We start from the raw sequence: 144,179 nt of genomic DNA, 5'->3' as shown, positions 1-144,179 counted from the left end.
ATACTCAAAAAATCGAATTAATTAGGGTTTCTATTTTGAGACCTTTACATTTTCGATTTTAGTTAAAATATTAAGGTTTAATTGTTCTTTTTGTGTGTGGATGAGCAATTGGAGTGGAGAAATCAAGCTTCCAAGTTCATTCTCGATCAAGGCTGCACCCCAAAAAGGTAAATTTACTTTATTTAGTCTTATGCTTTCATTTCTTATGTGGTTATGCGTGTTAGTTTCTAGCTTTAAGTTCTTAGTTTTAGTTCTTATTCAGTTCTGTTGTTTTATTGGAAATTTAGTCTTTATTATGTCATGAAATTAGCTTGGTTAGGCCTTTGTTTGGTTTAGTCTATGTTTAAATGCTGCTTTATTAGGCTTAGTTCGTGTTCTTATCTGGTCCCTAATTACACGATCATGTTTAATGTATCAATCCATTAGTTAACTGGCACATGATTAGTTGGGATCAAATGTTCAGTAAATGAATAATAGGTTATTAAAGATTAGCATAAAGACTGTTTTGTTAATTGTTTAGTAAATCTGCTATGATATCATGGATTAAAAGAAGGCCTTGTCTGAATTTAGAGTAAACCCTAAAGTTCTACTAGTGGTAACTGTATGTGGAATGTCTGAACTATGGTAAGATCATGTATGTTCGAGAACTAGTTTAAAATGGGATCTAAGCATCTCTGAACGTGGTTTAACATCATGTTAGAGGTTATTATGCATTATTTGGATTTAAATGTTTGGGATGGTTGTGTGTTAATATGATCAGCTTATTTCAAGCTTAGATGTGGAGGTTGTTAACTTGAGAATTTGATGTATATGTATGAACTAGGCTTAAATATGGTACAATGAGCTAGTTCGCTACATTTGAACATGGCATCCTATCTCTATACTTGTTAAATATGTCTATTTGTTGATATGAATATACTTGTTAAAGGCTGCTACTTTTGTATGAACCAGTGTTGAATCTAAAACAGTCCTAATGCTCTTAATAAACTTGGTCATCTGCTTCTTTGAATGTGTCACATGAGGATTATTACTTGCCTTTACTTGTTGTCTGAATATAAGTCAACCTGAGCTCTAGGTTTGTTAGTATGACTACCATGGGCTTTATCCAGAGTCTTTGAATCTGAGTTAATTGCATGACCATTAGTTATGCTCTTATGTTGCCTTCTAAATCTGAACCTGTTCTTCATCTCTGCGTATAGCTGTTATCTTTAAAATGTCACATGAACATGCTAAGTGCATATTTTTCTAGAAGTCTTGTTTAAACCTAAAACTTTGGTATTTGTTAATCTATTACTTGACATCATGTCTCTGTGCTTTTCTTAGGACCATATGAGAATAGACCACCAAACGTGTATGTCTATTATGTGCGAAAAGATTGAAAATCTTGTCTTATACTTGCCTGTCTGTTATCAATTAACTCTGTTAACACTCATGCCTATGGTTGTTTGGTTTATAGAATACTACATCTCTCTCTTTCCTTTGTAACTTGCTGATACTCGGCTGGGCTAGATGTTTGTCTCACGAGAATAATTTAGATTCTTTGTGTATATGGTCATGATAAGATCCACTTATGTGTCACTACATTCTGTCAATATGTGAATCTTGAATATTGTGTATATCACTTGGATTCTGTCTTTTAAACTGCCTCTATGTCCTTTCTAAATGTGTCATGACCTGCTGAGTAACCAAAACTGGGTCTTTTGTAAAGTCTACATGATTGTTTTACTTGAATATAAGTTGTGTCTATAGAAAGTATACCAAGGTATGCCCAACATATTCAAGCTCTGTATACCTATGGTATATATGAACTTGTATATCTGGTATATATATTGTATATCACTTTGAAGAATTCAGAATTATAAGTTTTGTGTATCATGATGTTATAATGGCCTAACCCCCCTTTGGTTGTCTAATATTTTGGGCCCTTTCTTTGCATAATACTTTCTTGAATTACACTTGAACTGTTTCCTTTCTCGTTGGGCTTGAGTCCCATTCCCCTCTGTACACTTATAACCTTGGGCCGAGCACCTACTTTTATATATGTTGATCACCTGAATGCATTGATATGTTTATTTATCTATTTAATCAGTCCATACTTAGCCTTACTCAATAGATGATTAAGTCCTAGATGCCCTCTAATCATATTTCCCCTTTTCCTTTCTTTGTTTGCATGGGACTTCGTCTCGGGCCATTTGATTCCGCGCAAACTTCAGGCCTAATTCATTTCTTTTATCAAGTCTGCAAAGAGAAATTGAAAGGGAAGCTAATATTTGCATTGAAGGCCCACCTATGGGTGAAAATAGGCAACTGGTGAGCTTAGGTGGGCTCACCAGCCTAACTCTTCTCTGTTTTCATTTCATTTTTTATATGTAATGTGTTTGTAAAGACATATGTAAATATTGAAACCCTTATGGATGCTTAGAACTTAGGTAAACGCTAGTATTATTGGGAATGTCGCCCCAAGCTATTTTCAAACTTAGCTTAATTTAACTTATGCATGAAATCAGTACCTAATCTACTTTTCTTTAGTTTAAAATTTGTTTAAATACGGTTAAGTCTAAATAACTTCTAAAATGGGAACTAAATTGTATTTTGGGCCATCCGCACACTTGCATAGTTCTGGAAATGAGTTGGGCTAGAAAGGAGATTAAGCTTTGGGCCTTAAGCTTGCAAAAGACTTCCATTAAAAATTTGAAAGAATAAAAAATGTATAATTTGGACTTCTTTAATGAAAAGGACTGGACCAGGAAGGTTTTTTTTTTTTTTTTTTTTTTTTTGAAGACAAGCAGTTTTGAAAAAGGAAACTCTTTTAGTATTAAGTTTGAAATTTTGACAATATTGAAGGCTTGGAATTTTCAAAAAAAAAAAAAAAACTTTATATGTTTGAACTTAGTCAAATTTCAGGAAAAGAAACAAAGTATTGTTGGGCCAAAAGCCCAACCCAAAGGAGATAAATATACTTGAACACTTAAACGGATTTTTGAAACCAAAAATCCCTTTTACTAAGGGGACATTTTGCCAAAATTTGAAATTTATGATAAGAATGACATTTTGTGATAAATTAAACACCCTTAAGCAAATAATTACAATAATCACACATTAAAGCTCGTAAGTCAACCGTATTCTACGGATCCTTAATAATAGGGCGCTTAAAACCTTCCCTAGGGCATCACCAGAACCCTTACATCGAACTCTGGTCTAAAAAAGATTTTTCTCTTGTTTGATAAACCCGGTTTTCCTAATTTACCTTTAATAAATTAGGTGGCGACTCTAAAAACACTAAAATTCATTTAGAGCACCAACAACCTCTTAGAAGCTTTTATGCACCGGCGTAAAAGTGAACCGTAACAATATCATAATTCTCCTTTGGGTGATACTACGACTTACTATCATCATTTAAATGTCATTTTCAACTTCAATAGGCAATTAAATATTTTCAATCAAACATATACGACATCTTTGGATATACAATACACATTTGATTAAAGAATACTAATCTACCTCATTATGTTCACTACTATGATTCACCTTTGGGTAAATCCCTAAGTTCTAGCAATAGCGAAAGTCAATTATCCATTTATTTTCAATAATAGGCATTTCATTAGTTTAATGAATAAACGACAATTTTTATGTATGCATTTTTTTTCTTAAACATACTAGTTCGGCCACTTTGGTGACTAACAAATTATATTAACATAAATGCACACATAAAATAACCTCATAAATTTTTATGCATGTGAACAACTTAAACATTCTAGTTTGGCCACTTTGATGACTAACAAACTATAAACATGCTACATGCACAAAATAAACATAAATATTATGTATGAGCTTATTTTAAACATACTAGTTTGACCACTTTGGTGACTAACAATCTATGTTAACATAATTACACACATAAGCTAAACAATTAATGGCTTTATCAATTTAATGGCCAAAACAGTTTATGATATGGCCTAAAGCAAAACAGTGACGAGTCTAGTGTTAAATCAATTAAAAGACTCATAGCAAGATTAACTTAACATCCTTTCATTATGGAGTTGAAACTTTAAGAAACAATATTTGTTCGGCATTCAGTGAGAAACTTAAGTAAATAGTATGCATTAATCTTTAAATTGAATGCCAGAACTTAATCTTTAAATGGTATTACTACAATACCTAATTATTCTAGTGGTGAGATTGTATAGTATTCACAGTATAGGCCCACAGATTTCATTCTCAGAACAAATATTATATGGAAAATTTACTTGTCATAGCTATTTCTAAGACTTATTTATGAATAATAACTACTTTTAATTTTATTTATTGTTCATAACTAAAATATTTTCTTAAATTACACATCATAACTAGTGTCCTGTATTTCACAAGTTTCTCTTTTAAATTGGTTTTCTCTCACCTCTCAAATTTATTTCTCCCTCACCCTTCTCTTTCTCTCTCTCCGTTCCCTCTCCTGCCCCCAGATCTGTCAGATCTACTTCCCTTGCCTGATTCCTTCAAATATGTCAAGTTACTTCATTAGGAAAATTGTTCAACATTGTGACAGTGGAAGTGTCAGAATGACAAGAACTAGTAACGGATCTCTTCTTGATGGCACAGAGCACATAATCTCTGCAATCCTCGTCGAATTTCTGAAGAATAACACTAGAGAGCTCGTACCCCTTCTCTTTCTCTCTCTCCGTTCCCTCTCCATATCTAGATAGAGGAATATGTAATTCATTCTCTAAAAAAATGTTACTTGAAGTGCCAAGTAGCTTCAAATTAGCATCAATTCTCGATTTAGTTACGGAGGCAACTCTTCACTGTTGATGTTGCTATAAATCAGATTCCTTTGAGACCTCTAAATTTTTCTGATTTACAAATCTCTGAAGAAAAGGAGTGACGTTTTGGTTTGTTCTTTACTTTTCCGACACTGCCACTTCTTCTCCGCGGCGGCAGCGGTGGTTCACCGGTGGTTAAACGCATACTCCACCTCCGATGAGAGTTGTGGAGCTTCATGCTCACCAAGTGTTTGATAAAACGTTTCAGTATATTTCGTTGTATTTCAATGTATTTCTAATTTATGAAACAATTTTCAGTATATTTCGTTGTATTTCAATGTATTTCTAATTTATGAAACAATTTTCTGATATATTTCATTGTATTCCATTGTATATACGCATACTACAATTTTATATTTCTTAAACAATCAACAATATTTCATTGTATTCCAGTGTATATTTTTCTGTATTTGGAAGTATTTCTAAAAGTTTGGAATGGAGTAATTTGGAGAGAGAAACGTGGGTTATTATGGAACTTCAACAGTTATGCGTGATACATGGTTGATTTAATTTGACTTATCATTTAAAATGAAAGAAGAGAATCTGTTCCATAAATACAACCTATTTTGACTCTGCCAGCTTTTGTATTTCAGTGTATTTCAAAAATGCGAACTCAGCCGAATTTTGTATTTCCCTGTATTTCAAAAACGCGAAATACAACAGAAATACAACAAAAACTAGCTACGATTTGTAAATATAGAAAAAGTAGCTATAAATTATTAGAAGTTGTATTAGCTAATCACATGATCGGTTAGCCACCATAAATATTAAACAATTACTCCCTCCATCCTAAAAGATTGTCCTTTTTTAATTTGGCACAAAGCTTAAGAAATAACGGAAGACTTTTGAAATGTGTGGTCTAAAATAAGCCTTAGATATTTGTGCCGTAAATCACCTCATAAAGTTAAATTATTTCTAAATATAGAAAGGTGACAATCTTTTTGGGACAGACTAAAAAGGAAAGGAGGATAATGTTTTTGGGATAGAAGGAGTAAGTTTTAGTGTCTGACACATATAGTTAATTGGAATATAACTACGGATTTCCAGTAAACACAAGTTCTAAAAAGAACTTCTGCGCTTATCTTTGTCATAATTAAAAACTTTTTTTTTAATGATTCAAATTCAATCATAGGGCAATAAAGCAACAGAAGCCGGAAACCTTTAACCAAATTATTACAAATTACAACGGCGACCATAAAAGAAATACAGTGATCCCGTTAACACAATAATACATACATCATCATATATGTTTTCTTACATGAAGTCGGTTCAAATATCCAGACTCTGATACCACATGTTAGTTTAATTTTAATGCACACAGGATCTTGAACACAATAATCTTATGTGGAGAGAACACTGAAAACATACCTGATGGAAAAGATGTAGAGATATTTGTTGTGGTAACCCTAATGGATGGAGGGAGGACTAATTTATAGGGGTTGTGACTTAATACTGTACGTCTATCAAGTAACCGATCTAACAGACGAGATTTATTCTTTATTAAATATTAGTTATGGGCTTTATATAAATTGGGCCACACTTATTATTAATGAAAAATCTACATGACATAACTAACACTAGTATATATTTATATTTAGTAGCTATAATTTAGATAAATTACATCCTATAGCTAAGAGTAATATATTAAATACAATTAATAGATACACCTATATATTTAAAGTAGAATACTTTATTATTATTATTTATAAATTTTGGGGGTTGACTGCTTCTTCTCTCAGGGACTGACCGCCACCGGAGCTCCGGCGAACTAGCTCCGGCCACAAACCAACAACAACACACCATCGCGGTGTCGTCTCTCTCTTTCCCAGTGACAGAGTTGTAAGCCACCGTCTCTCTCTCATGCTGTCTTTCTCAATGGCAGCGGCGGCTTTCTCTTTCCCGTCGTCGTCTCTCTCTCTTTTCCGCCTCAAACACGCAGGAAATTGTCAGATCTAGCCGGAAACGCCGCCATAAGGGTTGTTGTTGTTGTTATGAAATTTCCGGTAGATATGGCCAGAAATTGTCGGCAAATTTGGCCAGAACTAGTGGTTGGTGTTGTTATATTCACGATACGGCGATTGTATTCATTTTTTGAGCTATTTTTGTTAATTTTTTAGATTGTATTTATATTTTTAGGGTGTATTTGTTAATTTCTGGCAGATCTGGCCAGAAATCGTCGGCATATGTAACTGGAACTAGTGGTTGGTGTTGTTGTATTCATGAGTACAACGATTGTATTTACTTTTTTAAGCTTTTTTTGTTATTTTTTTAGATTTTGTTCATATTTTTGTATTTGTTAATTTTTGGTGTATCTATGTTTTTATGTATTCAATTTTACTCGTTGTATTCATGAATACAGATAGTCATTTAATGAATATAGTGAAATTTTTTTTTGTTGTATTCATGAATATAGCCAAAAAAAAAAATGAATACAACAAAAAAAAATAGCTATTCCATGTAAATATTGAAAATATAGCTATTCCAATTTTAAACCCCTAAACCTTAGTCATTTATGTAAAATGCCCTTAATAAAAGTCTAACAACTAAATGATCCATGGCCCTTGCTTTCTCTGTATCTCGAGTGTTTCAATAATTAAAGTAGTATTAATCATCTCTGTTCGCTTTTTCTCTACTCGAATCACCAAGTTTCATCTACTTTTTGTATTTTGGATTAATTGATGTAGCCTGAACACGTGTTCTGTTTTATTTAGGCTTAGGTCATTGGGCGCCCCTTAAAGTTGTTCACATATTCCACTTAAATACTTTAATTTGAGCTTATTCCGATTGAACACCTGCACTATTAAAAAAATGTACCTATTGGACACTTTTCGTACAATCAGCTAAAAGTATAAAATGTGTGTACTACACTCGTGGTGACATGGCAAAAATGACGAATAAAATAATTTCATGTGGCATATAGGTCCAAAAAAGTTGGTAAAGAGAAGGAAAAAAAAAAGGTGAGAAACCTTCAGTGTCCTATTCTCCTATTTTCCAGAAATGTAACTGTATGATAAGAATAAAATGTATGTAGAATTGGATTATTTGGGGGAACTATAGTTAGGATTTGTGAATAAAACAATGTTTAATAATGCTGTAACTTTGACAATTCTGAACTACAGTATTTACTATCTTCCGGTCGTCCTATTTTGTTTGACTAGTAGGGAGCCAAACTACCAGTCAAACAAAGGACATTCTACCCTGATTTTCAAACTTAATTTCCTTTATAGATTTTTTTTTTTTTTCATTTAAGTTATGGAGGTAGGTTCGTGAATGAGACGAGAGAAAAGGAGAAAACATTGGTAGGTAGCAGGAAGGGTAGGGAGAAGAGTGGGCTCAATTGGAAAATTGAACATTCTAGTGTGAAATCTATTACTTCAACTACCTTCGTACTTTAACATATTTAATGTGAACATGATTGATATTTATTTTTTACCAAAGAACATAATTGCTATTAGTTTGGTTCCATCTGGTGGGCGGGCGGCAAGTTGAGGAATGAGAAGGATGGAGGGTGGGGCAGAGAGAAGAGATGAGGCCAAAAAACTTTGGTGTCTTGATATGGGCCAACATAAACTAATCAATTATCATACCTTGTTTTTATAAGTATCTCTATGCATTGATAAGAGAAATCACACATCCCTGGCCATCTCCACAATGCTAAACAAGCAACTACTTCCTTTGCTTCTCGTCTGCATAGCGGTGGCCGTGACCACCACCACGACGGCTGCATCTACAGCTGCTGAGGATGCAACGGTCACGTGCAACACAGTTTATAACGACCTTGAACCATGTCTTGGCTATGTTCTAGGTGGTGGACCTAGCGTGCCATCAGAATGCTGCAGTGGGATTAAATCTCTCCTTAGAGCTGCGCATACCACAGCTGACCGCCAGAGCGCTTGCAAATGCGTGAAGAGTGTTGCTTCAAGCGCTACCGGACAGCAAATCAGCCGTGCTGCTAAAATCCCTGGAATTTGTAAGGCCAATGTTCCTTTCAAGATTAATGCAAATGTTGATTGCTCTAAGATCAAATAAGAGACTTTTTTTGTGATTAGAATAATTTGAATTTATATTTCAGATTTTCGTATGTTATCTTGCACCCAAGTTGCTCTGTGGGCAGTGAACAATGAGATTGAATATGTGTTAGTGAGAGCGGGATCACTGATGTCCAATATTGAATTTGTAGAATTAAATAAACTCGAATAATCTCACATTTTGTAAGCTTTGTTATTTTAGAAATTAGTCAAATTGGCATTTGAATAAATAATTCCTTTTTTGTTACTTCGAGATGAAAAGAGTTGTTTGTAAACATATAGTAGCAGAATGAAGTTTGAATCGTTGTTAATCTTTTTATTCTTCATTTTTAGTAATAGGTTTGTGCATATTGAGCTATCTGCTAGAATATGGAGTGGTAAATTAGCAAGCATATTTTCTTGGAAAACATATGAAAAAGCTACATAGGCCAGCTGGAGTAGATCCACCCATTCTTGCAACTTAGAAGAGGAGACTGGTTTAACTCCATTAGTTAAACAGAGTGCAATCAAATCTTCCTGATTTAGAACAGCAGTTACAAGCAAACATACAAACTAATAGCTTCATTCTACCGAGGAACCGAATTAGTTCGATCCGGTTTTTCCCCCCTTTTGTTATGTCTGTTTGAGTGTCCGAGTGCGTGCGTGTTTGTATACAACTACACATACATACAACAGATCTCTTTCAGTGCTTACTCTGCAGTTTAAGGCAGTAGGGGTACAGATATTAATATAACTGGACAGATTGGTGCTTTGATTGCCACATATTTCCATAATATGATTTGTTATAAGAACATTAAGGTATCCTGACAGTCCACTTGTAAATTATTTTTTGATACAGCCTTTGATTATGACTAGCGCCCCAAGTTATTAGGTGTCTCCCAAGGAAGACTTAATTGTGTTCTCTACTAGATTTAGTTGATGATTAGGATAGATCTTTGATATGTATCATTAACCAATTTAGAAGGAAATCAGTTCAGACAATTCTATTAGCAAGGGGAAAGATAAATTGGTTCATAAATTGGTTCATTGTAGAGGCTTCTCAATTTAATGTTTGTTGAAGCGTTGTGGACATGAATCTCCATGGTTTGATCAACTGTCAACCATTTTGTGGTAAGACAAAGATAAGAGTTACAGTATCAGAATATTATGTCCAAAAAGAATGAAGGAGGCTATAAAATCAGAATATCATGCCTCCCTTTTCCTTGTTTTTATAACCGTAGTATTCGGGCTAACTTGTGCGTATTTCAATTAATAATTTAGAAGGTATCTATTACTTCCCACTGCTGACAACTCTATCCCACCAAACTTGGGCATGAGAAGAAATCACCTAATTATTAGTACTTGAAATCGTCTTCTAATTCAAGAACCGTTAAAGTTGAAATCCTGGCTGTACTTCTGCCCTTGGTTGCCCTTTCATTCCCTTTTTTCAGGAGCCGATGCATCCTGCTGCCAGCAACATATCTCATTCTCGTTTGAGCATGAAGTTAATTATCCATCATTTGATTCATGTTTAGCTATAGCTTATGGTGGAAATTTTAAAAATAGTGAGAAAGAGCTTGACAGAGAAAGAGCTTGACAATTTCTCCCCAGTCCCCTGTACTATTGTTATTACATCAAGGGCATGCTAGCAACTCTCTAAAGTCCAGTTTTTTCTTTTCTCTGTGGTGTGTGATGTAACATATCCTACTTGTTTAAGACTGGTTCCGTGAAGTTTGTTCCTGCAAGTTTGCTAGTTTTGTAGTGCTTAAATAATATCTATACATCTGTTCTGATATTGTGAACGTAAAATCAAGTTTTTGATAGTAAAGGACTGTCAAAAACTTGATTTGCACGAGATTGGTGACATTACTCAGTTTATTGTTCTCAAAAAAGAACACAGCTGCACTGAATTCATTATATATTACAAGAGTCCATAACCAAAATGACTCAATAAAAATCCAAGTGAACCAAAATACCCGCAAAAAAAAAAAAAAAAAATTGGCACAAAATTACCTTTAGTGCAGTAAAATACTGCGCTAAAGCACTTAACCGTGACGGAGCCATTAAGTGCTTATACTGCGCTAAATCAAACTTTCTCTCACCTATAGCGCAGTAGACTCCCTATTTTCCCAAAATAGCCTCTTATTACATTTTCACAATTTTTTACGTAGTTTAGCCGTATATTATTCATGCTTTGAAACTCCGGAACTTCAATATTTTATATAGAACCCTACTTATATTTGTACGATTAATAAGGTAGACTCAATACATCAAGGATACGCAAAAGTTTGGATTGTCGTTTTAGTGGTTGAAAAGTGCTCCAAGTCCTTTTTTGTTTGAAGACTTGTAGTCATGAGCTTTACGTTATTTATGTTTTAGGGTTTCGTGTTATTTTTAAATTAATGCTTAACACTATTTCGAATGTGTCACGTTTTTTTAATTATCAATTTAGGATGTGACACGACAAACAATAATAAAGGCTAAGATAATATTTATAAATATAAATAGAGACGCTTTAAATATATAATATTTACTTAAACTGTACAAGATTATCGTATGTACTAGTGGGTCCCACATGTAGTATGCCGAAGACTATCCCTAGGCCTAAGGCTCATCCATCCCGACCGCCCTCGCCATCGTCTCCATCGCCATTTTTCCTCTTAATAACCAGGCGCTCCAAGTCATGATCATCTCCTCTTCCCCTCGCCCTTGCGCCCTTGACTAGAACGTGCTTCTTCTTGGGATCTAGTCCCGCTAGCACGCTCAGAACCTCAGGCTGAGCTGGGTATGGAAACACGACCTCTTTCTCGTCGGGAGTCGCCACACAGGCACCGAAGGATGAACCTGAAAAATATATAATAATTAGTACCATTTCTTATTTATTCAATTGAATACATTAACGTTTGTTGAATAATCAAACATGTGTATTAATAGGCACCTGAGTATGCTCCTGAGGTGGGTCTGTAGGCGTCTGAGATGGGGCTGGTGCGGAATATGATGTAGTCTCATGGACGAGATGTTGTTCGGAGTCCAAATAAAGGTTATAAAAATTAAATAAATATTTACCTTATATTGAATAAAATTGATTTTAAGTAAATATCTTACCTGTGCCTCGATAGTCTCATGAGAAGACACCACTGCCTCGGCAGGCTGATGAGAAGGCTCCTGAATGGGTCGCTCTTATGGACCCACTGGCGTCGAATCCTAAAATATTAAAACAACTAAATAATAAGTAACATACATATTTAAAATAAGTACTTTAAATAATCAAATATGTATTTTAAATATTCACCTTATATTGAATAAAACTAATTTTAATAAAAAGCTTACCTGTGGCTCGACAGTCACATGGGAAGACACCGCTGGCTCGACAGGCCTATGAGAAAACGCCTGCGTGGGTGGCTCTGGTGGACCTGCTGGCGCCTAATCCTAAAATATAAAATATTACTAAATAATGAGTAACATATATATTTAAAATAAGTAATTTAAATGAACAAATAAGTATTTTAAATACTAACCGGGATCAAAAACTCATCGAAGTCAAGAATCCTGGCTCCCTCTAAAATCCTCACAGGCCGCTCATCAGCTAATGAAGCGTATAACGCCGCCCAATCGACGTTATCACGCTCCTCCATGTATGCATTCTGGCTCGGCTGTGATGAAGACCCAAGTATCTCAGCAAGTAGGAGCGCCGACGTAAACGAAGGTGAGTGCTCAGGTGAGCTGCCACCGGCTTGGAACGGCTGTGGATGACCTAGAACGGGAACGTCGTCTGGAATGAGATCGGCCTCATCTGCCTCATCTACCAGATGATGTCCTCTAGTAGCAGCACCGCATCCTCTGGCAGCACGGCCTCTTCCTCTGGCAGCATCAGGTCCTCCTCCTGGCGCTGGCTGATACTCAGCCTCTGGAACAGGGTCCCGCATGCGCCTAATCTCTCCTGTCTTCCGGATACCATCCTCGGATATCTATACCACCTCCGCCGCAAGCCCCGCAAGCCCCGCAAGCCCGGGGTAAGGCATATGCTCTAACCCCAACATGCGTAATCTTTGTTCGGCCACCAGTTGCATTTGTGTTCAACAATAAAAAAAAGTTATTTTTTAAAACGTAACAATTAATGCAACTAAATAAATCCAAATACGATAAACTTACTAATGCCTCGTACTGCCCCGCGAGTGATGATTATCCTACATCCCTTGCGGGGCGCAAAGCTGGGTTGCCGATCAATCGACGTGTGATCTGATGATACCAGCGTATGTAATCCTCAATGGGAGTCAAATGGCCGACCACAGTAAAAGTGCCCAACCTGTTCTCCTAACGGTGGAGCTGGACAGCCATGAAAGCCAGAAATTCATCATCAACGGCAGCCCGATCGTCCCGTTGGTAGTGTCGGAGCTCATGACGAACGTCAAGGGGTATACTCTGTGCATGCCCAAACTATCGTAAGACGCGCTCGGGCATGTGGTCCTCTACGATGTCTAGGTGTATCAATGGACACCGCGACCTCCAAACCTCCTGACCTGCCCTGCAAAAAGCCGTCAAACCATCTAATATAGTAGCGTACGGCGTCCATATAAATAGTTGCATAACATATAAATAAAAATTAGTGATCACCAAGTAGAAGAGACGTTTAATTAAATTAATAATGTAAAGTTAAATAGTTTTACTGCATTGTCCGTCATGTGATCTAGTTGGTCCCGGAATGGAAGAATACTGTGGTGCGTATCCACATCCCGATCAAAACCCGTTGTCCACCTCCTCGCATAAGGCATGTCAATCTCAAGGTGATGCTAGGTATGGGCTGAAAAGGCAGCATCCTCTCCCACGCCCATAACTGTTAGCGATATTAGAAAATACGATTTTTCAGTCGTCGTTTCAAAAGGTTTGTTTACATTAAAGGAACGCAGACTTAAAATATTACCTACAGAAGAGCAAAAAATCCATACACATCGCTGAAAGCACCAATAGACGCTCGGCATAGGCATCTGTAAAGGTACGCCAAGGCAGCACCGCCCTAGCTATAGTCTCCCAAACGGTGCAGATGCTCCAAGAAGGCAAGGTATCGTAAGCTGACATAGGCACCTGATGAGTTCGGGAACAAGATGCCCCCGAATATAATAAGCAGGTACAAACGAGTATGACGATCAACAACGTCCTGCTGGATGCCGTCCACAACGGGATCCTGACCCTCCAAATAAGTGCAGAGTGCACTAATCTGAACCTGACTCTGTCCCGAGATCTGGGCCGCAGCATCAGGCATGAAGTGGGTGAGCCTAGTCAACTCCGTCACCCATGTCCTACCAGGAGGAGGCTCGTACCGAGTGTATAATGGATCTCTATCTACCCGCAATTCAAAGAGGACCTCCACATCCTGAAGTGTAATCATGGCCTCAGCGGTGCGAAGATGGAAAGTATGTGTCTCCGGCCTCCACCGCTCAACCATGGCCGTAATGAGCGTCCAATCATGCTGTACCCGACTAACTGACACGCAGCTGTAGATGTCGCCCTGAAACAATATCTCTAAAACGCGAGGGTGTGGGGGGCGCTCGCGTAAAAGAGTCCATGCTCTCTGAAGCCTACGGGGATGGAGCCTAGTCAATATCCCTATAGTACCAGCCCATAATAACTCTGACCTATGATTGTCTTGCAAAGACAATACTGATCTATCATCGGGCCCCGGGTGAACAGCGGGCCCCGGGTGATCATCAGGCCCCAGTGGAACATTCGGATCCATGAAAGAGTTTGGTCTGTACAAACTAAATTAGTCATTATTCTTGAAATGAAAGAGAAATTATATTAACTAATTAATAATTTTAACTTGGAAAAAAAATCTACTTATTATCTTGAATACAATATTTATTTTGAATGTATAAATCTTTATTTGATAGTCTTTTCCAGTAATATTTGTTTAGAACTCTATTTTGAATATGTGATATATTTTTAATTGACCAAATAGCCAACACAAATATGATAAAATTAGACTAAAAGAGTATATTCGTATACCACTTTTTTTTTTGGTCCTATACATTTTATCGTTAACGTATGTATTTATGAAATTCATAATAATTTTTATTTCCGTGAACATAAATATTAAAAGAAGAACTTTAACTATTCTTTTTTAGATAATCTTTTTTTATTTAACATATATATTCATGCTTTAAAATAATATAGATTTAACAATTCATAATCATTTACAACTTGTTTGGATGGTTGTTACCTATTGTATTATATTGTATTGTTAGTCTAACTACAATGTTTGCTTTGATTGTTACTTTAATTTTATTGTATCGTATCGTTAAATCCATCATTACGTAGCGAGGAAAGGTCCTATTTTATGTAACGACTGATTTGTTGTTATACAGTACAACACAATACGATACATTATGAAATGATACATAACAGTCATCCAAACAAAGTGTTAACAAAATAATAATTCATTAATCAACTTCTTTCAATTCATAATCAATATTTAACAACTAATTAATTCATAATCAATATTTAAAAAATAATCAATTAACAAAATAATAATTCATTAACAATTAACAATTCATAAATAATTAACAATTCACAAACAATTAACAAATTAACAACTCATAAACATATAACAACTTAACAATTCATAAACATTTAACAAACTAACAGTTCATACGCATTTATCAATTAATGAATTAGCCAAAAAAAAAAAAAGGGGGAACAGTGGCAATAGCCACAGCCCAGCGTGATGAAAGCAAAAAAAATAAAATGAAATTTGATTTTTTTTTAGGAAATTAACGACGATTAAATGTAAAATATGCGTACAATATAATGTATATAACAAATTAATAACAAAAGTTCATAGTAGAAAACCTTAATCGAAGATTTTTGTAGAGTTGTGTTAATCGAGTTGTACGCCGTTTTTTTCCACAATTCGGCTTAGAATCTTGCTCCTTGACTTGAATGTACCAAGAATCTAAACTTTCCCAACGAAAATTAATAGAAAACGACGTATTTTTATGTGGGGACCACGTTGAAATCGCCTCCAATAGCGTTTTTGCAAAAAAATTAACGTCATTGGAGGGACCAGTGGTGGAGCCGAAGGGGTTTTAATGGTGGAGTCCTATAGCGCAGTATTTTACTGCACTATAGGTGAGAGAAAGTTTGGTTTAGTGCAGTAAAATACTGCGCTAAAGGTATTTTTGTGCCAAAAAAATTTTTGAGTATATTTTAGTTCACTTGAATTTTTATCGAGTCATTTTGATTTTGGACTCTATATTACAATGGCCTCTGTATCATGTGTATAACTCAATAGCAAGCTAAGAACTGAGTATACATTGTCATTGACGTGAACGTCTGCTTAGCAGTCTAAAAAGTGGCACTACTAGCCAAAAAAAAAAAAAAAAAGAATCTTAAAATAAAATAAAAAGACACTACTAGCAAGTGCGAAAATGTAATTAGTTGTGGATTTATGTTCCATCTTTGCACCTGCCAAAATTAGCGTCTGTGTAAACAATTGCTTCTAGACTATCAACCTTTCTATATGCAAATATGTTATCTTTAGTGTTTTAATGATACCAGTTTAAGCGTACGTGCGTTGCACGTGTGCAGCACGTCAATCAGTAAAATATTTATATGTTGTTTCCATTTCAAATTATCAATCTTTTTTTATCATATTATCACTGTCTAATCTATTAATCTTGTAATCTAGATATCTTAACAGTTAGAGAGATGCCAATATGCTACGTAATATCGTACTTGACATCTCCTTATAAACGATATTTAATTAAATTTGGTCCTTTTGTTTAACCGAAAAAATAAATTTGGTCTTTTTTATCGTCTCTTTATGCTATTGACTTGATACTTGTTCAGCTTTCTCTTCAGTAAATCACTCCTCCTATTCTTTATGTTTTGAAATTCGTTTGTATGCTTTTATAAGAAATAATGTCAATCATATTTTAGGTTATTAGAAAATAATTATTTTTATCAAAAGTAATTTTTCTAATCAATTTTGTTACAAAAATAAAGAAGACATAAATAGTTTTATATTTGAATTAAGATAACTTAATTAAGTAATACAGTTCTTTGCAAGATGCATCATGTAGATTTGATGTGACGTCCTAAATTGGACTCCACAAATCTTCATTCTAACCAAAACCAAACTAATATAAACCAAAACATAAATAGCTATAAACGTAAGAAACTAACCTAAACAAATTAACAAAACAATTCCTTTTGGGGAAAAAACAAGGAAAAAATCGTTTAAGCGAAAACCTTACTCAATTCTGAATTTCTAAATATTATAGATTCTTGCTTAGTTTAAATAAGAAAAGATTTAATAATAAAAAAATTAGTTGATATCAAAGTGCTAAATATTATGGTCATAATTAAAAAGAGAGGAAAATGATAACTCACCACCTCCTTGACATGGAACAAAATTTCGCCATTAATATCAAAAGTCAAAATTATATTGATACACGAAAATTACACTTTGAAGAATAAGGCAAAGGAAAAACGAACTACATTATATACGAGCATAATAATATAACACAACTACTTGTAACAAATTAATAATAACAGAAAGGAGTCTGGTAGGATAGAAGAGGACAACCTGAAATTTGCGATGGATGAAAACTGCAACCGATAGCTTTGCCACTAAATCATTATTTTACGTAATCAATTAATCAACATCGCAATTATTGATTGAGGCAAGCCTTCATTAGTAGAGCGCGATGATTCTAGTATTCTCTGAAACAAAATTCACAAAAAATCAAGTCAAATATTCATTACCCTGAAAACTAACAAATTATACAAAATTAAATCAAAAAATAAAGCACAGACTAATCATGCTTTTCAAACAGTAATATGTTTTATGATAAATTAATATTTTCAATACAAATATTTATTTGTAAACTTTGTCTGTTTTGAGAAGCATTAGAGAGCCCTTTAACTTCCGTTATAAAAGAAAAAAGGACCTCATATTTATAGAAAACTTGTCTACTTTGGGTAACAATATTGTTTGAATTGAGAAAAATAGTACTCAGTGAATTTGACGGAGACAATGTTGGCCTTGCAAAATTTTGGGATTTTACTCCCGAAAAAAAAAAAAAAAAGGAAACTACGAGATTTTATAGATATAGTAAAGATCTTTATGTTATTAAGTTTTCTTCTAATTACCTAATAATTAAGTGACCTAATTGGTAGGTATATAGTTAATGAAATAAAGTCGAACTCCATGCTCGTTTACGTAGTTGTTTAGAGGAAGGACCTCATAAATGTATGATTCTGTATTCTAAAATACTGGTGGTTCTTTTACTTTTCTAAAAAATGAAAGAGGTGTAATATTATAAAAAATAATGAAATAATATTTTGTATAAAATAATAAATGACAATTTTATCTATTGTAGAAATTTTTAGTGTACGTGCGTTGCATGTGTACAGAGGCGTCATTAAGTAGTAGTTGTAAAGTAGTATCTTTTTTCTGGAAAATTTACGTTGGCTGTAACTTTTGGGATTTATTTTAAGGGATTTTATTTTCAAAATATAGAGAGATTTTTCCTATCTTACAGCTTTGGTCAACTTACCAAGTATATTGTTGAACTAACAAAGTGCTACCTCCTATAATTATTGTCTTCCCTGCCCATGATCGGGATGCTTCAATTGTAGAAACTAATCTCTTTTTTCCTGGTACTACATTAAAAACTATCTATAAATATTTGACTTTCCCAAATAAGTAAAGGCAGTTCTTCATATAAGGAAAATAGTTAAATGATTAAAATTTTAAATGATATCGAATTTAAAATATTATGAAAATTATGAAATGACTGTTGTCTATTGTGGAGTTATTTAATGAAGGGCAAAAAGTTCAAATCAACATTTCTAAGACATTTCGTACTTTTAATATAATATAGATGTGATGATCCTTTGGTTGCTACCTAATGATCATAACTACGATCAAGCATCTGCCACACCAATTTATGCAAATACTTGTCCTGACTAGTAAAGTTTTTTTTGGTCATGACTTGTAAAGTTAAAGGAAGTATTGCAACAATATTAATCTTTTGTTCGGTAAATTAGTTCTATTGATATTCTTCTTAGAAAACATTTAGTTTTCATGTAAGTTGCAAAAGATGTACCCGCTCTTGTACATTTTCCAAAAATCTAGGTACAAATGTACAATATGATGAATTGAACCAATTATCTTGAAAGTTACAGAGATAATTCATATACAAGGAACTACTATTCACAAATTCATCCATTACTCACCAATCTTCTTCCAATTCAATTTGCTTGTCTAAGAGAAACCCAAGAAATAGCTCCAATTTTAGTTTAATTTCCTTAAAACTAGCTAGTAGCATTGCATGTTGAGATTCAATGTTCAATGGTAGAATATGCTGAGGATTGAAGAGGGTGTGGAGAATTGGAATCGAGTATTCCAATTTTTGTAGAAAAATCTTTTGTCTAAGCGAAACTAATTAAATGAAAATACAATTCATTGAAAAGTTATTTTGGCAAATGAAAATAATAAGAGGGCATAATTGAATTAACATCAACGCTCTAGTGTAACAATTAAGCTAATTAACCAATTGAATAGATGTAAACTTGTCTGGCATCGTGTATATTAATCGATTGATCAAACATCTCAATTCCGAATTAGTTGAGCTTCCCTATATAAATCCTTTGTATTTTTGTATACACTTAGAAAATTTATCAAAACTGACACTATTCTTTTGTTAGTTTTTAACCTGCCACGTCTACCCACCCTCCCCCTCTTCTGTCTATCTGGACTTGGGACAAACTGTGGTTTAATAAGCTTGTAGCGGCGAGGTAAGCTTCATATATTGCATAAGCCTTTAAAAATCTACCCTAGATATACTTAATTTAATTATTGTTATCTTTTTCTTATTTGCAAAGTAGGACAACATTTAAATTAGGAAAAGGAAATGGATAAGGGGTGGGGGTGAGTTGGGGGCGGGGCGGGGGCAGAGAGGTTAATTAATTGAGATTTTTATATAATAGCCGGTCGGATTTACCGTTCACTTTTTCTCTAGCTGGTATAAATAAATTATACATAATTATACATGAATTATGCATGTATTATATATTTATCAATTATTTTTGCTTTAAACGTTCTGATAGACCGTTATTTCGGTTAATTCTTCTAATTTTAGTTAGTACTCTTCTTCTAATTTTAGTTAGTACTCTGTGTATGTGAAAAAGAACTTTTCAAATTGTAAGGTAGAAAGCCAATATAATATTTGTTCCTAATCTTGTCCGTACCTTCACCCTTGGCAATCATTTTGGTATTCAATTTTGAAATTGTTATTAAAACATGGGCAAAATAAGAAATCGTTATTATCTTTCGGTGGTTAATAACGTAAAACTTTCATATTCAATTACTTGTCATTAGTTCTTCTTTAAGACCATGTCAAACTAGTAAATTGACCTGTCTCCAATTGTTATCAATGCAGCGAGTTACTTTATTGTTCAGGTGTGTGACTATTTCATTTAGAAGTTTATTTATTAAATTATTTCTTTAAAACGCCTCCTCACGTGCGATCTTCGCATGCTCTGATATCATGTTGAATTGTGTGATAATTTCATCTAAAAATTTAAGTTATTAGAGAAAGCATACTTATGTATTTATTTATTTCTTCAACAATTGTGACCATTGAAGATTGATTTTCTACGAATACTTACAGTTTATGTAGAAAAGATTCACCTTGCAGAAATCTTTATATTTATTTATTATCTATATAAAAAATGTTTGTGAGCCGTAAAATTGATTTACCCGACCTAATATAACGTGTATCACTTGGTACTTGGCAAAGGATGCATTCACTCAGTTTTTTAATGCATGAGCTAAAGTTGATCAGAATTTAGATTATTCTATATACTAGGACATCTATCCGCGCTTTGCGCGGTTGTAAAAAATACAGTTAAATATTAATATCATGATTTTAATAAAAGAAAATTAATAATTACGAATCTATCGTTTTATAAACTTTTAACATCCTTTACAAACTTAGTTGAAATAAATGTTTGTGAAAAACAATTCAAATTAAATATAAAACAACTCATTTAAAATTATATGTAAACTTGAATGAGGAGAAAAAAAAATAAAAGATAAAAAATCCGGAAGATGCACATTTAATACGGTCTTTCTCTTAGTATTTTGTCTTAGAGCCCGTTTGGATTGGCTTATAAGTTGCTGAAAACAGCTTATAAGCTGTTTTCAACTTTTTTGAGTGTTTGACGGCCAACTTATAAGCCATTTTGTACTTAAAATAAACCCAAAAAAATAATTGAGCCCGTATGGCTAAGCTTATCTAAAGCAGCTTATAAGTTGTTTGCAGCTTATAACAAATTATAAGCTGCTTTTTTTAAGCCCATCCAAACAGGCTCGTAGTAAGAATTGTCTTTTCTTAATAATAAAATAAGGTAGACTTTGTTTCCAATTTCTCTTCAATAAATACTTGAAATAAATAGAGAAAAAAAATGAAATAGCAAAAGAAATGACTGAGATAAAACGCAAAAAATAAGGGGTCCAGGAAAAAAGAAAGAAGAAGAAAAATGTGATTCTCGCTTGATTTTTTCCATTTTCTGTTTCTTTCTTTCTTTCCTCCCATCAATTTCATCCATTCGTCCTTTCAATTTTATGTAAAATTCTTGAAATTATCTTCTCTCACTTGTTAATTCTTCTTACCACTATATAAATTTAAAAAGGCTTCAACCTTTGCCCCTCATGTAAAATAACTATTGCAAAAGTTATGTTCTACTATGGAAGCAAGAAAACAGATGTTTAACACTAAAATAAGATAAAAGCAAAAAAGATTAAGAATAACCGTGTAAGATATTTTCTCTTACAAACATAGAAATGTAACTTTCCCGATAAAAATGAATTTTCTTGTTGTTGATAAGAAAAACAACTTTAACTTAAATTATTTGTTTTTACCAAAAAAACTAATAAAATCTATCTAGACAAAAAAAAAAAATATAAGTACACCAAGATGTTAAACTTTACTAAAAGTTCCACGAATTTAATGAAAAACGGTTTCACTAAATATGCACAAATACAAACATTTTGTAAGCACAACTTTGAGAGAGAAAAGCGAGAGATTTAATATATAATTACCAGCGAATTTTGGTTCTTTGTTGGTGCTACACCCTCTCCATCCCTTCTACATAAACTTAATTTGCTCCAAAGCAGTCCCTACAATATTATCTTTAGATCAGATATACAAATAAGCTAATTTTTCACAAAAAAGGAAAAAATCAATATCGATTTTGACACAATAACAAATCTATGCTCTCAAAAACATAATAACAAATCTAAAACACAATCTATCAATAATTAAGAAAGTGGAAAAGAAAAGATAAATCGCATATTAAGAATGCTGAAAAAATTGAAAGAAATTACGAAAGACATAGAAGAAGGGAGATTATAGGAAAAGAATTACTTGTTGCAAGATGAATATATGCTATACTGCTCATTATCATTTACTTCGTGTCATTATTACCTTCACTAATTATCCATTTCGTACCTGCTGCCCATATTATGCCTCTTCACCACACCCCCCACCCCCCAATTTATTTACTATAATTCTTTATTATTTATTGTCTTTACATGGACTTTAAATATAGGCAATGAGGAAAATAATAGAAAAAATGTCAAAAAAAGGAGAAAAACATAAATACTAATAGACGCCATAGAAAGCATGGTTTCAACATTTATGCTTAAAGTCAATGTAATTGAAATTAAGGGCAATTCTGACATTTACCGATTAGCTATCTACGTGTATTAGTCTTTGAAACAATTTTGCAGATCAGTTTTGCTTAGTTATTTGGACCTTATGAGTGTCTCTAAAAGAAGTCCAACATTTCCTATTAAATTACAGATCATGCCCTACATTGAAATGTCATTGGATATGGGTGGGCTCATATAACATTCAAATTGACACGTGCGAACGTAAGACCTGTGATAATGTCATATTTATTTAGTTTCTTTGAATCTGGTGAAGGGTAAATAATTTCCTCCGTATATGAAAAAAATTGGTGAAGGGTAAATACTATGAAAAAAAAGGGTAAATTCTTAACATCTATATCCATGTTTATATCAAATTGTGTAAATTTAATATAGTTAATTAACTTAATGAGGTTATAATTCATATTACTTAATCATGATTAAATACTAAAAGTAACTAAATGTCATATATTCCTTTTCTTTCTTCTTAATTGTCCCTTATACTAAAAATAAGTTTTTATTTTTACTTGTTCATTTTAGCAAATCAAGAGAGATTAGGTTCTTCTAATCTTAAGGGTAATCATTAAGTATAGTAAAGTAACTTAATGAGGTTATAATTCATATTAGTTAATTATGACTAATTACTAAAAGTAACTAAATTTCATATATTCCTTTTCTTTCTTCTTAATACTAAAAATAAGTTTTTCTTTTTTCTTGTTCAATCGCAAATTAAGAGAGATTTATTAGTTTCTTCTAATCTTAAGAGTAATTATTAAGTATGTATGTTGAAACCATCATTTCTAATATATAGAAAAAGGTAATCATTAAGTAACTATATAAAGTACTAATAAAAGACAAAATATTCAATCAACATTTCTAAAACCAATCGTGTTTTCAATATTAAATATAGATTATGTTGTGCATATTGTTATCTTGATATTTTATTTTGACAAAGATATATTAATAGTTTCAATTTTCATAATATTGGCACGGGCCATTGCCCCCTAGTTTTCTAAAGTAAACTGGAGGTGTAAAAATAGGGAAGCCACTGATTACAAAAGATGCAAGTTGCTTCAACATGTCGAGAATTGCTTCCTAGCACAAACATCATGCAAGCCCTGATAATCCTGAATTATTAAATAGGTATATTTAGGGTGTACAAAGAAAATCGATAAACTAAACCAAATAAACAATTCAAGTCTAATAAAAATAATCGATTAATGGTTTGGTGTGCTAGTGAAGAAAAAAAACTCGGTGATAGTTAGTTTGATTTGGTGTTAATTAAAAAAGTCCAATTGAAATCGAATCAATCCAATATTACATGTATAAACTTTTTAAGAAAATGTTATACATAAAAATATATGTTAATTATAATGCAATTTATAAATATTTCTTAAACTTTTTCATGGTTCCTATCTTTTAACGTAGTATTTTAGGTTTTGCTTAGAATTTTGAATGGTCCAATAAGTTGTATAGCATATAAATATCTAGTATACGATAACTCAAATAAAGTTCAACCTAAAACAAATAAAAAGCAATGCTAACTAAAGAAACTGCAGCTCATCACTCACGCAATTGGCAAGCTCATAAGAACTGATGTGTTCAAAATGCTAAGGGGAAGTCATAGAGGGCCCCGATCTTTAAGAGGCAAGAACTTGACTTATTATTGATATCGCGAGATGTGTCCATCTGTGGCACGATTGATTTGATAAGTTATCAATATTCATTGATATTATGCATTGTACTCATTCTCATCTTTCATGATACTCTGATATGAGCTGAGCTTGTTATTGTTGTTTGATTATAGCTTGTTGCCTTATTGTGATCAACTGGCTTGTCGCACCGTACGTGGTACAAGACTTGAGGTTGAGTTGTCTTATCGTGATTGTGAAACCGTGATTCTCATTTATTGGGTATTGTCTTGTACAGAGGAAGAAAGTGATCTATTCGTGATATTGTGATACGTGTCCAGGTCAAAGGTGGCGACCCAGCTGGTCGACACTCCATGTACGATCTCCACCACCGTTTGGCATCCCCAACTAACTGGAAAGAAACATAATCGAACCCGTGAGACTTCACTACACCCAACTTATGAAGCATCTCATGGCAGCTAACAATAAACTCATACGCATCCTCCCCGAGAGTATCATAGAACCAAAGAGGGAACATTTAGGTGAACCCCTCGAACAATTTTCGCTCCTCACTGGTCAACACTGGCCCATCCATAGGCCTTAGAGCAAAATCAGGTGCTAGAGTAGCATCAATACGGGGAGCACTGCTGCTGCCGGTAATACCCTTGATGTGCGAAATCCTGGAGCAACCCTAGCATCGGTAGTTTAACCTCCCACTCTAGTCTGCGATCCATCTGGAGTAATTGGAATCATGCCCGCATGAGCTAAACTATCAAAGTACCCCAACACTCGAAACACAACCTCCTGAAAATCAGCAGTAGCAGCGACCCCAGGCTGTGCCTCAGCAGCCCCAATCTCCTCCTCCGGAATGTCATCAAGCTCTGGAGTCAACTCTCTGTTAGGGTCCTGAGTAGGTGTTGATGCTTGGTCCCTACCTGGAATAGCTGCACGGCTTCTGCCCCTTCCACGTCCCCTGCCTCGCCCACCGACAGCTGCTCGGGCAACGAGTATGGATACCGGTGTAGGTGCAGGGTGCAGGCTCCTGGCCTCCAATAGCGGTCGATCGCGTCCTCAACATCAGTGAGAGAACATAGAAACGAGGTTAAGATACCAATCTGAACAATCTCGCACGAAAAGAATGAACCAGATACCAATCGGATTGAACTAGCACGAAAAGAGAGAAAGAAGTGGAGTGTTTCCTAAATGTCCTATAACTTCTCGAGGATGGGTACGGACGTCTACGTACCAATCCGCAAGATTCTACTAGACATTGCTCTTATACTCATTAGACCAATTAACCTAGAAGCTCTGATACCAATTTGTCACAACCCAATTCGCGAGTCGTGGTGGCACCTACAGTATCCCTCCGAGTAGGCGAACCACATTACTAATAACAAGTTAAATAAGCGGAAAATTAAATAAGAAGAAGTTATCAAGTCTTAAATACTTATCATCAAGTCTTAAATACTTATCATAACTAGAAATGTCACGACAACCCCAAAATCTGGTCAAAGGGTACAAGAGCGTTAAGCATAGTCTAGGATAAAAGTCTGAAAATACCCGAAGGCTACATACTGTCTGTAAAAAAAAAATTAAATAAGAGGGTCTTTCAGGGGCCACGGATGACCAAGTAGCTCACCCTGAATGACCGAATGATATCACCCTTGCGTATCAGCCACGGGGCATAGAATTGGAGCCTGGATCGTACTCTGCACTCAACAAAAACTGCAGCAAGAGTAGTATCAGTACAACACTAGTACCGGTAAGCATCATAGGCCGACAATGATTAGATAACGCATGAAGAAGTGGAAACTAACAAGCAGCACATAGAGCAAACAGGTATGGTCACGTATCGTATACGAGTAAAGTGTAAAGGAATCATGAAATCAACCAAGATAAATATAGTTCACCAAATGATCAGTCAAATGTATGAGTGGATGAGAGCAATGCAATGCAACAGTCACCTTTCTCACTCCACTCTCGTACACACATGCTAAGGGCAGTGCCTCAAAGCCATGACCTATGGGGAACCCGCGAAGTCCATGTACCACTCGTGCTCTCCGGCAGAAACCTCAGAGGCTATCAATCACTATCAATCTCCGGCGAAGACTTCAGAGTCTCTCTGTCAATCTCAATCTCCAGCAAAGACCTCAGAGTCTCTCAATCACTCACATCACCAATCATCACAACAATAATATGGAAAACATGTCATGTATGATATCAGTCTCCACAGTACCACCAATATAAAATCAATAAGTACAAGTCATATTACTGTCCACTGTTCAATTATCAATATTACCATTCCTTTTCATGTGTTGAGTGAGCTAGTATGTGACGGAGATACAACAGATGATAATCACAGAAAATAACACATTTGGCGACAAGCCCACATAACAGCCGACAGAACCAACCTAATTAGAATTCACCTCCCCTTCATGCCCGAAGGCCTATCATGCTATCCCCGTCACTTTCTACAACTACATATGATTCTCTAATCAGAGTCTAACTAAAGTAGACCATAACCTACCTCAATGCCGAACAGGTGCCACAAACGATCAAGCCAACGCCTTCCCTTTGCGGAGAGCCTCTGGACGATCGAAGTCTATCAAATATGCGATCTATATTAATTTACGAGTCTAAATACACCCATATTGCTATGCTTTAACTTCAGAGTCAGAAGTGAACCGCAAAGTCAAATCCGAGCCCCGGGGGCAAAACTGGAATTTTACCTTAGGGTTATATATCCAAAGCAATTCGTCAATTTCAATCTTTATATGTTGCATTAGTTAGGAACAACGCAAACTTATCTAATATATTGTAAATAAATTAAACCTGGGGATATTCGGATACAAAAAAAAAAAAAAAATTAACGTATCTTGGCAGTAGAGTAAGGAGTGAAAGATGAGATAACCATTGTTCTGTTACAATAATGACAAATCACATAATATGACTTGCATCATTTAGTATTAATGCTCAATGATTAGATCATCATATGCCCATTATTACCCCTTAAGTTTATTAATCACACTTTGCACATTAAATGCAGTTCCTGAGCAAACAATACCCTAGCCAAACACAATTTTCAAATGTATTTTATTTATCTTAAAATGAAAAGGGACCTAATTGATCTTTTTGGCTAAACGGAAAATTTGTTTTCGTAATAAAGGAGACCCCCTTCCATTTGTCAATTCACTCCCGCAAAGTCAAATTAACAGTGGCCATATCTCTGTCTCACAACTCAAGTAGTGGCACTCATCATTTGTGAATAGTCATTAATTTATTTAAGTGAAAGGACCAATTGTAAAAGGGATTACCTGCCACTGCAGGGTTTGATTCACGGGGAAAATGACCCTTCAGTTATTGCCGTCACTTAGATGATTAGGGATTGTGTTTGGTTTGAGTGCATGAAAGAATAATGCCTTTCTAGTCTATTTACGTGCTATGTTCTCTTCCTTGAAAATAGGCATTGCTTGGGGCCCATTAAACATTCACCTAGTCTAAAATAAAAGTCCACACGTAATTATTAGGAAAAGCGGAGTACAACCCAATGTAAAGTTACTGCTAGTGCACCTTCACATAAGATATGTTTAATTTAAGGATATGTTTAATTTATACTTCTACATAAATTATCTACTTGCATTCAGGTACTACACCTATAAATATTATCAAGGCACACGTAATTATATGAACCCATAAAATAGTTAAACTCTAAAATTCAAAAATTACTCAAAGATCCACTATAAAAAAAAAAAAAACTATCGGTCTTATTACATAAACTTAATCACTTATTCACTTTACCACTTTGGGTACTTATAAAAAATTTTTTATCACTCCGTCAAATACTTTATTTACCAACTTATTCCTTGTATGGGTGCAAATAATATTCCTATGAATAAACTATTCATACTCATTAAATAAATATATTTCAAAAGTACCGCCAATTCTCGCAAGTCAAGAATACTTTTTAAAACTACGGAAAGAGTATTTTAGCGAAAAGAGTCCAAAAGTGCTAAACGACCAAACAGGTCGTTACAATATACTTTTCCCAACGACTATTATTGCAACAACGCTCAACAACTTTCTTTATGTTGCCAAAAGTACTTTTTGCAACAATAATCAATACTATGACAACAAAATTAAATTCTTTGGCAATAAAAAGGTTCATTTGCCAACAATAAAACTAAGTTGCTGCCAAATATTATATTTTTTTGTTGCCATTTCTATACTTTCTTGTAGGACGTTTCCGCAGTGAATTTTCTTGGTTGATTATTGACTTGAGTAGTTGTGTGCCTAATTAATACATACTTGGGGGTTGATGGATTCGAGGATTAGAGACTTTCTCCTAGGCTATGACTCGAGGTTACGGAGATCTATTGTTGGTTGTACTGGTGTTTGTGGTTATTATGAGTAATCGTGGAAAACTTGGCAGACTTGTGTTTAGGTGCTTCACCATAGTTGTTTAGGTGCTTCACCATAGTCTATGATTGGGCTATTTGATCCTTCTGTACTTGAGTTCTTATTCTTGGACTGTGTTGTGATACTTGATTGCGAGCATGTCTATTCTTCAGTCTCTTCCTTTATATATGTGAGCTAACTGTTGTCGGCCTATGATGCCTACTCAATACGTGTTGTTTGTACTAATGCTACCTTGTTACACTCCTTTTCGGGGTGTAGAGTGTGTGACAGGTTGTATTTCTGATTCTCGAGAGTGTTTCCCTGAGACGATGTTGTTGGAGACTTAGGGTGAGCTATTGCTAGATCTGCAGCCCGAGTTTCCATTTTTCGTATACTTGTCATCTACTTTCAGACAGTATTCCTTTGATGTTATGAGTCTTGTATGGCAACATTCAGATAGTTCTTATTATATATTCAGACCTATGTGTTTATTAGTAGCTCTTGTACTGACTTAGACCAGATGCCTTGGGTAGAATATGTATTCCGCACTTACTTTCTTTTAATTGATATTGAGATTTATTATTAATTACATTGGTCTTCCTTTTATAGTTTGTATGTTGGGTAAGGGAAGGATTCCCCTACCAAGGTGGAAAATGGTAGGTGTCAGCACGACTAAACGATCTTGGGTTGTGATAGCATCTAACTAAGAATAAGTACACATGAGGATTCTAAAGTTTGAAGAAAAAATCAAGTCATCAAAGATGAGACAGAGAATTAAACCCTCACAAATTTTATTCTCTTAATTTGTAACTTTATCGGATAATTCGTACACTACTATATTAGTATGAAATCAAATTGACTTGACATATTTCTTATTGATTTCTAACAAAAAGGAACCGTTTGAATAGAAAGTAGTGAGCAAAGACATCAAGTCAAGTGGTAAGCAAAAAACAAAAACAAAAACCAAAAAAAAAAAAAAAAAAAAAAAAAAAAAGACACATGACAATGTTTGGTCAAGTTTATGCAACGTAATAAGACTAAATAATTCATTCACTATTCACTTTTTCTTTTATAGTGGTTGGTGTTATTGTATTCACGAATACGACGATTGTATTTACTTTTTTTGAGCTTTTTTTTGTTAATTTTTAGATTTTATTCATATTTCTGTATTTGTTAATTTTTGGTGTATCTATGTTTTTATGTATTCAGTTTTACTCGTTGTATTCATGAATACAGATAGTCATTTCATGAATATGGTGGAAATTTTTTTTGTTGTATTCATGAATACAGCAAAAAAAAAAAATGAATACAACCAAAAAAAAATAAAAATAACTATGCCATGTAAATATTGAAAATGTAGCTATTCTCAATTTTAAACCCCTAAACCTTAGTCATTTACGTAAAATGCCCTTAATAAAAGTCTACCATCTAACTGATCCATGGCCCTTGCTTTCTCTATATCTCGAGTGTTTCAATAATTAAAGTAGTATTAGAGCCTGTTTGGATGGGCTTAAAAAAAGCAGATTATAAGTTGGAAACAACTTATAAGCTGCTTTAGATAAGCTAAGCCAAATGGGCCCAATTAATTTTTTGGGCTTATTTTAAGCATAAAATGACTTTAAGCTAGCCAGCCAAACACTCAAAAAAGCTAAAAACAGCTTATAAGCAACTTATAAGTCAATCCAAACGGACTCTTAATCATCTCTGTTCACTTTTTCTCTACTCGAGTCACCAAGTTTCATCTACTTTTTGTATTTTGGATTAATTGATGTAGCCTGAACACATGGTCTGTTTTATTTAGGCTTAGGTCATTGGGCGCCCCTTAAAGTTGTCCACATATTCCACTTAAATACTTTAACTTGGGCTTATTCCGATTGAACACCTAAAAAATGTACCTATTGGACACTTTTCGTACAATCAGCTAAAAGTATAAAATGTGTGTACTACACTTGTGATGACGTGGCAAAAATGACGAAATAAAATAATTTCATGTGGCATATGGGTCCAAAAAAGTTAGTAAAGAGAACGAAAAAAAAAATGTGAGAAACCTTCAGTGTCCTATTCTCCTATTTTCCAGAAACGTAACTGTCTGATAAGAATGAAATGTATGTAGAATTGGATTATTTGGGGGAACTATAGTTAGGATTTGTGAATGAAACAATGTTTAATAATGCTGTAACTTTGACAATTCTGAACTACAGTATTTACTATCTTCCGGTCGTCCTGTTTTGTTTGACTAGGAGGGAGCCAAACTACCAGTCAAACAAAGGACATTCTACCCTGATTTTCAAACTTAATTTCCTTTATAGATTTTTTTTTTCATTTAAGTTATGGAGGTAGATTCGTGAATAAGACGAGAGAAAAGGAGAAAACATTGGTAGGTAGCAGGAAGGGTAGGGAGAAGAATGGGCTCAATTGGAAAATTGAACATTCTAGTGTGAAATCTATTACCTCAACTACCTTCGTACTTTAACATATTTAATGTGAACATGATTGATATTTATTTTTTACCAAAGAACATAATTGCTATTAGTTTGGTTCCATCTGGTGGGGGGGGGGGGGGGGGGGGGCGGCGGCAAGGTGAGGAATGTGAAGGATGGAGGGTGGGGCAGAGAGAAGAGATGAGGCCAAAATACTTTGGTGTCTTGATATGGACCAACATAAACTAATCAATTATCATACCTTGTTTTTATAAATATCTCTATACATTGATAAGAGAAATCACACATCCCTGGCCATCTCCACAATGCTAAACAAGCAACTACTTCCTTTGCTTCTCGTCTGCATAGCGGTGGCCGTGACCACCACCACCACGGCTGCATCTACGGCTGCTGAGGATGCAACGGTCACGTGCAACACAGTTTATAACGACCTTGAACCATGTCTTGGCTATGTGTTAGGTGGTGGACCTAGCGTGCCATCAGAATGCTGCAATGGGATTAAATCTCTCCTTAGAGCTGCGCGTACCACAGCTGACCGCCAGAGCGCTTGCAAATGCGTGAAGAGTGTTGCTTCAAGTGCTACTGGACAGCAAATCAGCCGTGCTGCTAAAATCCCTGGAATTTGTAAGGCCAATGTTCCTTTCAAGATTAATGCAAATGTTGATTGCTCTAAGATCAAATAAGAGACTTTTTTTGTGATTAGAATAATTTGAATTTATATTTCAGATTTTCGTATGTTATCTTGCACCCAAGTTGCTCTGTGGGCAGTGAACAATGAGATTGAATATGTGTTAGTGAGAGCGGGATCACTGATGTCCAATATAGAATTTGTAGAATTAAATAAACTCGAATAATCTCACATTTTGTAAGCTTTGTTATTTTAGAAATTAGTCAAATTGGCATTTGAATAAATAATTCCTTTTTTGTTACTTCGAGATGAAAAGAGTTGTTTGTAAACATATAGCAGCAGAATGAAGTTTGAATCGTTGTTAATCTTTTTATTCTTCATTTTTAGTAATAGGTTTGTGTATATTGGGCTATCTGTTAGAATATGGAGTGGTAAATTAGCAAGCATATTTTTTTGGAAAACATATGAAAAAGCTACATAGGCCAGCTGGAGTAGATCCACCCAATCTTGCAACTTAGAAGAGGAGACTGGTTTAACTCCATCAGTTAAACAGAGTGCAATCAACTCTTCCTGATTTAGAACAGCAGTTACAAGCAAACATACAAACTAATAGCTTCATTCTACCGAAAAACCGAATTAGTTCGATCGGGTTTTTTTTCATTTTTTGGTTTTTATGCACCCCCCTATTATAATGTATGTTTGAGTGTCCGAGTGTGTGCGTGTTTGTATACAACTACACATACATACAACAGATCTCTTTCAGTGCTTACTCTGCAGTTTAAGGTGGTAGGGGGTACAGATATTAATATAACTGGACAGATTGGTGCTTTGATTGCCACATATTTCCATAATATGATTTGTTATAAGAACATTAAGGTATCCTGACAGTCCACTTGTAAATTATTTTTTGATACAGCCTTTGATTATGACTAGTGCACCAAGTTATTAGGTGTCTTCCAAGCAAGACTTAATTGTGTTCTCTACTAGATTTAGCTGATGATTAGGATAGATCTTTGATATGTATCATTAACCAATTTAGCAGGAAATCAGTTAAGACAATTCTATTAGCAAGGGGAAAGATAAATTGGTTCATTGCAGAGGCTTCTCAATTTAATGTTTGTTGAAGCGTTGTGGACATGAATCTCCATGGTTTTATCAACTGTCAACCATTTTGTGGTAAGACAAAAATAAGAGCTACAGTATCAGAATATTATGTCCAAAAAGAATGAAGGAGGTTATAAAATCAGAATATCATGCCTCCCTTTTCCTTGTTTTTATAACCGTAGTATTCGGGCTAGCTTGTGCGTATTTCAATTAATAATTTAGAACGTATCTATTACTTCCCACAGCCGACAACTCTATCCCACCAAACTTGGGCATGAGAAGAAATCACCTAATAGTTTTTTGCCTCTGCTCGGATTTAAACCGGAGAATTTATGGTTATCAATCCTCTTTATTGACTACTAGGCCACAACTTGTGGGCAGGGGCGGAGGTAGAAGCCTATGTACATGTTTGGCCGAACTCAGTAGCTTTTGCTCAAATAATGTATTTTTTGCTAAGAAATTCATTAAATATGTACACATTTTAAATTTAGGACCCAATTATTAGTACCTGAAATCGTCTTCTAATTCAAGAACCTTTAAAGTTGAAATCCTGGCTATACTTCGGCCCTTGGTTGCCCTTCCATTCCCTTTTTTCAGGAGCCGATGCATCCTGCTATCCACCTGCTGCCAGCAACATATCTCATTCTGGTTTGAGAATGAAGTTAATTATCCATCATTTGATTCATGTTTAGCTGTAGTTTAGGGTGGAAATTTTAAAATTAGTGAGAAAGAGCTTGACAATTTCTCCCTTGTAGTATTGTTATTACATGAAGAGCATGCTAGCAACTCACTAAAGTCCAGTTTTTTCTTTCCTCTGTGGTGTGTGATGTATCATATGCTACTTGTTTAAGACTGGTTCCCTGAAGTTTGTTCCTGCAAGTTTGCTACTTTTGTAGTGCTTAAATAATATCTATACATCTGTTCTTATATTGTGAACGTAAAATCAAGTTTTTGACAGTAAAGGATATGTTGTTTCCTTGTTTCAACAGATTGTTGACTGTCAAAAACTTGATTTGCACGAGATTGGTGACATTACTCAGTTTATTGTTTTAAAAAAAGAACACAGCTGCACTGACATCATTACAATTTACATATTAGAATAGGCCTCTATATCAAGTGAATAACTCAGTTACAAGCTAAGACTGAGTATACATTGTCTATGACGTGAACGTCTGCTTAGCAAAAAAAAAATCTTAAAATAAAATAAAAAGACACTACTAGCAAGTGCGAAAATGTAATTAGTTGTGGATTTATGTTCCATCTTTGCACCTGCCAAAATTAGCATCTGAGTAAACAATTGCTTCTAGACTATCAACCTTTCTATATGCAAATATGTTATCTTTAGTGTTTTTAATGATATGTAATGATCCTTCGGTTGCTACCTAATGATCATAACTACGATCAAGCATCTGCCACACCAATTTATGCAAATACTTGTCCTGACTAGTAAAGGTTTTTTTGGTCATGACTTGTAAAGTTAAAGGAAGTATTGCATCAATATAATCTTTTGTTCGGTAAATCAGTTCTATCGATATTCTCCTTAGAAAACATTTAGTTTTCATGTAAGTTATAAGTCTTGCAAAAGATGTACCCGGTCTTGTACAATTTCCAAAAACCTAGGTACAAATGTACAATATGATGAATTGAATCAATTATATAGCAAGTTACAGAGATAATTCATATATAAGGAACTACTATTCACAAATTCATCCATTACTCACCAATCTTCTTCCAATTCAATTTGCTTGTCTAAGAGAAACCCAAGAAATAGCTCCAATTTTAGTTTAATTTCCTTAAAACTAGCTAGTAGCATTGCATGTTGAGATTCAATATTCAACGGTAGAATATGCGGAGGATTGAAGAGGGTGTAGAGAATTGGAATCGAGTATTCCAATTTTTGTAGAAAAGTCTTTTATCTAAGCGAAACTAATTAAATGAAAATACAATTCATTGAAAAGTAATTTTGGCAAATGAAAATAATAAGAGGATAGAATTGAATTAACATCAACGCTTTTGTGTAACAATTAAGTGAATTAACGAATTGAATAGATATAAACTTGTCTGGCATCGTGTTTATTGATCGATTGATCAAACATCTCATTTCCGAGTTAGCTGAGCTTCCCTATATGAATCCTTTGTATCATTGTATACACTTAGAAAATTTATCAAAACTGACACTATTTTTCTGTTAGTTTTTAACCTGCCACGACTACCCACCCTCCTCCTCCTCTGTCTGTCTGGACTTGGGACAAACTGTGGTTTAATAAGCTTGTAGCGGCGAGGTAAGCTTCATATATTGCATAAGCCTTTAAAAATCTACTATAGATATACTTAATTTAATTATTGTTCTCTTTTTCTTATTTGCAAAGGAGGACAACATTTAAATTAGGAAAAGGAAATGGATAAGGGGTGGGGGTGAGTAGGGGGCGGGGTGGGGGCAGAGAGATTAATTAATTGAGATTTTTATATAATAGCCGGTCGGATTTACCGGTCACTTTTTCTCTACCTGGTATAAATAAATTATAAATAATTATACATGAATTATTCATATATTATATATTTATCAATTATTTTTGCTTTAAACGTTCTAATAGACAGTTATTTTGGTTAATTTTTCTAATTTTAGTTAGTACTCTGTGTATGTGAAAAAGAACTTTTCAAATTGTAAGGTAGAAAGCCAATATAATATTTGTTCCTAATCTTATCCGTACCTTCACCCTTGGCAATCATTTTGGTATTCAATTTTGAATTTTATACTGATTTTATAATTAGCAACTAACAAGAGTGAAGAGTCCAACTAATAGAAATTTGTATCGACATGAATGAATAATTATAATCCAAAGTACGTTAACTAGAATACAAAACCAAAGCATCTAAAGAGTACAAATTTCTGCTTTTGGAGTGGGAGGAAGTATTATAAACGTTATTGTCGGCTTCCATTTTAATTTGCTTTTATTGAAACCATCAATGTTTACAAGGCACAATTTTTTGATAACATGGCTAAACATTTTCCATATTTCTAAGTATTTTGGTGCTAGCCCAGAACAATTACGAACCATGTTTGGAGTAAAAGAGTTTTTGACATATTTGATCAAATTATACTCACTCTGATACACTCAGATATGTTTTTCACACTTGGAATGCCAATTTTTTTTCTCATACTAAATTGACCTACACAGACATATTCGATATGAATAATTTGTCTGGAAGCTTAACTTTGAAATCGTTATTAAAACATGGGCAAAATAAGAAATCGCCATTATCTTTCGGTGGTTAATAACGTAAAAATTTCATGTTCAATTACTTGTCATTAGTTCTTCTTTTAAGACCATGTCAAACTAGTAAATTGACCGGTCTCCAATTGTTATCGATGCAACGAGTTACTTTATTGTTCAGGTGAGTGACTATCTCATTTAGAAGTTTATTTATTAAATTATGTCTTTAAAACGCCTCCTCATGTGCGATCTCCGCATGTTCTGATATCATGTTGAATTGTGTGATAATTTCATCTAAAAATTTAAGTTATTAGAGATATGTATTTATTTATTTCTTCAACAATTGTGACCATCGAAGATTGATTTTCTACAAATACTTAAAATTTAAGTAGAAAAAATTCACCCTGCAGAAATCTTTATATTTATTTATTGATCTTATGTGAGAAGGATTATCTATATAAAAAATGTTTGTGAGCCGTAAAATTGATTTTCACGACCTAATATAACGTGTATCACTTGGTACTTGGCAAAGGATGCATTCACTTAGTTTTTTAATGCATGAGCTAAAGTTGATCAGAATTTAGATTATTCTATATATGAGAAAGCATGGTTTCAACATTTATGCTTAAAGTCAATGTAATTGAAATTAAGGGCAATTCCGATATTTACCTATTAGCTATCTACGTGTATTAGTCTTCGAAACAATTTTGCAGATCAGTTTTGCTTAGTTATTTGGACCTTATGAATATCTCTTAAAAAAAGTCCAACATTTCCTATTAAATTACAGATCATGCCCTACATTGAAATGTCATTGAATATGCGTGGGCTCATATAACTTTCAAATTGACACGTACGAACGAACGTAAGACCTGTGATAATGTCATATTTATTTAGTTTCTTTGAATCTAATGAAGGGTAAATAATTTCCTCCGTATATGAAAAAATTTGGTGAAGGGTAAATACTATGAAAAAAAAAGAGTAAATGCTTACCATCTATATCCAAGTTTATATCAAATTGTGTAAATTTAATATAGTTAATTAACTTAATGAGGTTATAATTCATATTACTTAATCATGATTAAATACTAAAAGCAACTAAATATTATATATTCCTTTTCTTTCTTCTTAATTGTCCCTTATACTAAAAATAAGTTTTTCTTTTTACTTGTTCATTTTAGCAAATCAAGAGAGGTTAGGTTCTTCTAATCTTAAGGGTAATCATTAAGTATAGTTAAGTAACTTAATGAGGTTATAATTCATATTAGTTAATTATAATTAATTACTAAAAGTAACTAAATTTCATATATTCCTTTTCTTTCTTCTTAATTGTCCCTTGTACTAAAAATAAGTTTTTCTTTTTTCTTGTTCAATCGCAAATTAAGAGAGATTTATTAGTTTCTTCTAATCTTAAGGGTAATTATTAAGTATGCATGTTGAAACCATCCTTTCTAATATATAAAAAAAGGTAATCATTAAGTAACTATATAAAGTACTAATAAAAGGCAAAATATTCAATCAACAAAATATTTAATCAACATTTCTAAAACCAATCGTGCTTTCAATATTAAATATAGATTAGGCTGTGCATATTGTTATCTTGATATTTATTTTGACAAAGATATATTAATAGTTTCAATTTTTATAATATGGCACGGGCCATTTCCCCTAGTTTTCTAAAGTAAACTGGAGGTGTAAAAAATAGGGAAGCCACTGATTACAAAAGATACAAGTTGCTTCAACATGTCGAGAATTGATTCCTCGCACAAACATCATGCAAGCCCTGATAATCCTGAATTATTATATAGGTATATTTAGGGTGTACAAAGAAAATCGATAAACTAAACCAAATAAACAATTCAAGTCCAATAAAAATAATCGATTAATGGTTTGGTGTGCTAGTGAAGAAAAAAACTCGGTGATAGTTAGTTTGGTTTGATGTTAATTAAAAAAGTCCAATTGAAATCAAATCAACCCAATATTACATGTATAAACTTTTTAAGAAAATGTTATACATAAAAATATTTGTTAATTATAATACAATTTATAAATATTTCTTAAACTTTTTCATGGTTCCTATCTTTTAACATAGTATTTTAGGTTTTACTTAGAAGTTTGAATGATCCAATAAGTTGTATAGCATAAAAATATCTAGTATACGATAACTCAAGTAAAGTTCAAACTAAAACAAATAAAAAGCAATGCTAACTAAAGAAACTGTAGCTCATCCCGCACTCAATTGGCAAGCTCATAAGAACTGATGTGTTCAAAATGCTAAGGGGAAGTTACTGTAACACCCGGTACCTTTAACCTAAGCTTTGACCATGATCCTAGACTTAGAAAACCAGATAAAGAATGTGGAAATTTGGAATTTCCCTGTTCAGTTGTAAGATGGGGGTTTACGCCCATGAGCAGTGACCGTATTTCAGTATACGGGTTGTATTTCACGTTGTAAACTTGTACCAAAGATTTCTGAGCATTCTGGAATTTGACATTTGGAGGCTACATTGTTAAATACGGACCGTATTTCAAAATACGGCTCGTATTTCAAAACATATTTGGAATTTCGGAAAACTTCCTAGATAAAAGTTGTAGATCTTTGAAATACCTTTCCAACGGTATATTATGGGGATCAAACGGACATCTGTGCAAAGAGTAATGACCATTTTACTGAAGAGACGCATTGCAGTCCACACGGAATACGGACCGTATTTCAAAATATGGCCCGTCTTTCAAAATACGGCCAGTATTTTGCTAGGCGTAAAATTTAATTTTCCAGAACAATATATATTCGTCCATATCAGTTCAAATCATTATTTTTCATTCCTTCAAACCCTAGAACGACCTCCTACCCTCTTCCATCATCAAGAACACCAAGGTAAGCCTACTCTAATTATTCCAAGTCAATTTTAATATATATCCTTGTAATCTAAACAAGAAATCATCATTCCAAAACTAGGGTTTTCAAGAAAACCCATCTCAAGGTTCAAGATTCAAGATTTTGGAAATCTTCTTCAAAGCTTAAGTCTTTAATTCAAGTTTTGGAGCGACTAAGGTATGTAGAGTTACTATCTAAGTGTAGGAACATCATTGTTCTTTCCTACGCCTCATAATCCATAAATTATTATTCTTTACGAAAACTAGGTTTTCTATACCATGCTCATGATAACCCTAGGTCCATGTCCATGATTATATTATGTATGAATTGTTATAATTCCATCATTGAGTTCTTAATATTTCTTTATGATTGTTAAGAATCTGTCCGTAATCTGTGAAAAACCCATATATCCCATTCCATGGGTTCATGCATTCTAGTTTATGATATATTATGCTATTTTCAAGAAAATACTATACATGTTTTATAAGTTCATGCAAGCAAGCTATAATTCATGATATCCATGTACAAGCAAGTTATATTCATGAAAACCATGGGCAGCAAGTGCCACTTATTTTACATGTTTATGTTTTTGGGAGTTGTTTTAATTACTGAGGAGGGCTTCAGATAGCCTGAAACTACGTAGCCACCGTAGGATGAGGATCGCTCCACCCATGTCCCGGACGATCTCTCATAATGACTGGATCCTTTCATATTTTATTAAATCTCATGTTCCCTGGCAAGGACTGAGTGTTCTGCTGGTGAGACGCAAGCACCAGACCATGGATCGGTTATAAGTTATTGCTCTCCCTACCTATGATATTTTTACCATGTTATATATAAATATATGTACTCATGTTCATGACCAGGTTTCAGTTCCTATCATTATTGTTTTATGTCCCATGTTATTTCATTCAGTTGCTTTACATAGCAGTACATTCAAAGTGCTGACGTCCCCTTTCTATTGCCTGGGGGGCCTGCATTTCACGATGCAGGTACTGATATACAGGACGACACATCTGCTCAGTAGGACAGCATTCGTATCAGCTTATTGGTGAGCCCCATCTCATTCGGGGTTTAGTCTAACTTGTGTTTTATGATTAGTTATGCATCTAAGGTATGCTGGGGGCCTTGTCCCAGCGAGTATGTTTTCCATGTTCAGACTTATGTTAGAGGTTTCATAGACTAGACAAGTCAGTTATGTTCTGTCAGACATTCGGAGTCGTATAGGCATTTTGGCTAATTCATGTTATTTTCGCACTCATGTTTAAACAAGTATTTTTATTAAGTATTATGACTTACTACATTTTATAAAGGCTCATCATGCATTCACGATATATTCCGCTCATGTTATGCCTCATGATGATTCAGCAAGCCATGTGATTCGCTCGGTCACATGCACTAAGGCACCGAGTGCCGTGTTTCGCCCAAGCTATGGTTCAGGGCGCGACAAAGCTTGGTATCAGAGCCTAGGTTCAAGTGTCTTAGGGAGTCTATGAAACCGTGTCTAGTGGAGTCACTTTTATATGTTTGTGCGCGCCACACATATAAACAGCTGACCACCAAGACATTTAAGTTTGTCTCACTTCTTTCAACTCTAGATTGTGCAATAGAGCTATGTTCTCAGAAATCACTCAGACTCGTGTGTTGTTTCCCATTCTACCGAATACGCCATGTGTCAATGGATGAGAAAGATATAAATCTAATCATTATCGATGTGTTTCTTTCAGATGGAGTTATCAGGAATTATTCTAATTCGTGCCATGAAGCTTAGAGCAGTAAGTAACATTCTTTTTCCATCAAATTCTGAACGTATCAAATGTGTAAGCGGCAAGAAGGAAATTCAAGACCCAAGACTTGCCAAATAGTGCATGGTGTGTTTATCAGGTTTTAGTACCATTGGAAAGACAAATTTCGGTATGATAGCACACGTAGGTTATATACCCTATAGGGTAAGTTTATATGGACTCTTTGACCATGAAGCTATAGTATAAGGGTGATGGTTCATATTTAAGACCCCACGAGATAGCATGTTACGAAGTTAACCATAACAGGCATAAATTTCCCACGGTAGTTTTGAGCAGGGGAATAGCCTAAGAGACAATCACTTGTAATACTAGAAAGTCTCGACTTTTTCAAGGATATATATATTTTTGCCATATGATCTATGCACATTACTAGGAAGGGACTGATGCGATAAGAAAACTATGAGCAGACGATATTGATTTTTTTGTAGTATTAGTTTCAAATTATTTCAGCTTATTCAGATTAGACCTAGAGAGTATGACATTAGTAAGTTACTACAAGAAGCAGATATTACTATGAGATAAAAGATATGAAAATTCCCTCTTAGGTTATGTTATTAAGTATTTATCCCTGATGTGTATAGTATGATATAATTTGAAAGTGTATAGGGAGTTTGGGGTTAGTTGTTCCAATTCCTTGTTTGAGACAGATGAAGTTTTCTAAGTGTGATTCATGTCTATAGTTCAGAAAGATAGTATACAACCCCAGAATAGAGTCAGATAACGAGGAAAAGTTAGAAATAACCTTATGCTTCACTTTAGTACTCAGAGAAGAATTAGAGAATATGATGCTAGCAAGTGGTTAACAGAAGCATAGTGAGTAAGTTTGAATAGATACAATGAATTAGAAATTTTTAGCAGAGTTAGTAGAAGTACGATTTGAGTTACTTAGTCAAGTTAGCATTACTAAGGTAACTGTCTGAATAAACCGAAGACGTGTTAGAATCCAAAGGGTTTAAGTTAAATTTGAGGTATAGAAATTAGTGAAAGAAGAAAATTATCTAAGCAGTAAGAGAGCAAGCTACAGAAGAAAGTCTTTAAGAGTTATCAGAAAAGAGTTTTCCCCAAGACTAACAAAGCTAGTATGTCAATTATGTACATTAGAAACCCGTTCATTTAAGTAATCCAGTTTTCCCAGTAAGTAAGACTTGCTTGAAGTAAGTCAAAGAAATGAGTCGTCAGTATGTTAGAGGAAATTAGCGAAATCACTAGATGACCACTTATCGCTAACTCAAGGGATCCACAGGCTTTAAAGATCAGCTTTTGAACTAAGAGGGAGATCGTGCGATAAGGTATCGATATAGACTATGTGTTTCGTAAGTTGATAGGTGTTAAGGAGATTATGTCAGAGGATCACAGTATCATGTAGCCAAGATAAGGTGCGTAGAATGCGATTTTTGTCATGCTGTTAAGATCAAGTACTAGGTAATTATGTTATGAGATAAAGTTCTTGTTACACCTCGGAAAATTTTCCGTTGGTACGCAAGCGAATGAACTAGTAAGGAGTACGAGTATACGATAGGTTCATGAGTAAGAAATGATGTTTGATGACCCTAAGTGAAGTTTCAAAGGCATCCGATGTTAGGCGAGAAAGTTGGCTAAGATAAGGCAAAGTATTTGATAAGTATCGGGAAGGAATTACGAGTAACGAGTTAGCAAGGACCTAATGACGTCTTGGAGGAGAGGGATAACGTCCCTTAGATTGGTATTGAAGTGTTGGACAAGTGTTACGAAGGTTCCATGAGGATTGGAGACCAAACGAAACAACGGATCGAAGTTCGGAATCACTGGGGATTATACGGCCAAACATACTGGCCGTATAATTTATACGGTCCGTATGTCTGGACCGTATAACCAACCCAGCTTGGCCAAACTCTCTGGACCAAACATACGACCAGGACATACGGTCCGTAGATTTTATACGGACCGTATGTTGGTCCATATATTTGGTCGGGGCAGCTTTTGCTCAATAAATGTAAGGGACTAAGTTGATTTCATTTCATTTCCTTTGACACCCCTTCTCTCTAAAAACATCTCTCTACATTTATTTTACAAGTTTTCAAAGATTATAAGCCATCAACAACATTAAGCATGTGAATCAAGGGTAAGAACCCATCAAAAATCATCTAAAGTCAAGAAAACCAAATGGAGGAAAACTAGTTTTTTTGCTCAAGTGGAGTATTATCAACTAAGGCTTGTTCCTACAACTTCTAAGGTAAGATTCATGATATTTACATGTTGTTTGAGGTATTTTAAAGTTGAAATGCTTGGTCATTAGAAGAGAATATCAAAATGGGTTATGAATGATGAATAGTGACGTGTTTGAGAAATAGTTTGAATTGAATTACGATTGTTGTTGTGTTGTGATATGAATGCGTTATAAATGACGTTAAGACTATGAAATAGACTTTGTAAATGAACGGACGAAGTTGGGTGTTGTGACCATGAATATGGATGAATGGAAGTGAATTGAGAATGTGGATAATGTAGGTTATTAATGGTTATTGTTATGATATCGTGAATGTATTGTTGACGTTTGGGAATTGAATTATGATATGGAGGAATGTCGTATAAATAAAGGAGCTGCTGTCCGATTTTCTCTAGCGTTATCCATATATGCTAGTTATCTATTCTAATGATAGTATGACCTTAATGAAGGTAGAAACGTGAGAATCGAAGGAGTACGTGCAAGTGTAGAATAGTTCGACGGAAAAGGTATGTAAGGCTAACCCTTCTTTCATAAGGCATGGTTCTTTGGCCAAAAGTCTAAATCCTCTATAAGTCTACGATTCCTTCAAATGATTGACCTTCTGAGCTAGTAAGCCTATGACATAGATGTAACGATAATGATGACGATAGAAATGATGCTAGAGATGCTTATGAGCTATCATATGTTCGTGTGCCTATGAAGGGCTATAATATAACCCCGAGCTTATGATGCCGGGTAAGAATATATGTATATGAATATGTATAAAGTATGTATATGATTACGTAACGCGCGCACACCTCTACAGATGGTACGGATAACCCTGATGCCTTAGTAGGGCCAGGTATGTATGACCTTGAGCCTTGGTTGGCCAAGTATGTATGAAACACCGAACCTTCATGGTCGGGCATGTTATGTATATGTAGGTATATATGTGAATATGTTATGTATATGAGATGTAAATGATTATGAGAGTAATTAAGTACGGATGTGGATGTATGTATACAGATACACAATAGAAACGGAATGCCCTTATGGAAAGCAAGTAAGTGCCATGATGATGATATTGTTGTCTCCCCTCCTATGTTACTGCATATGTTGTCTATTATGCTTCTATATTGATGTTGATCATGCTTTACATACTCAGTACATTCTTCGTACTGACGTCCTTTTGTTTGTGGACGCTGCGTCATGCCCGCAGGTGCACAGGGAGACAGACTGGACTCATAGTTGCTTATTCAGAGATTGCATAGCAGAGCTCCATCTCATTCGGAGCCAAAGCTTTTGGGTACTTATTCTTTTGTGTATATGATTATGGGCATAGCGGGGTCCTGTCCCGCTCATGTGATATGTTATACTCTTAGAGGCTCGTAGTCACGTGTATGTGGTTAGTCATGTCTGGCCTTGTCGGCCTATATTTTTGTATATCATTTTGTTGGCCTCGTCGGCCCATGTACATTGCTGTGGCATGATGCCTATGATAATTAAAGATGTTGTCGTCCAATGGGACTAGTATGATTAATGTTTGGAAATGTATGATTAATGATGTGGCTCACCTAGATGCAAGCCTAAGTGTAAGCTAAGGGGTGTCCGGGTGGGCTAGCACCGGGTGCTCGTCGCGGCCCCCTAGTCGGGTCGTGACAGTTCTAGATTGAATAGCGGGTTTTAAGGGTATAACAGTTCCAATTCCAGAGTAATTCATGTACTATGTGGTACTAATGCCCAGACGTACTCTACTCATGCCTTTCATACCCATATCATGCCCATGTTAGAGCTTTACACTTCACGTTTAAGATACAAGAATTAAGACTTCATATGACAGTAAGCTATGCAAAGGAATGTCCTTTCATGTTTCACACATCAAGTGTGCTCATGTCTAAAGTTAAAAACCGCATTCAGGTCTCACGTATCTATCATGCTTTTATACTCATGTCCATGTTCTAGCATCTAAGTTCTTTTCAAATCTGATGATGATCTTGACCCCTATGATTATTTTATCCATGTTACCACATACTTGTGCCCCAATCCATTTTGCTATGCATCCCACTTATTCATGCCTATAATCTATTTTTTTCATGAGCCTTATTTATAACAAGGGCAATTACTCACGGTGATAAGAGTAAGTTATATTGAATCATGTCCCGTCATTTCAGTATATCTAAGTTCTAAAGGTAATACTTTATCCATGCCTTACGTCTATGAGTACCCAAGAGTGAGCCTACAATTGCGCAAATCACGCTTATGTCTTATTAATAGCTCAATACTCATGAAATTAGGTCGAGACACCACGATATGCATCTATGATGTACTCATGTAAATGTCAGGTTGCTCATGGTCCCATTCCCCATGTCATGCTATTTACGTTTCATGCCATATGAATCACGTTCCCATATACGCATGTTCCACGTTACATCCTCCATGTACAATGCACCATGTCATGTCTGTTCTCTAAAGCAAAGTATCTCATGTGAATAGTACCAATAATTCCTTTTCTCTCAGTCCTCTATAATTTGCTCACGAGAATGAGCAAGATGAGCTAAGGTATTCATAATCATGATTAACAGCTAACAAGATAATCAGAAGTAAGGTGAATTCCAATATTCAAATAGATATCTTTTCATGTACCCTATGGTACTTATCTCGGGAGTATTCTACTCAGATTTGACATATTCATGTCATGCCTATGCTAGAGATTTATGAACACCTATGTTAGGATCATATTCTTGTTATATGACTCAAGTCTATCGCATTCACATCGAGTTGCGCTTACATTCAAAGCCTAAGTCATACTCCTATCTCATATTACCATGGTGACATATGGACGTCTATGATTAAGTCTCTAAGTATCCAAATCCTACCCGCGCTTAGTATTCAACCCTCATGTTGTAACAATCATGTTTTCGATATTCAGATCCCATGTTACGATATCCATGTTTACACGTATTCGTATTTCATGACAATTTAGCACTCATGTATTCATGTCATCGAATCTTCGTGTATTTATGTCCCACGTCATGCGTCTCATGCCCAGGTAATCATGTCATGTTCGTGCCTATTTCCAGTATTCCTGTCATTCATGCCTACGGATTTTCTTCCAAACCCCATGCATAGTAATCATGTAATCATTCAGCCAATATTCGTGTGTTCAAGCCAGCTCAGTATATAAGTTAGCTACATTCAAGATTCAGTAATCACGTTATGTCACATCATGTGTATTAAGATACCGTGTGAGTTGTGTGTTGGTACTTTAGTTAGCTAGCAGGCGTTTGAGAAATGTCGTGAGGGTCCGAATTATAAAGGAAGTCCTGCCATAAATTTTGTAGATTCCAGAGTTAGTAGCGATTCTTAACCATAGTCATAAATCGAGGATAAATGTTTCATGATTCTCATTCATGTAGGTGCTACTCAGTTTTATGTTCCCCATGTGCATGTTTCCATGTAATCACGTATTCAGTTCTCATGATCCATGACCATGTTCCCATGTAACCATGTCAAGCTCTTATGTTTTATGTCATGTTTCTTTCATGTTCATGTATTCAAGCCATGTCGAGCCATATTCTTAACCATGACCCATCATTAGAGGACGAATGATCCTAAGGGGGAGATATTGTAACTCTCCGTACCTTTAACCGAAGCTTTGACCATGATCCTAGACTTAGAAAACCAGATAAAGAATGTGAGAATTTGAAATTTCCCTGTTCAGTTATAAGATGGGGGTTTACACCTATGAACAGTAACTGTATTTCAGTATACGGGCCGTATTTCAAGTCGTAAACTAGTACTAAAGATTTCTGAGCATTCTGGAATTTGACATTTGAAGGCTACATTATTAAATACGGACCGTATTTCAAAATACGGCCCGTATTTCAAAACATATTTGGAATTTGAGAAAACTTCCTTGATGAAATTTTAGAGCTTTGAAATACCTTTCCAACGGTATATTATGGAGATCAAACGGACATCTGTGCAGAGAGTTATGACCATTTTATTGAAGAGACGCAGTGCAGTCCACACGGAATACGAATCGTATTTCAAAAAATGGCCCGTCTTTCAAAATATGGCCAGTATTTGCTGGGTTTAAAATTTAATTTTCCAGAGCAGTATATATTCATCCATATCAGTTCAAATCATTATTTTTCATTCCTTCAAACCCTAGAACGACCTCCTACCTTCTTCCATCATCAAGAACACCAAGGGAAGCCTACTCTAATTATTCCAAGTCAATCCTTGTAATCTAAACAAGAAATCATCATTTCAAAACTAGGGTTTTCAAGAAAACCCATCTCAAGGTTCAAGATTCAAGATTTTGGAAATCTTCTTCAAAGCTCAAGTCTTTAATTCAAGTTTTGGAGCGACTAAGGTATGTAGAGTTACTATCTAAGGTATGTAGAGTTACTATCTAAGTGTGGGAACATCATTGTTCTTCCCCACGCCTCATAATCCATAAATTATTTTTCTTTACGAAAACTAGGTTTTCTATATCATGCTTATGATAACCCTAGGTCCATGTCCATGATTATATTATGTATGAATTGTTATAATTCCATCATTGAGTTCTTAATATTTCTTTATGATTGTTAAGAATCTGTCTGTAATCTATGAAAAACCCATATATCCCATTCCATGGGTTCATGCATGCTAGTTTATGATATATTATGCTATTTTCAAGAAAATACTATACATGTTTTACAAGTTCATGCAAGCAAGCTATAATTCATGATATCCATGTACAAGCAAGTTATATTCATGAAAACCATGGGCAGGAAGTGCCACTTATTTTACATGTTTATGTTTTTCGGAGTTGCTTTAATTACCGAGGAGGGCTTTAGATAGCCTGAAACTACGTAGCCACCGTAGGATGAGGAGTACTCCACCCATGTCCCGGATGATCTCTCATAATGACTGGATCCTTTCATATTTTATTAAATCTCATGTTCCATGGCAAGGACTGAGTGTTCTGCTGGCGAGACGCAAATACCAGACCATGGATCGGTTATAAGTTATTGCTCTCCCTACCTATGATATTTTTACCATGTTATACATAAATATATGTATTCATGTTCATGACCAGGTTTCAATTCCTATCATTATTGTTTCATGTCCCATGTTATTTCATTCAGTTGCTTTACATACCAGTACATTTAAAGTGTTGACGTCCCCTTTCTATTGCCCGGGGGGCCTGCATTTCACGATGCAGGTACTGATATACAGGACGACACATCTGCTCAGTAGGACAACATTCGTATCAGCTTATTGGTGAGCTCCATCTCATTCGGGGTTTAGTCTAACTTGTGTTGTATGATTAATTATGCATCTAAGGTATGTTGGGGGCCTTGTCACAGCGAGTATGTTTTCCATGTTCAGACTTATGTTAGAGGTTTCATAGACTAGACAAGTCAGTTATGTTCTGTCAGACATTCGGAGTCGTATAGCCATTTTGGCTCATTCATGTTATTTCCGCACTCATGTTTAAACAAGTATTTTTATTAAGTATTATGACTTACTACGTTTTATAAAGGCTCATCATGCATTGACGATATATTCCGCTCATGTTATGCCTCATGATGATTCAGCAAGCCATGTGATTCGCTCGGTCACATGCACTAAGGCACCGAGTGCCGTGTTTCTCCTAAGCCATGGTTCGGGGCGTGACAGTCACAGAGGGCCCCAATCTTTAAGAGGCAAAAACTTGACTTATTATTGATATCACGAGATGTGCCCATCTGTGGCACGGTTGATTTGATAAGTTATCAATATTCATTGATATTATGCATTGTACTCATTCTCATCTTTCATGATACTCTGATATGAGCTGAGCTTATTATTGTTGTTTGATTATAGCTTGTTGCCTTATTGTGATCAACTAGCTTGTCGCACTGTACGTGGTACAAGACTTGAGGTTGAGTTGCCTTGTCGTGATTGTGAAACCGTGTTTCTCATTTATTGGGTATTGTCTTGTATAGAGGAAGAAAGTGATCTTTTTCGTGATATTGTGATACGTGTCCATGTGTGGAACAATTGATATTGATAGATTCTCGTGCTATGTGTCCATGTGGCACCATTGATATTGATAGATTCTCATTGGCTTTGATATCATTCATGCATTCATACTCATACATGATCGGGTTGCGCGCCGCAACATATTTTATGCATGGGTTACGCGCCGCAACATATATTAAACCTATTTTGGACCAGGTTGCATGTTCCGCAACAGACATATATATATATATATATATATATATATATATATATATATATATATATATATATATTGTTGCCATTTCTATACTTTCTTGTAGTGCGTTTCCGCAGTGATTTTTCTTGGTTGATTATTGACTTGAGTTGTCGTGTGCCTGATTAATACATACCTGGGGATTGATGGATTCAAGGATTAGAGACTTTCTCCTAGGCTATGACTCGAGGTTACGAAGATCTATTGTTAGTTGTACTGGTGTTTGTGGTTATTCTGAGTAATCGTGGAAAACTTGGCAGACTTGTGTTTAGGTGCTTCACCATAGGCTATGATTGGGCTATTTGATCCTTCTGTACTTGAGTTCTTATTCTTGGACTGTGTTGTGATACTTGATTGTGAGCAAGTCTATTCTTCAATCTCTTCCTTTATATATATGAACTAACTGTTATCAGCCTATGATGCCTACTCAATACGTGTTGTTTGTACTAATGCTACCTTGCTACACTCCTTTTCGGGGTGTAGAGTGTGTGACAAGTTCTATTTCTAATTCTCGAGAGTGTTTCCCTGAGACGATGTTGTTGGAGACTTAGGGTGAGCTATTGCTAGATCTGCAGCCCGAGTTTCCATTTTTCGTATACTTGTCATCTACTTCCAGACAGTATTCCTTTGATGTTATGAGTCTTGTATGGCAACATTCAGATAGTTCTTATTATATATTCAGACCTATGTGTTTATTAGTAGCTCTTGTACTGACTTAGACCAGATGCCTTAGGTAGAATATGTATTCCGCACTTACTTCTTTTAATTGATATTGAGATTTATTATTAATTACATTGGTCTTCCGTATTTATAGTTTGTATGTTCGGTAAGGGAAGGATTCCTCTACCAAGGTGAAAAATGATAGGTACCCGCACGACTAAACGATTTTGGGTCGTGATAGCATCTAACTAAGAATAAGTACACATGAGGATTCTAAAGTTTGAAGAAAAAAAAATCAAGTCATCAAAGATGAGACAGAGAATTAAACCCTCACAAATTTTATTCTCTTAATTTGTAACTTTATCGGATAATTCGTACACTACTATATTAGTATGAAATCAAATTGACTTGACATATTTCTTATTTCTTATTGATTTCTATCAAAAAGGAACGGTTTGAATGGAAAGTAGTAAGCAAAGACATCAAGTCAAGTGGTAAGCAAAAAACAAAAACACAAAAAAAAAAAAAAAAATGACAATGTTTGGTCAATATAGGTATGCAACGTAATAAGACTAAATAATTCATTCACTATTCACTTTTTCTTTTATAGAAAAGTAAAGGAAGAACATAAAGGGGTCATTTGGTGTATAGTATAAGCTGAGTTGTCGCAGTGCTAATTTTTTATATCATGTTTGATAGAATGTATAAATTTATCTAAATAAAAAACAAAAACACAAAAAAAAAACATGACAATGTTTGGTCAATATAGGTATGCAACGTAATAAGACTAAATAATTCATTCACTATTCACTTTTTCTTTTATAGAAAAGTAAAGGAAGAACATAAAGGGGTCGTTTGGTGTATGGTATAAGCTGAGTTATTCCAGCACTAATTTTTTGTACCTTGTTTGGTAAAAGGTATAAATTTATCCTGGGATAAATTTATACCTTGTATCAAATAAAGTATAAAATGCATCCTATGGTATAAGGTGAGATATACCTTCTTATACCACTTATCCTAGGAGATGGTATAAAATAGTCCCAAAATATAGGATAAATTAGTTCCGGCCGGGATAATTTTGGCCATGCACCAAACGACCACAAAGAGTTTTCAAAAAGTTGAGTTTAAAATATAGATAGATAATATTCTAGGTAAAGCTAATATTGTGGATGGTCATAGCTAATAGTTCGTGTACTGACAATAATAATAATAATAATAATAATAATAATAATAATAATAATAATAATAATAATAATAATTTAATAAGCTCAAATAAATAAGATAATTATTTTTATATGATTATTTTTTTATATCTACCGCGCATCGCGGGTGCTAATACTAATAGGGAGAATGAGAAGTGATTAGCTATGGAAGATAAGTCTCTCTTTCGAGACCAGTAAGTTGCTTGGATGCTTCCTAAACGTTATCTTGAAATTTACATTTTCGTTATGCCCTTTTTTTCTAGCTCCGTCGAGTTTTTGTCTTGTTCATCTTTTGTTAAAAATTAAAGTATTTAAAGATGTTTGCCTCTTTTCTAATTTGCGTTTTAGAAGCTTTCGACATACGTATAACATACCTAAGCTTTTGACTGATGGTGCAATCTTTTTAGCATTATGAATATCAGTTATTATTTATATCAAGTCATTTATTTAGTAATAAACATCATATAGATTAACCTATAATTACCTCATAAGTGAACATAATTGTGTAAACGGAAAAGGTCCAAAAATACCCCTGAACTATTGAAAAAGGCTCATAAATACCCCCTTCCACCTTTTGGTCTAAAAATACCCTTAAGGTTTGTTTTTGGCTCAAATATACCCCTCAAACTAACAAAGTTAAAGTTAACTCTTTTAAAAAGCCAAATGACATTTTGTGATTGGACACATATATTATTTAATTTAAAAATTAAAAAATATGAACAAAACTGATTTTTTTTTTGCATTTTGTGAATTAATCAACGAAATATGTTTTGTTTTTTGCATTTCGTGAATAAAAAAACGAAATAGGAAATTATAAATTTTTTTTTGCATTTCGTGTATTAAAAAATGAAATAGGATAAAAAAATTAATTTTGTTCATATAAAAACAAAATTGGAAAATATATTTTGTCCAATTTTCCAATTTCGTTTTTATATGAACGAAAATATTTTTTTTTTATCCTATTTCGTTTTTTAATACACGAAATGCAAAAAAAAAATTATAATTTCCTATTTCGTTTTTTTATTCACGAAATGCAAAAAAAAAAAACATATTTCGTTGATTAATTCACGAAATGCAAAAAAAAAAAAAAACAGTTTCATTCATATTTTTAAATTTTTTAGTTTTTAATTTTTAAGTTTCCACACAATTTTTTTTAAAAAAATATGTAAATTACGGAATTTTATTATTGGCAATTTTTTTTTTAAATCTGGAATTTTAAATTACTGGAAATTTATTATTGGCAATTTTTTTTTTTTAAATTTGGATTTTTTTTTTAAATTACGGAATTTTATTATTGACCAATTACAAATTGCCATTTGGCTTTTTAAAAGAGTTAATTTTAACTTGTTAGTTTGAGGGGTATATTTGAGCCAAAAACAAACCTTAAGGGTATTTTTAGACCTAAAAGGTGGATGGAAGGGTATTTTTAGACCAAAAGATGGAAGGAGGGTATTTATGAGCCTTTTTCAATAGTTCAGGGGTATTTTTGGACCTTTTCCGTTGGGTAAATATTTTTTCCCATTATCGTGCATAAAAATTAGGTTCATATATTAAAGATAAAACATTACTCACATCCAATGTATACAACAAACCAATGGATATAAGATATGCCTTTTTCATATGGTAACGCAATATATTTTTTCATTTTAATTTTTTTAACTGTAAAAAATTAAATTGCTTAAGGTAAATATCCGACCAAGTAAGCGTTTTCCCTTTCCCTATATCTAATGTACTTTGTCCAAAAAGCAGTCAAAATATTTTGAGACTTGCATTTTCTCTGTCCTTTCTTGTTTTTTAGTAAATGACAACAGGAAAATTAGAAATGTATGATGAGTTAGATTTTCTCAAAAAATGAAAACAGAGAAATATACTTCATCCATATATATAATAAAATCATAGTTACCTTCAATGTGGGATTTTCCGACTCAAATTCAAATTTAGTGACTTAGTCGCTCCAATATGAATACTGGCATCGGTTGAGGAAAAAAAAAAAAAGGTCACGGTTGAAACCGTAATGTTTATTAGATTTTTTTTCTTAAGATTCGATAAGCTACGGAAAAAAAAAAAAAGAGTAAATGTCTTTATCACTGTCACAGTGATTCAATCCACCTGGTCAAAGTCCAATTCTTTCTCTGTTTATATAGACTATTTATAAGCTGTATAATTCCAAGAAAGTTCCTCTTTGCTTTCTCCAATTCCAAGAAAGTTCCAATCACGCAATCTATATCTCTTTGGCATTATAAATAATAAGGTTGTCACATTCCAATTAGTTCATTTCCACAAATAGCACAAACGCATACACTAGCACACGAGCACTGAAACAAATTAAATAATGGGTGCTAAACTCACTGTAATAGAAAATAGGTCAAAGAATGATATCGAAATTAGAGTATGGGTTCCTCCGGCTCGACCGGACAAATTTCAAAGAATCATCAGAATTGAAGCTGATGGATGGAGGGAATTAAATTGCAAAAATTTCAGTTATGGAAACTTGAGTCCTGATGACTATGAGGGATTTATGTCTACTTGGTTAATGATTTATGTTGATGGAGTTTATACAGGAAAGTACTTTCTTCCCACCCACTTGATGAAGTATGCGAAAGTCATCTGCGACAGAAATGAAGAAGGACACTTTGTTATACAAGGAATCAAAGCAACCTTCGACTTCTGCAGATTCAAGTAATTAACTAGTTAATATTCCTCTAGCTACATTTTTTTGTTCTTTCAATTTCATCTTATTGCCGAAATGTTGTTTTAGTTTCGTGTGTTTTCTGATTTGGTATGATGGAAAATATTTTCCAGAAATGGAGTTAACTATTACTATTTTCTGAAAATATTTTCTTAGAAATAGAAAATATTCCCTAAATGGTCACCCATATTTTTGAATTGGCTTCTAAAATCATTTTTATTTCTTTTAGAACTATAATATCACTCAATTATTACTATTTTCCTCAATATATATTAAACATCACAAAAATCTCCTTCTTTTCTAATTGAAATGCCATGTCACATTTTTTTTTTAATAATAAAATTATTTAACTCATCAAACTCATTTAACCCAACTCAATTCATGTCTTATACCCGACTTAAATTAAAATACCCCACTTGTAATAAGGACAACTCGTAGCATATAAAAAACGTAGATATTAAACATCTTAATATTGAATTAAATAAGAATAAAAAAAAAAACTGCCCACCATACTTAACTCTCCAAAATATGATGGCATAATATTTTATTAATGGGATAAAATAAAAAATAAAAAACTTGGGAATTTGTTGGGATCAAATCCCATGAAGTGCGTTTGCCTGAACTCAACAGAAGAAGTTCTCAAGTATATTTTAGGCTTCAATGATGATCCTACGGTTCATGGAATTCTTGTTCATCCACTATTACCTTCTGTGTGCTACCAAACTTCTTAGTGGTCGTTTGGTGCATGGCCAAAATTATCCCAGGATTATAATTTCGGGACTAGTTTATCTCATATCTTAGGACTATTTTATACCATCTAGGAGAAGATATAAAATAGTCTCAGGATAAATGGTATAAGAAGGTATATCCAGCTTATATCATGGGATGTATTTTATACTTTATTTGATACAAGGTATAAATTTATCTCAGGATAAATTTATACCTTCTACCAAACATAGTACAAAAATTAATGCTGGGATATCCCAGCTTATACCTTCTACCAAACGACCAGTTAGAGTTAAAGAATGTTTGACTTGCGACTTGATTTAAATTAGTTTTATCCAAAATAAAAGTTGGGCATTTTCATCTAAGTTGGATATAAGACACGAGTAAGGTTGGGTTAAATGAATTTGATGATTTAAATAAATTTATCATTAAAAATAAAATTTTAATGTGACATGGCATGCCAATTAGGAAATAAGGTGGCTTTTGTGATGTTTTGTATATTTTAAGGAAAATAGTGATAATTGGGTGATATTGTAGTCCTAAAAGATTCAAAAATGATTTTAGGAGTTAATTTTCAAAACATGGGTGATCATTTGGGGAATTAACTCCTAGAAATGTGGAGAAAATATTTACTGCAAAGCTAGACATCTGATCGTTCGGCAAAAAATATTTACATTCACTAGTCAATATACGTAATGTATACATATATTATATATCTGGTGGCTATTTTTTTTTTTTTTGGATGAATGATTATTTATGTTAATTTTTCAATATTTTTACCAAAAATCGGGAAATGACTCATCTCACTTTTGTAGGGAAGTTACTTTCCTATATAATATTTATAACTCTAAATTTTGTATCATTATTGTAGTCAAGTATAGCCATTATTATCAATCTTTTATCCTCAACAATTCATCAAAACACTATTCGGTTTGTTAATAATGTTGTTATCAATTTTTAACAAATACTTTTACTTTCCAACAAAATATCGGAAACCTTCTTTAGATTTTTTTATTTTCTTATAAAAAAAGTAATTCATTTTCCAGAAGATGACTTTCATTGTACCAAACGCACCCGGCATATTGGTTAGAGATCCAATTGATTTTTTTTTTTAACTGAACTTTTTTACAGGGGTTGTGCCTTCTTTCCCTATCTCAGAGGAAACAACCAGGAGATGGTTTGATCCTCTATTTAAGAATAATATTCAAGTTAGTATTCTGAATTGTTTAATGCCTTCTTCTTCGTATGTATTTATATAGATCATGTCTTATTAAACAATGAGATCATAGTGGTGAAGTCAAAAATTTTATTAAGGATATTTAAAATATAAAGAAGTAAGTTAGGGGAATTCAACATATTATATATATATATATATATTGCCAAAATATAGAGAGACGTGAAAATTTGTAAAGAGATAAGAATGTTGGGAGAATTTTCTTTGCCCTTTGTATTCACATAATCCTTATATACAAGTAAGTCAACTCCTTAAACTCTATTCTAATAAGGTAACCCTATTCTAATAGAACTACAAATCACATATTACCATAATTACAATTGCACTATAATTAAAATATTACACTTAGAATAGGGCCTTTCTCACCGACGTGACCGGACACACTGGTCTGGTCACACGTCTAATTTCTTGGTCACAATACCCCGCCTCAAATTGGAGCATGAGGGTTTTGAATGCCCAACTTTCCGAGTAAATATTCATACTGCGACTTTCATGACGCTTTCGTAAATACATCAACCAATTGCTCACCGGTTGGCATGTAGCTGGAGGATATAGTACTAGACTAGAACTCATCCCCGACATAGTAACAGTCCACTTCAATATGTTTTTTTCGTTCATGAAACACCGGATTTCAAGCAATATTTATTGTCGCTTGACTATCATAGTATATATTAATTGGATACTTGTGTTCGACTCCCAAACTCTTCAAAATTCTTTTCAACCATTTCAATTCATAGACCGTCATTGCCATTGATTGGTATTCTTCCCTCGCTAAAGAGTGGGAGACAATATGTTGCTTTTTGATCTTCCAAGACGTTGGTGAATTCCCGAGCGAGATAAACCATCCGCTAAGTGACTTCCGGGTCAGCGGGCATCCTACCCAATCTGAATCATACCATCCGTACAAATAGAGGTCACAGTCCTTCCTCATCACTATTTGTTGTCCCGGGTTCTTCTTCAAATAATGCATCACCCAGAAAGTCATGTCGTAGTGTGCTTTCTTTGGTTATTGCATGAACTGAGAAAGAACATGCACGCAACATGATAACTACGGTAAGGTGAAACAGAGATATATGAGTCTCCTGACCAATTGACGGTATGGTTCCGGAACTACCAAATTGGCTCCACCCACCAGTGCCAAATTGTGATTTTGTTCCATGGGCATGTTGTTGGGTTTAGCTTCCAACAATCCGATTTAAGAGATTATATCCAAGGCATACTTTCGTTGAACATGAATATCCTGGTGGGAATCCTGGCAACCTTAACTCCAACAAAATACTTCAGAGAGTCTAGATCCTTCATGGGGAAACACTTGCGGAGATAGTCTTTGAACCGTTCAATAAGACTATGCTTGTTTTCGAAAATGATCAAGTCATCTACAGAAACTAAAACGTTGAGTTGTACACCATATTGGTTCATAGTGAAGAGAGAGCAATTCGAGTATGATTTTTTGAATCCATACTTTGGCAAAGCGCTTGACAGCTTAGCAAACTAACACCGCGGAGCTTGCTTCAATCCGTATAGAGATTTTCGGAGACGACATACCTTTCCCGGATTGGAAATGCGAAGTCTCGACGGTAATTTTATATAGACTTCATTCTTGAGGTCTCTATGCAAGAAGGCATTGTGAACATCTATATGATGCATTTTCCAATTTCGAGCAGCCGTAACTACCAAAAATGTCCGAACAGTCACCACCCTAGCAACTAGAGCAAAGGTCTCATTGCAGTCGATTCCTTCCTCCTGCTTACTTTCGAAAATAATTAAATGAGCCTTACAACGCTCAATGGTATCGTTAGAGTGGTACTTGATCTTGTAGACCCATCTGCATCTGAGTGCTTTCTTAACTGATGGCAATGTCTCCAGCATCCATGTTCCATTATCCTCCAATGCTTGCATTGCTTTCCATTATTATTCCTTTTTCACACTTCTGAGAAGTATCTCGGCTCATTTCTGGTAGTAACAGTTGCAAGAAAATTTCAGTGTCGCAAAGAAAAATTGTCGCAATTTATTTAATGAACTAGATAATAAGGTGCACCTGAAGGTTATTGAGGGGCAGGTGGACGATCTAATGAACTTTTCCTTCGGAATGTTTCAGTAACATAGTCATGCAGCCGAACTGATTCATGTTTCTGATGTTTTTCCCGATCTATCTGCTTCTCCGAACAGGTTGTCCGAACCTCTTATGTTCAGAAATTCTCTGTATGTTCACCATCCAACCCTGTCTCTATGCGGTCTGAGTCAGTATGGACTTATGATCCGGCATCTATGTCTATCTGAGTTTCTTCCCTAGTGTCATCAATCAATTGTATCCGTCTAGTTTAATTCTCTGGATTTTTGTATTCTCTCTTATTCGATTTCCTCCCACTTGATATTCAAGCCCCCTTTGCCACATAAACTCTATCTTGAAATCTCTATTTTTTTATCAAACCACGCGATCCTGAAGCAAACAGGAACTTGATCTCATAGAATTCCACATCTCTGGAGACCAAATATTCCTTATTTTCTAAGTCAAACAACTTTCATCCTTTCTTTCCATATGGGTACCCTACAAACACACACCTGTGACTTTGACTTTTAAATTTATCTCTTATTCTTTCCATTGTGTATGCGTAGCACAATGACCGTAGTATTCTTACATTTTCATACCGTGGGGCCTTCCCATACAAAATCTCATAAGGGGTTTTCCCTTCAATACTGAAGAGGGTTTCCCATTAATTAGATTTCCAGCAGTGAAAACACACTCTCCTCAAAATTTTATTAGAAGATGACCACTGAAATCTCAATGCTCATGCCACATTGAGAATGTGACAGTGTTTTCTTTCGACTATTCCATTTTATTAGAGCGTCCCTGTGCAAGATGTTTGGAAAAAATTCCGTGTTCAAAGAAGTAATTCTTCATACATGTGAACTCAGTTATGTTGTCATTTCTAACTGCCTTCACCTTTCTACCAAACTGCCAGTCTACCAAAGCGATGAAATTTTTTAAGATTTGGGACAGTTGTTTATTATCAACTAATAGAAAGATCCACACTGCTCGAGAACCATTATCCATAATCGTAAAAAAATACGAGGCACCACAAGAAGAGTGAATCCTATAGGGCCTCATAAATCACAATGAATCAACTTAAAAATCTCAGTAGCTATTATCACTTAATGAAAATACAATTCTTGTTTGTTTTGCCCTCTGACAGACATCACGCTCTTTATCTAATCTAACACTACTATTCTTTAGACATAATGCATAAATTAAGTTAGTCACTTGCACCGAAGGATGCCCTAATCTCTTGTGCCAAAGCTCGAACAGTCTAGTGCTTCCACCTTCATAGCTCGTATATGTGGTACATTCCGAAAGTAGTAAAGTCCACCTCGTCGTTTGCCCATTCTAATCAGCGTACTCGTGGCAGAGTCCTGTATAACACACAAAACTTCGTTAAATTTTACATCACAATCTAAAAGATCAATTAGTTGTGACACAGAAATTAATTTGCATATCATTTAGCCTGATTGTTCCCTCTTTAGTAGCTGCTGAGTTACTTCCATCCAGACACTCAGGAATTTCCCGTTGATTACACAGCTTCTCCAAATTATTGTCACATGGTTGATAGCCCCGGAGTCAATAATTCAATATGAGTTTTCATTCTTACCATCCATCTTTAATCTTCATCTTTTGTGACTTCAACATGTGAATCACAATCCTTCAATTCTCGTTGCTCAATTCGGGGGTCCTGTCCGGCCTATGTTCACAAGTCCTGAGTCTGCGTAATTTCTGTCCTTGGTCACCACATTGTTAACCCAGTTGTTTTCTCTTTTCCAATTAGATTCCAAACCACCTCTATGTTGTTTTGGTTGCCCTCATTCCTGACCACCTGTCTTCCCATCGCCTTTTTAATTACTCGGCCACCAATCCAGATGACCAGTGAGTTAGAAGCATTTGTTAACATCGTGATTGGACATATTGCAATGCGTGCAAAACAAATCAATATTTTCCCCTTCACCTTGAGCCCGATTAAGATATTTTTCTTGCACCGCAAAAGCTATAGTTTCACTATGGTCCTTAGTTTTACGTGCGACCTTTTTCCACACATTTTTCGTACACCAGTTTCGAATAGAATCTGTTCAATGATGGCAATGGATCCTGTATTTGTAAATTAAACCTCACTGTTTCATACATTATCTCATCATCCCATGAGGTAAAGATGTGCTTTTTCTTCTTCTCTTTTGGCCTCTAGGGCAGTTACTAGATTGCATGTGCACTTATCGCACGTACATGTCAGGATCTATTCATCAATTCATCCCACAACTTTGTTAATTTTTCATAGTAATCCATTATGGTTTTACCCTTCTGCTTGCACTTCGCAAGTTCACCTTCAATTGTTGTATCCGAGGACCGTTAATAACCACGAAACGATCCCGGATACTTTTCCACAGTTCTTCCGCTTCCTCTCTATGAGAAATAGTTGAGCGAAGCGTCGGTTCAATGGTGTTGAGAATTCATGACACCAATAGTGAGTTTATAGTCCATCAATCTTCTAGATCCGACAACTTTTCATCTAGTTTCTTGAATGTTCCATCCACGAAGTCGAACTTTTTCGTTGCGCTTAAGGCTGTTCGCATGGATCTAGCTCATTGTTCATAGTATATATCCTTCAATTAGACTTGTGTCACCACAATTCCGGGTTCTTATTTGACGTAATATTATACGGAGAGATTGTTTTCCTCTGTCTTGTCTTCTTCACCAGTGATTCGTTTGCCTTTACCACTGGCATTATTTATGTGTATATAGGGTTTTTCGTGTTCTTTCTAACTTGTCTCTGATATCATGCTAAACTATAGAGAGAGATGTGAAAAGCTGTGAAGAGACAAGAATGTTGGGAGAATTTTCTCTGCCCTTTGTGTTCACATAATGACCTCCTTATATACAAATAGGCCACCTCCTTAAACCCTATTCTAATAAGGTAAATCTATTCTAATAAGACTACAAATCATATATTACCATTATTACAATTGCACTATTATTAGAATATTATACTTAGAATAGGGCTTCCTTGCCGACGTGAACAGACACACTGGTCCGATCACGCATCTAATTTCTGGTCACAATACATACATACATACATACACATATATATATATATATATATATATATATATATATATATATATATATATATATATATATATATATATAACCATTTGTATGCAATATAATTTATCTATATACCATTTGTATGCAATATAATTTTCTGACGAAACCAATTAGGATGACGAAACCAATTAGGATGAATCACCTCTCGCCGCTAGCTCCGCTCTGCATGTGGCAACAAAAGAAACACAAATATAGGACGAGCTTTTCGGAAATTAAAGCTATTTAATTATAAGCTAGCTTTCGGCTTTCTGGCGTAACACTTGAAAATTTAATGTTTGACATCGAAAAATTAAATTGCTCTGTTATTGTGATAACCCAATTTTCATAGCTAACTTTATGTCAATTCATACAACTTCTAATTCCTGCATAATACTAGAAGTAAGTTTATATACATGGTGACAATTATTTGATGTTTAGAGGATGCAATAATACACTTATATCAAATTGTTGGTTTCCTTACTTTCAGGTTCTGATTTTCTTCTAGACTCATCATCCAAGTAGAAGAAGCTCAAATTTTGAAGATGTATGATATATTGTCCCTCTTGTTTATGACATGAGGTTGTGCTATATATATTACCACTTTAATATTTCTATAGTGCTTCAAGTTATCCGGTCTGTCTTATATTTTGTGAGATTATATTTATGTTGTAATGTTATCGAGAAAAGGGTTTTAGTCCTTAACTATGCACTTAACGATTTTAGTCCTTTAAGTTTGTTACAAGTTAACAAAAACGGTCCCTTAACTATGAGAGTAGGTTCAAAATAGTCCCTTAACTATGCACTTAACGGTTTTGGTCCTTTAAGTTTGTCATAAGTTGACAGTTTTAGTCTCGACAAAATATTCATCGAACTCTATTTGTTAGATTTGACGAGAACTATGAAAAAAAGGGAAAAATTAGTGAGAACTCTAGATCGGTCAAATAACTCGGGACAAAACCGACGGACGTTAGTCGGTTATAGGAAAAAACTGAGGAAAAACCTACAGACTTGATAATGTCAAAAAATAGTGTCTCGGAGCACAAAGACCGACGGATTCTGTCGATTAAAATCGAGGGAGTCCATTCGCTAAGTAAAATGCATTAGATTCGTTTTTACTGAAAACTAGAGAAAACTAAATACTTCCAGTGTAGTGATTTTTTTTTTTTTAAAATAGTTTCCGCTCATTTTTCCTCAAAAATAACCGATGGACTTCCGTTAGTTTTCGTAAAAAAAAATTAAAATTAAAAAAAAATAGTGTCCCTCGATTTTATCCATCGGTTTCCGCCCATCGTTTTTTCGCTTGTTTTTGGTAGTGACAACTTTTTTAGTTTCTGCTATTTCTAATTTATTTCTAAAGTCTAGTGTATTTTATTTATTCGATGGATTCCCTCAGTTTTAATCGATAGAGTCCGTCGGTCTTTGTGTTTCGAGACACCATTTTCTGACATTATCAAGTCTGTAGGTTTTTTTCTATAACCGACTAACGTCCGTCAATTTTGTCCCGAGGTATTTGACCATTTCTTTAATAATGTGTACCTCTAGATGTGAGTTCTTGCTAATTTTTTCCTTTTTTTTTTTTACAGTTCTAGTCAAATCTAACAAACAGAGTTCGATGAATAGTTTGTCGGAGACTAAAACTGTTAACTTTTGGTGAACTTAAGGAACAAAACCGTTAAGTGCATACTTAAGGGACTATTTTTAACCAACCCTCATAGTTAAGAGACCATTTTGTCAACTTATGGCAAACTTAAAGGACCAAAACCGTTAAGTGCATAGTTAAGGGACTATTTTGAACCTACTCTCATAGTTAAGGGACCATTTTTGTTAACTTGTAACAAACTTAAAGTACTAAAACCGTTAAGTGCATAGTTAAGGGACTATTTTGAACCTACTATCATAGTTAAGGGACCATTTTTGTCTTTTTCTCTAATGTTATCTTTATTCCAACTTCATCTAAATGTATGGAGAATGAAACTTCATTTCTCGTTTTGCACTCTCTTTGTTAAAATTCTCATAACTTAGTTATTAATATTTTACACCCTTATCCATGTCCTTTTTAATTTGTACCATGTCTTCTTACTTTATTTTTTTTGTTTGTTTTGCCTAATCCCTTGTCTCTTTATTTTCTACTGTGATTAGTACTCTTTAACTTTTACTTGCACTTCCATGTGACAGATACCAGTAATAATTAATTAATTGATTGTCTCTTACATTTTAATTTTTCCTTTTTATTCTTCCTCTAGTAAATATGAAAGAGATTAATGTCGTAAAAGAAAAAAATAATATTAAATTGAGATCGAAGAATAAATAAGGTTAATTTAGTCAAATTATTATTCTAACAACATGACAAGTAAAATGAGATGAATGTAGTACTTGAAATTAGAGTTAACTGTAACGACCCGTTTTGTCGTTATTGTGAATTTCGAAGAAAGGTCGCAACTCTGACTCCTTAATAGTATCTTCATCTAGTTTGTTCTGGAAATCGCTAATTCAATCGAAATCGCTGTGCGTACCGCGTGAGGGATGGAAGTGTGGGCCACCAGGCCCAGCTGAGCCGCCGTAGCACCAGTATTGGCGCTAAAGCGGTGGTGTTGTAGTGGTCGAATCACTGCCATAGCGGTAAGAGCTTATGGCCAGTGAGCCGCCATAGCGGCCACTCAGCAGCCCTAGCGGCACTGCTAAAGTGGTGAATGTAATTACCACTGGGCAGTCTCGTAGAGTGAAAACACTATCTAAGACTTCATTTCGGGAATTGGTCTCATTTTTCTCTCAACCCTAAATTCCAAGCGCACAGGTCCTTTAGGAAATGAAAATAATCAGATTGTTGGTCCTGATAATCCTTCTAATACCTTCAAATTCTCCTTCCACCTAGTAAATTTCTCCAAATAAGTCTTCACCTAGAGAACCATCTAATGGGTATTACAAGTATCTATGGTGGGAGAATGATGGGTTAGCAATAATTTTCACAAGAATCCCATTAAGCAATCTTCCATATTCTTCCCCTAAATGTGTTAATAACCTAGATTCCTACCTTTCTTTTTCTTAATAATGAGTTCTTCCATGGATCTTGGAAATGGTGTTCCTCAATATAAGCTTAAAAATTGGCGAATCACCTAGTGTTGTTGTAGATGGGATCTAGGAGTGGGTTAAGATCCCAAAACCTTCCTTTTAATCTGAAATCTCTTATGAGGGTTCTAATGGTAATTTCTATTCTTGGGCCTCATGATTGTCTTCAAGCTCTCCATGGGGATTATGGTGTGGTGATCGAGTTGAAGAATCAATGGATGTTCGTGGCACCTGCTCGGCTATGAGGTAGGTTATGGCTTCCCTTTCGGTAGACTTCGGTTAGTTTCTCATATTCATGTACTAGAAGGAACAGAAAATGCATGTGTAGAAATCTGGAGATTTGAGATGGAATCCTAGGATTGTATCGTTGTGTGATTTGTATGTTTGGGCTTGTGGCCTGTAGATTCTTTAAGATGTTTGATGTGGTTTCTTGAATATCGGTGGATTTATGTGACTTGGGAGTAGTGGGTGATATCTAATTCTTCTATGTCTCACGACAGAAACTTCCGTAATATGTGATTAGTTGTGTTATGCCATTAATAGCGAACCTAGTTAATAAATGGAAGAATAAAATGTACTAACAATTGTGATTGAGGTCTAGACTGAGTTGGGACGACTAAATGTGAGTAGAAGGTGAAATTGCTTGTTCTAAGCTAATAGGCCGATTAATGGAAGTGGTAATAAAGTATATCGACTTGATTAACCTATTGTATGTTTGGGACTAGCCATTCTATTGTGTTGTGATTGATTGTTCTATTGTGCTGGCTTGATGCCATGAGTTGTTGATAGATATTGGATTCTGTTTTATCATCTCGATTACGATATTTTTGGCATACCCACTGCTGGTATTTGTGATTCAGATATATTATTGGCGCACCCACTGTTGGTACTTGTGATACTGAGCATGAATATTGATGTTAATACATGCATTGCACGCACTCTCATTTTCATGATACACTGTTGAGATACTGATGATACTTGATGAAACACTTTGATGAGCCGGGCTCGGTTTTACTTACGTGAGATAGCCAATATCCGATGTTAGTTCCGAAATCGTTAATTGACTGAGTGTATGGACTCCGTGGGTCCCCCAGAGTGGTGCCGGTAAGAACCCCCATGGGCAAAGATCCAGGATGGGTAGCACTTAGACTTTGCGAGTTATACTGGATTGTTCTACCAAGATGTCGATATTTCCGTCCGGAGCACATGTGTACAAAACCTTTGCATAGCATTACATTGCATCCATACATTATCGCATTGCATTTCACCATGGGTTATGATTGAGATGTTTGGTGTTGTACTTGTGATGTTGGATTCGGACTTAATATATTCAGACTTGGCACATTTGGGATTAGATGCTCTACTTAGGCGATGGTGTGCGCTTGGCGTGATAGTTGTTGTTTGTACTTGTCGAATTATTCCTTAGATCGTCCGTAAGATCAACTACATATTGGTCTCTAAGTGATGTAGTGTAAAGTGTGTTATGATAAGGAGTTGACTCTTCGACTAAAAACGAACGATCTAATGATATATGAATTGCGAGTTTGTTGTGAAATTGTCTTATGATTATTAGAGGAAAGTTAATGATTTAAAAGGTATTGATGTTATAATGCGTGGTAGATAGACGTATGACTTGGTTTGGTTACTATCACATTATCTATGAATTGTTTTACTGATATGTGTTTCTTACCATTGTCGGCTTATGATACTTACTCAGTACGCGTGGATTGTACTGATATTGCACTCGCTACATCCTTTTTGGGGTGTAGATTGTTTCAGGTGGTTGGTTGTGGTATGAAGCAGAAATGCGCGGTTTCTATCTGGAAGGCCTCCTCTCACTTCATTCCGGGACGGAGGTTAAGTCTTAGAATGTAGTGGTAATCTGGAATCATTTAGTCCCTCTTGTACTAGTCTAGACCCGGTCATGGGAAGTCAGATCGAATATGTAATCATTAAATTGTTGTAATCATATTAAATCTTGAGTTTATTGAATGTATTATGATGCTCCGTTGTTACTTCTAAATATCTATTGGTTTAAATTAATCGTCTTTATTTAATTGATGTATTATTCAACGAGAGGGTTTCCCTACCGAGATGAGAAAGACAGGTGCCCACACAGTCCTAAAATGGGTCGTGACAGTTGGTATCAGAGCCTAGGTTACCGGTCTCACAAGTACACGAGCAATGCCTAGTAGAGTCTCGTGGAATTATACATAGACGTCCGTACCCATCCACGGGAATCTATAGGGCATTTAGGAAATTTCCTTCTTTCTTTCAAATTGTGCTACTTCAGTCAAATTGGTATCTCAGTGGATTCAATCGGTACCTGGACGGTCCCAATTGGTATCGACACAGGAGAAGGTGTTACGTCGTATTTCGATCTGAATTGTTCCGTGTGTGCAAACTGTCGAATGTTGAACACTACTATTCAGTGGTACCGCGACAGCGGTCCTTCAGCCGCTGTGATGGCACCGCCATGACAGCTTATTCACCGTTGTAACGGTTACATAGTGCTCCTCATGACAGTCGTTGTGGTCCCTGCTCCGCCGAAGCGGGACCGCTAGAGCGGTCTGAGAGACAGCCGATGCGGCGCGCCTAAGATCAGAGACCTGATTTTACCCCTATTTGCATTACTTTCCCCTGTTTTGATTTCAGCCAAAAACAGAAACACAACAAAAAGTCTACCAACAACAGTCATATAAAATAAACCCAACAAGGGTGAGAAATCATCCAAAGCAGCTACTACAACCCAAATTACTTAAAAACCAAAAAGGAATGGTCCAAAATATAAGACCAAATCACCAAAATCTGAACGAAAACGAAAACCAATAGAAATTGTTTCAAACATCTAAGCCAACAAGGCAAACCAAATGAAAAGATTGTCTGGAAATAAAAGGCCCTATACGGGCAACCAAGCATAATAAAGAGAAGGGAAGCGGGAATCTCTAGGCCTTCCGCACGCTGGTAGCACCACCATCATCCGAGCTACCACCAATGTCAACTAATCCACCCTGTCCGCCATCATTCTCGGGCCCACTCTCGAAGGAGTACTGCTCGAAGTCATCATCATCCTCCACTAGAATCGGCACAATGGGGTATATGTTACCCCATATTCCCTTAGTGACCCTCCAAGATCTGATGTTAAGCCTGTCGCGTGCCTTGTTCTTTATCCTCTCCTTATCATAATCGTTGCGAAGCTTATTGTGGTTTTTAGCCACGGTGGCGTATGCATTCCAGAGGCTGGTGAGTGACTCACTCATCTGCGTCTGGGTATCAAAATACCCCTTCATCTCCTCCTGTGTAGGGTAGTTAGCAGCAGCACATGATGAACTGGAATAAACAGAAGGCATGGACACTATCCGAAATATGGTTACCATCTCATCAAAGCGCGAATCTATGCGCTCAAAGGGGCCCTGGATATTAGGAACCCCAGTCTCAGCACCACCTCCAACCCCAACCTCAGTATAATCCCCAGCTCCAGTGTCAGCCCCAGCTCCACTTGTAACACCCCGTACCTTTAACGAATGTTTTGACCACGATCCTAGACTTAGAACATCAGATAAAGAATGTGGGAATTGAAATTTTTTCATTCAGTTGTGATATGGTGGTTTACGCCCATGAACAGTGGTCGTATTCCACTTTACGACCATGAACAATGCCCGTAAACAGAAACCAAGAATTTCTGAACATTCTGGAATTTGACATTTTGAGGTCATATGGTTAAATACGGACCGTATTTTACTTTACGGCCCGTATTTCAAAATGTGTTTGGAATTTGGGAAAACTTCCCTGATGAAAGTTGTAGAGCATTGAAATACCTTTCCAACGGTATCTTAAGGGGGTCAAACGGACATCCGTGCAAAGAGTTATGGCCATTTTACTGAAGAGATGCAGTGCAGTCCATATGCCAGAATACGGACCGTATTGCAGTTTACGGCCCGTAAACTTAAAATACGGCCAGCACGGTGCTGGACGTAAACTGCATTTTCCAGAACATTATATGTTCGTTTATATCAGTTCAAGTCATTATTTTTCACTCCCTCAAACCCTAGAACGACCTCCTACTCTCCTCCAACATCAAGAACACCAAGGTAAGTCCAACTCAATTCTAACATATATCCTTGTAATCTAAACAAGAAATCATCATTCCTAATCTAGGGTTTTCAAGAAAACCCATCTCAAGATTTAGGAAATCTTCTACAAAATCCAAGTCTTTAATTCAAGTTTTGGAGCAACTAAGGTATGTAGAACTTCCATCCACATGTGGGAATCTCTATGTTCTTCCCCATGCTTAGTTTCCTTGAAAATCATGAAGTCCAAATCTTAGGGCATTAAACCTAACATATTGGTAGCCCGTATTTACGTATTAATGTACATGAATTCTGTATCTATACTCGTTGTTGTATTCCTAATCTTCCATTACGGTTATTAGGAACCCTAGCCGAATCCATGAATCATGAATTCTTCCTCATGTGTTCTCATTATGTTCATATGAAACTTAATGATGTTATTTTGCAAGTTACAAGCATGTTTTCAAGTCAATTACATATATATGATTATGAACTATTGTTATTACTCATGAATCAAGAATATGTTTACAAGTTATTTCGTGAAATCATGATTACAAGACAAGTACAAGTTAATTCACGAAAGTCATGGGCTTCTTAGCCAACTATATTATGTTCATGTTTTTGGGAGTTGCACGAATTACCGAGAAGGCTCAGATAGCCTGAAACTACGTAGCCACCGTAGGACAAGGATCGCTCCGCCCGGATAAGACGATACCTTAATTTTATACTGAATGGATCCATCAGGTACGTTACCACCTTATACCCTGGCAAGGTATAGGGGCTCTGCTGGTCCGGCGAGGTACCAGACTCCACGTACCCACGTGGCGATATCACATGTCAGTTTACGAAATGCTCTCCCTACTTATCATGTTTTTACTTATGTTATATATATACATATGTACTCATGCTCACGTTCATGTCCAGGTTTTCAGTTTCAGTTCTTATCTTGTTATTCTATGTCCCATGTTGTTTTCTTCCGGTTGCTTTACATACCAGTACATTCAATGTGCTGACGTCCTCTTTTATTGCCCGGGGGCCTGCATTTCACGATGCAGGTATAGATTTACAGGACGACGCTTCTGCTCATTAGGATTTGCACGTACCAGCTTATTGGTGAGCCCCATCTCATTCGGGGTTTAGACATTGTATTTCCTTATTTAATTTTACGTCTAAAGGTATGCTGGGGGCCTTGTCCCAGTAAGTATGTTTTCCAGTCAGACTCATGATAGAGGTTTCCTAGACTAGACAAGTCAGTTATGTTATGTCAGACATTCGGAGTCGTATAGCCATTTTTGGCTCATTCATGTTATTTCCGCACTCATGTTTAAACAAGTACTCTATTAAGTATTATGACTTACCACGTTTTATAAAGGATCATCATGCATTCACGTTATATTTCCGCTCATGTATGCCTCATGATAGTTCAGCAAGCCATGTGGTTAGCTCGGTCACATGAAGTCAGGCACCGAGTGCCGTGTTACGTCCAGGCCATGGTTCGGGGCGTGACAAAGCTTGGTATCAGAGCCTAGGTTCAAGTGTCTTTAGGGAGTTTATGAAACCGTGTCCAGTGGGGTCTCTTTTATATGTGTGAGGGCCCCACACATATAAACAGTTGACCACCAAGACATTCAGGATTGTCTCATTTCTTTCATATTCTAGATCGTGCAGTTAGAGCAGTATTTTTAGGATGGCTTACTAATTCGTGCGTGTACGTGTTTTCAGAAAATGCCTTACAAAAAAAATTACAAGAAGAGAAACACAGCCACCAGTCAAAGGGCTGCCGCGGAAGTAGCTCGCGAAGATACCGTTCCGACTCAGGCAACAGCTCCAGCCGCCCCTACTGTTACACCTCCTAGTGCTTCAGACGGGGATGTTAGGAGTGCTATCAACATGCTCACCCAGCTGGTAGCAGCTCAGGCCCAACGTCAGGAATCTGGGTCAAGTTCAGGAGGTAATGGAGAGTCTTCTAAGACGAAGGATTTTCTCAGAATGAAACCCCCAGTCTTTACGGGGACAAAGAAAGATGAAGACCCTCAGGACTACATTGATGCTCTCCAAAAGATCTTCAGGATTATGACAGTTACAAAAACTGAAGCAGCTACTTTTGGAGCTCATCAGCTGTAGAGCATTGCTAACACGTGGTATGAATCTTGGGAATTATCCCGAGGTGAGGATGCACCTGATGCTACATGGGATGAATTTGCTAGTGCAATCCTAGAACACTTTATGCCAGTAGAGGTTAGAGAGGCTAAGGCTGAACAATTCCTGAAACTCAAACAAAATGGAAGGTCAGTTCAAGATTACTATTTGGAGTTTGTTAGTCTGGCTAAGCATGCTCCACACATGTTACCCGATATGAGGGCAAGAGTGAGAAGATTCGTTGGAGGTCTTGATTCCCATTTGTATGATGGAGCCAATATTGTTGCACAGAATGGGGCAATGACTATTTCCAAGATGGTTGCTTTTGTACAGGGCAATGAGACAAGGCTAAAGGAGGAAGAAACCTTACAAAAAGAGAAAGACAAGGAGTTCAACAAGAGGGTCAAGTCTACCGGACAGTTCAGCGGGAATCGAAACAGGAAATTCTTTAAGAACAGGTCAGCAGTACCTGCTCCGTCCACAGCAAGTGCCCCACTTCAAGTTCGTACTCTCAGACTAGTGGGGGTCAGTCGACTTATACTTATCCAATGTGCGGCAAGTGTAATAAGAGACACTCAGGTGAGTGTCGTGTGGGTACTGATGCCTGTTTTAGGTGTGGTCAGAAGGGCCATTTTCAGAATGACTGTCCATCAGCCAGACAGGGCACTGGAGGTAATGTGACGCAGTCCATAAATTCAGCAGCTCCTCGTCACAATCAGGCCCAGCAGGGGCGTGGGACGGCAAGGTCAGGCAATACAAGCGGTGGTCAGAACCGTTTGTATGCATTGACAGGTCGTCAGGATACAGAGGCTAGAGCAGATGTTGTCACAGGTACCCTCACAGTTTTCACTTTTGAAGTATATGCTCTTATTGACCCAGGATCCACCTTATCTTATGTAACCCCTTTTGTTGCTAAGAAATTTGGTATTGAACCTGAAAAATTATATGAACCCTTTGAGGTGTCCACCTCAGTTGGGGAATCAGTCATAGCTAGACGTATTTATAGGGGTTGCCCAGTTTTAGTCTATCACCGCAGAACCATAGCTAATTTAGCGGAATTAGAAATTGTAGACTTTGATGTGATCATGGGTATGGATTGGTTAGCTTCATGTTATGCCACAGTATGTTGTAGAACTAAAGTTGTAAGATTCGAGTTTCCTAACGAGCCAGTCATAGAATGAAAGGGTAATTCAGTGGTACCCAGGGGCAGATTTATTTCTTACCTAAAAGCCAGAAAAATGATTTCCAAAGGTTATATCTACCATCTAGTTCGAGTCAAGGATTCAGATGCCCAGACTCCAACTCTTCAATCTTTCCTAGTTGCAAATGAATTCCCATTAGTCTTCCCAGAAGATCTTCCAGGAGTCCCTCCTGACAGGGAGATTGAATTTGGAATTGATCTACTTCCCGATACTCAGCCAATATCTATTCCGCCATACAGAATGGCTCCAGCTGAGTTAAAAGAGTTAAAAGCCCAGTTGAAAGATTTTCTTGACAAGGGGTTTATTAGGCCCAGTGTTTCGCCCTGGGGTGCACCAGTCTTATTTGTTCGAAAAAAAGATGGTTCCTTACGTATGTGTATAGACTATCGTCAGCTGAACAAGGTCACCATTAAGAACAGGTACCCTCTTCCTAGAATAGATGACTTATTTGACCAACTGCAGGGCGCCCAATGTTATTCTAAGATTGATCTCAGAACAGGTTATCATCAGTTAAGGGTTAAGGAAGTTGATATTCCGAAGACCGCTTTCAGAACCCGTTATGGCCATTTTGAATTTCTTGTTATGTCATTTGGGTTGACAAATGCGCCAGCCGCTTTCATGGATCTTATGAACAGGGTTTTCAAGCCTTATCTCGACTTATTCGTTATTGTCTTCATTGATGATATTTTGGTGTATTCCCGTAATGAGGCTGATCATGCAGAACATCTTAGAATAGTGTTGCAGACTCTTAAAGATCGTGAACTTTTTGCAAAATTCTCAAAGTGTGAGTTTTGGCTTAAGTCAATGGCATTCTTAGGCCATGTGATCGCAGGTGAAGGTGTTAAAGTTGATTCTCAGAAGATTGATGCCGTAAGGAGCTGACCCAGACCCACTTCAGTTTCTGATATAAGAAGTTTCTTGGGTCTGGCAGGCTATTATCGACGCTTCGTAGAAGGATTTTCTTCTATCTCTGCTCCGTTGACTAAGTTGACTCGGAAGAAAGTTAAGTTCCAATGGTCAGATGCTTGTGAGAGAAGCTTTGAGGAGTTGAAGAAGAGATTGACTTCTGCTCCAGTTTTGACACTGCCAGAGGGAACTGAAGGGTTCGTGGTTTATTGTGATGCTTCAGGAGTTGGTCTCGGATGTGTCTTAATGCAGCATGGCAAGGTTGTAGCTTATGCATCTCGTCAGCTCAAGGTGCATGAAAAGAATTATCCGACTCATGACCTAGAGTTGGCAGCTGTAGTTTTTGTACTTAAAATATGGCATCATTATTTGTATGGAGTGCATGTTGATATTTTCACAGACCATAAAAGCCTGCAGTATATCTTCAAGCAAAGAGAGCTGAATCTTAGGCAAAGGAGATGGCTCGAATTGCTTAAGGATTATGATGTGGATATTCTTTATCATCCGGGGAAAGCGAATGTTGTAGCTGATGCTCTTAGTCGGCATTCCATGTGAAGTTTAGCCCACGTGGACGTGGATAAGAGAGTTTTGACAAAGGAAGTTCACTGTTTGGCCAATCTTGGAGTTCGACTTTTGGACTCCGAGGATGGTGGTGTGGTTGTTCAGAATAGTGCTCTTTCCTCTTTAGTCGTTGAAGTCAAGGAGAAACAATTTAGTGATCCCTATGTAGATGGACTCAGAGAGCTATGCAGCTGAAGGAGGGGATTCACAAGCATAAGACAACGGCTTTTGAACAAGGGGGAGATGATGGTACCTTGAGGTACCAGGGCATATTATGTGTCCCAGATGTAGATGGACTCAGAGAGCGAATCATGTCAGAAGCTCACAATTCCAGGTATTCCATTCACCCAGGTTCCACTAAGATGTATCATGATCTCAAGGAGATTTACTGGTGGAACGATATGAAGAAGAATGTGGTAGATTTTGTAGCTAAGTGCCTGAACTGTCAGCAGGTGAAAGCCGAACACCAGAGGCCTGGTGGCTTGGCTCAGAATATTAATATTCCTGTCTGGAAATGGGAAATGATCAATATGGACTTTGTATCAGGTCTACCTCGTTCAGCTAGGAGACATGACTCTATTTGGGTGATCGTTGACCGGCTTACTAAGTCGGTGCACTTTTTACCAGTCAAGACCACAGATTCAGCAGAAGATTATGCCAAACTGTATGTTAATGAAATTGTCAGATTGCATGGGACCCCACTGTCCATTATTTCAGACCGTGGTGCTCAATTCACGGCAAACTTCTGGAAATCCTTTCAGAAAGGATTGGGTACCAAGGTGAACCTCAGCACAGCTTTTCATCCACAAACAGATGGCCAGGCAGAGCGTACTATTCAGACTCTGGAGGATATGTTGAGAGCATGCGTCTTGGATTTCAAAGGTAATTGGGATGATCACTTACCTCTCATTGAGTTTTCTTATAATAACAGTTATCATGCTAGTATTGGGATGGCACCATTTGAAGCTCTGTATGGGCGAAGGTGCAGATCACCTATTGGTTGGTTCGAAGTAGGTGAAGCAGAGTTGTTAGGACCAGATTTGGTTTATCAGGCTATGGAGAAAGTCAAGTTAATACAGGAGCGTTTGAAAACAGCTCAGAGTCGCCAGAAGTCTTATACAGATGTGAGACGAAGGGATTTAGAATTTTCAGTTAATGATTGGGTGTTCCTTAAAGTCTCACCCATGAAAGGTGTTATGAGATTTGGCAAGAAAGGGAAGCTAAGTCCCAGATATATTGGACCTTACAGAATTCTACGGAAGGTCGGTCTAGTGGCTTATGAACTTGAGTTGCCACAAGACTTAGCTGCTGTACATCCCGTATTTCATGTGTCCATGTTGAGGAAGTGTGTAGGAGACCCATCGTTAGTTGTTTCTACTGATACTATAACAGTTTAGAATGGGTTAACTTATGAGGAGATCCCCGTAGCCATTCTTGATCGTCAAGTTCGCAAGTTGAGAACTAAGGAAGTAGCCTCAGTAAAAGTCCTGTGGAGGAGTCAGAAAGTTGAGGAAGCTACATGGGAAGCCGAGGAGGATATGAAATCCAAGTACCCGCACTTGTTTCAGCCCGCAGAAGAGATTTATGATGAAGCACCCATATTTTGAGGTATGTAAGCTTTCTTTTCATGCTTTTGGTCTTGTATGGCCAATTTATAGTGCTATTGTGATGTAGCCCTGTGAGGCAATGATATTATGGGCTGTTGTGATAGGTTGGTAGTGCCATATTACAGGGGAAACTCTGGCAAAATTTTTGTAGAATCCCGAATGTTTAACATTCGAGGACGAATGCTCCAAAAAGGGGGAGAATGTTACACCTTGGAAATTTCCCTGTTAGCGTACCGCGAATAGAACCACAAATGGTATGAAGTATACGATATGTTGACGAGTAAGAAGTAATATTTAATGATTCTAAATGAGATTTAAAAGACATTTGAGGTAAGAGACGAAAGTTGTTAAGGAAAGCAAGGTATATGTTGTGTGTCGGGCAAGAATTACAAGTATCGAATTAATGATGGCTTAATGACATTTTGGAGAAGAGTTATAATGTCCCTTATGTATTCATGCCTCACGTTTCACGTCCAAGTTCATGTATTCTCTATTCATGTCTCACGTTTTAGCACTCATGTTTTCATGGAACTATGTCATGTCAGTTTTTCATGTTCCATGTCATGTTTCTTCAAGTCCATGTATTCAAGCCATGTCCATCCATATCCTTAACCATGACCCATCATTTGAGGACGAATGATCCCAAGGGGGAGATATTGTAACACCCCGTACCTTTAACGAAAGTTTTGACCACGATCCTAGACTTAGAACATCAGATAAAGAATGTGGGAATTGAAATTTTTCCGTTCAGTTGTGATATGGTGGTTTACGCCCATGAACAGTGGTCGTATTCCACTTTACGACCATGAACAGTTCCCGTAAACAGAAACCAAGAATTTCTGAACATTCTGGAATTTGACATTTTGAGGTCATATGGTTAAATACGGACCGTATTTTACTTTACGGCCCGTATTTCCAAATGTGTTTGGAATTTGGGAAAACTTCCCTGATGAAAGTTGTAGAGCATTGAAATACCTTTCCAACGGTATCTTAAGGGGGTCAAACGGACATCCGTGCAAATAGTTATGGCCATTTTACTGAAGAGATGCAGTGCAGTCCATATGCCAGAATACGGACCGTATTGCAGTTTACGGCCCGTAAACTTAAAATACGGCCAGCACAGTGTTGGACGTAAACTGCATTTTCCAGAACATTATATGTTCGTTTATATCAGTTCAAGTCATTATTTTTCACTCCCTCAAACCCTAGAACGACCTCCTACTCTCCTCCAACATCAAGAACACCAAGGTAAATCCAACTCAATTCTAACATATATCCTTGTAATCTAAACAAGAAATCATCATTCCTAATCTAGGGTTTTCAAGAAAACCCATCTCAAGATTCAAGAATCAAGATTTAGGAAATCTTCTACAAAATCCAAGTCTTTAATTCAAGTTTTGGAGCAACTAAGGTATGTAGAACTTCCATCCACATGTGGGAATCTCTATGTTCTTCCCCATGCTTAGTTTCCTTGAAAATCATGAAGTCCAAATCTTAGGGCATTAAACCCAACATATTGGTAGCCCGTATTTACGTATTTATGTACATGAATTCTGTATCTATACTCGTTGTTGTATTCCTAATCTTCCATTACGGTTATTAGGAACCCTAGCCGAATCCATGAATCATGAATTCTTCCTCATGTGTTCTCATTATGTTCATATGAAACTTAATGATGTTATTTTGCAAGTTACAAGCATGTTTTCAAGTCAATTACATATATATGATTATGAACTATTGTTATTACTCATGAATCAAGAATATGTTTACAAGTTATTTCGTGAAATCATGATTACAAGACAAGTACAAGTTAATTCACGAAAGTCATGGGCTTCTTAGCCAACTATATTATGTTCATGTTTTTGGGAGTTGCACGAATTACCGAGAAGGCTCAGATAGCCTGAAACTACGTAGCCACCGTAGGACAAGGATCGCTCCGCCCGGATAAGACGATACCTTAATTTTATACTGAATGGATCCATCAGGTACGTTACCACCTTATACCCTGGCAAGGTATAGGGGCTCTGCTGGTCCGGCGAGGTACCAGACTCCACGTACCCACGTAGCGATATCACATGTCGGTTTACGAAATGCTCTCCCTACTTATCATGTTTTTACTTATGTTATATATATACATATGTACTCATGCTCACGTTCATGTCCAGGTTTTCAGTTTCAGTTCTTATCTTGTTATTCTATGTCCCATGTTGTTTTCTTCCGGTTGCTTTACATACCAGTACATTCAATGTGCTGACGTCCCCTTTTATTGCCCGGGGGCCTGCATTTCACGATGCAGGTACAGATTTACAGGACGACGCTTCTGCTCATTAGGATTTGCACGTACCAGCTTATTGGTGAGCCCCATCTCATTCGGGGTTTAGACATTGTATTTTCTTATTTAATTTTACGTCTAAAGGTATGTTGGGGGCCTTGTCCCAGTAAGTATGTTTTCCAGTCAGACTCATGATAGAGGTTTCATAGACTAGACAAGTCAGTTATGTTATGTCAGACATTCAGAGTCGTATAGCCATTTTTGGCTCATTCATGTTATTTCCGCACTCATGTTTAAACAAGTACTCTATTAAGTATTATGACTTACCACGTTTTATAAAGGCTCATCATGCATTCACGTTATATTTCCGCTCATGTATGCCTCATGATAGTTCAGCAAGCCATGTGGTTCGCTCGGTCACATGCAGTCAGGCACCGAGTGCCGTGTTACGTCCAAGCCATGGTTCGGGGCGTGACACCACTTCCCCCTTCGACTGCATCGTTCACCTTCCTCCTTTTCCAACTGACAATCGCGGTCCCAAAACTCTTCGCTCACAGTGGATGGAAAGGGGGATCAAGTTGGACCCAATCATCATCATCCTCTTTTGGAACCTTAGCCCTTTGGCATAGAAAGGTGATTAGGGAAGGGAACATCAAGCTTCTCCCACCTCTATCTGCAAACTCCTTCCACTCTGCAATGACTTGCGCCCCCACATTTACCTGTATATCGGCCAGAACGCAAGTAATAATAAGGGCGCGGGCATAGATCACATCATGGGTGTTCGATGAAAGGCGGACCCGATGACTAACAATGCGCAACCATTTCTTGGCTTCAGCGGTAAAACGATCACTATATATTGCTCCCCTACTATGAGCCTAGGGAATCTTCGCTATATCATTCGCCTGTACCAATTGGGTGGCCAACCACATAAGAACCTTCTTCTATGCCTTATCCTTATAGGGATCCTCTAGATGATCATCCAACCAGTAAACCCGATTGATAGCCCTTGACCGCACTTTCACTGGAGTGCTCTCGAACGAGCAATCGAAAAGATTTTGGAGCATCTTTAGGATTAGGTATTGTTCCCTCAATGATCGTAGTACCAAGTACTTCCTGGGGAGCTCCCTTTGGCAGCATCCACTAATTCAGAACTTAATTTAAAAGCCATATTTCGACCAATCCAGAGATCATTTGGATTCCATTAGTAGTGAGGATTCATAACATCACATGTTGATTAATCAAAGAGAGATTCAACAACGAAAATAAAGATCAATTCTTTGGGATCCTTCCTTTCTTCAAACGGAATGAAAAGAGATAGAATCAGGCCGATTTCTGACATGCCTTTATGGATATTCCTCAATGTCCCGGCTATTCACGAAACATGAGAAGCGGATGATTAATCATCTATTTTGGGAAGAAATCGAAGAATTTCTTGGGATAGCCCTTGATCGCACTTTCACTGGAGTGCACCTCAATATGATCACTAGGTGGGGCATCCCAGTCAACAGAAGGCAGCATGGCATAGAACTCCCTTATCCAAGACTTATTGCAATCACCTAGGTTTCGGACCAATCGAGTCCACTTGGTCGCCACCAACCTGTTCTAGAAATTCGGAGCCCGCCTTTCCACATTCGTCATGTCAAATCCTCGCTCCAATAGTAGAGGAATGGACTTCTGGCTCAAGTGTAGCCATTTTCTTTGGCGAGTGGAGAGTTTTTCATAAACGGGCACCTCCACATTTTGAGGCACCGCTCCTTGGACTTGAGGTACTTGTTCTTGATTTTCAGCTATTGTGCCTCTAGAAGAATTAGAAGTGTGTTAATTCTCGTGTTTTATGAGTTGCATGTCATTCTAGTAAGAACCAACATGAAAAACTCAATAAAAAATGCCTTGGCAGGGAACTGCAGAGCTCCAGAATCTACACGTGCCGCTGTAGCGGTCTGCAAACTTCCATGGCGGAAAACAAACAGCCACAACGGTCCCACTAAATTCCTGATGACCACCACAGCGGTCAACTAAGTGCCACAGCGGCAACGTTGCAGTGGTCAATCAACCTCTGTAGCGGTATCGTCTTCCCCAACAGAAAACCCAAATTTTCAGATTTCAAACCCCACTTTTTGGGTCAAAAACTTGTTTTGAAGCACAGATCGGGAAGGAGATAAGTGTGCATGAAGTTTATACCCCATTGGGGTGCTATTCTAATAACAAGCTATCCCGAATTTCAAGAAAACTCCGAAATCTATTACAAGAATTTTTCTTTACTATGTGCAAGTTTTGCGGCTCAAATCTGTGTGATGATCATGCTTCGTTCGAAAGGGAGGCTATCCTAACGATTAAATAGTTCAGATTACTCCAAAAATTCGTCTTAGTAGAGTGTCAACCCAAAATTCCAAAAACCCTAACTTTGTAAAAAATTCCAAAAAATCTGAACCATCTAGACTTGGTAAACCTATGTGCAGTGTTGTTATTAACTATGGAGCAAAGGGGAATCGAATTTAACCTTGAATTTTTTAAGCTTCGGATGAGTAGATGGAGGTGGATCCTTTCTTGCTTTGGTTGCCCTTCTTTTTGTGGGAGAGAGAAAAGTGAGTGGATGGGGGGCCTTATTAGTGCTAAATAGGAAAAGTGAGGAATTGAGAGAGTTTTATTTGTGTAGAAGTGAAGTGGGGGTAGAAGTTAAGAGGAATGTGGAGAGGTTTTTCGAATGGGTTAGGACTAGGAAGTGAAGGAAAAGGGACCGCTGCCCCTAAATATTTTGCAAGCAATACCGCTATGGCGGCATTGTAGCCGCTATAGCGGCAGCAGCATAGCGATCAGGAGACCGTTATGGTGATATCCTATAGATTTTTGGGTGATCGTCGCAGCGGCCAGTGTTGGCGCTATGGCGGCACCGTCCCAATGATCATATAGCCGCTATAGCGGTTTCCTAATTCTTTCCATGCAATACTTTATACGTTGGGTTATATTCGAGCCTCACACCTTGTAGTGGACCTCTTACAATCACTCATTGCCCATGAGTCCTTCTTGTCTTGATACCTTGCAAAACATTTATACACTAATAGACTCCGAACTTGCTTGGATTGTAGTACGAGTTATGAAAATCGGTAACGATCACCAGTATAGTGTGGGTAGGTGAAGCTGAAATGTTGTTTGTAACTAGGTGATTTTATTGAGTACATCTAAGAGCGCTAAGTCTCGAAAGGTTCCCCAACTACGTCATTCATCCTGTTCACTTATGATGAATTCGAGCTACGAAGGTAAGATGGTACAACATTTGTTCATTCCCTTGCCGTTCGGGGACAAACGGTTATTCAATTGGTATCTGATGTAACAACCCGTTTCGTCGTTACTGTGAATTTCGAAGAAAGACCGTAACTTTGACACCTTAATAATATCTTCATCCAGTTTGTTCTGGAAATTGCTAATTCAATCAAAATTGTTATACGCATCGTGTGAGAGATAGAAGTGTGTGCGACCAGGCCCTATCTGAGCCGCCATGGCCCCAGTATTGGCGCTACAACAGTGGTGCTGTAGCGGTCAAATCACCGCCATAGCGGTAAGAGCTTATGGCTAGTGAGCCGCCATAGCGACCACTCAACCGCCCTAGCAGCATCGCTAAAGAGGTGAACTTACCGTTGGGGCGGTCTCGTACAGTGAAATCACTATTTAAGACCTTATTTCGGGAATCAGACTTATTTTTCTCCCAACCCTAAATTCCAGCCGCCCAATTCTTTTAGGAAGTAAACATAATCGGATTGTTGGTCTTGATAATCCTTCTAATACCTTCAAATTCTCCTTCCACCTTGTAAATTCCTCCAAATAAATCTTCACCTAAAGAAGCATCTAATGGGTATTACAAGTATCTATGTTGGGAGAATGATGGGTTAGCAATAATTTTCACAAGAATCCCATTAAGCAATCTTCCATGTTCTTCCTCTAAATGAGTTAATAACCTAGATTCCTACTTTTCTTTTTCTTAAAAATGTGTTCTTCCATGGATCTTGGAAATGGGTCTTCCTCAATATAAGCTTAAAAATTTGTGAGTCGCCTAGTGTTGTTGTAGATGGGATATAGGAGTGGGTTAAGATCCCAAAACCTTCCTTTTAATATGAAATCTCTTATGAGGGTTCTAATGGTAATTTCTATTCTTGGGCCTCATGATTATCTTCAAGATCTTCATGCGGATTATGGTGTGATGATCGAGTTGAAGAATCAATGGATGTTCGTGCTACCCGCTCGGCCATGAGGTAGGTTATGGCTTCCCTTTCGCCAGACTCCAGTTAGTTTCTTATATTCATATACTAGAAGGAACGGAAAATGCATGTGTAGAACTTTAGAGATTTGGGATAGAATCCTAGGATGGCAGTGTTGTGTGATTTGTATGTTCGGGCTTACGGCCTGTAGATTCTTTAGGATGTTTGATGTGGTTTCTTGAATATCGGTGGATTTATGTGACTTGGGAGTAGTGGGTGATATCTAATTCTTCTATGTCTCCCGACGGGAACTTTCGTAATGTGTAATTAATTATGTTATGTCATTAATAGCGAACCTAGTTAATAAATGGAAGGATAAAATGTACCAACGATTGTGATTGAGTTATAGACTGAGCTGGGACGAATGATTGTGAGTAGAAGGTGAAATTGCTTTTTCTAAGCTAATAGGCCGATTTAGGGAAGTGGTCATAAGGTATATCGACTTGATTAACCTATTGTGTGTTTGGGACTAGCCATTCCATTGTGTTGTGATTGATTGTTTTATTGTGCTGGCTTGATGCCATAAATTGTTAATAGATATTGGATTCTGTTTTATCATCTCGATATGATATTGTTGGCATACCCACTGTTGGTATTTGTGATTCGGATATATTATTGCCGTACCCATTGTTGGTACTTATGATATTGAGCATGATTATTGATGTTGATACATGTATTGCACGCATTCTCATTTTGGTGATACACTGTTGAGATACTGATGATACTTGATGAAACATTTTGATGAGTTGGGCTTGATTTTACTTGAGTGATGTGAGATGGCCGATATCCGAAGTTAATTCCGGAATCATTAATTGAGTGAGTGCATAGACTCAGCGGGTCCCCCAAAGTGGTGCCTGTGAGAACCCCCCGTGGGTAAAGATTCGGGTCCCATCTATCTGTTGGGCAAAGATCCGGGACGGGTAGCACTTAGACTTCGTGAGTCACACTAGATTGTGCTACCGTGATGTTGATATTTCTGTTCGGAGCATTTGTGTACACATCATTTGCATAGCATTGCATTGCATCCATATATTATTGCATTGCATTGCACCATGGGTTATGATTGAGATATTTGGTGTGTTACTTGTGATGTCAGATTCGGACTTGATATATTCAGACTTGGCACATTTGGGATCAGATGCACATTTGGCACACTTGATATATTCAGACGTGCACTTGGCGTGATAGTTGTTGTTTGTACTTGTCGAATTATTACTTAGATCGTCCGTAAGATAAATTTCATGTTGGTCTCTAAGTGTTGTAGGGTAAAGGGTGTTATGATAAGGACTTGACTTTTAGACTAAAAACAAACGATATAATGACATATGAATTACGAGTTTGTTGTGAAATTATCTTGTGGTTATTAGAGGGAAGTTAATGATTTAAAGGGTATTGATGTTATAATGCGTGTTAGATAGACCTATGACTTGGTTTGGTTACTATCATGTTATCTGTGAATTGTTTTACTGATATGTGTTTCTAACCATTGTCGGCTTATGATACTTATTCAGTACGCGTGGATTGTACTGGTATTATACTTGCTACACCCTTTTTGGGGTGTAGATTGTTTCAGGTGGTTGGTTATGGTATGAAGCAGAAATGCACGGTGTCTATCTGGAAGGCCTCCTCCCACTTCATTCCGGGATGGAGGTTGAGTCTTAGAATATAGTGGTAATCTAGAATCATTTAGTCCCTCTTGTACTAGTCTAGACCAGGTCATGGGAAGTCAAATCGAGTCTGTAATCATTAAATTGTTGTAATCATATTAAATGTTGAGTTTATTGAATACATTATGATGCTTCGTTATTACTTCTAAATATCTATTGGTTTAAATGAATCGTCTTTATTTAATTGATATGTTATTCAATGAGAAGATTCGCCTACGGGAAAGGTAGGTGCCCGCACAGTCCTAAATGGGTCGTGACAGTAACTAAGAGCATTACCAAAAATTTAAAATAGGAGTTTTTTGTTTAAACAGAAAATCAAATTTCTACTATATAGAAGAGCCATACTTGGGACGACCAAGGACAGTTTCGTGAATTTATCAAAAAGCTAACTCGGAGCAGTTATACATTGTGCAAGTAAAGGCAATGACTTTTCAAAAAAAAAAATCAGGCAATATCCATTTAATTCCGAAAGCATCCCCATTAAGTCAATAATTGTAGATTCACTGTCATGTGTGTATCAACCCATTGGCGTGAGCAAAAGAAATCATTGTAGAACAAAAAATGTGGGGCCCATTTGATTGCTTTTCTTCAAAAGTTTTTGTAGGTAGCAAAACCATACAATTTCTTTTCTTTTCTTCTATTAGCCTAAGATCTAGTCTAAATATGTAACTAGATAGGGATGCCCGTGCCCGTGCTGAGCATGGGCCCAACACTGTAACTTACATGTTTGAAGTATGATAATTTAGATAGAAAAGAACGTGACTTTGTGATAACTTTGAAAGTATAATGGCAATAGATATGAAGTAGAAGGAAATACAGTAATGGCCAATTCAATTAGTTCATCTATAAGCATGAAAAGCATCTTTGACCACATTGTTTGCTCAACTCCCACAGTATAGAATCCAAATTCTCACGTTTTTCTTTTTGGGTCACTTTCTTCTAAACAACCTTATTGTTGTTTTGACCAAAGATATATTAGCGTATACATTTCTTGCACTTCAAGAAGCATTTCTTTTCCATTTTTAGAATCCAACCTTCAAAGAAAAAATTGATAATGTAACATGTCAGCTCATGAAAACATTTTGATTCAAATAATATAGGTGTAACATTCTTTAAGAACTCTCACCATTTGAAGAGAGGATGAGGGTTTTTATATTCGTGCACATCGTAGTAGGTGTGTATTTTTTGACATACTTGACTTTCATGGACTACAGAGTTCAGTAATTCAGCCTTCAGGGTTTAGCATAGGTTTTGAATGGGCTGACCTTTCACTAATCATGAGTCTGTTTAGGTAAAGAAATCAAGATTACTCTTCATGTTATGACATAGTCACAAACAAATTAAGCAACTATCTTGATAGAAATGGTAATTTGAAAAGTTGTTGAATTTTACTCTCTATAGCAATAGAGAACTTCTTTAGACTACGTACAGAGAGAAATCATACTTTCATGCAATTTAATTCAGAAAAAGAAAAAGAAAGTGAACGAACCACTTGATAAATAGCACAGGTCTATTACCAATTGTGCAGAAAGTCAGTGACTTTACTACATAATACAGGCCTACGATCATGGAAAAATTCCTTAAAAGACATAACAATTAACTAAAGACAACACCACAAAGAAGTTTAATGTAGTTCAAATAATTTTCACCTGAACTGCAAACTACTTGGAGTAAATTGTTGAAATTTTCAGTAACCACTACACTCTATTCATGCCTATTTCATTCCAATGCTAAATAATTCATCTTTCAAGACCAATAGGGGATGAAACTCTTGAAGAATAAACCGACCTACTGAAATATTTCACAAAAGCAATTAATAGAGATTCGCTTTACATGAATTGATGGTGAGAAAGGCAAATAGATAATGGTCCATAGTCAAATTCTGCAAACATGTGATTGTGCATAAAGACTAAAAGTTACTTGCTATCAATGAGAATGAAAATTAATAAAGAAAAGAGCTTGATGCTAGAATCTATCGATTTTTGTAGACATAACTTCATATCTCCATTTTCAGGTATCATCGGCATATCAAAAAATGATCACCAACAGATCAAAAGTTGTGCAATAAACTGGCGATGCTTCAAATACTATAAAACCATCAAAATATACATAAACTCAGTTACTTGTGCAAAAGCAAGGCAATAATATCAATTTTTTCATTTACTTAGACAGTATTAGTACTAAAATTACAACAAAAACAGGTCCAAAAATATCAGATGTATCTTTTAAGTTCAGCCTTACCTACAGAAAAACCTAGGCTGGAAAGAGCGGACATCTTCGCCTAGTATGAACACTAAGCTGAAAGAAATCAAGGGGAGAACAGAGCATGTCTGTCAGTCCATTATTGAATAAAAGATATCTCAGATGGATAATTGACAAGTGATAGCACATATTATTTGTTCCCCAAAATCAACAGAGCTATTCTTGGCAGGAATGCCCTTGAAAAATATGGTTACCATTACCTCATCTAGTTTATGATAGAATTCATCCCCACAGTTATTTATACTAGACGCTCCATCTATTCTTAGGGACTCAACCAGAATTGTGCACAATTTCACATCTTCTAATATTAAATAGCAATTTCTTTGCTTTTTCATGCATGAAGCTAGAACAAATATAAAGATTTCTAAAATCTTCATAATTCTTCTAAAATTATTTCCTTGACATCCCTAAACTTTTCCACCCTTTTCCTATTCTGCCTATGCAAATCAACACTGGAATTCACATATAAGAACAAAAAAAAAAAAAATGAAAAAGCACATAATTAAATGCCACCATCTTCTTAATCGCAAAAGACTAAAAACGGGAATTGAAATACTAACATTTCATACTGTAGGAGAAATTTCAACAACCAATCCAAGATGAAACACCACAGCTAAGTACATATAAAAATATATACCAAGATAATATATCTCGCGTGGTTAAAGCAAACTTGTTTGCAGTAATTTAAAAAAAAAAAGTGACACACTGCTTTACATGTAAATCTAGAATGTTGAGGCCTCAAAATACTTTCGTAACCAGCAAAATCATCCTCCCTAGTTTTTAATGATCGATCATCACCACCACAGATTTCATTTGTAGCCTGCAACAAGTCATTCTTAAAAATAATCCACACGAATGAATGCTTTGATGACCAAGAGCAACCTAAACAGATAGCAGATTTTCACTAAATTAATAGTGGACAGATAATTTTGAACTAATACCTGTTTGAAGGTATCCATAGAAATAGAACTTGACCAACATACTAAGCTAGAGCTACCAACATGATAATATTCCTACTTTCTCAACATATACAACCTTACATATTACACTAGAGAAAGTGGAACTTCATATCTACAATCTGAGCCAAAGCTTTTGTTGAGTATCTGCAAATGGATAATACGTCATTCAGAAAGTTTCCACTAAAAAATCGACTTGTATGATTCTTTAAATTTTCAACATGGCAAGATTAGTAAATTACAAAGACATAAATTTTACAATCTCAACTCAACCAACATTTTGGAAAAGAATAGTATCATTATTCATTCATTTGGGATTGGGAAGCTTTTGAAAAAGCTTAAAGGCTTAGACCATGCTAATTCAGTTCTAAAAGAGAATACTACATGATCTTACTCTATCTCGAGTCTAGGATATCAAATATAGCTCTTCTTGACCATACAAGACTGAATGTAGTGTTGGTTACACACCTGTATAGCTTTATCATATGGTCCAAGTTCATTAAATCAAGTTCCATAATCAAAATGCTTTAGGCAGAGAGAAAATTTTACATTCACATTGTGAAAGTTTTGGCTTTAATCACTCTGGACACACAATAGGAAAGCCATTGATATTGCCTATAATTTGTGGCTACTAGACTTGCTGTTAGGGGTGTACAAAATAAACCGACACACCGCACCAAATCGATAAACCGAGTCAAACCGAGAAAACAACCCGACTAGTGGTTTGGTTTGACTTGGTTTGGTGTTGAGAAAAAAAAACCCGATCATAATTGGTTTGGTTTGGTTTTAACTAAAAAAAGTCAAACATAACCAAACCAACCCGATATTACATGTATTCAATTTTTAAAATATTTTATACATAAAGATATTTATTTGTAATGGAATTTATAAATATTTCTTTTATTTTTTTGTAGTTTTTTTGTAGTTTTTTTTTTATCTATTATCATATTATTCAAGCTTGAACTTAGAATTTTGATGTCAATAAATTTTATATCCTATGGATATTTGTAACTCAAATAAAGTTCAAACCAAAACCAGCTCAACACTAACGCTAACAAAAGAAATTCAATTTATCACTAGGAATGACAATAATGTTGGATATTTATTCTTTAGTTTTGCATAATTAGTTTAGAGAGTGAAAATACATAACTTAAGTTTTTTTTCTTTGTCATGTAATTAATGCTTATTAGCCGTGCTTATTTTAGCATGACTTAGTATTTTTAGATTATGATCATTTTCATTATGGCTTGTTAATTAGCAATATTTATTTTAACCGATTTTATTAGTTTTTGTTGAATATTTTAATACAATGTCATCACTCTTCTCACATTTTGTGTTATTTTCTTAAGAAACACCTTAATTATATAGTTGTATCTTACTAGGACAGAAATATTTGAAGTAAAAGTTATATGTATTGTATCAAGACTATTCCGGAAAAAAAACCCGAAAAACCCGAGAAAACCCGAGGTTGAAAAACCCGAATTTTATTGGTTTGGTTTGGTGTATAAATTTAAAAACCCGACGCGATTGGTTTGGTTTGGTGTTTAAAAAATCCGAACCAACCCGATGCACGTACACCCCTACTTGCTGTAATTTCCATATAGGTAGGGTAACTTTTGATACCGTAGCATGTATGTTTACACTTTCAGATTTAAGTACTTCATAAAATTCTACTATTCTTAGCTATTAAGCTTTATATGTGAATTAAAGCACAATTCTATAGCACATTGTACTATTACCATGATATATTTTGTTATGTGAATTTATCTACTAAGATTGAGGATAACCAAAACAAGGATGGCTTTGCATGATTATTATGGAGTGTGTTTGGTAAGTATGACATGGTATAACTTTGTTTTTTCCTTTACTTATGTGTCTATAATTGAATATGATGTATTACAAATTGATGCACTTATAAGAAAAGATGCAAATTTATGTAAAAGCAAAGACAAGAACAAACCAAAAGTTTGAGAAAGGAAAACATGTTACCTAGGCTGAGTGCATTTCAAACATGTGTTGCTCTTGCAGACAGATTAACGAAAAATCATCATTAATGTTGCTAGGCTGATCAAGCATTAGAAGTTCATTGATAACTTCTGATTAAAAGGTTCCAAACTAAGCACCATATTGAGCTAACTATATCTTATGTCTAATTATATCTTCTCCAGTATTTTGTGTCACGACCCAACCCCGTAGGCCGCGACTAGTGTCCGTGCTGGACACCCACACGTACCCAATAACCCAAACCAGCATATAAGCAGAATATATAGATATAAAAGACGAATGGCATCGCTAACTGTCACAGATGAACAGATATAGCACGTGGAAGCCGATAAGGCTATCACAGATCATATCAACCCAAAGCATACACAGAACCCACATGTATGTCTACAGACCTCTACAGAACACATCAGAATCATAAGACGGGACAGGGCCCTGTCGTACCCCTGAATAGCATACATATGTACAATAGCAAAAGACTGTACCAAAACGTAGGCTCCGAACAATAGAGCACTCCCAAATAGCAGAATATAGTCCTAAGCAGGCGAATCAGCAAATCTGTCGTCTGTACCTGCGCGGCATGAAAACGCAGCCCCCGAAGAAAGGGGGCCAGTACGGAATATGTACTGAATATGTAAAGCCTGAAGTACAGAAACAAAATCATAGTCGAAACAGAACTTGCAGAAAATGAGTGTAGTATCCAGACTATCAAATGCATATTTCCAAACCATAAAGAACGTTTGCAGAAACATATGCCATATCATATCCGGCCCCCGTCAAGGGACACGGTGAACGAAACGTGGTCGCCACCCCGACACTGGCGCTACAACACATCATGCTCCAGAATAGGGAGTAACCCCGTAACATCACATATCATATCAGATGGTCATATCAAATCATATCATGTCATATCAGAAAGTGTGTACATGGCACAGCATACTCCACAACCCATGTACAAGTAAACCTGCCCCCTCACATCGAGGCACGGCGAACAATGCAGTGGAATACGCTTGACAACATATCCTGGCTCGGGTTCAGTGAAGGAAACATTGAGGCATCCACGAGTGGAGTAGTGAGAAACTAAATGCAATATAAAATACCATATATTTCCAGAGACTCAATAAGACATGACGAATGACAAATCGAAATAATGAAATCGGACAGAATCATAGTAAGTGTATTTCGGATGTCATAATAAGTACGGAGAAATAATCTTTCTGAGGTCGCTTCCATATTCCAAAATAGTTTACAAGACTCACGGGAACTATTAAAACAATTGTCCTTTAGTAGCTAGAAGGATAGATAAAACGTTTCATTTTACATGGCTTGAAAATAAGACATTAGTACAATAAGAGACAAGTCGGGAATAGTGGGCCCACCTCGGGTCAAAGGAAGCGATGGGCGCAAATTACGTATATTAGGTCCATAGAGTCATCCATGGAGGTCCTAGGGACATCCCCTAACTTTCTAGGCAATTTGTAAAAGTTTACACAATTCTTTCAACAAAACATACAATTAGGATTCAATTTTATTGAATGGAAAGAGGACATTTTCAATCTCGAGTTTCTATGAATAGAATACTTTCTGAGGCTCAATTCCAACCCTAGTACACCTAGGACATGCCAAGAGAAGGAAAGGGACGGCTTTACATACCTTTTTAACGTCTTACGCCTCTCCAAACTCAATCTCAATTTTCTCCAAAATCTGTATTTGGTCACAATTACCAACTATCAATTTCAAGCCTTTAGGACTTGAATCTTAAATTACACTTTTCTACAGAAATTTGGGCAGCATCTCCCCTATAAATACCACATCCCCGAGATTTAACTCGGCTCCAAACATCAACAATCAAACCAACAACAATACCAACAACATCAATAATCGACTAGAAACGCATTCTAACTTAAATAGTCTTCTTTTCCAATAATGCAACAATATCCAATCTAACTTGCATTTTCAAATCAATATCAACATTTCCATATACATTAACAATCAAGATCACTCCAATTCCATTCGGGAGCATTTCCTTTCTTTTAACATAATGTTTACAATTACCCCAAAATTTCCATAAAACCATAATTCTTTCGAAACTTCAAACTTTCAACATAAACATTCCTAACATATCTTTGTCACCTCGTTTCATTAACAATAGTCATGATTTATACCTTAACACTTCATTTTCATAATATCATAAAATCATTCTAAAATGACATAATCTTCTACATTCCATTTCAATACCAACTTAAACCATTTGACCTTCATTTACATGATAAGGATCATAACTAACATCTTGGTCACTACCCAATGTAATCCCACAATAGTGGGGTCTGGGGAGGGTAAGATGTACGCAGCCTTACCCCTACCTAACATAATTAAACAAAATTAATTCAATTCCATTCTCACTTCCATACCACACGGCCAACCCAACATTTCCAACCCCAACCAAATTCATTCAACTTTCATTTTTAATATCAAGTCCACAATAACCACAACTAGAATACTACAAAAATTTCAACTCATCTTGCCTATATAACCACATATACACACGGTCTCATACACCCATATACACCCACTTTGCAATCTTCCATATTTTCATAATTTCTACTTATTTCTACATGCTATATATATATTTTCCAAAGTACAAGGAGCAATATCTTACCTTTTTCTTCCAAGCTTCTTCACTAAACCCACTTGTTAATTTGAAGAAACAAGCTCCCTATCTTCCAAATTAGCTACACCAAGTTGTAAAGGGTCCTTGAATTAGTGGAAATATCACAAGACAATAATTTTTGGATCAAGATTTTGAGGGGCTAAAATTTGGCACCATGGCCGAATGGCTTCATCTTTTTTTGCTCTTGGTATTTTGTTTTTCTTCTTATTAGATTTCTTGAAGCTTCTTTGGATAATGACCTCTTTATATTTATTTGGCACATGGGAAAATTTATTAATTGGTGGATTTGGGCCTATTCTTGGCCGGCCACCCCTTCTCAATTGGGCCTAAATTTTCATTCATTTTTTTAGCCCAATTAATTATGAAGCTTGTTTTGTAATTCCCGAAACTAATTTCCAAAATTCCAATTTTTCCGAATACGCGAAAATACGGGATATAACATTTTGGGAGAATTCTAAGTTGTTTGAGGTATGTATTGGGTCTTTAGCACTACCAATTCACTGATAATATCTAGATATTAAGAATGTGCTATGTTGCAATAATGTCCTGAAAAGTTTCTACTCAAATTAAATTAAATATTTGGTTAGAGTTATTGTTAGATCCCGTATTTTTATACTTTGGGACAACCCGGATTAACTATGATAAGTTAGGGCCAAGACTATTCCGGGATTTGAAGTCGGGACTTTTGACCTTTGATTTTATTTTGAGACATAAGTTATATATGAAATTGTTGGCATTTAACACTTAGGAAAAATTGGGACCACAATACATAAATTGGGAATTTAAAATCTTGCACAAAAGGCCATGGTGGCCGTGTATATTGGAGTGGTCCCACCATTGTGTGGCCAATTTTAATTGGTCCAACACATGTGTGGGCCAAGGACACTTGGAGATATTTTGTGGGATTAAAAGATGACTTTCAAGTCATCTTTCTATCATTATACACTTAGAGAAAAATCAAGGATTGGAGAGCTCCAACTCCTCCATGCTCTCGGCTAGAAACCAAGAAAAACAAAGTCCCATTTCAAGCCCTCCAAAATTATTTCCTTAGTACAAACCCACTAATTAGAGGTCCCTAAGTAACGTGGAAGCATTGTTGGAGCGATCAAGTCATTTGTTTAAGAGATCGCAAACCCTAACCCATTGAGGAATTGAAGAAGAAAGGTAAGTTTGATCTTGTTTTATGTGTTGTGAGCATTTTATTCATGTTGTAGTATGTTAATATGGATAAAAATCATGAAATATTGTATGTTGGAAGTGGGTGGTGTGCATTGGGTGTGAGCCGTGTAAATGGGGGTGTTATTGGGTTAATGGATTAATTTTGTGGTAGCATGTTTGATTGTTGTAGAGTGGAGGAGAGAATAAAATCATCAATATATGTATATGTGTGTAGTGGGGCCGTATATAGCCCCAATGTATGTCGAAGATCACATTAATATCGCTTAGCATTTTAGTTGTTGTCGTTATGAATTCTAGTTGGAAATAAGTGTTTAATGACTCAAGAAAGATGTTGAGAATATGTGGGCTGATTTGAGGCTCATGGTGCGTTTGATGTAATTCGTATAATTGTTAAAATGACATTGTTATATTGTGGACTGTTGATACAAAACATGAATTGAAATTGAGGAATGTGAAAAGAGGACTGTTCTCGGCCTAGGGACTGTTTTCGGCCAACTTGGAGAAAAATTATGTGAATTGTTTAGAATGGCCTTGAATATTGTTGGTAAGGATTCGGGTTGATAATTGAATGTATGAGCTATATTGTGGCTTGAATGTAAGCCGTCGAAACGAATATTTGGAAAATTGTTGAATGGTGTAAAAGAGAGTTACTATTGTTATTTTGCCTTTCGAATTGATTATCGATGTTGCTAGATTGGTTATTGTGGTTGTTGTTGTTGATTTTGAGCGAGTTAAATTCTCGGGTTGGCCTATTTACAAGGGAAATGCTGCCGAATTTTCTGTAGAATTTAGAGTTAGTTTGGAATAAATAATTGCTTAAATGCCCATGGTTAATATTGGATATTCGTTGGCATATTTGTAGACCTTGGGGAGCCCGAGGCGTAGATTGGGATTAACTTTAGATTGGCTAGCTTGGAGTGCGTACGAAGTATGTAAAGTCCAACCCTTCTTTCTTTTGGCATGCCTTAGTTTTCAATAGGCTAGATTATAAGCCTTGAGGAAAATTCTAAGATTCGAAAATCCGAGCATGTTAGGATCCTTATATATTCCTTGGCACTCTTATGTATGATTTGATGAAATATGAACCATTATGTTTTTGAAATAATCGCTTTCCGAACCTTGCTTAGAAAGGTTTCACTTTAAAGAAATTTCGAAATTTTTAAATGCCATATCTTTTGCATCAAGGCTCGGATTGCTCCAATATTTTTATAGGAGTTTGCATGATGTATAATGAGTATGTTTTCCATAGGCGGGCCCGACTCGGGTCAATACCCTTCCACGGGTCCCGTGACTTTCCTTTATGTAATTCGGAGAATTTTTGAAAGAATTTGGTATGACTATTATTTCGATTTCCAAGTATGATCATTTTATCTATGTTTGAGTTAATGATAATGATTTTATGCATATGACTACTCACGACTCTACTCGTGCATTCTATTACATCTTTCGCCGAGTCTCGGGCCGGTTCTGTTGTTGTGCGCACTTTGATACACTCCGGAGTTATGATGTGTTTATGATTCATCGAGCCACTCGTTAGAGGGCTATGTTCCATTTACATTTGGTGTTATGCTGTGTATGGCGTTATGCTGTGTTATGATATGTGACGGGGAATATGGAGATTTGAAACTTTCTGGTGTTATGCTGTGTTATGGCGCCATTGACGGGCGGGCGACCATATTCTTCTGTACCCTATGCATGACTTATATTTTTGAAAATTAAACATTTTGATATAGTGGATTTGTACTTATTTTCTGTACCACTATTTTGTTTATGTCTCAGATTTGTTTCTGTATCTTCTACTTTGCATACTCAGTACATATTTCGTACTGACCCCCTTTCTTCGGGGGCTGCGTTTCATGCCCGCAGGTACAGACGCACAGTTTGGTGATCCACCAGTCTAGGACACCCTCTTCTGCTGTTTGGAGTGCTCTTCTCATTTCAGAGCATATATTTTGGTATATATTCGTTCGCTGTGTATGTATATATTTGTTCAGGGGTACGGCGGGGCCTTGTCCCGTCATATGTTTCGGTTGGTCTGTTTAGAGGTCTGTAGACGTATTTGTGGGTGTGTGTGCCTACTTCTGTTCAGATGTGTTTGTATGATCCGATTCGCTATGGCAGCCTTGTCGGCGTGCATTCGTATTTGTTTTGGGGCCGTTGTGCCATTTGATAGCCTTGTCGGCTTTTGATATATATATATATATATATATGCATATGGTTGTGTTGAAATGCGTTTGGGACAGGTTGATACAGTTTGAGACGGCATATAGTATTTATGGCCGTATATGCTATTTGTATGTGATTCGATATGGATAAGTGTGTTAGGGTGCCCAACTCGGGTACTAGTCACGGCCTACGGGGTTGGGTCGTGACAGTTATGTGATAAATACAATTAATAAATAATTTTATTAGCAATTACCCTAACAAAAAAAACGTTATCACAGTTTTGCAACAAAGAAGAAACTCTCTAATTGTGAAAAAAGCAAAGTGGGTCTCTTTTTCAAATTTCAATTTGTGATAAGCAATCAGAAAATTTTATTATTTGACAAAGTCCCACACTAGCCTCTCTACTCCATAGAGGTAGGCGTAAGGTCTGCGTACACCTTACCTAACCCAGACTCCACTTGTGGGATTACACTGGATATTTTGTTGTTGTTGTTGTTTTCCCACACTAAGATAATGTTGTGATGATATAAAAGAAATGTCAATATTAGCTCATATTTATTCTTTTAGTGATGTCATGAATTTCATCAATGTATCTACTTCATTACCATGTATTTTCTTTATAACTAATGCACTTTCTATGTCATTTGGTGGTCATATGATTGAACTTATTTCTTTCTTCTACTTGACGGCAAGTAAAATCTTGCATTCAATTTTCGGCATATTCATATAGTTGTCACTTGTCCGCATTGTCTTATCAAAGAAAAAAGTAGGCTTAGCATTTCTTTGATTTTTTATAATTATTAACTGGTTTATTCTTAAAGATAGGAGATCCTATATTGTTTTGAGAAAGAATTGTATTTCTGATGCATCTTTAGATTGTAGTAACGGCGTTTGGCCTTTTACTGACTTTGTGTGCCCTCCTCTCTAAAGGGGTATAACTCGACTCTTGAATAAATTAGTTTTCTTCTTTTTATGCGCAGATCCTTGATTTGTGTTTATGCTCTCTCTCTCACACATATGTATACCTCTTTATATCATTACGCCTCTTTATACCATAGTGTTTTTTAAATATTTCTATGGGACTTTTAGCAATTTAATGTTTTCTATTTCAAAATGTTTAATTTCTCAATCTCTTTTTGGAATAGAGCAAGAAGTTGTTTGAAGAATACATACAAAGGAGCGGATGTTTCCGGCAATGCCCCATTTCGCGAGGATAAAATAAAAATTATTTACCATGATCATGGAAAACTCAAAAGTGTCGTCATCTGTCACCTCAAAAAGGCTATGAACTATTTTTCTTGGTACTGTTTCTTTGATTCCTCAACATGTTAGAGCTCCACATATATGTTTGTCTTTATGTTGGTAAGGCCTAAATCTCTGTACACAGTTTATTGAAACAACCAGTGTTGGTAATGCCTGCTTTTGTGCTTAAATTTGTTTATTTCGTCGCTTCCAAATTGTAGTTACAAGTTATATGGACCACATATGGTGTAGAGGAGTAGAATTAACTTAGTTTGGCATAACAAGAACTTCCCTTGTTTCAAGAAGAGGTAGTATTTTGATTCATGCAATGAAGTGATGATGACATTTTACATTCATATTGTGGCAGTTTTAGCTTTAATATCCCCTGAAACATTAGCATAACTAGCCACATGGGGTTTATCCTTAGGAAAGCCTGCGGTTGGATTTGCTTCAAGCAAAATTAGTAATTACTCATGTGATTTATCTCTACGAGGATTTAATTTAACTTTACAGATCAATCTAGGTAGCAACAGTTTCAGGCGATGTCGCTCTGCACTAGAATTATGTCAGAAAGATGTGATACTTACAATATCATGCTAAGAAAATGTTGTTACTTCCAGTTCTACCGCATCAAGTAAGAGCTAAGCCTCAAATTTCTTAGACACTACTAGCATGAAAATAATATATTTGGATTTCCTCTAGAGTGGATACATATTTATGTGGCAATGACATCTGTAATAGATAAAATGTTGAATATATCTTTGTGTTTATTATCTCCTTATACTGTATTTATTGAACTTGGGATACAAATTTCAGCAGTAGCTAACCTCTTTTTCCAATATTCGATCAATAATAGAGTTCGAATGAGGATATTGCGGCTAATTATCCTTCAAGATGTAAACAATTAGGCAATAAAGCGATACGGCAATACCTTATGAGAAATACATGTTATCGACTGTTGTACACGGACATTCCACCATCCTTGGACCTGAACATGCTTCATGTGTGCTTGAAGGAATAATTTCTTTGGTTTTGCAAACTATTTGGGTGGTCCATGTTGGAAAGCCAAGGACGCAAACAGGTGAATCTGGAAGATTGCTATATATGTGTAACTTTCTGGTTGTCAATGATTATTCAGCTCTTTTGTATTGTCCTAACTATTTAAATTCCATTCTATTCCTTTTTTTGGCCACTTAATGTGGTTATCATAACAGAACTTATAATAATGTATCGCATTCTCTTCATATATGTAGGTGAAGGAGAACTTTGGGTTATGCGAGTTTTAAAGGACCTAATCGATCCCATGTCCAACGGCAGGACGAGGAATGCAGTATATTGATGGCAAGATCATGAAATAGCATGTGCTATGATTTAATAGAGGTGACAGAACTTTGTCACAACTGAACCAATTTTTTCTGAAGTGGCAGAAACTCATCCAAGATATGTTTTATTCTTTGTGCTGACATGCAGATTGCGACTAAAGAGATTATGCAGTCTTAAGCATCTCGTGAGTACAAGTTTTGAGGAATCATAAGATATTATCAGCACATTGCTTGCTCCAAGATGACGAAAGAAGTACAAAAATATTTTCCATAACGATGGAAAATTTTCAGTTACAAGCTGTTATACTCTCTTCCAAGCTGGGCAGTAGTAATAGGCCAAGTACTTAATCATCTTTCTCAAACCTCTTCTTCTCCTTTGTGCTCAAACTGGGTATAGGCAAAACTTTGCTTGTTTTTAATCTTTTTCATTCTTAATTTAGGTATTTTTTGTACTTATTTCTTGTACATTCTAATTCGTGTCTGCTTAAGTTTCAGGCTCTTATTTTGATAAGCAGATACTTCCAATTAGGGGTTGTGGAGAATGAGAGCACCACAAAGGTAGCTTGTTTTGGTTGGACTATAGTAGTTGGAGCCTGTTTAACTCAAGATATGCTACGAAGAAAGGCTTCTATCTATGTAGCAAATGTTTCTTCTTCTGCAAAAACTCACAAGAAATCTACAAGTCATCTGTTTTTGCATTGCAGACTTGGGATGTATTTCTAAGCATTCCTGTTTTTATCATTTGGACTATTTGGTTGGAGACGTATAAGAAATGCTTTGAGGATAAAAAGAATTGCATTTAGAGAACATATGCATACAAAATCTTTTGGTGTAGTATGATCAAAAATATGACTCAGTATTCTTATTGTGTAATTACACTCAATTACACCCAATTCCAATTAGGTGGGTGGCTTTCCAAACAGGCCCTTATTGTCTCAACTTTTTGGGAGTGTAATTCTAATAAGGAAAGGCCCTTGTTGTAATTCTAATAAGGAATGATGTAAACGTTTCTTTTTTAGTACTCGACACTCTATTAGTGAAATTTATCTTACTTATTTTAAAAAAGAAAAAACGCACTTGCCGTATATCAGTCGTGTCAAAACTGTTCTTATGTTTGTCTAAAATAGCTAAATTCATATAGCATTTGTTAGGGATAAATGTGGGCCTGGCTTATCTATATAAATAATAAACAATAACAAAACGGCAGAAATGCTTGGGACCTCCCTAAACTTGCATGTTTTTATTCAGTGCACACTTAAACTATGGGTAGGATTAATTACCCCCCCTAAACTTGCATTTTAACGTGCCTTGTACACCTTAAGTGTCTAAAGCCCACTATCGTGTTTACACGCATATTACACGGTGTAAATAATGCTTATGTGGATGTCCACATAGATGTCCCCATAGATAAATATAACCCGACATTTTAACCCGATTAACCTTCACATATAAACCCAAAATCAGTCCTAATTTTTTTTTTAAAACTCAAATCAAAACTGAACCGATCGTCTTCTTCAATCAAATGCGCTCTGTTAAAAATCACTCCTAAACATTTATACAATCATCGTTCTCAGTGAAACTTGTTTGCTCTAAGTGATTCCGGTTTGTTCTAAGTGATTCCGGTCTGTTCCAAGTGATTCCGGTCAGTTGCAGCTTTTGGGTGTAGTTGATTCGATTTTGAACCTTTTATCTGAAATTCTTACGAGGTAAATGATTATCCACTATTAAAATGTGTTTGTTGTTTGTTTTCATCGTATTTAAGATTGTATTTTTGTATAGTGTTTTCGTTTATTATTCCGTCGAGGGTTCCATCAATGGTTCCGATTAGGGTTTTGTTTTGTGTACCATTATGAAGATAATCACTTTGTGTTCATATCTACTGAGTGTATTGTGTTGAAATTTTCCTTTTCTTGCATGCATGGCTGCTAGGGTTTCTCGTAATTACTTGAAAAAATTAGGGCTTTTCTGTAAAACCCTTTTTTTGTTTTCTTAATTACTATATTATGTTCTCTATTGGTAACTGTTGGGGTTTTTCTTTAAGTTCTCTTGTATAATTGTCTTGTTGTGTCCAAAAATTAGGGCTTTTCTGTAAAACCCTTTATTTCCTTTCTTACTTATCATAACATGTTTTTTATTGTTAAATGCTGGGGTTTTACTTTAAATGCTCTTGTATAATTTTCCTGTTGTGTCTAAATGTTGGGGCTTTTATGTAAAACTCTTTATTTCCTTTCTTACTTATAATATATTCTATATTGTTAAATGCTGGGGTTTTACATAAAATGTCTTTTGCTTAAGGTGAATCTTAGTTTTGTGATTATTGTTATTGTTATAGGTTGACATATGGCTTCTAAGTACCTTAACTTAAGGATCAAACTTGGGGGTATGTTAGTGAGTGAGGTAGGGCCAATCTATGTTAGGGGTAAAACTGAACGTGTGTTTAATGTTGATGAAGATCACATGTCTCTTCCTGAAATATCAGATTATTGTAAGTCTTTTGGGATTGTTAAGTTAGGGAAGACTTATGCAGTTCCATCTAAAGGGGGTGATCTGGTTGAATTAAAAACAGATAGGGACATTTATGACATTGCAGTATTCTTGCTGGATGGGGACACAATAGACATATATGTGTGTGATGACTCAGTTTTTGAGAATTTGGGTCCCTCTGGTGGGCAAAGTAGTCAAGTTACAAGTGTGGGTAACACTTTAAGTCAAGTTGGTGAGACTTTTAATACACCTTTAGCTGCCAGAAGTGAATCTGATTACCTTTTTGTTCCCCGTGGGGGGTTCTTTAAGTTCCCAAAAAAACAATTTAGATCTAAGGTTAGGTCATTCTACTTCTTCTACTATTCCCACTAGTGATAGGGTTGAGACTGAAGGGGTTGAAGATGGATATAGTTCAATAGATTGGACAGATACTGATGAAGAAGAAGTTGATGCTACACCAACTGTCTAAGATGATGCTACATCAACTGTCCAAGATGATGATGCACCAACTGTCCAAGAAGATGTTGCACTAACTGTCCAAGAAAATGCAGAAGAAGAGGTAAAAAATGATGATGATGATGATTCTGATGATTCTGTTGATTATGGCAGTGATGTGCATGAGGAGTTGAGAATTATGAAAAAAGATTTGAGAAAGTATAACAGGGATAATAGGAGGAAAAAGAAGAAGGAGGTGAAGTTGGAGTAGATGAAGGGTATGATGATATTAATAAAGGCAAGAAAAACTTTAATTGTAAACTGACAGGAGATGAGCCATATTATGATAGTTCTGACTGTGATAGTTTCCACTCTGATGATGAATTGTTCCCTGTTTCTGACGATGAACTTGAAGGAGGGCAGTTAAGGGGTAGAAAAAAGAGTAATAGAGTAATATATGACCCAACTTGTGAGGTTGTTATATGGCAGTGTGGCTTGGTATCTGAGAGTGTTAAAGAGCTTAGAGAGGCAATAACAAAATATGCTATAAAAAAGGGTTGAGTTAGATAATTATGTGAATGAATCTCATAGAGTAAGGGTGAGGTGTAAAAGTGGATGTCCATGGTTGTTGTATGCTAGCAGAGAAAGGAGAAGTAAGAACTTCACTATCGAGACCTACAACCCAAGGCACAATTGCATAGGGATGAATACTAATTTCCTCTGTAACTCAAAATTTTTATCTAAGTATTTAAAGATAAGATTATCTCACAGCCTAGGATTAAAGGTTGGGAAATTCAAGATTGGGTAAGGAAAGAATTGGGTGTTTATGTAGGCAAGGCAGTGTGTTTAAAGACAAGAAAAATGGTGTTAAAAGAGGTTATGAGGGACCATGTTGCTGAATTTAATAGAATTCTAGACTATAAGGATGTGTTGCTGCAAACAAATCCTGGTAGCACTTGTCTTGTTAGGCTGACTGATGGAGAAAATGGGATGAAACAGTTCCTATCTTTCTACATATGCCTTGCTGCTATGAAAAGGGGTTTCCAGCAAGGGTGCAGGAAGTGTATAGGGCTGGATGGGACATTTTTGAAGGGAATTTGTAAAGGTCAACTGTTGGTAGCTATTGGTAAAGATGGAAACAATCAAATGTTTCCTTTTTTAATGGGCAATAGTTGGTACTGAAAGCAAGGATACATGGAGATGGTTCATGATGATTTTGAGAGAGGATCTGAACTTAGGAGCTGGTTCTCAATTAACTATCATCAGTGATATGTAAAAGGTAAACTCAAAACTTCAGCCTTATATTTTTGTCTTATATTTATTTTCGACTAACACTAAATCTTGTTTTGAAACTGCAGGGACTAATAGCTGCTTCTAAAGAAAATTTTCCTGAATGTGAGCACAGGATGTGTGCTAGGCACATTTTAGCAAATTGGTCACAAAGCTGGAGAGGCATAGAAAGAAGGAAAAGATTCTGGGGTTGTGCTAGAGCAACATTTGAGGCAGATTTTAAGCACAAGCTTGATGGTCTAGCCAGGTTGGGTAGAAGTATTGTAGAGGACCTCATCAAGTACAACAAAGAGAAATGGTGCAAAGCATATTTCCAAACTTTCTCCAAATATGACAGTGTGGATAATAACATGGCAAAAAGTTTCAATGCATGGATCTTGGGACCAAGACACAAGACTATTATTTCAATGTTGGAAGAAATCATAATTAAGGTGATGAACAGAATTTCTAAGTCAAGAACATTTGCTGAAACATGGACAGATGATTTATCTCTAATGGCAATGATGGTGTTCAATTTGAATGTAGAGAGATCAATGCAATGCAACATTGATTGGAATGGTGATGAAGGATTTGAAGTGTTAGAAGGGTCATACAAGCATACTGTGAATTTGGGACAAAAGAAGTGTAGCTGCAGATCATGGGAACTGAAGGGCATCCCATGTGCCCATGCTATTACATCAATGAACCATATGAATATGGATGCATCACAAGAAATTTCAAGCTGGTACAGAAAAGATACATATTTGAAAGCTTATTCTAGCTTTATTCAACCAGTTCCGAACATGAAAATGTGGCCAGAGAGTACAAATCCAATTGTGGAGCCATCTGATGTGAGAAAGATGTCGGGTAGACCTCCTAAAAACAGGAAAAAAAAAAGAGGTTGGAGAAGTGAAAAAAGCTGGTAAGTTGCCTAAGTGTGGGATACAATAACATGTTCAATCTGCAGAGGAGCCAATCATAACAAAAGGAGTTGTCCAAAAAATCCTATGTTTAAGACCAAATCAAGACCCACACCAGAGGTATACTTGCTTACATTGGTTAAATTTCTTACACAACTATTACATTTGAATTGCTTACACTGCTTAAACTGCTTACACAACTATTATATTTGTTCTAGTGTGCTGAACCCTCACAACAGTCCTCTAATGGAACTAAAAGGGGTAGAGGTCAATATGAAAGAGCAACTACTAGCAGTAGAGATGGAGGAACAAGTACTAGAGGCGGAGGAACAAGTACTAGCAGTAGAGGAGCAGGTGCAAGAAGTGGTTACAAGAGACCAAGGGTTGTGGGGCAAGGTGTATTTGTTACTGAAACTGGATATACTTCAATTAATGTAAGTGTCCTCTTAAATTTTTAATCTTGTATATTCAAAAGTTAGTCCACAAAATAATCAAATTTCTTTATGTTTCAGCAAGGATTGGCTAGCAGTAGGAGGGTGAATACCGGTGTGAGGAGTTCTGCACATGTTAATGGTGATATTGGTTATCAACCCACTAAAGGATTAAAGTGGAAAGGCAAACAAGTTGTAACTCAAAGGGAACTTCAAGTCCAAAGTGTTGTGCATCGCATCCAAACCAGGTCAAAAGCTATTTGGATTCAAACGAGGGCACAAGCCAAGGCAAAGTCACCCGCAAAAGCTGCCAAGGGAAAAACTGCCTCAAAGACAAAAGCTGCTAAGGCAAAGTCTCCATCAAAGAAAACTTAGTGCATGTGTTGATGGTGAATGTTAGACTAACTGTTAGTATTCAGGTGTTTGTGGTGATTGTTCAACCAAACTTAAACTAATGTGTGTTATTGCCTTTGTTGTTTTAAGTGGATCTGTTGGCTGTTTTTGGTTGAAACAATTGAGCACTTTGGTGCAGTAATGTTTGTGAAACGATGAAGCATTTGGGTGGTGTTATCAAATGCATCTCTTATGTGGTATCATTTGTGTGAACTGTTTATGTTTCATGTTTACCTCTTGTGTAATGTGTATGTTCAATTACATCTATGGCAGCCTACATATAATGGTTGTAATCAGCAAAAAGATACACTTAAATCACCAAGAACCAACTGATTCAAGGCATATTAGAAACAACACATATATTGCTTTAATCAGCAAAAAGATACACTTAAACAGCTAAAAACATACACATATCCGCCAAACTGTACACCTTCCATCGTCTAACAACAACAAAATTAACACAAACATAGCCTTAAATCAGCGACAGATTAGGATCAAATACATTATCACATTAAACATCAAACTAAAGCACAAAACTAATTTTAATGTCCTTCTCCACTTCAACTGCTGTTGTTGCTTGTTCATCTTCTTCAACAGACCCGAGATGACAATATTTGCTTGAGTTGGAAATTCCGGGTCATACCAATCGAAGAACCTACATGGAATTTGAAATAGGGACTGCATTGCATAAAAGAAAGGCAACATAATCAAACTTAAGAAAATTACCTAATACCAAAAATTACCAAAAAAAAGAAATTTATGGATATTACATATCCCATAGTATCTACATCCAAGGAATCTACGACCTGGGTTGTCATCCGACCATGAAATTCACACTATTGGAGGACACCCATATGCACAAACAAGCCTCCTGTTATAATTCATGGATTCAAAAATAAATGAGAAGGAAAGAAATTGATGGAAATGAAAGAAATTTATGCTAAAGGACTGAAATTAATGGCAAAGAGATGAATTTAAATGAAGGAATTTCAAATTAATGGAGAAAGGTTAATGGTGAATAAATAGGGAAGAAAGAGAGACAGGGTATGTAAAAAATTGAAAGGAAAATATGATTTTAACGTTATTTTACCGTTGGGGTGGCTGATATGGCATTGAAAATACACCCTCACGCGTCTAACAGGGACTGAAGTCACTTTTTGTGGTCCTTAGATGCTTAAGGTGTACAAGGCATGTTAAAATGCAAGTTCAGGGGGTAATTAATCCTACCCATAGTTTAAGTATGCACTGAATAAAAACATGCAAGTTCGGGGGGAGGGGGGGGGGTCCCAAGCATTTCTGCCATAACAAAACTACTGCAAACTCTTAAATAGTAACAAAAGTAACATAAACGCTATCTATAGTCGCGTTTTATCTATTATTTTATTCAAAAAGTTTTAAAACAAAGCTGAGAAAACACTATCTTTTACTTACGCCTAACATAGTCTGAAGTAGGGATGTTCATGGGTCGAGTTGGATCGATTTTGATTCAAACTAAATTCATGTAGTAATTGTTAGGGATAAATACGGGCCTGCTTATCTAGTATAAATAATAAACGATAACAAAACTACTGCAAACTCTTAAATAGTAACCAAAGTAACATAAATGCTATCTACTGTCGCGTTTTATCTATTATTTTATTCAAAAAGTTTAAAAACAAAGCTGACAAAACGTCATCTTTTACTTACGCCCAACATAGTCTAAAGTAGGGATGTTCATGGGTCGGGTTGGATCGATTTTGGTTCAAACTAATTTAGTTGGTTTTTAAAATTATTAAAATCAAATCAAACCAAATATAATGCATATCCATCGGTTTGGTTGTAGTCGGTTTTCCTGAGATTAAAACCAAACCAAATATAGTACATATCCATTTGTTTGTTATAGTCGGTTTTGGTCGGTTTTTAAGAAAATTAATAGTATTTCTCTCTTTCGTGTTTTTTTCCTACAATTAGGAGAGAATTTTCTATCGTTTTCTAACTCATAATCAGTTATTTCCCTTTTATTGTGGTAGCTACAGTTTCTTGCATTACGAAGAAAATGTCTTAGGATTTATGATTTTAATTATCTGAATAAGTTTATAAGAAATATTAAAAAAAAAATCTAGGTATTGTATATATATAATTATAAAAATTACGTATAAAATTTGTTGGTTCGATTTGGTTTTTTCTTCAGTTTGTTTTTAGTAAAATCAAAATCAAAGCAAATATTATCGATTTTTAAAAATTCAAAACCAAACCTAGCCTAACTCAACTCAATATCAATTTATTTAATCGATTTGACGTTGGTTTTAATCGATTCATGGACGCCCAATTTCTTCGCAATTTTTTATTTACGATATCTAAAATCATTCCATTTGCCTTTACTTTATCACAGCAATAGTGACAGTGCAATTAATTCAAATCACTCAAGTGCTGAAATTCAATGGATCAAAAGAAAAAGGTAACTAATATTTTTACTATTTAAGTTGCTTCAATGATTATTTTTCATTTTAAATGAATTGATTTGACTCCATTGTAAAGACTCTGCTGAATACTATAATTAGCATTCTCTTTCTTATTTTTTACGCCTCACATCTTTGAGATTCTTAGGGCCTGCTTGGCCATGAAATTTTTTATTTTTTCTGGAAAATGTTTTCACTTTATTTAAAATCAACATTTGGCCATTAAAATTTCAAATACAACTTCGAATTTGAAAAACATCAAAAAAATTATCTTCACTTTCAATGCACTCAAACAACCAAATATTATTTGCAAAACTATAATCAAACACAACTCCATCTTTAACTCCAACTCCAAAATATCAAATTAAGTGAAAAATATTTGGTTTTCATGGCCAGATCATACTTATTCTCCTTCATCTTTACCTTCTCTCTCTTTCTTGTTCTTTGCTTTTCTTTTCTTTCATTTCGTTCAATACATGTAAGCTTAGTAAATTTCTACTTGAACAAAATTACAAAACTTAAAGATGTAGTAAGTGAAAATACTTACTTCACTTGAAAGACTCAAAATTGCGTCAATGAACACTTTGTATACAATGTTATACATAAATTTACATTGATATACTTTTATACGCTAAGTATACATTGTTATACTTATATAGTGAATATATACTACATAAAGGCAAAAGATACTCTTACATTATATATACTGTACAACTATGTATACATGTGTATAATCTTGTATAATTGTTAGTATGGACACATAGATACGTGGATATACAATGTATATACATGTTTATGCGTAATTATGCATATATATACAAAATATATATGTATCATCTATGATATACTACTTTGCTCCCTTCAATATTCATTTTTACAGTGAAAAATCAAATTCAAATTCAAAATCCATCAACAACGGTAATATTGAATCATCTTTCCTATAAAAAAAAAGGTGGCGTATGCGAAGTTGGTAGACAGCAAAGATGATAAGGAGAAGCGAACGAATAGGGAGTTGTATAAGATGGCGAGGAAGGAGGCAAAGTTAGCGGTTACGACGGCAAAGACAACGGCTTTGAACGCCTGTATGCAGAACTAGAGGACAAAGGCGGGGATAAGAAGTTATAACAACTAGCCAAGGTGAGGGAGAGGAGGGCGCGTGACTTCGATCAGGTGAAGTGCATCAAGGACGAGGATGGCAGAGTACTAGTGGAGGACGCTCTCATTAGACGGAGATGGCAGTCATACTTCCACAAACTCTTGAACGACGAAGGGGACAGAGATATGATTGAGTTGTTCTATGTTAACTATAGCTAAATATTTTATTGCGATCAATTTTGGAGATTTGTCTCTGGGTGTTAGTGCTAAATATATCTTATGAGTTGTTCTACTTCTATATTAACTATAGCTAAATATTTTATTGCGATCAATTTTTGAGATTTGTCTCCGGGTGTTAGTGCTAAATATATCTTATAAAACTTCATTGAAATTGTAATCTGCAGTATGAGTGTTGATCAACCCAGAAAGCATGCTGCTAATTCTTCTATATTAGATGCTTAGTTTTGATCCCTGTACTTGATGTTGCATGTTTCTTGAGTAATTATGCTAAAAAAGACCACTGTCTGAAACGTCTACATGTGTGAACATTGTAGGGGCTTAGCTTCTCGAATCAAAAGGTAATAAAACCTGATGGTTAAGTTTGTATTTCATCAGTTTTGTTAGCAATCTGAGAGGAAGTTTTGCTAACAGGAAACTAAGTTTTTAGTTGTAGAACAATGGAGGATAAGCTTAATGTTGATTTGCAAGTAGAAATTTGAATTGAAAAAGATTTATCACAGTCGTGGCCAAAAATATATACAGTAGTAGTCAATCTGCTCTCATTTGATGCTTGGTATATATTACTGTGAGGTTCTCTTACGGGTAACTTAGTGAGACAATGTATGAGAAAAATAATAATTAATGCGCGTGAAATATCACAGCTTCAATATCAAAATGATAGTAAGATCTTTCTTTTCCACATGAAGTTGATATTTTGACATTATAATAAGAGAGGCTCAGAAGCTGCAAACATGGATTTCGGGTCAACAGACCATCTGGTTTGCTTTGTTAGACATTCACTTTCTCGCTGCACTCGGTAAATAGATGGATCTGTTTATGTTGATGGATCATTTGTTTGATCCAACTTTAATTTGTGGATACATATCTAAAATGCTCAAATTCTTCAAGCTTTAGTTGGAACATACTTTTACCTAACCTATTTAAGGTTGTTGCTCTGGCAGGTTTCTTCAATACCATTTCAAATATCCCATGCATTATCTTGACTCTTATAGATCCTGTGAACACCATTAGACAACAGCTATGTTGCTCAGACTCTCCAAAACTGTCGATGGGTGCGTGTCAGATTCTCCAAAAACAACAGGTAAAGAAAAGGTTCAGTGTCCTTCATATACCAAACATAATTCCCTTAGGGAGCATGACATATCATGCCACTTTGCGGCAGATGTAAGCACTCTCTCCATTCTTTTCTGTTAGATTCTCTGTAAAGCTCGCTAGGTGTATAATAGACATGGGAGGGCAAGACAATATGAATGTTCTATCATACTATGAAGGGGTTATACGACATACCCGGTGTGGAAGTAGGCCATATGTACTTGTCTTTTAGCAAATTCAAAAGGATGTACCATAGCCTCATTTTTTGAACTAAAGTGAAGATATTATAGGGGCATGCTAATGTGATTGCAATTATTCACGGAAATGAGCACTTGTAGCATGGCCTAACAGCCATTAAAATGTTCTTGGATTGAGGCTACCCCCCAAAACACACACACGCCCCTCCTTGTAGGATTTATTTAATGGTCACGCTTTCATCAGACTGAACCCGTTAAGAGAATACACAAGTCAAAGATTTTGATTTTGATTATTTCCCTGTATGGTGGTATCTAAAATATTAGTTTGTGAAGTTTGAGTGAGTTGTAGTCACAATGTCATGTTATCTCTTTGCCACGAGCTTTCTTTTGAAAAATTAACTGGCATTTTTCTTGTAAATGAAACACAAATTGCATATTTTGTTACTTCATTGGCAGGATGATCTTATCTATTGTACAATCAAACAACTCAACAACTATACGAAGATTTGAGATATGTGGGAGCTATTTGGTGTTACCTAATCATTTTTAGTTGTCTCGATTAGAATGGAACAAGCTTCCTCACGGTTAGTTCCTTGAATTGAAACTAAATCTCAGAACCCTTCCTGTTAAATCAATATATTACTATTACATTGGAATTTTCAATTTTAAGCAGGAGAGATGTCGGATTTGATTGTCGTTTGTCATATTTTCCTGTGTTCCTTTATTCTCAGGACAAAACATACGTCCAGTTAATTTCTAAATATTTTAATTGTTCATTGGGATTGAATTTACATTGATTTTAGAATCCTAAACACTTCTAGATTTTCTGTTTTAGGTTTCTTATATCACTGTTTAAGAATTTTCGACTTCATACCTGGATCGATGTAATATATTCTATCTAATAAATTAAAAAAAAAAAAAGTATTTCAGATCGCAATTTGCTAATCCTCAGCTAACTTCCTCTTTCCTTTTGCTCTTTATATTTCGCAGGTAGTCTTACCAGTGTGCTCTGGAGTTAAATGTTAAAGAGTGATCAATGAAATGTGAGGTTCTTATGATTCTTTAATGATCTCTAGCAGTCTCATAAAGAAATTTGCCTCATAATATGATTAGGAAGCCCATCAGTGAATATCAGTTACTAAAACAAGATTTGCTCTCATTGTAGCATATGAAGCTGCAGTTCAACAACACAACAACAAGCCCAGTATAATTCCACCATGTGGGATCTGGGGAGGGTAGAGTGTACGCAGACCTAACCCCCACCTTGAAAGGTAGGGCGGCTGTTTTCGAAAGAACCTCGGCTCAAGAGAGGAGAACAAGAGAGGAAAACAAGACAAAAGGTCAGATAGGACCAAGCATATCGAAAACAATATGAAAACAAGGAATAACAAAAGCGAGAAAGTCATGGTAGAACAGTCCGGAGAGAAAGGAGCATTAATTACTATAGATAAATAAGATAGCCAAAGTACAACGGCCCAACAAATATAAGCAGCAATCAAATGCAGAAATCAAATGGCAATAAATAAATGAGCAAAACTACAACTACTATGGTGAAAGGATAAGCCACCTAGCCTTCTATCCTAATCTGAGTCCTCCACAACCTTCTATCTAAGGTCATGTCCTCGGTGAGCTGAAACTGTGTCATATCCTGTTTAATCACCTCTCCCCAATACTTCTTCGGCCTCCCTTTGCCTCTCCTGAAACCGTCCATAGCCAACCTCTCACACTTCCGCACTGGGGCATCTGTGTCTCTCCTCTTCACATGTCCAAACCATCTCAGCCTCGCTTCCCGCATCTTGTCCTCCACCGATGCCACTCCCACCTTGTCTCAGATATCTTCATTCCTAATTCTATCCCTCCTAGTGTGCCCACACATTCACCGCAGCATTCGCATTTCCGCGACTTTCGTCTTTTGAACGTGTAATTTCTTGACTGGCCAACACTCTGAGCCGTACGATAAAGTCGGTCTAACCACCACTTTGTAGAACTTGCCTTTAAGTTTTGGTGGCACTTTCTTATCACACAGCACTCCGGAGGCGAGCCTCCATTTCGTCCACCCTGTCGTAGGCCTTTTCTAGGTCAATGAATACCATGTGCAAGTCCCTCTTCTGCTCCCTATACTGCTCCACTAATCTCCTTACAATATGAATGGCTTCTGTAGTCGAGCGTCTCGGCATGAATCTAACCTGGTACTCTGAAATAGACACACCTCTCATCACCCTCATTTCCACCACCTTTTCCCACATTTTCATAGTGTGACTTAGCAGCTTGATACATCTATAGTTGTTGCAGCTTTGAATGTCTCCCTTGTTCTTGTACACGGGAATCATTGTACTCCACCTCCATTCTTCCGGCATCTTCGCTGTCTTGAAAATGACATTAAACAACCCAGTCAGCCACTTCAGGCCTACCCTGCCTGCATTCTTCCAAAATTCCCCAGGAATCTCGTCAGGTCCGGTCGCTCTTCCTCTACGCATCCTACGAACAACTCCCTTAACCTCCTCAACCTTTATACTACTACAATATCCAAAGTTGCGACGCCTATCCGAGTGCTCCAAGTCTCCCAACACAAAGTCTCTGTCCCGTCCTTCGTTCAAGAGTTCATGAAAGTATGACTGTCATCTCTGTCTAATGCGAGATTCCTGTACCAACACTTGGTCATCCTCGTCCTTGATGCACTTCACTTGATCCAAGTCGCGTGCCTTCCTCTCTCTCGCCTTGGCGAGCTTAAATAGCTTCTTATCCCCACCTCTGTCCTCTAGTTCTGCATAAAGGCGTTCAAAGGCTGCCGTTTTAGCCGCCGAAACTGCCAACTTCGCCTCCTTTCTTGCCATCTTATACTTTTCCCTGTTCGTCCGTTTCTCTTCATCATCCTTGCTATCTACCAACTTCACATATGCCTGCTTCTTTGCTTCTACCTTCCCTTGGACTTCTCCATTCCACCACCAATCCCCTCGGTGCCCACCACGACGGCCTCGTGAGACCCCCAATACCTCTCTAGTTGCTTCCCTAATGCAACTGGCCGTCCTATCCCACATATTGTTCGCATCCCCCTACTATCCCACGCTCCCATAGCCATCAACTTCTCCCCATCTCTAGGGCAGTAGACGAAGCTGCAGTTCAAGTTGCAATTATGATGTGATGACAGTCTTGATTCCAAGAAACATTACTATTCCAACCAAGAAAGAGAAAATCTTTTCCACCTGCTCAAATAATCAACCAGGTGTGCTCATTCAGGTGTATGAAGAGAAAGGACAATGGGCAAGGACAACAACCTTCTTGGTAAATTTGAGCTTAAGGTATTCAACCAGCACGAAGAGGAGTGCCAGAGATCTCTGTCTATTTTGAAATTGATGTCAATGGTTTTCTAAATGTGCCAGCAATGGGGAACATTGTTGGTATCAAAGGGCTAGCAATGCATTATAGATATCCCATGCAGTACCTTCTTTTTTTGGGAAATTGATGTGTTATGAGTTGTTGATACTTTTACTTTTATTTATTTTTGCTCTGTTGAACGAACATACTAATGCATCTCTTTGGTGGCACTGATGCATTCAGTGGCGGAGTTAGGATTTTCATCAAGGGGTTCAAAAATTCTAAAAAGTAAATACACGAAGTAATTAGGAGATTTAACATCTACTATATATACATAATAAAATAATTTTAATTATGGATGCATTATAAAGTTAATATGTCCTTTGGTTCTCATTATAATCATAAATATCGTATCGTAACTGTTGGGCCCCGTGCATCGCACGGGCATCACCGTTTAGTAATATAGAAGTGACAGTTGAAGAGGACGAACACGGCTGCAATTTGTTGTACAAATAGTATTCAAAATTGTACTGTAAAAAGTGGGACCATTTTGGTTTGCTTGGCATCTGTATGGACCTATGTAAATTGGCTATTGAACAAGTGTAAGATTCATTTTCCTAAAAATTACGTCTATGCCGCTTAAAAAGGGGCACTCAATGATTCCCTTTGGTTCAGTAGAAGAACACGTGTCAAAAATTACTATCATTCTTTTAGTCACAAAATTAACCCTCTCCAACGAATACAAAGCCTAAATCTTCCATTTCCCATTTGCTTCCTTGTGATTCTTAATTTAGCAATTTTTTCTTCTCTCTCTCCAGTTGGGTCCTATTTGCAGGTGTTTATTTCTTGAATTTCCTTGGAGAAATTTGGCATAACTTTCAAGATATGATGCTATGCAAATTGGTACAAAAAAACTATATAAATTGTACACTTTCACTAACTATTTTTTTTATCCCATTTGGACATATGTTATGGTACTAAATATTTATTCTCTTCTTATTTATACACGTATACACTTCAATTTAATTATCTTCTTTTGAGTGACGTATATTTATTTTCTCCATGCACTTTTACTTATTCACTTTTGATTTGCACGTTCTTTAAGAATTAATAAATGAAATGTATATTTTATCATAAATCTGCATCTTGAACAACTATTTTCCTCTTCCTCTTACGCTTCTTATGTTTGTTTTTCTTTTGGCCTTGAATTCTGAATTCATTTTAAAGTTTTTACATTTTAGTTTCAGTCTTATGGGGAAATTTGAATTTCTTTTTTGTTTAGTTATTGAACTGTACTTAGTGCAATTATAACTACATTGATGTTCCATCAAACATCTCTGTTAGTATAATGCAACGATAGTAAGCACATGAAATTGTATTCTAAGCAGAGACTAACATGTGTACATTTCAGAAGTTTAACATTAATTCTACCTCTTGTGTGTTTATTTTTTAAGTCTCACGTGTCTGCAGTGACTCAATTGTCCTTTCATTTACGTCACTTGGCATATACTCCCTCTGTCTCAATTTAAGTGCCTAAGTTTGACTAGACACGGAGTTTAAGAAAAAAAGATAGACTTTTGAATCTTGTGGTTTTAAATTAAAAATGTGTATAATATAGTAAAATATCATTTGAATCTTGTGATAATAAACTTGACATGTAGAATATTTGAATTGTCAACTTACTAAATATAAAAAGAGGCAAACATAATCAAAATAAGACAAATTTTAACAACAATTGAGAAATTAAGAGAAAAATATAAGAGGAAAAGAAATAAAATATGGAGGAAAATTAAGAGAATCGCAGTATCCTTTACAAAATATACAAATCATAAAGACTAATTAAAGTGAATAATTAAATTAATCATATTAGGCTTTGTCTATCGCACGGGCATAGTTTGCTAGTTTCCATATAATCCAGAGTCATATTCAGTTGAAAAGCGTTTGGATACTCCCGATGGACGTCTAGATTAGCCTGTTTGGATGGGCTTAAAAAAAGTGACTTTTATGTATGAAGTGCTTTTAGAACTTTTAAGTGCTGAAAGTTATTTTTATAAATAAGCAGTTGAGTGTTTGGATAAAAGTACTTATGTTGAAAATAAGTTGTTGATGTGTTTGGTAAATAAGTGTTGTTAAGCACTTATTTTATGTCAAAATGACTGAAATGCCCTTAAAGCTGTTAACACCATAATAAGTTGATTTAAAAGATGTTCATTTATAAATTCTTGTGAAGGCAATTCTGTAGAACTAATTATAAAAAATGTTCATTTATAAAAATGTCCTTCTCGTGTATAGTCTTTAAAAAATTTATAGCAGTGTGATTTAAAAAAAAAAACTATTAGTGAATTTAACACGTTATAAATGTTACCAAAGTGTTCATTACAATCCAGAAATTGCTGACCAATTCCTATATATTTATCCAATAAACGGTAATTTCCACGATGAAATTGAATAATTTCAGACATGTGCTTTTTTCTTATTCTTCCAGCAGCCCTGTGCAAAAACAATAAGCTCGTGAGTATGAATTCTCTTTTGCCATTTTCTGACTACATTTTCTCCACTGGCAACCATCATTAATCTGCAAAATTTTCAACAAATGACTAAGGTTGTCATACTATTTAACCATATTACTCTACTATTGACTAAAGCCTATACACAACATAACTAGCATCTAATAAAGCACGGGTGTCAAAGATGGAGAATTTGACACAAAATAAAAGTGCTAATACAACCGAAAACACTCCACTATAAATACAAGAAGTGGAAAATATTCATATAATACAAGCATCAAGCATTACAAATGTCACTAGCAATCATATCACGAAACCCCATCTAATAGACATCATTTTGTTCTCCTACATCTTCGACATCTACATTGTTAGCTCTTGAAGTTGTGCCAATATCATTAGAATCAACCAATGGAATATAGCTCTCATTCTCGGCTGTTTGGAATGCATCATCCACATTGCATTTCTTTCTAATATAATTGTGAATGGCCATAGTAGCAAGCACGATGTCCCTTTGTGTGGCAATGTGATAGTATGGCGTGTGTCTCAAAATAGACCATCTTGCTTTCCAAACGCCAAATGTGCGCTCTACTACATTTCTACAAGAAGAATGTAAATAGTTAAATTTCTCAATGCGCCCTCTTGGCTCTCGCAATTGTCGAGTTGCACCGCGGCGAAATGAGTGTGTGGTCTACGTCCTTGTCTAATCTCATTTTCACACAAATCTATAAATTTAATGTTGGCATAATCATCCCACTTAGCATTACTTCGTGCTTTACTAGTTTCCGGCATGATTGAATGTAAACAATCTGAAGAAAGGAGAAATAAACGTTCATGAACTCTGCAACATCAAAAGAAGAAGTGGAAGCCGCAGCAGCAGCAGCAGCCGCAGCAGCAGCCGCAGCAGCAGCCAGAAGCTTCAGAAGAGGCTGGAACCAGCAAGTTTTGACATGAGGAATCATTTAAATAAGAGACAAGGGAAACACAGTGATCAGCACAAGTGCATTTGTAATATCGAAATTCTGACATGTTTTATAATTTTAAGTCCACCTCAGAAAGAAGATAACAATAAGTTTCAGCAGTCAAGTTCCAAACTCAGAAATAAAAATAAAACACATCACCATAATTGAAAGACCTTAAGCTAATAGCAACTACAACATCTAAAGTGCTCAGCATGGTGGGTTGACACAAGACTGAAAAACGGATGGTGACATCTTAAAATCTACCAGCTATTAGTTTTTTGGTCCATTCATTTCTGGAACCACCCCAGTTGAACCTGCATACGATGGAAGAAATGCAGCAATACCTTCATCACTAACATGCAAAGTGTATATTAGATTGGAACTTGCACAACAAGGAAACCACAAAATGATGGTGCCAACAGAATTTAGTTTATCATTATTAAATGCCTCAATCAGAAAAAATTACATAAAAGCTCTCCTATGTCGGAAACAAAACACAGTTGCTGTCTACTGGTGCATTATGAAAATATAGGCAGCAACTCTTCAAGTAATCCATTGCAATAACAGATTGGATATAACATGATCATAATGACATTTTACTTGGAATAGTCATCATCATGCTGATTATTTAAGGCATAAAGAGTCATCTGTCAAGGAGTCAATTCACCAGCTATAACCATAATAGCGGAATGAAAATTACTAGTTCACTCATGGTATATGTTACTGAAAAAAGGGAGCAAATAAACCGCAAAGTGGCATATAGAATCAAAATGGGAACAAATAACATTCAATATCACTTACAATATTAAGTGGTAATTATTCTACTTTAGTTGGAGGATATGACATTCAGTCTGATATGGAGGCATAATATGGTCAATTTAACAATTAAGTCTAGGGACCACTCACTTGCACCTCTATCCACTGAAAAATGATAAGTGTCTCTCTCTTTAAATCATCATTGATCACAAGAAAGTCTAAAAGCAATTGCTTAAAACATAGGATAATGATGAGTGCTAATTTCATTTCGCAGGGGATGTCAGAACAAAAAACTAACTAGGTTGATGCCCGACTCCTGAATCTTCTGACGTCTTTCCTAAACCTTGATAATTGGTCACTATTTAGATGATGTCTAGTAGCCAAGATTATAAGTTTTATTAACAAGTCTATCTCCTCAAAATGCACAAGCAGATTCAACTCCACCAATCATAATAATCCAAAAAGGAGTAATCTTGATTTCAAAAAAAAAAAAAAAAATCAGAAGCAGATTCAGCTCCACCAATCATAATAATCCAAAAAAGGAACAATCTTTATCCAAAAAAAAAAAAATCATCCGGCTATCTCTCTCCCTAAAACTGCTCAAAAACTCAGCAACATTAGGAAAAGTTAATTAGAGTATCAAATAATAGAAGTTCCATACAGATTTGACGAGACCCATCAATCAAGAACAAACAAAAACAAAAAAGGGTGCTAAAAAAACTTACTCAAATAGTCACCAAGATTGAAAATCTGTTTAGCAATCCAAGCAGAGTAATCAGATGAAACTTTTTTAGGAACAGAGATCGTGGATGATGATGATGCGTTGTTGTAGATGATGATGAACAGAGATGTGGAGGCTGCGTTGTTGGTGAAAAAATGAGGGTGAATTTTAGGGCTTTAGCTGTGAGGACACTTTGGGAATTAAAATAAAATATAAGGGATATAAAAGTAATTTCCATGGTCAACGAAACTGGCTTTAAGCCATCCAAAAAAAAAAGTTAGGATTTCCAACTTTTCATTTTTGGGTGACTTTAAGAACTTTCTGACTTAAATTTGGCATTTTAAGTTGATACCCAAACACCACAATAAGTTAAAAAAGACTTATAAGTTGGTTTGACCAACTTATAAGCCCATCCAAACGGGCTCTAAACCACATCTTTAAATAAAATTTTGAACGCTTAAATTATATTTTTCACGCTCTGTTATTATGCTTTCTTTTAGAGGTAACTTTCAAATAGCATATGCCTTTTCACTACAAAGTAGTGAAGATACTGGACAAACATACATTGCCAAGTGACAATGGAAAAACTAAATATTCAAATAAAAATAAAAAAAGGATCATAATGTCCATTTTGAAATCTGATAAAATTATTGCTCCAATCGTTGTTAATAACTCCCACTGACATATCCCTTGAGCTTCGGTGATAAACGAAGAAGTATATACTGTGTATGGGAAAAGGGTCAAAAATACCATTCTACTTGGGATAAAAGGCTAAAAATATCATTCGAACTTATTTTGAGTCAAAAATATTCCTTTCATACTTAAAGTTTTTAAATATATCTCTGTCTTGAAGGAAATTATCTCCTAAAATAATCCGAAATCATTTTTTAAACCAGCTTCATCATTTAAATCCACTCAACTAAATAATAACTCATAAGATTCTCTTATTTCTCCAATTCCCTCAAACTTCAAACCTACGTATTGGGGGAATAAGGGGATTTTATGGGTTATTATTTACTTGGATCGGGTCTAAATGACAAAGCGGGTTTAAAAAATGATTTTGGATTATTTTGGGGGATAATTTTGATCAATACAGAGATATATTTGAAAACTTTGAGAATGAAAAGAGTATTTTTAACCTAAAATAAATTTGAAGAATATTTTTATCCTTTTTTCAAACAAGAGGGGTATTTTTGACCCTTTACCCTATATATATATATACAGAGAGAGAGAGAAAAGGAGAAGATCTATGTGTTTTTCACGGAGTCATGGTGGGGACAATTGGCTGGATAAGACATGAGAGGAGAGGAGAGAAGAAAGAGAAGTGAGAATGTCGGTATGTGGAAAATAGGGCTTAATTAACTTAAGAGTTGGGCCAAAATTAGTAAACTAGATGGTTTAGGCTTAGGCGTATTTGGGCCGTAATGTTCTTTAAAATGAAACTCAAAAAAATACGACTGCTTATCGAACGGATAATACATTTAACGGTTTAACTTATCGGTCATCGGTTTTGAAATATACTAATCCGCTAGCCAATCGATATCTTATTGATTGATTCGGTATCGGATTATAATTATGGAGCGATGTATCGGCTAAGATCTAAAGACAATAAAAATCAATGCAGTGACAACAAAAATGTCCTAGTTAGGAACTGATTTCACACACCATATAAAAATCATACACTTATCTGCAAGATCTCAGTAGAGCTTCACATTTAGTATTATTGTTTATGCAAATTGAGTATCCACGAACCGAGTGATAACATTTCATGTTTATCAATGCACAGTTGCTTGTGCCACTGCCAAGTTCTTTTACACAACTCCAAAATAGGATACAACATGTCGGAGCAATTGATTAACAAAAAAAAAAAAAATGCATTTTCACTATGAATTTTGAACCAAAGAAAGCTTCATAGTGAACTGGTTAATGAAGGTAGAAACTGGGAACTGAAAATGACAACAGATCGGTGGAGATTCATTGCAGTTGATTTCTTTTCTCAGCCTATGTATTACACTTAAAAGGTTTTATTCTTTTTAAAAATTTCAGCTATTTATGAATACAGAATTTTCAAGCTATACAAAATTCCCAGCTATTTATATACATGGGGATAAAAATAAAAATATGATAATCCTTAACGGGTTAACGGTTTACTCGATAAGAAAATTGAGTAATCCGCCTCCGATAAGCACTAGCTATTTATATATAGTCAAACCTCTCTATAACAACATCGTTTGGTCCGAAAATTTTCGGCTGTTATAGAGAATTATTGCTATATACCTATAACAACATTTGTCATTTAACTAATAGCTGGTTGTTATAGACAAAAACGATGCATAAAATCTAATTATTTTAATTGTCAATGTTATAAAAAAAATTAACAAAATTATTTAGATTTTAAATCTCAAAGATATGCATACTTCACTACTTAGACATTAAAGAAAGATAATACAATTTCAATTAATTCACAATTGAATGTATAAAGTTTTAAGTTCTAAGTGACACAGTTTAAATCTACTTGAAAATTAAATTCTTTCAAGAATGATGAAAGAATTTATAATTGTAGCTGATTTCATAGTTTCCGCTTTAAAAGGATTAGGAATCACAGATTTAGTCTCTTTGTTTGCTCTAAAGAATAGGATTCATACTCCGTATTCACATCGTTTTCCTTTTTGAAAATTATTTATAAATAAAAATAGAAAATAATGAACTTCTTATATTACAAAGATGTATTCATATGTAATATTCTGTCATAAATACGATATATTAAAGTATCAAATTTAATATTTGGTCAAAGTCTATAGACTTATTATTATTGGTAATCATAAATATTTTATTTTTATAAAAATGGTTAATTATTAGCTGTTATATGGGGGTAATTTTATACAGAGAGTACTGTTATAAAGTTGAACGCTGTTATTATAGATAAAATGCTATTATAAAAAAGTAAAAAAATATAACATAAAAAATTGGTTTGGGAAAAACTTAGCTATAGAAATGCTAAGGCATGTATACCAAGGGATAAAAATGTAAATAAATGCATATTAGTATTATGTTCAGATCCAGTTCTATTTAAATCTGTAGCCCCATCAACTAACCCTAGAAAATCTCTTAATCGCTTCGACGCCTTTGATGTTCAGATCTTCCGGTGGTCGTGTCGCAGGTGACTTTCGCCCTTGTATGCGACGAGCCTTTCTCAAACGGAAAAATTTCAGCAGGGCGAAAGTCGTCTGTGACCCGATAATGGAAGATCTAGTTATCAAAGGCTTCTAGGGGCGTTTTCATGTCGACTTCATTCCTATCTCTAAGCAGAGAATTCTCCCAGGTGAACCTTTCTTTATTAGTAATTGTTAATGGATTCAGTATTAGTTACTTCCTCGTTGGGCATATCCTGTAGAATTTAATGTTATATTCACATACACACACACACACACACATCCTGTAGAATTTAATGTAGAACTTTTTTTTGTTGTTGGAATAAGTGCCTAAGCTTTTTATTTGTAAATTAATTTTAGGAAGATGTGGTATGTGGGAGATGTCTTGGACACCAATCTAAGGGAGAATAAGTAACAGCTTTTGCAGTTAGATGATTGTTCGCCTAGATTTGTTGAATGTCCAAGCAATTTTGGGCCTTATTATGTATGTTTGAGTCTCCGCGTTTACATATACACATACACACACAGACACAGAGCTCTTCGAGTTCTTACTCTGCAGTTTAAGGTGGATGGGGGTACAGATATAAGTTATAAATATACCTGGATGTATTGGTGCTTTAATTGCCTTATTTTTATAATATGATTTGTTATAAGAACATAAATGTATCCAGATAGTCTGTCTTGTAAGTTATCTTTTGATACAGCCGTTGATTATGACTAATGCACCGAGTTATTAGGTGTCTCCCAAGCAAGACTTAATTGTGTTTTCTATTGGATTTAGTTGATGATCAGGATAGATCTTTGACATTTGTCAATAATCAATTTATAAACTGAAGGGATGAATGGAGAAGGAAATCAGTTCAGACAACTCTATTAGCAAGGGAAAGATAAAATGATTGATTCTGTTTAAAAAAAAAAAATATGATGGATGCAGATCACAAAAATTACAAGTAATGTTATTGGGTGTCCGGCCAGTAGATACCAAAATGAAATTGGGAAACTCGTAGAAAGAGATATGTCCGACAGCTTGGAGAAAGATGTGTTCATGGTAATGGGACCAGAAAGAAAGAAAGAAGAGGAAGAAAGAAGAGAGGAAAAACTTGTGTTGTCTTCAGTGTTTTCAAAGATGTCTGATGATCCTCTTGGTTGTTACTTAATGATCATAACTACGATCAAGCAAGTATCTGCTACCAGTTTATGCAAATACTTGTCCTAACTTGTAAAGTTTTTTTTCGTTTTGGTCATGATTTGTAAAATTAAAGGAAGTATTCCATTAAAATAATCATTTGTTCAGTAAATCAATTCTATTGAATTTCTTCTTAGGAAACATTTAGTTTTCATGTACAAATTATAAGTTTCACAAAATTTACCTGCTCTTGTACAATTACCAAAAACCTAGGTGAAAGCTACAATATGATGAACTGAATAAGTTATAGGGATAATGCATAAATAAGGAACGACTATTCACGGATTCATCCAATACTAACCAATCTTCTTCCAGTCCAATTGCTTGTCGAAGAGAAACTCATTAAATCAAAATACATTCATTGAAAAAAATGCTTTCGTAAATGAAAGTAATTAGAGGAAAGAATTGAATTAGCATCAACTCTCTTGTGTAACAATTAAGCTAATCAGCCCATTGAATAGATATAATTGTCTGGCATATGGGCGCAAGGGAGGGGGGGTGCGGAGTTGAGGAGGCATATGGGTGCAAGGGAATTCAGTTGAACCCCGTCTGATAGAAAATTATACTAATATGATTAAAAAAGAAGTTTTATTTATTTATATGTATGTAGGTTATTGAATCTTTTGATGTATTTCTTTATTGAATCTCCTTATTTGAATTTCCCGCCGGACAAACTGTGATTTTTAATAAGCTTTGTGTCGGTGAGATAAGCATCATGTATTGGATAAGCCTTTAAATGATATACTATAAACATACATATTTAATTTAACTTAATTATTTATCTCTTTTTCTTATTTGCAAAGGAGGACAACAGAGGAAAAGGACATGGGCCAACAGGGCAAGCAGTGCGGGTTGGGGCGGTGTAGGGACAGAGAGGTTAATCAATTGAGATCTTTACAGGATAGTCGATTGGATTTACTTTTCACCTTTTTAGTGATACATAGATTATACATAACTATACATATATTAAACATGAATTGTGCATATAATATATGTCTAAGTATCTATGCATATAAATTAAATTATAGGTTGTTATTTTGGTTAATTCTCCTAATTTTAGTTAGGACTAGTATGTGAAAGAGAACTTCAAATTGTCAGGTAGAAAGCCAATATAATACTTGTCCCCAGTCTTGTCCGAACCTTCACTCTTGGCAATCATTTTGTTATTCAATTTTGAATTTTATACTGATTTTATACTTAACTCTAACAAGAGTCCAACTAATAGAAATTTGTATCGATATGAATGAATAATTATAATCTACAGTACGTTAGCCAAAATACAAAACCAAAGCATCTAAAGAGTACAACTTTCTGCTTTTGGAGTGGGACGAAGTATTATAAATGTTAGTGTCAGCTTCCATTTTAATTTGCTTTTATTGAAACCCTTGATGTTCTACAAACAATTTTTTGATAACATGGCTAAACATTTTCAGAATTTGTAAGTATTTTGGTGCTAACCCGGAACAATTACGAACCATGCTTGGAGTAAAAAGTTATTTTTTATTAGTATTTTTAGAGATGGGGGCATTGGGTGAGATGTTTTACCTAATACGGGACGAGGCGTAAGCCTTAAGGCACGGGGCGAAAGCCCTAAGGATTCTTAATTTTATAATTAATTAAATATGTTTAAAATGTGAAAATTGCATTAAAATTTTGTTTAATATTCAAATAAATCCCAAAAAAAGGTATTGGAAACATCATTATACGAGTGAACTAACAACTAACAACACAAAAAATATGACTTTATAAACTAATCAAATACATCTTAACAGTAACGTTCTTTGTGATATCATAATCTAGACAAGATAAGCTAAAAAATAGTCATTTGTAAGACCAATTCTGCAATACCTTTGGAATACTTAAAAACATGAGAGAATAAAACTTCATCCACTATTAAATATTAAAACATAATTGGTGCATACTAAAAATTTAGTTAGAGATACAGATGTATCAGAGCTCAAATGAGAGTCATCTTCCACAAAAACTAAAAATAGACAAAAATCATATCATTTCTCAAGTGTCTTTTTGAACTCTCATGAACAATACTTCACAACTAGGTTTGATTGGAGCCAAAGAAGCTATTGCAATTTGATATCCCTTGTCTGCACGATTCATATGTCATGTTAAAAAGACTTAGTGGAATAAAGAGAGTGTTTAGGGTAAGTGGGTAACCGGCTTAGGGCATTAAAATAAAAAAGATCAATTGTCAATTTTGACCTTAGTTAGTTTAGTTCTACTAGGCGTAAGCCTGTGTTGGGGCGAGTTTTACGCCCGGGCGTACACCCATGGGATTTTTGCTTTTCGAAAATGCTCAGATGCGTTTTTACTACGCCCCAGAGCTTGCCCAAAAAACGCCTCTGAAAACACTATTTTTTACATATTTGATCAAGTTATACTCACTTCGATACGGTCAGATGTGCTTGTCACACTTGGAATGCCACCTTTTTTCCTTATGATAAATGATATACATAGACGTATACGATATGAAATATTTGTTTGGAAGCTTAATTTTGAAATCGTTATTAAAACATGGACAAAATAAGAAACCGTTATTATCTTTCGGTTTAATAACGTAAAAATTTCATGTTCAATTACTTGCCATTAGTTCTTCTTTGAAGACCATGTCAAACTAGTAAATTGACCAGTCTCCAATTGTTATCGATGCAGCGAGTTACTTTATTGTTTAGGTGAGTGACTATCTCATTTAGAAGTTTATTTATTAAATTATGTCTTTAGAACGCCTCCTCATGTGCGATCTCCGCATGTTCTGATATCATGTTGAATTGTGTGATAATTTCATCTAAAAATTTAAGTTATTAGAGAAAACATACTTATGTATTTATTTATTTCTTCAACAATCGTGACCATCGAAAATTGATTTTCTACGAATACTTACAATTTAAGTAGAAAAAATTCACCTTGCAGAAATCTTTATATTTATTTATTGATCTTATGCGAGAAGGATTATCTACATAAAAAATGTTTGTGAGCCGTGAAATTGATTTACCCGACCTAAAATAACGTGTATCACTTGGTACTTGGCAAAGGACGCATTCACTCAGTTTTTTAATGCATGAGCTAAAGTTGATCAGAATTTAGATTATTCTATATATTAGAAAGCATGGTTTCAACATTTATGCTTAAAGTCAACGTAATTGAAATTAAGGGCAATTCTGACATTTACCGATTAGCTATCTATGTGTATTAGTCTTTGAAACAATTTTGCAGATCAGTTTTGCTTAGTTATTTGGACCTTATGAATATCTCTAAAAAAAAGTCCAACATTTCCTATTAAATTACAGATCATGCCCTATGTTGAAATATCATTGAATATGGGTTGGCTTATATAACTTTCAAATTGACACGTACGAACGTAAGACCTGTGATAATGTCATATTTATTTAGTTTCTTTGAATCTGGTGAAGGGTAAATAATTTCCTCCGTATATGAAAAATTTTGGTGAAGGATAAGTACTATGAAAAAAAAAAGGGGGTAAATACTTATCATCTATATCCAAGTTTATATCAAATTGTGTAAATTTAATATAGTTAATTAACTTAATGAGGTTACAATTCATATTACTTAATCATGATTAAATACTAAAAGCAACTAAATGTCATATATTCCTTTTCTTTCTTCTTAATTGTTCCTTATACTAAAAATAAGTTTTTCTTTTTACTTGTTCATTTTAGCAAATCAAGAGAGATTAGGTTCTTCTAATCTTAAGGGTAATCATTAAGTATAGTTAAGTAACTTAATGAGGTTACAATTCATATTAGTTAATTATGATTAATTACTAAAAGTAACTAAATTTCATATATTCCTTTTCTTTCTTCTTAATTGTCCCTTGTACTAAAAATAAGTTTTTCTTTTTTCTTGTTCAATCACAAATTAAGAGAGATTTATTAGTTTCTTCTAATCTTAAGGGTAATTATTAAGTATGCATGTTGAAACCACCCTTTCTAATATATAGAAAAAGGTAATCATTAAGTAACTATATAAAGTACTAATAAAAGGGAAAATATTCAACAAACATTTCTAAAACCAATCGTGCTTTTAATATTAAATATAGATTAGGTTGTGCATATTGTTATCTTGATATTTTATTTTGACAAAGATATATTAATAGTTTCAATTTTCATAATATTGGCATGGGCCATTGCCCCCTAGTTTTTTAAAGTAAACTGGACGTGTAAAAAATAGGGAAGCCACTGATTACAAAAGATGCAAGTTGCTTCAACATGTCAAGAATTGCTTCCTAGAACAAACATCATGCAAGCCCTGATAATCCTGAATTATTATATAGGTATATTTAGGGTGTACAAAAAAAATCGATAAACTAAACCAAATAAACAATTCAAGTCTAATAAAAATAATCGATTAATGGTTTGCTGGGCTAGTGAAGAAACAAAACTCTGGGATAGTTAGTTTGGTTTGGTGTTAATTAAAAAAGTCCAATTGAAACAAATCAACCCAATATTACATGTATAAAACTTTTTAAGAAAATGTTATACATAAAAATATTTGTTAATTATAATACAATTTATAAATATTTCTTAAACTTTTTCATGGTTCCTATCTTTTGACGTAGTATTTTAGGTTTTGCTTAGAATTTTGAATGATCCAATGAGTTGTATAGCATATAAATATCTAGTATACGATAACTCAAATAAAGTTCAAACTAAAACAAATATAAAGCAATGCTAACTAAAGAAACTGCGGCTCATCACTCACTCAATTGGCAAGCTCATAAGAATTGATGTGTTCAAAATGCTAAGGGGAAGTCACAGAGGGCCCAGATCTTTAAGAGGCAAGAACTTGACTTATTATTGATATCGCGAGATGTGTCCATCTGTGGCACGATTGATTTGATAAGTTATCAATATTCATTGATATTATGCGTTGTACTCATTCTCATCTTTCATGATACTCTGATATGAGCTGAGCTTGTTATTGTTGTTTGATTATAGCTTATTGCCTTATTGTGATCAACTGGCTTGTCGCACCGTACGTGGTACGAGACTTGAGGTCGAGTTGCCTTATCGTGATTGTGAAGTCGTGTTTCTCATTTATTGGGTATTGTCTTGTACAGAGGAATAAAGTGATCTATTCGTGATATTGTGATACATGTCCATGTGTGAAACAATTGATATTGGTAGATTCTCGTGATATGTGTCCATGTGGCACCATTGATATTGATAGATTCTCATTGGCATTGATATCATTCATGCATTCATACTCATACATGATCGGGTTGCGCGCCGCAACATATTTTATGCATGGGTTGCACGCCGCAACCTATATTAAACCTTTTTGGACCAGGTTGCATGTTCCGCAATATATATATATATATATATATATATATATATATATATATATATATATATATATATATATATTTGATCGAGCGTGCGCCGCAGGAAGTACATGGACTTCGCGGGTCCCCCACTGGTCATGACTATCGAGGCGTGGAGGTATTCCGCCCACCATGTGTATATCATTGCATTGCATCACATGTGCATTCATATTACATCCATCCACATCCTTGATTTGGTTGTTGCACTTATTGTATTGAATGGTGCGTCACTACAAGAAAAAATATATTTGGCAACAAAATTTGTTGTTGTTGCCATAGCTCTATTATTGTTGCAAAAAGTACTTTTGGCTTTTTATTTTTTTTGTTGTATATACTTTTCGCAATGGCTGCTATTGCAACAACGCTCAGCAACTTTTTTTGTGTTGCCAAAAGTACTTTTGCAACAATAATCAATACTATGGCAACAAAATTAAATTCTTTGGCAATAAAAAAGTTCATTTGCCAACAATAAAACTAAGTTGTTGCCAAATATTAAATTTTATGTTGTCATTTCTATACTTTCTTGTAGTGCATTTCCGCAGTGATTTTTCTTGGTTGATTATTGACTTGAGTTGTCGTGTGCCTGATTAATACATACTCGGGGATCGATGGATTCGAGGATTAGAGACTTTCTCCTAGGCTATGACTCGGGGTTACAGAGATCTATTGTTGGTTGTACTGGTGTTTGTGGTTATTCTGAGTAATCATAGAAAACTTGGCAGACTTGTGTTTAGGTGCTTCACCATAGGCTATGATTGGCTATTTGATCCTTCTGTACTTGAGTTCTTATTCTTGGACTGTGTTGTGATATTGATTGTGAGCATGTCTATTCTTCAGTCTCTTCCTTTATATATGTGAACTAACTGTTGTTAGCCTATGATGCCTACTCAATACGTGTTGTTTGTACTATTGCTACCTTGCTACACTCCTTTTTGGGTGTAGAGTGTGTGACAGGTTCTATTTCTGATTCTCGAAAGTGTTTCCCTGAGATGATGTTGTTGGAGACTCAGGGTGAGCTACTGCTAAATCTGCAGCCCGAGTTTCTATTTTTCGTATACTTGTCATCTACTTCCAGACAGTATTCCTTTGATGTAATGAGTCTTGTATGGCAACATTCAGATAGTTCTTATTATATATTCAGACCTATGCGTTTATTAGTAGCTCTTGTACTGGCTTAGACCATATGCCTTAGGTAGAATATGTATTCCGCACTTACTTTCTTTAATTGATATTGAGATTTATTATTAGTTACATCGGTCTTCCGTATTTATAGTTTATATGTTGAGTAAGGGAAGGATTCTCCTACTAAGGTGGAAAATGGTAGGTGCCCCCACAACTAAATGATTTTGGATCGTGATAGCATCTAACTAAGAAAAAGTACACATGAGGATTTTAAAATTTGAAGAAAAAAATCAAGTCATCAAAGATGAGACAGAGAATTAAACCCTCACAAATTTTATTCTCTTAACTAGACGGCCTATGCCCGTGCTGCGCACGGGCCCAACACTTTAGATTATAGTGCATTTATGTGTATGTAGTTGTTTTTGAATAATATATATATATACATATACATATACACATATATATAAGTATATATTATGTTCAAAACACGATTAATATAACATTGTAGTTTGTGCTCTGTATCTAAAATTTTATTATATTAATGTTCGCTATGAACACAAAATCGACAAATTTATTAATATTTTTTAAAAGAGAAGACTTGTTTAAAAGGAAACTATTTTCTTCTCTTTGAGATAAAACAATAGCAATATTTAAGCATCAGTTGATACTTTCAATTTTAATTGGATTAATTTAAAGGTGTAAAATACTTATTATTTTTTATCAAATTTTGATTTGGACAATTCTAATTCTAATTATTAAATTAATTTTACATGTTTAAAACAAAACAAAGTAGAAATTGATTTTTTAATTAAACGAAGAAATACTATTTGTTAATTTTTAGTAAATATTCTCAGTTTAGCTCATTTTACTTGTCATGTTGTCTTTTGCATGATTTTTAAGAAAACGTCGATTAGAATTATAATTTGACTAATTTACCTTATTCATTATTTGATCTGCATTTGATATATTTCTTTTTTACGACATTAATTTATTTTCACATTTATTAGAGTAAGAATAAAAATAAAAAAGTAATTAAATTCTATCTTATTTTAAAATATAAATATTTTAAGTATATTTATTTTAGTAAACATAACAAAGGCGGAATAGCAAATACAACAGTTTAATATCTAGATTAGATCTCAGGCTAATATAAAAAACAGAAAGAAAATTGTATGGTTTGACTACTTAACCTTTTGAAGAAAAGCAATTTCATGGATTGACACGCACGTGGTAATGAATTCATCATTATTGACTTAATGAGATACATTGGAAATTACATGAATATTGTTTGATTTTTTAATAGGGGTTGCACTTTTTTTTTTTTGACATTATTAATTTGCACTATTTTTATGCACACACACACACACACACACACACATATATATATATATATATATATATATACTATGTTCAAAACACGATTAATATAACATTGTAGTTTGTACTGCGTATCTAAAACTTTATTATATTAGTGTTTACTACGAATACAAAGTCTGCACTTTTTTTTTGACATTATTTTTTTTTAATATGGGGTTCATTTTTTTTTTATATTACTTGATTTTGTTAATATGGGGTCCACTTTTTTTTACCGTGAGTTTGGAGATGGTGGGATCCACTTTTTTTTATTTTTTATGTTGCTTGATGTTGTTTAGTATGGGGTCCACCCTTTATGGGGTGCACTTTTTTTTTGGACATTATTAGTTTGTACTATTTTTATGCATATAATATATATACATATACTATGTTCAAAACACGATTACTATAACATTGTAGTTTGTGCTCCGTATCTAAAACTTTATTATATTAGTGTTTGCTACGAATATAAAGTCTGCACTTTTTTTTTTAACATTATATGTTTTTTAATATGGGGTTCACTTTTTTTTTTTTTTTTTTGATATTGCTTGATTTTGATAATATGGGGTCCACTTTTTTTTTTCCCATGAGTTTGGAGATGGTGAGTTCCATTTTTTTTTCTTCCCCTTTTTTTTATTGCTCGGTGTTATTTAGTATGGGGCCCACCCCCCCCCCCCCTCCCTCCCTTTTTTTTTAAGGGACAACGGGCGACGAAGCATGGGTCTAAACCCATGTTTTATATAATATTTTTTATTTTTTTATATTGCTTGGTGTTGTTTAGTATGGGGCCCACCCTTTTGGACATTATTAATTTGCACTATTTTTATGCATATAATATATATATATATATACATACTATGTTCAAAACACGATTAATATAACATTATAGTTCGTGCTCCGTATCTAAAACTTTATTATATTAGTGTTTGCTATGAATACAAAGACTGCACCTTTTTTTTTACATTGTTTGTTTTTTTAATATGAGATTCACATTTTTTTTATATTGCTTGATTTTGTCAATATGGGATACTATGTTCAAAACACGATTAATATAATATTGTAGTTTGTGCTCCGTATCTAAAACTTTATTATATTAGTGTTTGCTATGAATACAAAGTTTGTACTCTTTTTTTTGACATTGTTTGTTTTTTAATATGGGATTCATTTTTTTTTTATATTTCTTGATTTTGTTAATATGGAGTCCACATTTTTTTTTCCCGTGAGTTTGGAGATGGTGGGTTCCACTTTATTTACTTATTTTTTTTAAAAAAATATTGGTTGGTTTTTTTTTTTTTTTTAATATTGGTTGGTGTTTAATATGGGGACCACACTTTTTTTTGTAAATGCTTAATTGGTTGGTGCTTTTTTGAATTTTTTTAATATTGGTTGGTGTTTAATATGGGGGCCACACTTTTTTTTTAAAGTATTTTAAGTATGTTGCTGTACGATAATTTCATTTGCTCCCACTAATGGGTTGGTACGCATGTGGCAATAAATCCATCATTATTGATTTAATTGTTTGATTTTCTAAGCACTTTTGTATTTTAAGTATGTTGCTGTACAATAATTCCATTTGCTCCCTCTAATGGGTTGATACGCATTGGGCAATGAATCCATCAGGCTATATGGGCCCACAATATTTTTTTTCAAAAATTGGAAAACGGATATATATATATATATATATATATATATATATAAGTATTTTAAGTATGTTGCTGTACAATAATGTCATTTGCTCCCACTAATGGGTTGATATGCATGTGGCAATAAATCCATCACTATTGATTTAATTGTTTGATTTTCTAAGCATTTCTGTATTTTAAGTATGTTGCTGTACAATAATTTCATTTGCTCTCTCTCAAAAATTGCAAAACGGATATATATATATATATATATATATATATATATATATATATATATATATATAAGTATTTTAAGTATGTTGCTGTACAATAATTTCATTTGCTCCCACTAATGGGTTGATACGCATGTGACAATAAATCCATCATTATTGATTTAATTGTTTGATTTTCTAAGTATTTTTGTATTTTAAGTATGTTGTTGTGCAATAATTTCATTTGCTCCCTCTAATGGGTTGATACGCATGTGGTAATGAATCCATCATTATTGATTTAATTGTTTGATTTTCTAAGCACTTTTTTTTTAACATTGTTTGTTTTTTAATATGGGATTCACTTTTTTTTTAATATTGCTTGATTTTGTTAATATGAGATCCACTTTTGTTTTCCGTGAGTTTGGATGTGGTGGGTTCCACTTTTTTTTTCTTCTCTTTTTTTTAATTACTGGTTGGTGTTTAATATAGGGCCCACATTTTAAAAAAAATATTAATAGTTGTTTAAAATATGTGGGCCACAATATTTTTTTAAATATTAGTAGTTGTTTTTAAATATTAGTAGTTGTTTAAAATATGTGGGCCCATAATTTTTTTTTGGGCCCACAAACGGACGACGAAACCTGACGATGAAGAAGTGAGGAAACTCACTCTTCTAAATAGTTAGAAGGGCCTTTTATTTATAGGTGACAAATGAGTTTTAAAATTGAGTTGGGGTAACTCTAGTTTTTTTAATTGAGTAAAGGTGATAAACTTTGGATTAGTGATTAGAGAGTTTTGACTCACCCCAAAGTTATATTTTTAACACTTTGACCCCAAGCTTTATTTTTTACACTTTGCCCCCAAGTTTTATTTTTAACACTTTGACCCAACCCATATAAATCCTACAGAGCCAAAAAAACGCGCCAAATTTTCTGTTTGTCTGCGCCGTTTCCACCATTTTTGGCTCTCTTTTTTGCTTCGTTTCTTCTTCTTCTTGCTGCTTCTTCTTCTTATTCTGCTGCTCGTTTCTTCTTCTTCTTCTTCTTGATTGGATTTTGCTCAAGAAATAAAAAAACAAGACCACCTGATTTTGCAATTTTTTGACTGGATTTCATTCATGTAGCACTGAGAATTACTTCATAACTGATTCCATTGTTTTGCTTTCTTCTTCTTCTTCTTCTTCTTCTTCTTCTTCTTCTTCTTCTTCTTCTTCTTCTTCTTCTTCTTCTTCTTCTTCTTCTTCTTCTTCTTCTTCTTCTTCTTCGTCCGCCATTGTTGCTCAAGAAAGAAAAAACTGTGACCACCCGATTTTGCAATTTTTTGATTGGATTTTGTTGGTGTAGCACTGGCAATTACTTCATAAGTGTTTTCCGCTCATTTGGTAAGTACAACAATGCTGTTTTATTTCAATTTTTCACCTGGGTATAAATCTACTGATTTCCAACAACTTACAGTAGCTGTTGTAGTTGTTGCAACATATAATGTGGTTGTTGCAACTTCTACAATAGATTATGAAGTTGTTGTAATTGTTAAATAAATAACCTCCAACAACTGAGTGAGTTGTTGCAACAGGTATTCCACTTGTTGCAACAACTCAACGATCTGTTGGAGTCAGCTTCAATTTTTGTTTGAAACAGAACCCAAAAAACTGAAGCCGCTTCCAACAGATTATTGACTTGCTGCAACAAGTTGTATAGTTGTTGCAACAGGTGTTCCACTTGTTGCAACAACTCAACTATCTGTTGGAGTCAGCTTCAATTTTTGTCTGAAACGTAACCTAAAAAACTGAAGCTACTTCCAACAGATTATTGACTTGCTGCAACAAGTTGTATAGTTGTTGCAACAGGTGTTCCACTTGTTGCAACAACTCAACTATCTGTTGGAGTCAGCTTCAGTTTTTGTCTGAAACAGAACCCAAAAAATTGAAGCCGCTTCCAACAGATTATTGACTTGCTGCAACAAGTTGTATAGTTGTTGCAACAGGTGTTCCACTTGTTGCAACAACTCAACTATCTGTTGGAGTCAACTTTAGTTTTTATCTGAAACGTAACCTAAAAAACTGAAGCTGCTTCCAATAGATTGTTGACTTGCTGCAACAAGTTGTATAGTTGTTGCAACAGGTGTTCCACTTGTTGCAACAACTCAACTATCTGTTGGAGTCAGCTTCAGTTTTTGTCTGAAACAGAACCCAAAAAACTGAAGCTGACTCCGACATATTAGTGACTTGTTGCAACAAGTAGTCCACTTGTTCCAACAAGTCAATAATCTGTTGGAACAACTGCTGCAGCTTTTTCATTTTGTTATAGATTGGTATGTACTCTCATGACCAATTTTTTGTTAAACAAAATATCTTTAGGTACCTCGAACACCACTAATGGGGGACTCAATAAAAATAGGGGTTGATTGCCATGGTGAATGGATCGAGAAGAACAGTCGATATATTTGGCGATGGAAGGGTAGTGACACATTAGAGACGATAGCGATGACTGTCCAAAGAGATGTTATGTTCGATGATTTTGTGAACCTAATCATCACCTATTGCGAATTAACTTGTGAACCAAAAGATCTTGCCATCACTTACATGCACAGCTTTTTGAAAATCAGAGGGTCTTTCCATTTAAGATAACTGATCAGGTTCGTTTGCGTGCTTATTTGAATGATGTAGCTAGGCCCATTTTAAGGGTATACGTTGTTGGAAGCCCGGTAGAGAACCACAATTTATCTCAAGACCAACAAGATGTGTTAAATGATGAATTAGATGGGGTGGATGTGGATATCCCAGATAATGGAAGTGGGGCTGACCCGATTCCTATACCCGAAGTTGCGAGCAATACATTGGGCACTACACAATCAATACAATCTAGCCATGTTCAAGATGATGAAACAAGTTTTTATAAAGGAATGCCATTCAAGAACAAGGAAGAACTAGCCACTTGGGTGAAACTTGCTTGCTTGAAGAAAGATTTTAGAATCAAGAAGGTGATTAATTCGCGTACTGTGTATTTCTTCAGATGTGTACATCCGGAGTGCAAGTGGTGGCTTAGGGCTGTGAAGCTTTTAAGTTCTGACATAAAGCATCACACATGTGGTTCTGAGCACATTACGAGCCATAATCCACACGCTACTATGAAAGTCATTGGTGAATACTTCAAAGATAAGTTTCCTTACGGTAAAGGCCCCTCTACAAAAGATATGAGTCAATCAATCCGTACAGATTTGGGTTGTAAGGTAATTTATTGGAAGGTCTGGAAGGGCATGGAGATTGCAAAGGCTTTGACAAGGGGGACACATGAGCACGGGTATGCGGTGCTTGATGCGTACCGTTATATGCTTCGTTCTGCAAATCCAGGAAGTAAGACAGCATTGAAGGTTGATGAAAATGGGAAGTTCAAGTACTTTTTTGTAGCCTATAAAGCTTGGATGCTTGGTTTTGCGCAAATGAAAAAAGTCATAGCTGTCGATGGGACATTCTTGAGGAGCAAGTACGAAAGCGTGTCGTTGTCAGCAGTTGCACAAGATGCGGAGAATCATATTTTTCCAGTGGCATTTTGTGTAGTGGACAAGGAGTGTGATGCTTCGTACAAATATTTTTTTGAACAAATGAGAAGCTATATAGAGGATACCCCTGAGTTGTGCATAATTTCTGATAGACATCCAAGTATCAAAAAGGCGGTTTCAATTGTCTTCCCTACATGTCATTATGGTTTTTTCATGAGGCACCTAGGGGAAAATCTGAGAACCACCTTTCACAATGGGGCGGTCGTATCTCAATTTTATAAAGCAGCAAAAGCGTACAATATTGATGTCTTCAATGACCATTTCAATCAAATTAGAGATTTGGTTCCTGGGGCCGCCGAACATCTTGAACGTGCTGGATTCCACAGATGGAGCAGCGCATTCTACCCCGGAAATAGGTATTTTCACATTTCTGTTTCCAACAAGTAACGTATCTGCTGCAACTAATAGGTAACTTGTTGCGGCAGATATTGTACTTGTTGTGATTTTTGAAACAACTGAGCCTCAGCCACATGTTCCAACACTAATATGTTTGTTTTGTCAGGTATGATTTTATGACGACAAACACTGCTGAGTCGGTGAACTCAATGTTCAATGTTGAAAGAGAATTTCCCATTACTGCTCTATTTGATTCCATAAACAGGAGGTTTACTGAGAAATTTCATGAGAGGCGTATGGAGTTCATCGACTCACCAACCATCTTTGTTCCCTTAATGGAAAAAAATATATCAAAATTTGTCAACTTGGGTAATAAGTTATTGGCCCATCAAATTGCCAACTACAAGTTCAGCGTCATCGGCCACGGTTCAGTTGCAACAGTCGATTTGCAAAGAAGATCTTGTACTTGTAGGGTTTTTGACCTGGACAAAATACCTTGCCCACATGCTATGGCAGCGCTTCGAGTCCAATACGGTAAAGACTTTGGAAGACGGATTTATGACTACTCATCTCCATATTACAGGGTGGAGAATTACATAATTGCATACTGTGAGGAAATGAATCCTGAATCTTGGGAAGTTCCTATGGAGATTTTAGAGAGAGAAATACCTCCTCCACATGTTGATCTGAGCAAACCGAGAAGAAGACGGTCAAAGAGGAGGCGTGGAATCGGGGAATCACTTGCAACGAGGAAAAACAAATTCTCCATATGCAAAACAGTTGGCCATAAAAAAACTACATGCCCAAACCGAATTGTTCCCTAGTTGTTAAATTTGCAATGTCTTGTAATAATAATTACTATTGTTTGTGTTTGTGAAATTGGACTTTATGACATTTTTATGTTGTTTCTGTTAGTAAAATTGGTTTAAATGATATGTTGATCTTGCTCAAATCACCAATGTATGTTCTGTCGTTTTGCAATTTCTAAATAGTTTTCACCAAGTAAAAATTCTGTTGCAACAGCTGTATAACTTGTTGGGATTTTGCCAACCAGATTATGTTCTTGTTGCAGCAACTAACTTAACTTGGTTTTCCAACAAGTGACATGACTTGTTACAGTAAGTTCCTATAGTGCTTTGAGTTTTTAGAACAAATGGAATGAGTTGTTGCAGAAAGTCCTTAACTTGTTTCATCCAACAAATGGAATGAGTTGTTTCATCCAACAAGTGATATGACTTGTTCAACAGCTATGTTACCTGCTGCAACAGATCATGTACTTGTTGCAACAGGTTAAACAACTGCTGCAACAGATTATGCAATTGTTGCAACAGGTTATGCAACTGCTGCAACAGATTATGCAATTGTTGCAACAGATTATGTAATTGCTGCAACAGATTATGCAATTGCTGCAGCAGATTATGTAATTGCTGCAACAGATCATGAAATTGCTGCAACAACTAAGATATAAGTCACATATGTTTAGTTATTAACAGAGGGAACCAATGATATTTAGTGATCAATATATTTATCTACCAACATCCTTAATGGATTAGACGGTAATTTCATTGATTTGATGGGAAATTCTAAGCGTATACTTCCCAAATCGAGCGATCGTTGGTGTAATTTGATGAGAACTACTTGATTCACCTATATTTAGGTGTAAACAACGAAAACCAATGATATTTATTGTTTACTAAATGTTCCTAACCAATTTGATGGTATTCTGAGTCAGGACATATGATCAACTAAGCGTATACTTCCCAAATCGAGCGATCGTTGGTGTAATTTGATGAGAACTACTTGATTCACCCATATTTAGGTGTAAACAATGAAAACAAATGATATTTATTGTTTACTAAATGTTCCTAACCAATTTGATGGTATTCTGAGTCAGGACATATGATCAACTAAGCGTATACTTCCCAAATCGAGCGGTCGTTGGTGTAATTTGATGAGAACTACTTGATTCACCCATATTTAGGTGTAAACAATGAAAACTAATGATATTTATTGTTTACTAAATGTTCCTAACCAATTTGATGGTATTCTGAGTCAGGACATATGATCAACTAAGCGTATGCTTCCCAAATCGAGCGATCGTTGGTGTAATTTGATGAGAACTACTTGATTTACCCATATTTAGGTGTAAACAACGAAAATCCAATGATATTTATTGTTTATTAAATGTTCCTAACCAATTTTATGGTATTCTGAGTCAGGACATATGATCAACTAAGCGTATACTTCCCAAATCGAACGATCGTTGGTGTAATTTGATGAGAACTACTTGATTCACCCATATTTAGGTGTAAACAACGAAAACCAATGATACTTATTGTTTACTAAATGTGAAGCTTTTAAACAGGTTACTCATCCGTTACAACAGATAATGCACTTGTTGCAACATATTGGTAACTTGTTGCAACAACTAACCCATCTGTTGCAACAGATGGGTTAGTTGTTGCAATTTCTTCAACAATTGAAAGATTTGTTGCAACAACTGACTCATCTGTTGCAACAGATCATAAACTTGTTGCAACAGATTATCAACTTGTTGCAACTTCTAAAACAGCAGTTGCATTTATCGCAACAACTAACCCATATGTTGCAACAACTGAACCATCTGTTGCAATAAATTTACATCTTGTTGCAACAACTGATGCATCTGTTGCAACAGATCACAAACTTTTTGCAACAGATTATCAACTTGTTGCAACTTCTTCAACATCAGTTAGATTTGTCGCAATAACTGACCCATATGTTGCAACAACTGAACCATCTGTTGCAACAAATTTACATCTTGTTGCAACAATTGACGCATCTGTTGCAACAGATCACAAACTTGTTGCAACAGATTAGTAACTTGTTGCAACCTCTTCAACATCAGTTAGATTTGTCGCAATAACTGACCCATATGTTGCAACAACTGAACCATCTGTTGCAACAAATTACAAACTTGTTGCAACAACTTACTCATCCGTTGGAACAGATTACAAACTTGTTGCAACAGATGGGTTAGTCGTTGCAACTTCTTCAACATCAGTTAGATTTGTCGCAACAACTGACCCATATGTTGCAACAACTGAACCATCTATTGCAACAAATTTCAAACTTGTTGCAACAACTTACTCATCCGTTGCAACATATTAAAAACTTGTTGCAACAGATGGGTCAGTTGTTGCAACTTCTTCAACAGCTGTTAGATTTTTGTGACTTGTTTAAAACTACTAAAACCACTGAACATAATGTATTGAACACAGCTTAAATAATGAACACCTAATATATACTTAACAAAATGTCTTAGAAAGGTACTGAACACCTAATATATACTTAAATTACATAATGTCATAAAAAACTCCTAACATATACTTAAATTGTTCAACATGCCACATTTTGGCTCTAAAGAATGCAAAATCAATGAACTGTTTATCAACCCATCTTAGGGCTCCAACACCTTTTCAATGACACCTAATGCCCATCTCCATTGCATCCTCCCTACAGAGTTGTCGCTGATTAGACTTTCGGGTTTTGTCACAGTTGTGCCGGTAAGCAAAGCCTCCATAAAAGCAATTGACCACGAACCACATGCCGTACCAGTGACATTGCGGGGGAGATTCTGTAGCCTATTGAATTCCCATCATTCATTGAGTAACTTTGCAGGCAAGTGTGCGAACATTCCACTCTGTTGCAATAACTTGGGCCACAATTCCATTACCGGCTCCATGAAACAAAAGAAATCAGATTCTTCATAGACAGGAATGTTGCAGTCATACACATTTACCACTCCATCTTCAATCATGAACTCGAGAGTGAAAAAATGTGTGGCATTAATATCCATCACTGTTAAAACCCTCTTTGCACCAGCCCACGAGCAGCCTCCCGGGTAGGGTCTGACACCCCTACAATAATCGATCATATCATCATCCCACTTGAATTCAGCAAGTCTAACCTTTAGAGACACTACATTTGGAGCTGTACTCTCTTTTGTCAATTCTGCGTACCTCTTGGACATATTGTTGTAAAAGTTGAGGTCCAGGATTATGTCAGTGGAATCATAGTACTCGGGGAAATTGATTTGGCTCATACGCATTAGAAGCAGGACTTCATCTACATACTAAAGTAAAAGTAGTAAAACAGTTAGTTACTTGGTGCAACAGATTCAACAGATTATCTACTTGTTGCAACAGCTAGTTAACTTCGTGCAACAAATTCAACAAAATAAAGGAACTGTTGCAACAGCTAGTTAACTTGTTGCAACAGATTATCTACTTGTTGCAACAACATACTGAATTAGATAGATATATACAAGTGTTGAAACTTACCCAATCCTCCCACCAAATTTCCATGCTTGTCAGAGCCTTGAAGTCTGCTGCTCTAAATTCATGCATTGAGTACATGGTTCTCCCACTCTTTTTGGACTTGATTGCAGTCTCAACCTTTTTCTTTCTTTGGGCATGTACAGGCTTGAAAATGTCCACCTTCTTTAGCACTTTTGGCCCAACATCAAGAAGAGGAGTCCCAATTGACTTACTAGGAGTAACAACAGATCTTCTTGATCTAACTGATGCAAGTGCCTTGGCAATTGCTTTGCCCCTCCTCCGAGCATGAACATGAGTATAAGGTGAGGAAAGATTCTTTGATAGTTTGATACCCCTCTTGGATATCAACTTCTGCATAAAAGTGTTTGTGGCTTCTTGGGCCTGCACCAATTCCTTCACCTTTCTAATCAAATTATCCATTTTGTCCTTGCAAGTGGTGCACTCACAAGCACATGAGGGCACCTTAGATGTACCGGCACCAACATCAACAAATCTTCTACCACTCAATCCACCACTACTAAAATTGCCACCAAATCCGAAAAAATCACTCAATCCAAGAACTGGAGTAAATCCACCAATATTAGCATCATCATCTCTTAATTTTTCCCCAGCAATACTTGCTGGGACATCATCACCACCACCGCCACTAATAACATCAACAGGCTGAACAACACCACCAACAGCATCAGCACCACCACCAGCATCACCAGCAACATCACCACCAGCACCAACAACAACATGACCACCAGCAACATGACCACCACCACCAGCTACAACATCATCAACCCTAGTGATGGCTGTCACTCCAGCCAATTCTCCTTTGAACCCATCAATCAATCTGTCAGGCACAGATTCTATGGGCACAAATGTGATAAGGCATGGCATCTCCAACTCTCTTATTGTTGGGACAAGCCATGGGTTCACAACCTACAACAAAAAAGTAGATATATCATAATGGTGCTAAATCATAAAAAGCAAAACCTATTTAAAACAAGTTAACATGTTGTCGCAAAAGGTTACACATCTGTTGGGCAATGTCCAACAGATAGGTAACTTGTTGCAGCAGGTATCTCATCTGTTGGAAAATTTCCAACAGATGGGTAACTTGTTGCAGCAGGTTGCTCATCTGTTGGATATTGTACAACAGATTAGTAATTTGTTGCAACAGATTATTGTACTTGTTGTAAAAACTTACTGTAACAGATTCAGAAGTTATCAAATTAGTAAATAAAGTGATATGTTGCAACAACTGTGGTACTTGTTGGAAATTGTCCAACAGATTGTCAACTTGTTACAGCAGGTTTATCATCTGTTGGACATTTTCCAACAGATGGGTAACTTGTTTCAGCAGGTTACTCATCTGTTGTAAAAAACTAGTTGCATGTTATAACAGATTCATCTGTTGGGTAAATTGTTGCAACAGGTTAATTATCTGTTAGACATTGTCCAACAGATGCATAACTTGTTGCAACAGATGAATGTGTTGTTGCAGCAGATTATAAAAGTTGTTGCAACACCTAGTCATTTGTTGTGTTCTAATGTTTACAGCTTCCTTAGGGGGGTTGAAAAGGTCAACACTTAATTTTATGTTGTTCCTGGCAGTGAGCCATCTGAGAATTCTTGGATAGGTAACTTCTTTGGGGTATTCCTTGACTTGATGCCTGAGGTGAGGAATGGCTTCAAATGCCCAAGCCTAGAAAAAAAAGATGCCATCAAAAATCAAAATAGTGATTGAAGTTAAAAAAAAAAGAAGGTAAAACATTAAAGAAAATTTACCATGAAAGCCCAAGGGAAGCCATATAGGTTTTGTGTCTTCCCCGTTGGCTTCAAATCCTTCATCAAATATTCAACAGTCAAGCTAATGCTTTGAAAACCCCAAACATAGTTGTTGAAGGCATCATAGTCCTCAGCAAGTTTAATCAATCCAAACGGTATGTTGTAGTTTACGTCTCTTGCCCAAAGAACACTATGCACAAACCAAACTAAGCACAGTGCCTCCTTGTGTTTTTTTGAGAAAGTTTTGGACTCCAAGTCTTGCAATAATTTCTTTTGAGTATAGCTCTTTCCCACTAAGTTTACCAAAGAGACATCATTCTTAGCTTTGAAACCCTTTGCTTTCTTGTCTGCCTTGGGCGTCCGGGCTGGCTTAGTTAATAAAACAGTAGGAAGAGGCTCATAAGGATAACATCTCAATCCGGTAACTATGACAAACTCCTTCATGCCAAAGCAAACTGGCATGCCACAGTAATTGATCCAAATCTCATCCTTTCTATCACAAATAATCTTACGCTTCAAAAGCTCAGAAACCATTGTCATTTGAAATCGGGCACTGGTATCTTCAGGCAAATCTAAATAGAGCCCAAAGCAGCTAGCCCAAAAGAAATTCTCCTACCCCTGCTGCCGGAGAATGCCCCTGAAGGTGTCAAAGCCCTTGCCCATGGTTGATCTAACCACAAAATCACCAGAAAAATCCTTATTTCCATTCAGCGGCATCGTCACGCCGTACTTTTCAATGCTGAAACTTTTGACGACCTCCTCAATCGAAAGTCTATTGGGATCTGTGGCAATACTAGAAGACTCAACAAGATTAGCATCCACATTATGTTTCCTTTTTCTTCTTAACTCAGCCAAGATCTGATATGTTGATTCTTCTTCTTCTTCATTACCATTTTCAGTTTCTGCATCTTCTTCACCTCCTTCATCCCCTTCAGCTCATTCATCCCCTTCATCTCCTTCTTCTTCACTTACTTCTTCTTCATCTCCTTCAGCATTTTCTTCATTTTCTTCATCTCCTTCAGCAGATTTTTCATCATCTTTTTCACTTTCTTCTCTAGTTTCTTCACTTTGTTCATTTTTATCACTTTCTTCTTCATGCCCAACAGATGTTTCGTGGGTTTCCTCTCTTTCTGAAGCCCCAGTTTCACTAACTCTTTCCTCATTTGTTGATTGACAAATAGCAGTCACAAGTTTATCTAATGGTGTTTGCACCTTAGCTCTTTTACTACTTTCTCCCTCAGTTGGTTTTTTTTTTTTTTTTTTTAACTGGAGCCATTTTATCTATACACAGGAGATAGAAAAACAATTTTAATTGGTTAGTGCAACATTCAAAGTAAAAAGGGAAAAGGAATATGTTGCAACAAGTAATCAGTTGTTGCAACAGATTAATAATATGTTGCAACAAAATACGAAGCTGTTGCAACAACTTATTACTTGTTGCAGCAGAATCTTAATCTGTTGGAAATAGAAAAACAGTTGCAACAACTTAGCATCTGTTTTGTTTTTTTACAACAGCTTGTTAATATGCTACAACAACTGCTTCAGTTGCTGCAAAAACCTCAACAATTGTTTTGATTTTATCCAGCAGCTGTTGGATAAAATCAAAACTTTTCCTAAACCATAGCATGACAGCAACAACAACAGCAAAAACATCTAAATTTAACTATAAAACATCTATATTTCACTACAAACACACAACCATCACAAAATTGCTGTAACAGGTAATCTCAGTTGTTGGAAAACATCAACAAAATTGCAAGCCTTTTTTTTCGAAACAACAAGGAGAAGAAGAACAAAAACAACACCAAAAACCATAATTTCACAACCACAACCACTATTTACAAACTGACAAACCCCAACAAGTGCAACAAATACACGAAACTACAACAAAACAAACAACATTCAAGAAAAACCCATGCTCTTCTTCATCTTCTCTAACCAAAATTATCATTTTCACACTCTGATTTCAAAACCCTAACTTTTGAACAAAGTGAAAAAAAAAGTTTACCTGAGAATGAATAGACAAACAACAACAGTGGAAAGAGAGAGAAATGAGCAGCAGCAGCAATGGAGAGAGAGGAACGAGCAACAACAATAGTGGTCACCGGTCGCCGGTTTTTTACAGCAGCAACGGAGAGAGAGAGAGACAGAGATGAACTGAAGAACTGCTCTTTTTTTTTTTAAAATAAAATGAAGTAGTTGGGGTCGTGGGGGAAGTGGGTTGGAAGGAGTTTTTGTATAATGTGTATGGGTTGGAAGAAGTTTTTGTATAATGTGTATGGGCTTTTGTGTATTTTGTAAAAGATTATAAGTTTAAAAATTATAATTCAATCCCAATTTAAGTTAATCACATTTTTAAGACAAGTTTGACCTTGGCTGGTCAAACTTGTCACCATTTCTAATTATAAGACTTTTTTATCACCATAAGTTAAATCTTCCTAGTTAGAATTTGTAACTTTATCGGATAATTCGTACACTACTATATTAGTAAGAAATCAAATTGACTTGACATATTTCTTATGTCTTATTGATTTCTATCAAAAAGGAACGGTTTGAATGGAAAGTAGTGAGCAAAGACATCAAGTCAAGTGGTAAGCGAAAAAAAAAATGACAATGTTTGGTCAATAGAGGTATACAACGTAATAAGACTAAATAATTCATTCTCTATTCACTTTTTCTTTTATAGAAAAGTAAAGTAAAGGAAGAACATAAAGAGTTTTAAAAAAGTTAGAGTTTAAAATATAGATAAATAATATTCTAAGTAAAGCTAATATTGTGGATGGTCATAGCTAATAGGTCGTGTACTAATAATAATAATAATAATAATTTAATAAGCTCAAATAAATAAGATAATTTTATTTTATATCTACCGCTCATCGCGGGTACTAATACTAATAGGGAGAATGTGAAGGAAGCAAAAAAGTGCACAAACTATAATGATTAGTTATGGCAGATAAGTCTCTCTTTCGAGACCAGTAAGTTGCTTGGATGCTTCCTAAACGTTATCTTGAAATTTACATTTTCGTTATTCCCTGTTTTTCTAGCTCCATCGGGATTTTGTCTTGTTCATCTTTTGTTAAAAATTAAAGTATTTAGAGCCTGTTTGGGTAGGCCTTAAAAAGGAAGCTTATAAGCTGGAAATAACTTTTGAGCCAAAAAAAATAAGTTGAGGTAGTTCAACTTATTTTTTGACTTATAAGCTATTTTCAACTTATAAGTTGCTTTAGATAAGATAAGCAAAATGAGCTTAATTTATTTTTTGGACTTATTTTAAATATAGAATAGCTTTAAGCTAGCCAGTCAAACACTAAAAAAAAAAAGGTGAAAACAGCTTATAGGAAACTTATAAGCCAATCCAAACGGGCTCTAAAGATGTTTGCCTCTTTTTTAATTTACGTTTTAAAAGCTTTCGACATACGTGTAACGTACGCTTTTGACTGATTGCGCAATCTTTTTAGCATTATGAATATCAGTTATTATTTATATCAAGGTATTTATTTAGTAATAAACATCATATAGATTAACCTATAATTACCTCATAAGTGAACATAATTGTGTAAATATTTTTTCACATTGTCGGTGCATAAAAATTAGGTTCATATATTAAGATAAAACATTACTCACATCCAATGTATACAACAAACCAATGGATATAAGATATGCCTTTTTCATATGGTAACGCAATATATTTTTTCATTTTATTTTTTTTAACTGTAAAAAATTAATTGCTTAAGGTAAATATCCGAGCAAGTAAGCGTTTTCCCTATATCTAATGTACTTTGTCCAAAAAGGCAGTCAAAATATTTTGAGACTTACATTTTCTCTCTGTCCTTTCTTGTTTTTAGTAAATGACAGCAGGAAAATTAGAAATGTATGATGAGTTAGATAATCACGAACAATGAAAACAGAGAAATATACTTCATCCATATATATAATAAAATCATAGTTACCCTCAATGTGGGATTTTCTGACTCAAATTCAAATTTAGTGGATTTAGTCGCTCCAATATGAATACCGGCATCTGTTGAGGAAAAAAAAAAAAAAGGGTCACGGTTGAAACGGTAATGTTTAGTAGATTTTTTTTTTCTTAAGATTCGATAAGCTACGAAAAAAAAAAGTAAATGTCTTTATCACTGTCACAGTGATTCAATCCACCTGATCAAGTCCAATTCTTTCTCTGTTTATATAGACTATTTATAAGCTGTATAATTCCAAGAAAGTTCCTCTTTGCTTTCTCCAATTCCAAGAAAGTTCCAATCACGCAATCTATATCTCTTTGGCATTATAAATAATAAGGTTGTCACATTCCAATTAGTTCATTTCCACAAATAGCACAAACGCATACACTAGCACACGAGCACTGAAACAAATTAAATAATGGGTGCTAAACTCACTGTAATAGAAAATAGGTCAAAGAATGATATCGAAATTAGAGTATGGGTTCCTCCGGCTCGACCGGACAAATTTCAAAGAATTATCAGAATTGAAGCTGATGGATGGAGGGAATTAAATTGCAAAAATTTCAGTTACGGAAACTTGAGTCCTGATGACTATGAGGGATTTATGTCTACTTGGTTAATGATTTATGTTGATGGAGTTTATACAGGAAAGTATTTTCTTCCCACCCACTTGATGAAGTATGCGAAAGTCATCTGCGACAGAAATGAAGGACACTTTGTTATAC

General features: G+C 35.4%; 3 protein-coding genes and 5 long non-coding RNA genes across 12 annotated transcripts in view; 6 read left to right on the top strand and 2 right to left on the bottom strand.

Moving 5' to 3' along the window:
- The first annotated feature begins 8,318 nt into the window (after positions 1-8,318).
- On the top strand, positions 8,319-9,098 carry LOC132635729 (non-specific lipid-transfer protein 1-like). Its single transcript, XM_060352232.1, has one exon. The coding sequence runs from the start codon at positions 8,469-8,471 to the stop codon at positions 8,844-8,846; it is 378 nt and encodes a 125-aa protein (XP_060208215.1). The 5' UTR covers positions 8,319-8,468; the 3' UTR covers positions 8,847-9,098.
- Positions 9,099-31,155: 22,057 nt separating this feature from the next.
- On the top strand, positions 31,156-32,001 carry LOC132635728 (non-specific lipid-transfer protein 1-like). The gene has a single exon (XM_060352230.1). It carries the CDS (start codon positions 31,314-31,316, stop codon positions 31,689-31,691), a length of 378 nt encoding a protein of 125 aa, XP_060208213.1. The 5' UTR covers positions 31,156-31,313; the 3' UTR covers positions 31,692-32,001.
- Positions 32,002-53,192: 21,191 nt separating this feature from the next.
- Positions 53,193-63,940, top strand: LOC132635727 (uncharacterized). Its single transcript, XR_009580703.1, has 3 exons — positions 53,193-53,611; positions 55,479-55,555; positions 61,197-63,940. It is a non-coding gene; the product is annotated as an uncharacterized LOC132635727 (long non-coding RNA).
- Positions 63,941-82,988: 19,048 nt separating this feature from the next.
- Positions 82,989-90,565, bottom strand: LOC132635725 (uncharacterized). Of its 5 annotated transcripts, XR_009580700.1 has the most exons (6): positions 90,331-90,565; positions 88,157-89,375; positions 85,429-85,817; positions 84,694-84,750; positions 83,579-83,735; positions 82,989-83,486 (listed from the first exon to the last, which is right to left on the bottom strand). It is a non-coding gene; the product is annotated as an uncharacterized LOC132635725 (long non-coding RNA). The 5 variants fall into 5 exon arrangements; XR_009580701.1 differs by lacking the exons at positions 82,989-83,486; positions 83,579-83,735 and adding an exon at positions 83,763-84,539; XR_009580702.1 differs by lacking the exons at positions 82,989-83,486; positions 83,579-83,735; positions 84,694-84,750 and having other exon boundaries at positions 85,364-85,817; positions 88,157-88,312; positions 89,325-89,375.
- Positions 90,566-97,755: 7,190 nt separating this feature from the next.
- On the top strand, positions 97,756-102,383 carry LOC132635723 (uncharacterized). The gene is made up of 4 exons (XM_060352229.1): positions 97,756-100,449; positions 100,529-101,479; positions 101,578-101,793; positions 101,872-102,383. Exons 2-4 carry the CDS (start codon positions 101,447-101,449, stop codon positions 102,163-102,165), a joined length of 543 nt encoding a protein of 180 aa, XP_060208212.1. The 5' UTR covers positions 97,756-100,449; positions 100,529-101,446; the 3' UTR covers positions 102,166-102,383.
- A 142-nt stretch (positions 102,384-102,525) lies between these two features.
- Positions 102,526-103,346, bottom strand: LOC132635724 (uncharacterized). Its single transcript, XR_009580697.1, has 2 exons — positions 102,954-103,346; positions 102,526-102,861 (listed from the first exon to the last, which is right to left on the bottom strand). It is a non-coding gene; the product is annotated as an uncharacterized LOC132635724 (long non-coding RNA).
- A 15,157-nt stretch (positions 103,347-118,503) lies between these two features.
- On the top strand, positions 118,504-119,953 carry LOC132635722 (uncharacterized). Its single transcript, XR_009580696.1, has 2 exons — positions 118,504-118,825; positions 119,492-119,953. It is a non-coding gene; the product is annotated as an uncharacterized LOC132635722 (long non-coding RNA).
- A 23,844-nt stretch (positions 119,954-143,797) lies between these two features.
- The window catches only part of LOC132635721 (uncharacterized), an 8,020-nt gene continuing 7,638 nt past the window's right edge, over positions 143,798-144,179 (top strand). Inside the window, exon 1 of the long non-coding RNA XR_009580695.1 lies at positions 143,798-144,179. This exon is cut by the window's right edge and continues 37 nt beyond it. This is a non-coding gene — a long non-coding RNA (uncharacterized LOC132635721).

This window comes from Lycium barbarum, chromosome 4 (genome assembly GCF_019175385.1).
Source record: "Lycium barbarum isolate Lr01 chromosome 4, ASM1917538v2, whole genome shotgun sequence".
Taxonomy (NCBI): Eukaryota; Viridiplantae; Streptophyta; class Magnoliopsida; order Solanales; family Solanaceae; genus Lycium; species Lycium barbarum.
The sequence above is the reverse complement of the archived record's forward strand: the minus strand, read 5'-3'. Positions and strand labels throughout refer to the sequence as shown.

What these genes read in the sequence shown, in the direction of transcription:
- LOC132635723 (XM_060352229.1), top strand. Translation starts at nt 101,447, where the DNA reads ATGTTTAAGACCAAATCAAGACCCACACCAGAG. An exon ending in AATCAAGACCCACACCAGAG is followed by an intron (nt 101,480 to 101,577) that starts GTATACTTGCTT and finishes TATTTGTTCTAG; the next exon opens with TGTGCTGAACCCTCACAACA. An exon ending in CTGGATATACTTCAATTAAT is followed by an intron (nt 101,794 to 101,871) that starts GTAAGTGTCCTC and finishes TTTATGTTTCAG; the next exon opens with CAAGGATTGGCTAGCAGTAG.
- LOC132635729 (XM_060352232.1), top strand. Translation starts at nt 8,469, where the DNA reads ATGCTAAACAAGCAACTACTTCCTTTGCTTCTCGTCTGCATAGCGGTG.
- LOC132635728 (XM_060352230.1), top strand. Translation starts at nt 31,314, where the DNA reads ATGCTAAACAAGCAACTACTTCCTTTGCTTCTCGTCTGCATAGCGGTG.